Source organism: Anoplopoma fimbria, chromosome 14 (genome assembly GCF_027596085.1).
Source record: "Anoplopoma fimbria isolate UVic2021 breed Golden Eagle Sablefish chromosome 14, Afim_UVic_2022, whole genome shotgun sequence".
Classification (NCBI taxonomy): Eukaryota; Metazoa; Chordata; class Actinopteri; order Perciformes; family Anoplopomatidae; genus Anoplopoma; species Anoplopoma fimbria.
In genome coordinates this window covers 21,333,112-21,440,414 of record NC_072462.1, presented here as the reverse complement: position 1 = coordinate 21,440,414, position 107,303 = coordinate 21,333,112, and the positions used below count along the sequence as shown (strand labels likewise).

Sequence of the window (107,303 nt, the reverse complement as noted above, 5' to 3'; positions counted from 1 at the left end):
AGCTGGATAATTAAGCTATTGATCGCTTATGTTCCCTCATGATGAAGCTGATCAGTGGGTGGGGCAGATTGGAATGATCATTGGGAGGCTGGTTGAAGATGGATGGTGGGTAGTCTCCAGTTAGTTGTATGACGTGTCTTCCAACCAGGTAGCGATACGATACCAGTAGAGTTCTTCACTTTATACCCCCCCCTTCATTGAATACACATGAATGGAAGCATTCAGTTGCGTAAAACAGCCACCACCACCATATTTTTCTTATCAGAAACTACAGGCGTGTAGTAAAGCCATACTTTCAAACCTTTGAGTGGAATCTTGGCACACTGAACTGCCAACTCCATACAAATAGTATTTTTTGTCTAGGTCTGGATACAAAAAGGATGGAATGCAGCTGTTTTTTGACTGATGCAGTTTTGATACTTCTTGGGACTTGGTTATTTTGGTTGATACCTTTTTAGTATTAGAAGAACGTACTAATGTTCAATATCCAGCACTTATGAGGTTTCTGCTTCTCACTTAAACCTTTCCTTGGACCTTCTATGTGTATAATGAGACGTTTCTTTTTATATCCTGTCTCCGTCTCTCCCAGGCTGTGCTATGAGCGGGGAACTGTTGGAGACAAGAGGAGCATGTTCTGAAATTTGGAGTCGGATCACAACCCAGCCATGAGCAACAAGTATCAGGGAGAGGCTTCCGGGGAAGCAGGCGAGGAGCACAAGGTGCCTCCTAGGAGTAGGCAGCCCAATGGGACGTCCCCTGGGGAACCTCCTGTACGTCGGTCCTGGAGGCCATGTCAGATGGTCAACCAGGATGGAGAACTGAATCCCCATCATCATCATCATCATCATCATCAGCCTCCTCACCAACACCACCTACCCACAAATCGCGGGCCCCCTCGGCATCGCCGGCGGCCTCCACCAGGGCAGGGCCAAAGCCAGGCTCAGAGTCCAGGTCTGGTGCCAGTGGTCGCTGCTTCTAGGCCAGACGGGGAAGGGAGTCGAGACACTGAGCCTCGTCCTGTCCAGCAACCCCGCCCTGCTGTCACCCGTTACCGCCGTCATGGCGACCCTAACCCAAGGCTCAGAGGTCACAGACAAAGGCAACCTATCAGAGAGATGCATGACTCTTCATCTGGTGTGGATGAGCGGGAGGCTCCAGCAGAGGTGCAGGTACAACAGCGCACATCAGATACTCCTGTAACCGACCAATTGCAGGACAGGAGATCTCCTCAACAGAGTCCTGTTGCAGTTGTCACCCCCACCCAACTCTCACCTGGTCCTGCAACCCATGAAATGCAACATCACCCCCCACACACTCCTCCTGCTATGGCAGTAGAGGACCTCCAGGAGCATAAAGTGGAGTGTGAGGAGGAATTGGAGAAATTGGAAGAAGTAAAGGACAAGTACGAAGATCAAGAACAGGCAGAGGATGATGGAGACCACTGCTCAACCACAGGTTGCTCCAGCTGCAGCTATAATGATTTGCAGACAGTCGATGACGGAGCAAAGGAACATACAGAGAGGGTGGAGGAGGTTCAGGAGGAAGTGATAGATGATGTAGCGGAGGACATTGCAGCTCAGGGAAGTGAAATCACTGATCTCTGCTCCGACACGGAGAGCGCTGCCTCACTCAGCATGGACGGACCTCTCCACAGCCCGCCGCCACTCCAGTCACCAACTCCTCCTTCATCCCCAGATCTTCCACCATTCCCCCAGCTGGACCACTTCAGTGAGGAAACCAGTATGAGCCCTCTGCCTGACAATGACCTTCTACCTGAAGATGAGGATGAGGATGAGGATTGCTCCGAATCGTGCTCGCTGTCTCACTTCACTTCCTGCTCTGACTCTTATCCTAAAACCTATGCAGACTTTTATACAGAGTCCCACCAAAAATCGTACCCAGACCCTGTCTACGAGTCGTACTCGGAGCCAAAATCCCACCCCGACTCTTTTCCTGAGCCGCTTAAGACCGCCTACGCCGAGTTACACAGAGAACCTCGCAGGCAGTCTGGTTGGAGGACTGAGTCTAATGAGGTCCATCAGGAGTCCTGCCAAGAGCCCTTTACTAGCCATAGACAAGAGAATGTACAAAAAGGGGCTCCATCCTCCCCCACCAAGGGCTCCCATTATGCCCCAAGGCAGGGCAGAGACCGTGGCTCACATCACTCCCCTCTTGACCGCTCTGTTGGCTGCCGACTGCACCACTACGACGGACAGTCTGATGGTGAGGGGGAAATCGCTAATCAAAGTCCCATTCCAAAAAGTCGCAGGCAGCTACCCAGACACACAGAAACCCAGGACAAGAGCCCTTCGTCTGGCCAGAGCAGCTCAGGAGAGGCCCAGGAGGAGCGGAATGTGGAAGGACCCCAAGAGGAAGATGGTACGAGGGGCTCAGGAGATGCCATCGTCATGGCGATTAAAGATATCAGGGAGGCAATTGAGGAGGTCAAGATTAAGACTGTGCGCTCCCCCTACACACCTGACAAACCTGTGGAGCCGATTTGGGTGATGAGGCAGGAGGTGAGCCCCACAGAGGAGGTATACCCACTGCAGACCCCAGCTGGCCATGTAAGTATGACTTCAGTCTTCCTTTTAAAGCTTACTGCTTTTGTTTTAAATGAAAAATGTATCTACCAAAAGACTTATAGCACTGTGATCTGCTCCCTCTTACAATTTCTAATGCGTCATATGAATAATTGCAGCATTTCAAGTGTAAATTGTTTCATCTGAACGTTTTTCATTCCCCTGTACCCGATGTTGCACTTTTATTCAAGTAACTCATAAGAAATTTTTAAATGGGAGCGGTGTGGCTTTGGGAAATCCAATCAAATTAACTGGACTTTTGACTCCCTGGAAGAATAGATTAGTTTCGGACATTACCTTTAAGGCTGTGCTGATGAGTGACATTGCCCAAGGAGGTCTGCAGTGTTGCAATTCAATTAGATTTCATTGCTTACTGGAAGTTTTAAAATGAGATTTACATCCCTGGCTCTCATTTAATTTATGTTGGATTAATGCCCAAATCCTGAATCATGTATCATTGGAATAATGTGTCAGCTGAGTTGCTATATATGAATTGCAGTTTAAAAGGAGTGATTTAAAAAAAACATTTCTTTTTTCTTTTTCTGTTTTTCTCTGTTTCATTCTATCAGACCTCTCCTCACTCCCCCGCTCAGTCAGTGACTGAGTCTCCATCCCGCTATGCATCAGTTCCAGTTCGGGAGCCAGTCAGTCCACCAAGAGCTGATTCAGCCAGAACACATCATCCTCAGCATTATCACCAACAGCAGCCCCAACACAATCATCATCATCACCACCACCAGGGCCACCATTCACAGCAGAGGGACACTGCGAGGCCGCTGCAGACATACACACATCCGCAACCCCTACCGCCTAATCAGCATCACCAACGTCAACATCAGCATCAACAACAGAACCAACATCAGCAGCAACAACAGCAGCTTCTAGCTCAGCGGCCACGACCTCAAGTTCAGCCACAGTCTCCTCCACAGATGCCGACTGTCCAGGAGGTGAGAGTTTGTGAATAAACATCATTAAATCCATAAGATATGGAAAAATAGATGCTCCTTATAGCTCCAGAGCTTGCCAGAAATTCACCACATTTTTAAGTTTCTTTTAATATCAAAGTAAACCTGTGAAAGTATCCGGCACATCCACCAGTACATTGCAAACAGGAACCTCTAATTTAAGCTAATTTAGTATACTTTAAATCCTGTCAATTTGTAACAATGTAAACAAATACAGGCAAAAACAAACCTGGCATCCAGTTGTAGACAACATGGATGATAAATTCTGCAAAGGCAGGCATCTTTTACTAGTGTTTATCTGCCAGCAGCTGAGTGGCTGACAGCAGTAAAAGGCGTGCAGAATTTAAATGAGTTAGGAGAGACCTGCAGTATGTGAGTAGAAACAATAAGGATGGTAATATAGTTTTTCCTTTTTTGTTTCTCAGCTTCGCAGATCTCTTCCTCCGTTTCCAACATTTGTGGACTGTGAGTGGACATAATATCCTTCTCGGCTCTTCCTTCCATTTACATCATTGTTCATCGATGTGTTCTCATATTTCAAAAATGCTCTGATATTGTAGATTTTTTTGTGTAGTTTTTGATCGGTATGATTGTGTAATAGCACGTACATGTGTGTAAATGTACCCAACAAGTGCTTTTGGTTCATGCAGTACCGGGACCATGCGACCCTGAGGACCTTATTGACGGCATCATCTTTGCAGCGACCTACCTGGGCTGCACCCACCTGCTGTCAGAAAGGACACCCACAAAGAGCGCCCGCATGCAGCAGGCACAGGAGGCCATGAACAGAGTCCGGGTGAGAGCAAACTACAGCTTATTTGATAGAAGTGGAATCCCAGGACAATATGTGGCTGTGTCCGAAAATCACTCCATTCACCTACTCACTATTCTCTATATGATAAATACTCAGTCACTCAGAGAAGGAATCAATCATCTTGATTTTGCAACCTCACTTGCAAGTGTAGCGTTACCTGAGTGTCATTTTTTGCCTCCATAAATGTTAGACATTACTTCTTTCTTTACAATGTAAGAATATTTTACGGCACTATAATCAGTAGTGAATAAAATTCTCTGGCAGAATTCAGTAATTCAATAAAATGACAGAGGGTAAATATAGTGCAATTTATAGTAAGTAACGAGTGACACAGTTTCTATTTTTGACAACATGGGCATTTTCAAGAGCTTAACTCATTATAAAACACACATATTTCAGTTTGCTTATGTTGATACAATAAAATATACAATTTAATTTCACTGAAGGCATAGAAATAAAAAAAACAATTGTATTACTCTGAAGATATAAAGGAAGCAGAAACAATAACAAATATATCAGAATTTGGGGAAAACAAGACATCTAGGATATTTTAATTTGGTGGAATGGCAAAGCCATAGAAATTGTGGAATATTTTGGTCTCCACAAGGACTGTTTTCTTGCGTATAACCAAAGCATGGTAGAACGTGATTGGTCAATACTAATTGGACTGCAAATGGAATGAAGAACACTTCTGATACCAAAATCTGGTTCCGTTGCCTAAAGATTCTGTTTAGAGAGATCAATCTGGCACAAACGTCAACTTTGACTCGAGGATGAACTGATTATAATTTGTTATAAAAAGGTCAAGGTCACTGTCACAAAACACATTTTTTGACCATAAGTCATTCAACAAATTATGTGCTAAATGCAATGAAGAAAATTACATTTCAGCTCAAAGATTAAATCCACAGCTCCTCGGATGGAGATACATTTTCTAACACACTTCAGATCATCAGTGATGTAACTGAGATTCGCTTCATATTTGGGTCTTTTTAAAGTCATAAACCCTCAGCAGGCAACATAGCCAGCAGGCAAAAAGTCCATGGGTTACTGCACGATGCATTATCCACACATCACTGCTCCTGATCTACAGTCATAAAGGATTTTCTCCTCAACTCCAATGGCTGTTATATAAGTTGTTGAGCAGGGCTGTGATGCCCTGGAGACTGTAACCCTGCTTTATGCTACAGTCACAGTGCCTGATGTCATACGATGCGTATGACATCAGGCACTGCGTGATGCACGCAAAGAAAAAAATCATGGTGATTAAACTAAGTACATCATCAAATATAAACCTGGCCTTGTATATTTATGATTTCACATGTTGTATCCAGTTCTCATAAAAATGAATTTCTATGGTTATGCTCGCATTGTGATTAACTCGCTACTGCAGCATCTACGGACCGTTTTCTGGTGTTGTGTGGGGAGGCCGAACCTCGTTTGTGTGACAGAGTTGGCAGGTGAGCATGCTGAGATGCCACCAAATAAATGTAAAAGTATGGTTATCTGGCATCTGATTAAAAATAAAAGCGGTGGTGGTGGCATTTAACGAAAACAGGATGCTTTTGATTAGGTAGGAAATGGGTATTAAATCTACTCTATGGGGTTCTGTATCACTTTATGTGTACTGTTAATGGGTCCTGGTATTGTACTTTTTTGATCAATACCTAACCCTACAGCATGGCATTCAAAGATAGTACTGCGTGATCGGCAGAGATGGGCAGTTTGGAGAGTCGACTGAAGGAAGTCAGAGGCAGGAAGAAGACATGAGCTGAGCTGAACTTTCTGCTTTCTGGATGGCTGACTGACAGATCCAGGACGTTGCCTCTGTTATGGTCTGAGAAACTTACAGGGAGGGAGAAATTTAGAGACAGTATAATGTTGAGGGGGACTCATTTAATTTTTTAATGGAAAAGAAAAGATTGCTGTCCAAAAGGAGGGGCATCTCGATTGTAGGGATGCAATGATCCGATTAAAAAAATACCTGATACCATTGCTCTCCCCCCCTATTTACATATGTTATGAAATCTGTGTGGAACTAAGTAAGGGGTTAAGAGTTTAAAAAACTCATGCACATTTATATAGTAAAAGTATAAAGATAAATTAACTGAAATGAAAATATATTGTGTTTCTTTTTTTTTAAAATGGCAATCAAGTAGTGAATATTTAAAAAGATGTTTGATTTCAAAATATTCCAGTTTTCCAATTTTGAGCTCAAAAGCTGACAAAAATGCAGACATAAAACAGTCATATAACAAAAAAATGAATGAACAATTAAACGGGTAAAAAGCTCGGATGGCATTGAAGGACTGACTCTGATTTGATGAGATGTCTGCCAAATATAAAATGAAAACCGGTGACGTCCACTCAAAGTCAGGACCTCATGATGAATTTATAGATGTGAGATTTCAAGGCAATATGAGAATAGTTTGACATTTTATATGTAGAGGGCAGCAACTAATGATTTTACTTGTTGATTGATTGAATTTTCTTGATTAACCGGTTGATCTTTTTTTTTTTTGGTCTGTAAAATGTCATTACATGGTAAAAAAAATGTCCAAGGGTCCAAGAAAATGTGATCAAATGATTTTGTCAGAACAGTATTCCAAAACCCAAATATGCAGCCGTCATTTACAGCAGTCATTTTGACTTGTCATAGTAGGAAAAGCAGTGATTAACTACACCCATATCCATACAGTGATTAACTACACCCATATCCAGTGACTACTGATCATAAACTTTCAATCATTACAAGAACTGTACTTGCAATTTCAAATCTGTGATTTTAATAAAACAAGTCTAAATCATTCAACCCTAAATGTATCTTTCACATAGTGTACAAGATATAAAGTCAACCTCTGTTGTAATGAAATGTACAGTTGTTTAAATCCATGTAAAAGCTAGGACCCCTTTTATATTTCAAAGATTAAATGTAATTAAATCTATAAAGAATGTGAGCAGACAGGTTTGGATCTGAAACCGTGAAAGACACAGATACCATTTCAAGAGCAGATGGTGGAACAAGCCAACATTTTGGAAACACAAACACTGAGCTGTCATGAGGCGAAACACATGCGGCCGCTTAATTGTCCTCAGGGTTGTTTGTGTCACATTGATGAAGAGGAAACTTTTGATCATGTTTACTGCAAAGGCCTCTGGCAGCCTGCTGTTGTCAGATGTGATAGACAGTAAAATCACTGTCTCCCCACACGCACATACACAACATAGACCTTTAAGGTCCTTGTGTCCTTTCATTTTGCATTTGAAATGGAGAGTGAATGAGGCGATTTAGGTTGTCGTTCCACCCAAAAAGCTATTTTCTTATACTTTGTTGTCTTGATGTGTTGCTTTCTGAGTCTCTATTCTGCTTTTTGATCAATGCAGGCTGCTCAGAAGCAGGCAAAGAACAGGAAAAAGGTAAGCTAGTTTAGTTTGGTTTAGTCTCTTTGTCTCTCTGTGATTGTGTGTTTTATGTAAAAGATGACTTCTAAGTATGGAAATTCAACGTCAAATGCTAATGTTAGACAAGGAGAACATTTGTGCAGGTGATTAAAATGTATTCTATTCTTTTGTTTGTCGCATGCAGATTGCCAGAGACATACGTGTTTTTTATTCATTAGTCTTATTTGTATGCTTTAGATTTGTTTGCTCTTGACAGTTATGACACCTGCTCTGCTCTCCTTCACTGCCGTTCATAACCTGTTGCTTCTTATGTTCACTTCTATTCTTGTTGTTTCTCTCCGGCTGCACAGAGCCCCGACGGGGAGGCTCCGGCCACTGCTGAGGTGGATCTGTTTATGTCCACGCAGAGGATCAAAGTCCTCAATGCAGACACTCAGGTATAAAAGTGTTAGCAAGCATTCCTTTCCTTGCGCCATCAGTATATACCTTGAATGCTTCTGGAGGGACAATGTCATCGTACAAAGAGAGAAATTTCATTATCATCTTTTTTGGATCACCAGGAGTCTTTAATGGACCTTCCGCTAAGGACGATCTCCTACATAGCGGACATCGGTAACATGGTGGTGCTGATGGCCCGAGGGAAGATGGTGCGCTCCCGCAGCGCACAGGAAAACCTGGACAGCACAGCTGAGCAAACCACCATGACCAACGATGACAGACGGCTGTACAGGATGATCTGCCATGTCTTCGAGTCAGAGGATGTGAGTTATTGATCATTAATCTGTTTTTGTTATATTACCCTCTATTCATCTATTCTATCCATAGGAATCATACTGTTTTGCGTGCTTTGTTGTTGGACAAAGTGTGGTGAGGTTGATCTGGGAACATCTAGCCGAGGCCCCTGTCCGCGAGGTCCTCATCTCCCACCTCCGAAAGAATTTCTTGTGCATCCCAGGGTAGGCTGGGGACATGGAATCAAAGTGGGCCATGTTCTGAACCTCCATTGTGGAAGCGGCCGCTAGAAGCTGTGGTCGGAAGGCCAAAAAGGCCTTTTTGGCTTGGCTGGCCGAGGGGTCTCTGGGAACAGCAGACAGGTACAGTTTAGCCAGAAGTGCTGCATCAAAACCAAAATGTGGGAGGAGTTCAGGAGACCAGGGGGAAGGACTTTCGGTTGGCCTCAAGGAAGTTCTGACAAACTGTGATATGACTCAGAAAGGGAAAGCAGGGCTTGTCTCAGGCTGTGTTCAGCCAGGGTTGTTCCATGTCACCACTCCTGGTTTTGATTTGCATGGAAAGGATTTCAAGGCGAAGTTGGAGGGAGGAGAGTGTCCGGTTTGGGGACGTCATAATTGCGGGGGAGTTCAATACCTCTGGTTCTTGTTCATTAGTGAGGGTAAAATTGAGCGTGAGATGGACAGGCGGTTCGGTTAGCAGTGCTGTGTGAGTTGTACCGGACCGTTGTGGTAAAGAGGGAGCTGAGCCGTAGGGCGAAGCTCTCAATTTATCAGTCCATCTGCATTCCAAACCTCACCTATGGTCATGAGCTTTGGTGACATTAGATCACGGATACAAGCAGAAATGAGCTTTCTTGGTAGGGTGGCCGGGCTCAGCCTTAGAGATAGGATGAGGAGCTCAGACATCCAGAGGGAGCTCTGAGTAGAGCAGCTGCTCGTTCGCTGAGGTTGTTCTTGCATCTGATCAGGATGCCTCCTTGACGTCTACCCTTAGAGGTTTTCCAGCACGTCCAACTGGTAAAAGGGACCGGGGTAGACCCAGAACACGCTGGAGAGATCATATCTCTCGTCTTGCCTCGGGGTTCCCAAGGATGAGCTGGAAAGAGTTCTAGGGAGAGGGAAGTCTGGAACACTCTCCTAAGCCTGCTGCCCCCGCAGCATCTCTTTATTCAGTCTTAGTATGGTTTGCCAAAAAAGTTATAGTATTGTATCTCATAGAAAGTAATAAAAATTGCCTAGTATAGCATGTCATGAAGTCATAGTATAGTATGACGTAAAGTCATAGAATAGTTTGTTGTTAAAAGTCCAAAAAAAAAATCCACAAAGGTCATAGTATGTTGACATAAAGTATGTTTAAAAGAAGACAAATGAAAGTAGCTGCATTATGTCGAAAAAAGTCATAGTATAGTATGTCGAAAAAGTCATTGTATAATATTTTTTAAAAAGTCAGAGTATAGCATGCCAAAAAAAGTCATAGAATAGTATTTCAAACAAAATCATAAAGAAGTAATTAAAAAAAAGTTGAAGAAAATCATCAAAATATCTATATAGTAGATCCAGAAAATCATAAGTTGATAGGACAGCATGTCAAAAAAGGTCATAGTCTAGTATTTCAACCAAATCATGAAAAAGTCACAGTATAGAAAGTAAAAAAAAATCATAAAATGATCATTGTATAGTAGGTCGAAAAATATCATACAACTGTCGTAATATAGTATGTTTATAAAAGTCATAGTATGTTTAAAAAAAAGTGTGAAAAAAATGAAAGTATAGAAAGTCAAAAAAGGTCAGAAAAACACATTAGTATAGTATAATATAAGTTTAATGTCGAAAAAAATGAATAAAGTCATAGAACAGAATGTTAAAAAAAAGTCATATTATAGTATGTGGAAAAAGTCATAGTATATCAAAAAAAAGTAAATGTATAGTATGTCATAAAAATACCATAGTATAGCATGTAAAGTCATATAAAAAATGATATATAAATTTGAAAAGTACGTTTAAAAAAAAAAAAAGGCAATTAAAACATCATTGTAAAGTACTTCTAAAAACATCACACTATAGTATGTTTAAAAAAAGTCATAGTATAGTACTTTGAAAAAAGCCCCAAAAACAAAGTATTTTAGTATGTCACTTAGTGCTAGTATAGTATGTCGAAAAAAAGTTACAGTATATTATGTCAAAAATATAAGAAAGTTATAGTTTCAAAAAGTTCAAAGTTTGGTATATCAATAAAAAGTCTAATGAAAGCAAAATGAAAACTGTAATTTAAACAGGTATGTAGAAAATGCATTTGCTGAATGAGAAGTAATAAATATGTTTATACAGAGATGCAAACAGATTGTAATACAGTAGGTACAAGAATATACAGGTCACAGACTCGTAGTGTTGAGCGAAAGAGCCCAAAAAGTCTTATGGCCTAATTGGCCTGTGGTATGAAGCTGAGCCTGGTGCATTAGGTAGAAGAGTCTGTAACTGGGGTGATTGGGTTCCCTGATAATTGGATTTCTTCTTACACAACTGCATGTAAAGGTCCTGCGAGTGTCTGAGCAGTTTTCACCAGCCTCCGTGGATCCTTACAGTTGACAGCTGAGCAACTTATACTATCATAGTAAAGTATCAAAGTATCAAAAAAGGCAAAGGTATGTCAAACAAATCGTTTGCATTATTTATTAAGAGTTTTACATTTAGATCCTCAAGCTGCTACCTTATGACTGTGGATCTTGTCTTCCAACATAAGTCCATCCACCACGTTGTATGTGACATCTCCATTCTTTAACAGCTTAGCCCTGCCAAAAATCAGCTGTGAGAGCAGACAGAAAACTTTAACATGAATTTTCCAAAACTGAAAAGAAAATATATTGTCAGGGCCTTTTAAAACATGATTTTAGAGTTAAGTTTAGGTTAGGGTCAGTATAAATATTGTAATATACAATGTGTGTGTGTGTGTGTGTGTTTTTTCTCCGTGTAATGTAAACAACCCTCAAAAATATAATGTTTGGGCTTTTGTCTGAGCAGACCAAATTTCCAGAGGGACTATAAAAGTTACCCGTCATTGACAAGCTCTCGCCCTCCTCTTCCTCTCTTTCAGGCTCAGCTTATAGCTCAGTCTATTGGCCAGTCTTTCAGCGTCGCCTACCAGGAGTTCCTCAGGGCCAACGGCATCGATCCAGAAGATCTGAGCCAGAGGGAGTACAGCGACCTGCTCAACACTCAGGACATGTACAACGACGACCTCATCCACTTCTCCAAGTCAGAGAACTGCAAAGATGTAAGTGAACCAGTAGGTGGCAGCACAGTCATAGGAGTTTTTGATAAACTTCTTGTGCTTAAATTGAGTATATTCTTACCTTCAAAAATACACATCTACTCGAATTAAATAGAATATTCCCCTGAACATATTGATTGCCCTTTATGTGTTGTTTGTGTTCTGCACCCTACATACAAAGAACTTTCACATTAAGATTTAATAATGTTATCATAAATATTTGAATGCAAATGAGCCAGTGCCATTATTTTTCGATTGTTACGTTAGTTGCCTTCCAGTGGTTAAAGTGGCTCAAGCTGGTTTTGGAGTCACAGCTGTGTCAGTTTGGGGGGGAAAAGGAGCTACCAGCCCCTAGCATGAAGGTGAATTTGAGGCGCTCTACCTGGTCTGACCTCAGATCCCTTCCCTCCTCTCACTGTTCCAAACGCCTGCTGTCGTCTCGCATTTTTCAGAATTGTGCAGTTGGCCGTGAGATGTTTAAAATGGGTGCAGCGTAACTCTTTTAAGTCATTTAGATGAGGTTTTAAGATTTGAATTTGAACAGTAAATGTTACGTTTCCATAGTTTTTCCTGCAGGAGAACTTTATGAGCTCAATCTGTCTCTGAAAAGTTGCACAAATACAACAGGATGTGGTTCCTTGCAGGTTTACATTGAGAAGCAGAAAGGAGAGATCCTGGGTGTGGTGATAGTAGAATCAGGCTGGGGGTCCATCCTCCCCACCGTCATCATCGCCAGCATGATGCATGCTGGGCCGGCTGAGAAGTCGGGTCGACTCAACATTGGAGACCAGATCATGACCATCAATGGGACGAGTCTGGTGGGTTTACCGCTCAGCACCTGCCAGAGCATCATCAAGGTATGCAGTTTATTTATTTTGTTTGTCCTTTCTGTTCATTTTTATCAATATTTTTCCTTGCATCCCTTAATTAATCATGTGCATAAGTTAGAAAAAAAAAATTGTTTTTAGCACAACAAATCTAATGTTTGTAAGGACTCAAAAAAGATTTTCAGGCAACATTATTTCTGCAACAGGAAGCAGTACTCATCGCTATTGCTTGTAACTAGACTAGGAACAGCTTGGTTAATACGTCATTCTTTTTGTAGATATTCCAAAACACATTCAAGGTCATGTTTAGATGACCTTAAAAAAAACAGAATCTACTCTCACTTATCTCCTTCACTTAATACATCAAAGTTAATAAAGAACCTGTATCTCTTGTGTTTCCTCAGGGTCTCAAGTCTCAGTCCAGGATCAAGATGAACATCGTCAGATGTCCTCCCGTCACCATGGTGCTCATCCGCAGGCCGGACCTCAGATACCAGCTGGGCTTCAGCGTCCAGAATGGCATCGTGAGTATGGGGGCTGATCACTCCTGCTCAAGCTCACACACAGACACACACACAGACATATACACACACACGACACACACACAGACATATACACACACACACGCAGGCAGCAGAGCATGTGGCGGTCCTGCGGTGGAGCCTTTATTTTGTTAACACTGCTCTAAAACCGGAGTTTCTAAAAACAGACATGGAGCAATGATTGCTATGATGATGTTTAAGGACACATTTAAAGTGTTTACATTTTAAGTCTCAGTTACTGTCACTGGTAGCTGTACAAGTATCCTCTGCCACAGCAGTCTTTGCTGGAGGGTTCTAACTTTGAGTTCACTTCCCGTGTTTTTAACTTGCACAGATCTGCAGCCTGATGAGAGGAGGCATCGCGGAGAGAGGAGGCGTCCGCGTCGGTCACCGCATCATCGAGATCAACAGCCAGAGTGTGGTGGCGACGCCTCACGAGAAGATCGTTCAGATTCTGTCGAACGCCATGGGAGAGGTAGGAGGAGTTCTGGATGTCTCTTCTTATAAAGGAAAATAATTTATTCTTGAATCAAACACTTCCACTAAAGTATGCCTGTAAGTCTGACTTTGCTTTTTCTCAACTGGTGTTATGCTATTGTCTGTAACATTCAACATTTCTTGCATATGTTTCACATTAAAATTGTCCAGGAGCTCAAATGGTACAAGCCCTCAGTTTCTTGGAAATCTTTTGGTTTGTAACATGTGCGGGAAATGTTTAGTTTCCTTGACAACAGTTTAAAAGAGATTGAAAAAAGCAACTGCGCATAACCATTGACTTAAAACACTGTACTGATACAATTAGTGTTGTGGAATTGTACATTCTGCTTAATTTACCACATGAGCTTTGATTTGTTTGTGCCTGTCATGCGTTTCAGGTCTAAGATTATTTGAATAGCTTCTTTTGATACTTAATGGTATATATGGTCCCTAAAAGATGACATCGAATGAGTTTCGGCCCTGGACCAACATTTTGTTTCCTGACCGTAACCCTAAAAAAATCATCATCGTCATATTCACATGAAATCCATTGTAAATGTTCACGTTCCCTAGAGGGGGATTGCTTATTATTTTATAAACCCTGTGATCTCTGATTGTTCTTTTTTTAACTGTGGGCTATAATGATCATTGCATCCTGTAACGATTTTAAGAGAATTATTGTCAATATTATACAAGGAACAATAATAATAAAAAGAAATGCATGCATGAAAGTTCATCTGCTTTTTAAAGAAGTGTATTTTGTTTTTAATTGTCATTTGGCTTCTTTCTGCTCTAGATCCACATGAAGACGATGCCTGCAGCCATGTACCGTCTGCTGACAGCACAGGAGCAACCCGTCTACATCTGAACAGACACGTCTCACATCACCTCACGATCTCTTTACTGCTGTCCATCCTTCCTTCAGTTATTTTAATGCATTTCTCCTCCCTGTATTCTGTTTGAGTTCACTTGACTTGCCTTAATCTGTACAGTACACTGTCATGTAAACATGTACATCTACAGTATGACAGCAGAAGACAGATTATCTCACTAGGCCGAGTGTAAATGTGACGTGTTATGTTTGACCAAAGAGAAATAGTGGAATTTATTGTGTATAATTTAGGTGGTAAAAAGAGTAAATAATAACTTTTGGTTAAATAGTTGAATATCTGAATGTACTAAATCATGTCGGACCTATACATTATCAGGGCAACCCAGATGATAACTACGTTTTAAACTGAGGTAGTCAAGTTAAAGGGGAATGCATGTACAATTCTGCTGAATAAAGTCTAAAGAAAAGGCAGTATCAATAAACTGTGGTTTGTTTTATTCAACAGGATTTGAACTAAAGGCTGTTGGCTGTTATAAAATTAATGAAGTTCAAGAGTGGCAATAAATTACTGCATCGAGGTATGCAAGAAACATTAAGCCATTGACTTTCTTAAATACTGTCGGAACTTAAAAGATCCACAGTAGCTATGAAGTGTCATGCACTGATTGGCCAGGTGTGTTGAGGTGAGAATGTAGGCGGGATTTGAACAATGAGTTATTTTCACCCTACCTTGGTGTGTGTGTGGCGATTCAAGACTGGTATCAACACTGTGGCCTTAATATGTGATCTGACAACATTTGGTACCAGCAAGTTTGTTTCAAGTTTACCCCCGCCTTTAATCTCCCCAAACAAAACACTACAAACCTGACACTTTGACAAACAGTTTTAAAAAATGTAAAAAGAGATTTATTTATTTGAATTTACCAAGAGTCTGTTCTGTAACACAAAGGAGATCACAAACTAAAAAAAGAGAACAATCACAAACTAACAGACATTTAAACTGAAACACCCACATGATTGTCATCCCCACATGATCCAGTGTACAAAGACATGACTGAGTTCAGTGTAGGTCCAATATAAAAACATTTATGCAATAACTGGGATGGTCTCTGGTGGCAAGCCGTTAATAAAGACAAACATACGTTGGTGTTATGTTGTGCTGCACCCCTTATATCCAAATCTTAAGTGTTCCCCATCATCTGAACATGTTGTACATGACACATTTTACCAGTGAAATCTGTCACATGATTTACCTGGTCTGTCTGTTCCAGCTGAGTTAAATACAGAAAGGCTTCCAGATGTTGTAATTTGTTATCCCATAAACACAGATGTTGCATTTATGAGATCCTTCTGTATCTCATAACTACAACTTTGCATCCAGAATTATTCTTTGGTGAAGACGATGTGCTTCTGTACCAAATGGCAAATATAGGGGAAACTGAAATGGCAGGAGGACAGTTTCCAGTTAAAAATTTGCAACTTGTATTTCGTCAGTATTGACAATACAGAAAAGAGGTACTTAAAATATATTTTCAGTAGGTCCTTCTAAGAACCTTATGCTGTCTCTTAGTTTTTTTTTTCTCCAAGCTTATATTACAGCTACAAGGCACTTGTTAAAAAATGCTGCCTCCCACACATATTACACAGTGTAGTAGGTATGTGTAAAATATATATAATATAAATCAGAGAAGACTTAGCAGGAGAGTCATTAGAAGAGGAAGAAAAACACACCTAAAGATTGGTGCAGGAATGAATCCTAAACCCGGAAATTAGTCAGCATATTAGCACTTTGTCTCAAAGTCAATCATTTTTATTAATTTTTTTTATTGTGTTTTGTTAGATGTGTGAAATAAGGTCTGTGGTTAACACAAGCTTGAGATATATTAACGTTTTGTTCTACGACATAAAATACTTCAGTAAATATCACTAATGAATTTAATAGTTTTTACTGATCTTTAAAAAAGGTTATAAAAGTGTTAATTTGTGAAAATTGTCTAGCTGAACAAAACCTGCAAGTATCAAACGTGTTTGCCACAAAGCCTATTTTCTGTGATAATCCAAAGCCAATGGTTAAATACCATTGGCTTTAGTCAAGGGAACCAGTGAGATGCTAATTTCCGGGGTTGTCTTCCCTGCAGCATTCTATTTGTGTATAACTCATACTGACACACAGTTGGATTTTTAAAAAAAAAAAGCTGGTTAATGGTGTGGGGGGTCAAACATTGGTGGGTCACAGAGCAAAACATTGTCTAGATACTGTACATAGCCTACAGTACCATATGTATGATTTGGTTCTTTCATAGTTTTACCTCCAGTTTCTGTCTTTGCATTACATTCTAGTAACAAAGGTAAGCATCTGTTCTTCTGCAAAATATAAACCTGGCATCTTTCAAAAGCCCAAAAGGTCCTCCAACAACACCTAATGATTTACTAAAGGCAAACCCAGAATCCTTAAAACTCTTTTTCCTGATGAAAACAAAGATGGGTGCTGGCCATATGTCCTTGCTTAATTTGTATATTTGCAATATTGCTCCTTTCCAAAATTCTGTAGGGGCCAAGCAATTGGCCTGCTCCAAACAGGCATGTGCTTGGAACGACCATGCTCTGAACCGGAAACTGCCCTAGTACCTTTAAAACTACAAAAAATATGCAGTTTAACAACCTCCTGGGCTAATTATCTTTCAGAAAAACCTGCTTAGCTCTGTGACTCAAATGCAATGGTAATGCATCAGAGAAAAACTGGGGCTAGTTATTAGTGTAATGGGATAAAACCTCTTCAGACACATCAAAACAATATATACACTGAAATATCTGTGAAAAGGGTGAGTTTTCGTTTAGGACGGTAAATCTGCCAAAATACACTGTGTGTATTGAAAAGTGTCTGGAATAAGTGGTGAAATCTGAATACAAACAACAACTTCGGAGAGTTCACATCAAGGTAAAGTTGCATAAGTTGTTACTATGGCAACAAACGTAGTCTGCTTATAGCCATGATGTGGGAGGAATCCAGCCGTGTGCAGTGATGATGTCACTTCCTGGTGTCTCAGCCTACAGCTCAGTGTCATTGTATCTCTGAGGTTTGTAGTATCCTCTCTTGGTCTGGTCGGCCAGCTGTCTGCGGTACTCCGCCTCTTCATCCTGAAATCCTCGGGACGACTCTGAGTGCGGAGGCCTGAAGGGCTGCTCGGGATTGGAGCTTGAACTGATCACACACACACACACACACACACACACACACACACACACACACACACACACACACACACACACACACACACACACACACACACACACACACACACACACACACACACACACACACACACACACACACACACACACACACACACACACACACACACACACACACACACACACAACAATGATCCAGCAGTTTTTCTTTTGATAGGAATAAAAGGTATGAAACCCTACAACATCTTGATAAATATATTTTTAATGTGAAGAGTGATGCTCTCACCCTATTGGCTGAGGACGGTTGAGGTTGGGTTTTGGCAGTTTCACTGGGACAGCGTAGATGTCTGGATGCTTCTGGGCGATTTCCAACTGTGCAGAGAGAAGACCCAGATCAGAGGTAGCACTAAACGGATATTTTTACGACAGAAAAATCTAAAGGCTGACTGATGAGAACACCAAGGATAAATTCACAGTTTGTGGCGTGTTGGAGAGCTAAGGACTGAAGTCCTTGGTGTGAGTCTGTGACCCCTGAGTTCAGGCTAGTCTACAGCAGGTCTAGAGCCTTGGCTTAGCCATTTCCCCCTTTGTTACTACTGTCCGGCATGTCAATATGGCATTTTCAACAATATAAGTATATTCAGAGTAAATAATAGCAGATTTTAGGAAAAATTGTTCTGAAATATCAGAGAGAAGTAGACAGAAGACTACAACATTCAGTTGAGATCTACATTCACAATATAATCTGACAGCAGTGAGTTAGAAAGGTAATTCAATATAAGTGTTTTTTTTAAGCTAAGTTAACATCGTTTATCTAACATAATAATCATGCTTTACCATTTGTTTAAAGCGCGCAAGGATACAGCTCGCTCATCGTGGGCTTCATCCATGCACTGGATCTCGTGAATTAATAATAATTCAAATTCAACCGTCTTTGTTTGCTAATGTGCTAGGCTAGCTTATGTTATTAGCAAAATAGTTTGTTGATCTTTGATGGATTCTGCTGTGAGTGAGGTCTCCGACACTATTTAGGTCTAATATTATCTCAGTTCAAAAGTTAAAACTATAATATATATAATCATTTCCAAATGTCACACTGCCCTATGCTCTCCGTTATGACCAATCCACGAGTAGCACAGAAGTTCAACAAGCCCAACTATTTGTATTTGCAAAGGTCTATGGGAAAGGTTTCCTTTTCTCATAGACCTTTGATGGCCATTAAATGGAAAGTGAAGTCAACGATGGCATTGATGTCACTATGCAGAGCTGGAGACTGGCGCCTAGTCCTGTATTATGATGAAGAACCTACTTTATCCTTCAAGTTTTTAAATGGTTGTTTTTGAAGTGGAGGTGGGAAAACACTTCAGGGTGTTAATTTTAAATGCTCAATGAAAGTACAACATACATGTACCAGATACTGAAAACATAAAATTGCAATTCTTTGCAATGATCAGGGCAGAGCTACAGAACAGTGGCCCCTGAGCTGCTTCTCCCTACCCCCCCTCATACTTCAGGCCGTAATATGAATAAAAACAATACTGACTCTTGCATTTTCTGCCTCTTGTAGCTCCAGGATCCTTTGAGCTCGGGCCAGATGGTCCATTTTCTCAAAAGCTTTAATCTAGGAGATAAATACATGTTAATTAATGTTCCACTTTATATGATAAATAGTAGATACTGCACATCCACATGGCATGATTCATATTAAAATGACTGTCAAATGAAACATTTCAGTGTAAGTTAATGAAATGAAGATGACAGAACACTATTACAATAGATGATGAGTAATTATGGAATTTAAAAGGAGGGCAACAAACATTCAAGACGAATGCAGACATATTCAGTTACCTGATCACCCATTTTCTATTTCATATTAGAAGCAATAAAAGTGAAAGAGGAAGAAAATGAAATAAATAATCATTTAATAACTGAGTCAAAGCCTCTGTCTTAATCATAATATAAAAAAAACATTCTAAATGCTGGATGAGCCAGGAATATGTCAGAGTATTACTCAGAAGGAATATTTGAGATTTAATAGATCAGAATAGGAATCTGTTGCTCAAGTTACGTACTTTGTTGGTCAAAATATGCAGTATGTTCACACTAACCTTGCCCAGGAAGGATTTGTTGGCGGGGTCCTCTTCCCCCGGCCTCGGCTCCTCTGACGGATGGCTCGGCCGCGGGATGTTGGGCTTCAGGGCCACGGGAGGGGGGAGCGGCTTGTTTACGGCCACTACATCGCTGCTGATGGTGCTGCTGGAGTGTGAGTCATAGCTCCGCGATGAGTCAGTCCGAGTCTGAGCCCGCACCTGTCACAGGAAAGGACAGTTTGTTACTTTTTTTAGCTGCCAGAGACGGGGTTCTGGTGAGGACGATCTGCTTCAGCATCATGCTCCTTCAAATTAAAACACCTCCTCATGGAAAAAAACTGAAATGTGACAAGAGGTAAAAATATCTGAAATTCTGTTCGTATTTATACAAGTATGATTCAGTTTTTCAGGCTTCTTCTTCTTCTTGGATTGACATTGATTTTCCAGTTCAGGTTCAGCAATGTGTCAGTGCCAAAATCTTATCAGACATTATCAGTGAAAATTAAAAAAAAAAAGAAAAATGGAACCTGCAAAACGAACTTAGGGCTTACATTTTATTTATTATACATTTACTCATTAAGTGTAGGTAGAGTGGTTGGGGAAGAAGTAGGGGGAGGATCTCACCTTGGGAGGTTCGGGGACAAAGGGAGGGGGAGGGCTGGGCTCTCTGTTCAGCATCTCTCTGCTCCCTGACCTCCTCATTCGAGCCCGGGGTTCAGGATGAGGTTTCTACACACAGACACAGACACAGACACAGGAGGGTTGTCAGGGTAGGATTATGGAAACAATGGTGAGAATTAGAAGGGTGACCGTTACATGGGTGCCCAAACTACAGTATATACACTGCGCAGTATTTCATACAGCATCTGTGTGTATCAGCATTCCCACCTCATCCGGCAGCACCGGCTCGGAGGACCGACTGATGGCAGACACCGGCTGGGGCTCGTCCAACGGCTCGTCCAGCTCGTTGTCAGTGTAAGCCCCGCCCTCGTCCGCTGTGTCTTCATAGTCGCTGGTGAGGCGGCTGTCCATGCTCAGGTAGTCCGCGCTCATTGCTGATAGATAGGACATGCGGTCGTCGTGGAGATCCAGGTCCTCCTCTGAACCGTCCAACTAAGGAGGAAAAAGTGACGATACAAAACTCAAACTGGATGTCTTATAACTCACTCAAAATCTCACAATTGTCCAAGCAAAGTTCATTTTTTTGCTATTTCTAAAGTCTATTCTTAGAGCCCATTAATACTTATTTGGAAACCCATGTAAACTTTTGAGAAATGCCTGCAGCAGTGTGTCACTCACACAGATAATGAGACCCACCTTGCCCTCACACACCCACACAGCTCTCTCCTGCTGCTCCCGGATTGAATCTTTCACGCTGCCATACCAAGCGTCATTGGCCGAGTTCAGGTCCACAGACGCTGAACGTGCAGGAAGAGAGACAAAAAAAAGAATCCCCAACAATGTGTCAGTTAATCCATGTGAATCATCATATCATATGAGTCACCGGAGTACTTAAACAAAATAACATTCTTCACATTCAGAAAACAGCTTCTCTGAAGTAAAAAAGAGGTGTGATGGCTTAAGAATCCTTTAATAATTTCTAAAACTATTTTTTTTTTTACAAATGTTCATAAAACATTCATAAAATCCTGTTTATCTTTTTTTTTTCAATTTTGTACATTGATTTTCAATTGCCTGATTATTATTGCTCATTGTTACTATTTGCAGTCGTGACATCTTTAACCTTGATTTATCCATGTACAGCACCTTCCAAGTGCACCTTGTACGATTTATTAAGATTATCATTATTGCTGCTGAGTAACAGCAACTTTCAAATTAAAACCTACCAGTGAAAAGGTGCGAGCAGGTCTTTCTCAGCTTGACGGCCTGCTCATACAGTTTGCGTGCGCTGCGGGTGGATCCGGGTACGAGGCGGCTCCTCATGGTCTTGACGCCTTGCTTGCTGTCTGGGTTCAGGAAGAGGACGATGGGATACCACTGGGTGTAGTTTAGGGTGTCAACAGCTTTGGGGGTCACATCCAACAGAGCATGACGGTCCTGAGGAAACAGTGAGGTGAATGTTAGATGATCGAACGGTATTTTTCAGAAAACTACCTTTTCTTTCTCTCGTGTACCATACCTGTTCAATGATTTGTCTGATGGTGTTTAGTCTCACCACTCCGGAGGATTTCTCACTTCCTGCGTCTTTTGGCTCCGTTTCTGAGAGAAGATAAAAAATATTCAAAATGCAGAATGATGTACATGTGAAATAATCTTTCCTACTAAAATACTTTCAATATGAACTTTTTTCACTTTAGGGTTGTATGTTATACAACACTGCACAACAAAGTGTGATAAAGTAAAATGTAAAACAACTTCAATGAAGAGGTGATGAGGTAAGCACTTACTGGCGACGACAAACTCGTCTGGCATGTCGTTGCCCAGTTTTTCATTCACCGCATCGGAAATGGGCCCAAATATCACCACGGGCCTCTTGAAACCAGCTGAACATTAAACAGAATACAGATTTAATCACAAGAAGGCAGAGAAAACATGCCAAATATATTTTGTGTGAAACCACAGAGTGACCAGCGGATAACTTTTTTTGGGTACCTTCACGTAAGACCACCCTCTCATATGCAGGGAATTTTGTGGAGACTGGAGCTGCACTCAGGTCCTCTCGGCTCTTGCGTAAGTCCTTCTTTTTCGCCGCCCTTTGACCTCTCAGCCTCCAGAAGTCTCCTCTGTCGTTGCCTGATGCAGCCCGGGCAGCATTCTGGACGTTGGCCATTTGCTCTGCTCTGTGAGACAAAATAAGAGCTTAAGTCGGCATCACCGAACCCTAACCCCTAAACTGGGGTATGTTTGATGAAACAGAGCCTTGCATTGCTGGACTGTACAGCTGACCAGAAGTTCTAGTTGTTGCCGTCTACTCTGAAGCCAATGAATGACTGGAATTTATGGAAGCATGGCAGACACTAATATTACAGAGGCACATATATCATGCTTATTAATTTTAAAAATTAAAAATACTCAACCCTAAATACATAACCAGCACAACCCTGCACACACCTGCTCTTGTTGGGGATGATTCCTTTCTCCCGCAGCTGGTTGTCTTTGTCAGAGCGGATTGCCAGCCAGTTGCCCAGTTTGCCATCATAAAGTGTGTCCGTCACTTTAAAGATCTCTCCTCTGGTGAAAGGAAGGCTCTGAGGAGCCTCCTTCTCGTACTCAAAGTGGGTCCTGATGAAGAAAGAATCACCTCTGCCAGATGCTAGAATGTCCTTGTACACTGAAACAGGACACAAATGAAAGAAAAAAACCTCACAAAGCATGATCACCCAAAACTAAACTAAAACTAACCCTAAACCTCTCCTCTAAAGTCAATTTGGTGGCACAATTGTGGGTCCACTGCTTTTCTTTATATTCATGGTGTATCTATAAAAAATGATCCAAAGATCTAGCATATCTTTGTATTACTATACAGACGACAGCAAACTTGGCATTTTGTTAAGTGCCAGTTTGTCTACTTTGGTTTTGCTGTGTTTGGCATTGTATTCATCGGTCTTCATTATCATTGTCATTAATAACAAAACTTTTTTTTTTTGTTGTATTAGGAGCCATGCTTTTACCATAATTGCTAGTGTACACACGTACCACAAAACAACGTGGTAGCTAGTTTGAACATCTTTTTTAAAGTAGATGATGGCATTTTCCATTACCTTTGCCACATCAACACGTACAAATTTGCTTCAACGCCTCAATTGTTTAGCTCTCTCTGGTTCTTTCCCTGTTCCCTGCTGCTCTCTAGATCTAAATACACACACCCCATAGTGAGTCTGTGAGAGGTACCGAGCCGTGGGAGAAACAAAACACTTATGTCGGTGGCTTTAAACAAATATGTGACAATTAATATTTGTACTCAATGATCAATATATGGTCATTTACTACATCCCATGTACAACAAGCCCCAATACATACAGTATATTCTATATATCACACACCCCTAGCAGCCATTACCCATGCAGTACAGTACCTTCAGGTTTGCTTTGAGTAAGAATGGTTACATCTTCTCCTTTGGGAATCTCCAGGAGGTAGAGGACGGCATCCTCCCGCACCATGCCTCTGAAGTCCATGTTGTTCACCTGAAACAGAGCAGTCAGAGAAGAAATACCATTAGAGTGGCATATTATAGAATATACTTCAATACAACAAGACCAGCAGATAGGGTGCTTTTTACTCAAAGAGTAGGAAAGGGGGCATCAACAACATGGATTGTTAAATTAATCTTTTTTTCCCCATCACTTTAATTTTGACTCTTTTATATGTCTTCTGTCTTCATGCTTTGTTTACAGTGCTGTTCAATAGATGGTTACTTTAACCTGGTCAGAGTCTAATGGGGATCTTTAAATGTGGGTTATTAATCAATTAATCTCACCTTCATGATCTGGTCTCCTGTGCGGAGACCCTCCTGCTCAGCTGCGCTGTCCTCCTGAACGCCAGCGACGAAGATGCCGACATCGTTTCCCCCTGCCAGCCTCAGACCCACGCTGTCCCCTTTATGGAAACGCACCATCACTGTGTTCGGCCTGGTCGATGAAAGAAAGATCGCATTACACATATACATAATGGGAAGGACGGAAAAAATGGTTTAGGAACCCATAGAGAACTGATCTAACAGCGTGGTTAAACGATCAATTAGGTGTCCCCCTGAAAAACCATTTGCGATATACTGACCCATAAACTTCCTGGTCCTCTACGTTTGGCTTCAGTGGCACCTTATGAGCAGCATGAACCCTCGGGGCTGCAGTTACTGCTGGTACTAAAGAAACAGAAGAAAAACATGTTCATATTTTCAAATTGCAGCATTTACTCAAACTGGTTAATGATCAAAGATTTATATATATATATATATATTCAGAAGGAGACACTTGTGTACCTGGTGGAGTTTCTGATCGTGGCTCCTCCCTCTCTGCCTGCAAAGGGGGATTGTCTTCTACAGCCCTGTCGGGAACTCTGAATGGTGTTGGCATGGCGCCCATTTTTGCCAGTCTGTTGGGTGGGTCCTCTCTGGTAATTTCACAAATTCACGTATCACAATATGGCTAATCTCTAATAGGATATTCTGCTGACCAGTTCGGCCGGGGACCATTGTTGCATGTCATCCCTCAGTACACCCAGATACCTCAAAACCTGAGCCCTCAAAATCAGTCGATACTATTAAGAAAACCACAAAATGGCTGATGAAAAAAATAAAAAAACACAGACAAATCAAACACTTAAGGGCTTAGTCACTGCAGAGAAATTCCTCCTCAATAAAATCCAAGATTAGTAAAAAAAAAAAAAAAAAAAAGCAAAAAAAAAAAAGCATAATTATCACCACTGTCTTTTTATTTGATTGGCTAAGCTTGATGAAACACAAATCAACATAATCCTGCATTGTCCTGATTTCCCTGCTATATTAAGCAACACACAGATAATACAATCACAGGGGAGATCTTAGCGGACTCTCTGTGCTGTGATTATAAAAAAACAACAGAATCAAGCAGTTAAATCTTGCTTAGGGGAAATAAATACTTCCAATCGCACAAGATTTAATGACAGCTTACCTTGACTTCTCTCTAAGCCTCTCATTGGAGGAGTGGGAGGAGAGGTCGGAGTGGTGGCCCCGCCTGTCATCCTGTGGGGAGTAGGAGCGGTACGACTCGATCTCGGAGATATCTGCAACACACAGCAACAAACACATTTAAACAAAAATAAAGCAACCTTTCTGAACTCTTTGTCTTCATGTCCAGGAAAACATTTAATTTCTCCTCAATGCGCCTGCATTTTTAAAATGACTGAACGTGGCTTTTACACCATTCAAACTGCCCACGGGAAAGGGAAGCAGGAAAGGGAACAAAAACACACAAATGAAGGTCACATCACTACAAAGTGTAGTATCGGCTCCAAGGAAACAAAAGTCTGGATTGCATTTCCATATTATATTTTAGCAAGGCGTGATTAACGAAGCACAGCAACCATGAGATATCAAAATGAAGTAGATGCACTTCAGGTGATTTGGACCTTGCAGAGCCGAAACTCCTCACGCAACACAATCAGTCCCCATTGTTCTATGAGGGCGTTACAGAGAGGGATACTGGACGGCTGCTGCGGTGCCGACCAGAACATAATGAAATTCTGTCATATCCAAATGCAGATTATGATTAGGGATTAGATCACCCTGCCTGAGGCGTGTGAGCACTTTCACACGCACACACACACACACACACACACACACACCACAAGACAAAGTAGGTCACAAGTCTTCCGGCTATAACCCCCCCGCCTCCCTGCACACATTTGGTCAGTGAACAATCCACTCACACCACTTATCTAGATTGGTCCCGACCAATCACAGCACGCCATCCGGTCATGTGACATTAAAACCAGGTATAAAAGAGTGAGTAATCATGACGGTGAAAAACAATAATGATGGTAGTTTGGTGGATCTCTGGTCAGCTCATAGAGCTGGAACTGCTTTTTTTTTTATATTTGCACACCTTTAAATAAAACTAAAAACTGATGTTAGTAAAACTTTTATTTTATGAATGGAAAACAAGTTTGATGGATGAATACAACAACAACAACAACAACAACAACAACAACAACAACAACAACAACGTTTCTACAGTTGTATACGTAGTGGGTTTATATCTGCTGATGGCAGCCACTCGCTAGGTTCGCCTTTACGACGGATAGGACCTGCTGCTTTTCAGTTTCGAGTGTCTCTCACCATCGAGCTCCGAGTCGCTGTCCACCATCGGGGGGACTCGGATCAGCACTTGCTGTTTGTCTCTCTGCACCACCAGCTGCAGCTTCCCGCGGGACTTTTCGATCAGCTTCCCTGCATCGCAGAGCGACAAGTTTTCTGTCGCCGTACCGTTAATCTGACAGAAAAAGAGTGGAGATCCAGAGACAGTCAGATGCTTATCACTGCACTAACTACAAAGAAGCAATGCAAACCGTATGAGCCCCTTGCAGTTATGTATTCAAACAGTATTTTAATGGAGAGTGAGTGATTATTAGAGGTTGGAAACTTCCATAAAATAAACCTGTCTTTTGATTTGTTTTTTAAATAAGATACACAGCATTCGAAATTAACAAATTCAACCACCATACCAGAAATTGGAGTAAAAAATTTGATATACAATTCTATTCGGACACGAAGCTTGTTCTCATTCTGCACTTTGACCCTACCTTTAATATAATGTCCCCTTCCTGCAGGTTCCCATCTCTGCAGGCCAGTCCTGTGCTAGTCATCTCTTTGATGAAGAGCTGACTGCCAAGACGAAGGCCATACTCTGGAAAAAAAAGAAAGGGTCAAAAAATTGTAGAATAACACATTGTAAAAGTAGCAGCCTTAGTAGCTGGTTAGAATGTGTTACCTATTTTAGTACCTACATATTTTGTTTGACAGAATTGAGTCTAACGGCCTGACAAGAGCAACAACAGGTTTTTCAGATTCTCACCTTCGTTGGGCCGGTTCTTCAGCAGAAGCACATTCATGGGTTTCTCCAGTGGCTCCATGTCTCGGGCGGGGCGGGGCAGAGGGATGGGCAAGGCAGCAGGTGAGGGCGAACGCTCCAGACGGTCCCTGCTCCCACTCCTCCTCAGCGGCTCCTCGAACTTCCTCAGGTCGCTGGGGATGTGTTCACGCCCTCGCTCGAAGCTGTGCTCGCGTCCACGGCCTCGTGCCGGGCTGTGGTTGTCCCGTCCGTGGCGCAGGTCTGGGCTGTGGGTACGGTCCAGCGTTCGCTCGCTGCGGTAGCGTCTGTCTGGGCTGACCTCCCGGTCAAGGGCTCGCTCACTGCGGTAGCGCCGATCGGGGCTGTGGCCTCTGTCTAATGTGCGCTCGCTGCGGTACCTTCTGTCCGGGCTGTGGTCGACCCTGTAGGGGCGCTCCGGGCTGCGTTCTCTGTCCAAAGTACGACCTCGGCTGCCATCTCTCCTGTACTGTCGGTCCGGGCTCAGGTCTCTCTCCGTGCTCCTGCCACGTTCCCGACGGTCATAGTCCCTGTCGTAGTCGCGCTCGCGTGTTTGGTAGCCAGAATCCATGTAGCCTCCCCCGCCTCGCTCCCTCTCCAGGCTGTGGTCCCGCCCGCCTCCACTCCGGGCGCTGTACACACTGCGGCCGTCCTGCTCGTAGTTGTAATCTTCATTGTAGTCGTTGTTAAAGACTCTGTCATCAGGTGACGGGGGACGGTTCAGCATATTTACTGGAACCTTTCTGGGCCTCTTGACTGTCTGTTGATTAAACAAGAGTTTCTTTCAATAAAAACAAAAAGGTCAGAGGTCACTTTAACTCTACCTTAGAAATAGAGGGACAGGGAGGAAATACAAGGAGAGGTGGAGCAATATATATGACTATATTACCCCAGCCAGTTTCAAACACATGTCATGATAACATGGTGTCTAACTTAAATTAATACTTGTAACAAAAGGAGAATAAGCTTCAAACAACAAACCAAAAGCTGTACTTACAATTTTTGCCACTTTGCCACACTTCCTGAGGGTCTGGACAGCGAAGGAGTGCATGGCCCCCTCCATGGGGATGGCGTTCACCTGCATCACTCGGTCACTCTCACTGAACACAAACACACATTCATATGAGATTATGCTACATGCAAAAAAACTGTTATTTTGGGTGTTCTCAGGCTGCTAAATGTGGGTGTTTTTCCAAAAATAAAGACATAGCTTGTATACATACATTTCATATTTTAACCTAAAGTGACTTTTGTTCTGTTCAGAAAGTTGCCTTCCCACTAAGTCATATAATGTGACTGTTACAAGTTGGGAAATAAATCTTTTGGGCTGTTGAAATATGCTTGACAGCTTTGAGAGATAAAAAATCGTTAACCATTAATTGTAGTAAATGTAATATTTACAGCACTGATACATAGGTCAAAACAACAGTATCTGTCCTAACTAAATGACTCAACTCTACAACTTTAACTGATGACACTAAACTCCTTTACAGTCAAAAATGTGACAAAGAGATGTTTTCTCAGTGTACTGTGTGAAGTTTTCATACTAAAAACATGAGCAACAACAGTACGCACAACAAAAAGCCATCAGCAGGTCCTCCCTGCAGGACGTCGGACACTACAATGGACGTCTCTCCACTCTCATCATTCGGGTTGTCCCGCCCCCCTGACACTGCGATGCCAAAGCCCATCTTCGGATCCTGAGAACACAAAAAATGAAAACATGTAAATCATGTGGAGCCTCCATCTTTTCTGTGTCAGAGTGAGTGTGTGTGTTTGTGTGTGTGTGAGAGAGATCCTGTAATCCATGCGGTGTGTGTGTGTGAGCTCACTGTGTATTATCATGGCTGAAGATGTATTGTACATGGTGATTAAAGGGATTTCTGACTCTGATTGTGATTACAGAGCCTACATGTCCATGTTGTGTGTGATGAACGACAATGCTAATCCCTGGCTTCATATGGTTTCTCAAGTGTGTATGAGCATGCTATCATTCACTGTACACTATTTCGAAGGAGGGATTTTCTTTTACAAGCACCTCTGTTTTTAAAGGTTCCTGTGGGAAACGTATTTGGGCTTTCAACAATTCCACCTGCCACTGCTCCAGTTTGCCCAGATGAGATTAGGTCAGAGATTTGATGACCCTGTCCTCTATCCCCTCCCTTCCATCTGTATTTAAAAAAACCATACAATTCCCCGCGGTCTCTAACAGATGGCAGTGTAGGCAGAGGGAGTCAGAAAGTGTGAGCAGGGAAACCTAAAGAGGCATATATGAAGCAACATAGAAGAAGGAGATGTGAACAGTCTCTTATGCTATGATATCATAAGTAAAAAAAAAAAACTTATCAAAAATATTTTCGTGAAGAAGCAAATACTTTTTTAATCACCACACTGGTATAACGGTGTTTTGAAAATGACAGCAAATACTATAAAGCCAAGGAAGCCCGTTTCTACCAGCATGCAAGAGACAAACACCATTCCTATTCAAGTACAATATATAGTGTGATGATTCTTTAATATTGCAAGCCGTGTCAATGTTTTTGTGAATTCTGGATATTTTTTTCCATTGCTGATGAATGTCACTTTCAATTATTAAGATGTTTAATACATCTTTAGAGTTGGTTGATAGCTGCATCCGTCTGTTGGAGGTCAAAGCCAACCGCCTCATTTCTTCTCACCCAGATGGGTTCACATATTGCCTATATTAACTTATACATAGTTTACTTTGCCAAAGACGGCAAAACTATTTTGGATTTTATTTTGAAATCCAAAATAGTACCAGGATTCAAACTGTGCCTCTGAAATCTCTGACAACTTGTTAGTATCCTCCATGTAATTTTTTACTTTGCATCTGGCATTCAGATACAGTACATGTACTTATTAACAGAATAAATGTATCTGTTTGTGTAACACCAGATTTATATATGCTGTATATTCTATATGTACAGTGCTTTTCTGCATTGTGTATTTTCTTATTTGCTATTTAACGTCAAGATGCAGATAAAAGTTAGCCATTCGTCTGAATGCTACACATTTACATCACAATGAAATAAAGTAAAATTCATTGTTCCTAATAAATAGTCTACCTTGTCAGTGTTTCCCATAAATACAGTGCTGTAGGGATAAAAAATTTTAACCCTGGAAGTTAGCATCCCATTGGTTCCCTCAACAAAAAGCAAATACGATTTGCATTTTGTTGAATGTTGAAAGTTCGTTAAAGCTTGTGGACTTTTAAAGATGTTTCTTTTTCCCTACAAAAAGGCGAGATGTTTTGTAAAAGCACAGGCAGCAGCAGAGGCAACATATCGGAAAAAAAAAAAGACAACTCAGCTATCAGATGGTAGAAGAGAATAAAAGTAGATGTACAGAGCAGAGAGTGACAGCTGGCTGCGGTGGGGTTGAGAGTTGGGGGGGGGGGGTCACAAGCCTCCAGCGGACCTTTTTGCACTAAATCTGCTTTTCTGGCTCCAGTGGACCGCAGCAGGAGACAATGAGCCCATCATGATGATTAACAAAGCTCAACTGGTTTGCTCTGCTCACACAGTCGTGCACGTGTGTTTAACATTAGCAGCAGCGTAGAACCTGGTTTACTTGGCTGGTGGCAGGATGTGGCACAGCTTCGACATATACACATTTAACGATGATGCTGTAACTAGCAATTATTCCTACCATTTAGAATATGTCATTAGCAAAGAGTAATTAACTAGTACCGAAAGCTGGTTATGAATGACTAGTCAGATTTGGTGTTTGTATATGCTATTATATCTAAACTACACAGGGAGCTAAGGACCTCATCTTACGGAAAACCTAATTTTTCATTATTATGAACATGAAATTATATTTCTTTTCATGATTGCATAAGTTATCTCCGGCTCTCATTCAGAGGTCGGGGGAATGTCTCTCTTAACTGTTAGCTGTCTGCAACGTGTCAAGCCAGTAATTAAAATGCACGCTCTGTGAAGAGTATAACAGGCTTTGTTTATGGCAAAATGTAAATACTATGAATGAGACTAGGTCTGGTGTGTTTTGGGGCAGATGGACTCACCCTCTGCAGGGTCACGGTGTACTGCTCCCACACGGTCTCCTCCATGACCGGGTTCTGTGGAGAGAAAGGAAAGATTACCGTTGGTAGTTTCATTTCACGGACCAGATTAATAATGTATTACGTGATTAAACAACAAAGCTAGTTCACATTAGCCCACGCTGTTATTACACAACCAGGAGCTCCCAGAAGAACAATGACAGGTTTAAAACAAGTTAGGAACTTCGGTCTCTTGTTAAATCAATATTGATGAGAACACATAACATCAGTTAGCTTTCTTTCACAAGCACGCAAACAGTTCAGGGTGGAAGTACTTCCTCTGACATATTGTTCCATTAAACCACCAAAAGGTTACATAAATCCACCATAAGATACACATCTGCTAAATGTTCAAACAACCCAAAAAAGCTGACAACTCAGCAAGGTCTAGTGCTGCAAATAACAATTACTTTCCTTTTATTATCAATTAAATTGACAATCTTTGTTTCATTAATTGTCAGGACTAACGTGAAATACTAGAGCCCAATAACATGTTTTTAAATTGGTTTGTTGTCTGATATGATGAAAAAAAAATCAAAAATCAAAAGGTATGAAATCACATAAAATTGTGAAAAACAACCATATCTTAGCTGAAACCAGTGTTTTTTTTTTCAAATTAATGATCAGTTCCCTGATAACTGACAAACAATGAATGCTCAATGATCCAATCAGTCCAACCATCAGTCATAGTGAACTACAAACCAACTTTTGTTAAAAATATTCCATAATTTAAGAATAAGTGAAGGTCAAAATTCCCAAAACAAAGATCATACCTAATTTCTCTACAAAACTGTACCATGGATTCAGTTAGACTTTGACTACTTACATCAGCAGCTAACTTCTCAAATTAATTTTAATCCCAAATGAACATTTTAGAACAGTTGATGCCACTTTTCCTGCGATTCTGCATCCCTTAATTCAGAACTCAACACGCGTCTCACCTCAACCCACTTCTGACACACTTGATAAAAAACACCAAACACTACCATTACAGGACCAGTCAGGTCAAACTGCCCAGCCGAGCCCCTTGCCCCGGCCACAGACCAGAACAAATCTACAGCAGAATCACACTCACGATTCCCTGAAGGATACGTATGGTCTTGACCGCGTGGGCCCATTTCCTGTGCAGGCTGAGGACGGTCTTCATTGTTGGCGCTCTCCGTCTTTTCCTATCTGCGTCTCTCCCCGTTCACCGCCAGTGGTGCTCTGGCAGACTGATGTGCGCCACAGCCTCCTCCATGGTCACAGCTGCACAACCAGCAGCAGCTCTCTTCCTGCATCTGCCCGCCTGCCTGCCAGCCTTTGACGTAAGAGGGATTCTGCTGGCCTACATTCAGCACAAATCCTACCGTCTGCAGACAGTGTAAACATACAGACACACCAACTTCTGCACAGGGACGCGGGGATCAAACGCACGAGTGTTCACCCGCACACAAAATAGCAAATCACACCACACATTTTGGGTGTGATGTCTGCTCAGACTCTAAGATAAATCTGACACTTTTGGAGATGATTCACACACCTCAGCAAAGGCAAACAAACACGTTGCATGCAAAGAGTGGATAATCTGAGTTAGTGACAGCACAATGGTGGGGATTTGAAATTGTTTATAGTAACTAAAGTGAAATCTGTGTGCCGCTGACATCTCAGGTTGAGGCTTAGTGAAACGGGGGCACAACTGGGGCCGGCAGCTCACCAATCATAACCCACTTTTTTTGATCTTCTGGCCTGCAAGGGAAAACCAGATGACTAGCAGCAGCTGCAGCAGCAGGACATTCTGGGTGATTAAAAACAGGACAAACGCTACCTATACACTACAGAGGAAAGAACATAGAGAGGATCTTCACGGCTGTGCTGATTGGTGATTGTTTATCGACTAATGAATGGAAGATCGAAAAAATGTTCCCTACGTTGATGATAAGGCGATAATAAATAACTTACTATCAGAACTGAGATGTTATAAAACAATCTTCAGAATCAGCACCCTATTTGGCATTTAGAGATGTTTCTGGTGTAGCTGCATATCTGTGACGAGTGAATTTAAAATCGTTAATAACAGACCAGTTTTAAGTCTCTTTTTTATGGATCAAACACCCTGCACATCTGTTCTTCATACACCTGCTCACCACCTTCGCTCTTCCCTTCTTAAGATTAGTAATTTTTTTGGATAGGGCTGTTCTGGATGTAATTTATCTTTTACATTCGAAGCTTTGAATGAGATTTTCAAATTAAATTTCAAACATTTGTCCCCACATTTAATGATGTCATCGTCTAAAATATGATTTTGTATTATTGTCGTTATATGAATGTTATATGGTTAGTTGTGAATTTTGGAAATAACAACACATTTTGACTTTTGGCCAGAGACAATTACAGAGACAAGGAGCCATAAAGCGAGAAAGTCCGCCTCTAGCGATAGAAACGATGACGTAACCCTATATAGTTATTCATCTTTAACATTCATTTTTAAACCCAGTAGAAAAACAATCCCTTTCCAGAACTTTCTTGACCCAGTTGATTTCACCTTGAAACAGTGTAGGGTATACAGTATGTTTGAAAATTGTAATTGTGACAATCTTTTAAAAAGTACGATTATATTAAATCTAGATTATAAGAGTTCAGGTGACATGTAAGGATGAACATTTTACTAGCATCACAGGTGAGAGATTTTGTTTTTATGCTCGGAGGTAAAACAATGTGTTGTATAAAAAAAAATGAAGTAGTTTACGGCTTCTTCTCTTAGTATACATGACATCCCTTTGCACAAGAGTTGCCCAAAACTGCAGAAGAGAGAACCACTATGTGTGTGGACAGGGGAAATATATTAACATCTGAAAGTCTGACAAAATGAAGCAGCCAACTTAAGGGCTTTGGGTAAGGCCAAACCAGTCATAATCAGACATCTTCTTGTACTATGTAATATAATTGTGATGGCTGCTCGCAGGCAGGCCTGCTGGATAAGTCGTAGCCTCCTGGGTGATGGCTGTTACATAACAAGACACAAACACATTTTCAGGGAGGGAGGGTTGAAATACTGGGTCATTCTCGCAGGCCTTTACAAATTATTTAGAGAAGAAGAGGATAAGTCTTTTGAAAAAACAAAAACATAGAATGTGTGGGTAGATTTTAGTCAAAAACTATAATAAAGTCTCTTTGGGTGACATCTATATTCAATATTATGCAAAATCACAGTCGTTGTTTGTTCTCTTCTACAATGTGTTAGTAAATTTGAGGGATTTGGAGATTAATTACCAAATAACAATGTGAATTATTTTAATGTGTTTTCACAACAATTTTATCTTTTGCATTCCCAAACTTTTTCACATATTTATGAAAAGATAATGCAATTAAAAAAAAGTTTTTGCCACATAGGATGTTTGAGTCTAGCCTAAATGTAAAAAAAGTAAAAAAGACTAATTGTCTAAAATGTGAAGCTTACTAGTATACATAACAGAGAAAAAGCTGCATTTCATCAGACAAGATGCTTGAACCCAATAATGAGATATTTTGCTTGAAAAAAAGACTTGATTATCCAAAATGTGCCAATACATTTTTGCAAACAAATCTCTCTCATGTCAGGTTTCAGATAGCGCACGTATAGTTTGAAATTGTTCAAAACTAGATTCAGTACCAATACCAAAGCACCTAGAAACCCAATAAAAAAACAAAACTGATATGTTTTGTGAAATTTTACCGAAAACAATTAAATTGTTTTGAAATTTGACTGCACTGTTTGTTTGATATCAGTTTGTGTTAATACATTTACTGTATGTCTTTTCAACTTAGAACTACCCAATAATCCTTCATTAGGCGGTCTGAAGGTTTCAATGTTTACAGTACCAGTCAAAAGTTTGGACACACCTTCTCATTCAACTACTTTGAAGAATCTAAAGTATAAAACATATTCTGGTTTGTTGAGGCTGCACGGTGGTGTAGTGGTTAGCACTGTCGCCTCACAGCAAGAGGGGCCCGGGTTCAATTCCCGGGCTGGGCAACCTTCTGTGTGGAGTTTGCATGTTCTCCCCGTGTCAGCGTGGGTTCTCTCCGGGTTCTCCGGCTTCCTCCCACAGTCCAAAGACATGCAGCTTAGGTTCATTGAAGACTCTAAATTGCCCGTAGGTGTGGATGTGAGTGTGAGTGGTTGTCTGTCTCTATATGTCAGCCCTGTGATAGGCTGGCGACCTGTCCAGGGTGAACCCTGCCTTCACCCATTGACAGCTGGGATCGGCTCCAGCACCCTGCGACCCTTAACTGGATAAGCAGGTTACGGAAAATGGATGGTTTGTTGAGCATTTGTTTGTTTACCACATAATTCCGTATGTGTTCCTTCATAGTTTGGATGTATTCAATATTAATCTACAATGTAGAAAAAAAATAAAAAAAATAAAGAAAATCCATTGAATGAGAAGGTGTGTCCAATCTTTTGACTGGTACTGTATATATATAAAATAAACAAATATATAAAATAAAAATAAAAATAAAGAAAAACCATTGAATGAGAAGGTGTGTCCAAACTTTTGACTGGTACTGTATATATATATAAAATAAAATAAATATATAATAAAAATAAAGAAAAACCATTGAATGAGAAGGTGTGTCCAAACTTTTGACTGGTACTGTATATATATAAAATAAACAAATATATAAAATAAAAATAAAAATAAAGAAAAACCATTGAATGAGAAGGTGTGTCCAAACTTTTGACTGGTACTGTATATATATAAAATAAAATAAATATATAATAAAAATAAAGAAAAACCATTGAATGAGAAGGTGTGTCCAAACTTTTGACTGGTACTGTATATATATAAAATAAACAAATATATAAAATAAAAATAAAAATAAAGAAAAACCATTGAATGAGAAGGTGTGTCCAAACTTTTGACTGGTACTGTATATATATAAATAAACAAATATATATAAAAGTAAAAGTCAAAAGAAAATCCATTTGGAACAAACTTTTGACACCTTCTCATTAAACTACAAATTTAAAATCTAAAATATAAAACATATTGAATGAGAAGGTTTGTTGAGCATTTGTTTGTTTACCACATAATTCCGTATGTGTTCCTTCATAGTTTGGATGTATTCAATATTAATCTACAACCAGTATAAAAAAAAGTTTGGACAAAAAACTTTAAGAATCTAAAATTCATTGAATGAGCATTTGTTTGTTTACCACATAATTCCGTATTTGTTCCTTCATAGTTTGGATGTATTCCAAACAATTTTGACTGGTACTATATATATATTAAAAATCATTGAATACAAAACAAAAATATAAAATAAAAAAAAAAAAGTATTTATATAAAATAAAATAAATATATAATAAAAATAAAGAAAAAAAGAAGTCCAAAAAGAAAATCCATTGAATGAGAAGGTGTGTCCAAACTTTTGACTGGTACTGTATATATATAAAATAAACAAATATATAAAATAAAAATAAAAATCCAAAAAAAAATAAAAAAAACCATTGAATGAGAAGGTGTGTCCAAACTTTTGACTGGTACTGTATATATATAAAATAAACAAATATATAAAATAAAAATAAAAATAAAGAAAATCCATTGAATGAGAAGGTGTGTCCAAACTTTTGACTGGTACTGTAAGTGCTGATAAAAAATAAAAAAAGGAAAATAGAGCAAAACTCTGCCCCCTGCTGGAGACACAGCCACATTACACCATGAGGCAGGAGAAAGAACAACAACTATAAATGAGACAATGCGATCAATTACGGGAGAGCTCGACATATCAGTAACAGTTCAACTGCGTTTTAAACCTGATTTATCAACTTTGAACTTGTTTCTGCTAACTTAACTAACCTTAAACAACTAAACAGCTATCTTAGCTTTAATCACAGCAGGTGCAGCAAGATGCAACAGGCTTCATGGAAACTCCCGAATAACTTCTCCTCAGAAACATGCATGCAAAACACTGCAACAGGAGTAGATCAGGGCTATTATCTTGCTTTTCAAGTACTTACGGTGAAATACTGAGTTGCGTATCTGCTCAGTGAGACCATCTCGCACTTTGAACTGCTACTTTAGACCCAAACAAAACTATTGATTCCTTTCCAGTCGGATGTAGATCAAAGTTTGGATGAAACTGGGAGTTTAAAATCTGGAAAAGTTGCTTAAAGTTCGTCTACTTTGATTTAAATATCACACTTCATCTCCTATATAGACATTAAGAGCAAAAACTATGGTAAGCATGGTTAAGACCATACCAAATGAGAGCATGGGGGGGTTGAATTTAAAAGCAACTGTAATAGATGAGAGAAAACTAAAACAACTTTTTATAACATCAACCTCGCTTTAAATAAAGACAGTACTCATTTGGTTATCAGTAATAACGAACAGGTGATTGCATTGTAGATACATGTGTAGAAGGGCCTGACAGTCTAACACCACTGACATGGGTCCTTCCAAAAGTCCCATTGATTTTTAGGGAGCCTGCTGTGAGGCTCCCAGACAGACAGGACACAAACAGACTTAATACAGCATACTGCAGAACATCATTCAAAGAAGGATATGTAATTAAAAAATACTTATGCCGGTAGAGAATTCATTTGAGATGTATTTCAGACACTTTGTATAGCCTTTACTTACAGCAACTGATTTACAGAGGCAAAACAATGTTAGTAAAATGTGTGTTTTCGTAGTAATCTGCCTCTGCACTATACTTTTGCTCTGGTTTATGCTTTGAGATGCTTGTTTAAGAAAGGAGATGCACTTATGACTTCTGGTGACTCGTAGTTCTCTTGAATACCTATGTTGAATACACTTCCTGTAAGTCGCTTTGGATAAAAGCGTCTGCTAAATGACTGTAATGTAATGTAATGTAATGTGTATCAAATAGTAAAAAGCTCTTAAGATTAAAGAACAAAAAAAAAATGAAACCTTTACGTTTTGCTCCTTAGCAAACTATACCACCAATAGCGTTGACAGGGCAAAATATGCAATGTTGTATTTATCCTTTTCTCTTAATTCTCCACGTCTGTAGCCATTGTTTAATGTTTTTTTTCCTCAACAAGAGGGAAATGCATTGCAGTGTAGTAAATACACTACTGACCATTAGCGAAGTCCAACCCTGATTAAAGTCCATTTCATTCAGTGAAGTTCTTCCACACCTAACTGAGAAAACTGTTTCTTTATGGAGCCGTCTTTGTGCACAGGGGGCATTTTAAAAACAGGAAGGGGCTTTCAACAAACTGCTGCAACACAGTTGGAAGCACACCATGTTCTCAATTATCACTGTATGCTAAGGCATTAATGTTTACTTTTACTGGAACCATGAAAAAAACACCCCAGACCAAAAATATATGTAGAGGTTATAGAACTATGTGAAATAATTTGTAAGGCTCTTATACATGAGCTGCTGAACCAAAGGTCTAGAAAACTATGACCATGTGCAGCTGTCCAACAATAACCTATTGTCGTGTTTTGTGTGTGCGTGTGGGTGTGTGTGTGTATAACTATCAACTCTATCCATTCAAGCTTGCCCTGGTATTTATTCAACACAAGACAAATCACAGATACATTTATGCTTGCAAAAATAACAACACTTAATTTAAAATGTTAAACTTAAGAGTAGTAACACCTTAGGACTGACGTAATGACAATACATTTTCAGAAAATTTCGGCCCCATTATGTCAAATCCCCATATTCCATCAGCCGCAATATGCGATTTAGGCCTTAAAATAGGCCATCCAAATGCAAAACAGCTTCATCAGCCTGAATAATTTGTGTGAGCAAGTCATTAAAACAATGAAGCTTCCAGGACATGAAATGTCTCTTTGGTTAATCACCACCCTGGATGCAGGATCACTAAAGCGTAGTTGTATTTAAATCAGAAGTTTGGGAAATACTGACTCAGAATAACTCCGATCTCAGAATCATCAGCCCATCAGTAGAGAAGCAGCTTTGCTTGCAGTTTACAAATCATTTTTGGATAAACAAAAAAAACAAAAAAACATGCATGCATGCATTTTTCATTTTATCCAGTGATGGGATTAAGAAAAAATTCATGAAATTTTCATCAAGATAGAGACCCACAATCATCCAAATGAGATGTGTGAGGGTTTCATTGTGACAAAAGGAAAAGCAAAATCTGTGTCTTCACTGAAAAATCCATCATGTTGTATGTGTGCAAACAAGATATCATGAATAAAGTTGCCTCATGCTTCCATGTGACTGGATCAACACCTAAATCTCTAAATAGATTGGCATTTTCAAGACTGGTGCAGACATGTTGCATTTAGACTGAAACACACAGTAAGGGGTCAACGTCACCACCAAACCCAACTGTACGTCGCTCTGAAAATAAAGCATGGACACTAAACATGATGCTGACAACGTACCATCGTAATAGCCGAGAAGCTGCGTGAAGAGAGGCGGCGAAGGTACAAGTACTGGGCTTCTCTGGACCAGCGAAACTTGCGGTTGGACTTGAGCAGGTCAGTGCTGGTCTGGTCAGAGCCAGGCTGGTCCCTACCAACACAGAGAGAAACACACATTTTTAAATGACAACTCTTTACTGCAAGTGTGTTACACTTAAAACATTATATATATTTTTTAAGATCAGAAATTCAGTCTGAATAAATAACCCTGATGATGTCAAAGTGATGTCATCAGGGTTATCTTAGCTCTGGCCTTGAGACAGAAACTATTTAAGAGAAAGTTTTCACACAAATGGTTTGTAAGTTGTGAGCATTTCCCTGGCAGAGAGGGTCTAATGAAAGACATTCAGTTGCATTATGGGAAATGTAGGATGCATTGTTCTTGGAGGGCCAAGCCCTTATTAGGGACTACAAATCTAAATAACTCAGCCACTGCTTCATTGACATTGACTAATCTTTTATTTTCTAAATGTGACTCTTGTTAGTCCACCAACTTTATGGAAGTGCAATACTCAATCACTGGACTAACCCTTTAAGTGCAGATTGGGCTTTGATATTTAGGGCACCGTCACATGTGCACGATATACAATGATGTTGAGATAGTTCAATGGATAAGTGAGAACTTGGTGGTCTAGCTATAGAAAAAGTAAGAGGATCACCCAAGTGGGTGTGGTCCTTCTCTGGGCACTGTAGAATCTAAAGCAAATTTCATAGCAATCCTTCCGCTTGTTGTTGAGAGATTTCAGTCCGGACAAAAGTGGAGCGACCAACTAGAAATTAAAAACTAACACCCGGTTTCAGCTTCTCAAATATGCTTTTCTTTGTTTATGTAATTGTAAATTTTCTGTATTTGACCTTTGGACTTTTGCATCAGTTAAAACACATTCTTGACTTTTTTCATATAATCTTTTACACATTTAACAAGTATTGGTAGATGAGACACATATCACATTAAACATTACAACTATCTATATTTTGCAACAGTAGAAAAAGAAAAAACAGGAAATATAAACCAAATATTTCAAAGGCCACTGGATCAGATGAAAAAGTAGAGCTATAAATAGACAATAAAACGTTTCCCAGAACTAAGCCAGCCATGTATGGCTCTGAGTAAAGCCAGAGGAGACCCGGCTCCCACAGATACTACTGACTGTAATACTATAATCTGCAGCCTCACTTCAACAGGACCTGATCACTAACCTGTCCCAACATGTGGAGTTCTCCACTGAGCTGAAACAACTTTTGTTCTCAACTTCATGTCAGTGATTCAGACATGAGGTTTCTGATGCATTTGGATCATCTGACTGGATAAAGTCAGAGAGTACTGAGAAACTGTGTTGAGAGTGAAGAAAGTCGAGTGCCTCTGCATGACTAAACATGCTGCACTTCACACATTAAGCACAGACTTGTAGATCCAGCTTCACATCTCCAGGAACAAGTGAAGTAATCAAAGACATAAAAGACCTTGGGCTGGGCCTGGCAGCATGAAACTTCTTGCGATCTGGAAATGTGTATGCACCCCGTCATCTCAACGTTCCCAGTGTACATTTTACTCAAGAAAGTTAGTACTGAACTGAAAACACCACCAACTAATTTAAACCTCTGTTCAATCACCTATCACCACTAAACTACTCAATCATACTCAGATATAAAAATATATATTTTACCTCCCTTACAGGTGATGCAGTTAATTTAAACCAATAATCACTTGAGTTCATGTTGGACAAAAAAAATCAATGATAATGTTTAACATCTTTCAGTGGAATCACATCACAATGACATGAAGATTGGTCGTGCATGTAGTGACGCACAATTTGTGCATCTAAAATAAGCTTTTTATAGTACTTTAAGCAGTAGTTTGTTTGAAATGATTGATGCATTTATATGCAATGTGATGGTTTTATATTAGATTAGGTTCAACTTTACTGTCATTGCACCCAGTACAAGTAAAACACAAGGCAGTTCAGCATCTTATTTGACATAAGTGAAAATAGTGCATATAGAGATACAGATGAATGAATGTATCAAATGTAGAATAAAGCATTGGGGTAGTGTAAATAGAAGTAATATAACTGTGATATATACTCAACATAAGATATGATACTCATCATCGTGTTACACTGTTTACAATTCATCTTTCAAGGATGAGAGCCATGTAAAGTAATCAGCATAGCCATCTAGTTGGCTACATCAATCTATAGGTTTGTTCTTGTAGTGGGATCCACTAATCAACTACAATCTCTGCGATTAGCCTGAAAAGTAGATAGTGATAGTCTTCAGGATCGAGCAATCGCTCATCCAAATGCACACCAGGGTTAACAACTTGACCTTAAAAAATATAGTGTCTTTCTCAAGAGTCAGGGCACCAATGGGATAAATCCTTGAAACCTTTATGACCAAATGTATCAGAAGGGTCCTATGAAATAGTCAGAAAAAGTCCATTTGTCTTGATCAAGTCAGACCACCCAGAAAAGAGGGCATTCAAAATTCATGTGCTTTATATACTCCTAGTGATGGATAGCAATACATATACTTTTGTTTTAATTGTGCAGGTTCTTTTGAGATGTCTTTATCTGAGATGTCTGCCTCTACTACCCTGGATTATTCAGAATAACAGAGAGAGATTGTTTCTGGAAAGACACATTGACGTTAATGTCCATTTTAAATGCTGTATGGTCTATTACACAAGAGACTCAAAACCTGGTCATATAAAACCAAAACTATCTGCATGACCACATACCATTTTTGTTTTACATTCTTCTAAATTCGATCTGTTGCTTCCCTGAACAATGCAGCAAAGGTAGCCATATTTCAGAACCATTATCAGGATTTATAAGTTTATCTGTGAGAATTAAAAAGCTTCAGACGCTCTTACGATAAGCAGTTCACTACTACTGTGCCGAAGCTCTCTACTCATGTTAAAGGTTACGATACAAAAGGATCTAACTCACCCCGGGGGTCTCCACAGTTTCCTGCCGGGTGGCAGAAGCTCCCGTTTGTTCAGGGGCACAATCCCTATGGCCGCCTGCATGATCGTGATGAACTTCTTAAACTTCATCCTCAACTCTCCTCAAACGGCGACAGCATCACACGCACCACAATGCTCTGACTTCTGCTACACCTCCATCACTCATCTTCTAACAAAGTGCAGGATCATAGGAATATTCAACATATCCACGTTTGCTCATCTCCTTCCGCATCATCAACACTACAAATTTGTCCTCTCCATGACAACGAGCCACGGCTATAGCACCCGAAGCGGCAAGTTCCCCGTTTCGGAGCGACTACGAGTCTTGTCCCCTTCTGCTGACTCCGACAGATGTCCTTTTGGCTTTTCTGAGCGAGGGAGGATAAAAGGAAAACAAACAGCCACGTTCCAGCCAGGCGGTGGGCCGGCCTGAGAGAGGATGACAGCACGTCACTCTTACATAATTCTGGAGCTTCTCTGGACATTACACTAATGAAAATGCAGCCTCTGCCACCACTACTTCTGCTGCTGCTTCTGCGGCTGCTGCAGCCACTGGAATAATTGTGGTACTAAGCCCTGACAGATCATGAATGATCCCCGCCCCCTTCTCCTATAATCCACCCATCCAGGCTTAGTCTTCTCACCATTTACACCCAGACAGACCCATCTACTGCACCCTCACATCCTCAAACACCCCTCCACCAGAGCTAACCCATTATGGGGGGTTTATTAATGACACAGCTACTACTAAACACATTTAAGCTGTAATCAAGCTGCACTTCAAGATTTGAGAGTGAACGGGGACAGATTTGTGAGTACAAAACACATTTTTTGGAGCAATGCCCTGATTCTGTGCACGGCTCATTTGAAATCTGCTCTCATTACCTTCTCCAGCTGCTTTGGCATATTCTGAATAAGGAATACAACATTACAACACAGTATATATTTTTGTTAATGTTATAAAAAAAATACCATTTGGTATTTCCCTTTTATAATGCAGTCACTTAATAAAGACCAATAATGTGTTAGTCTGTCTCACAATATCAGACCTCCATATTATGTCTGTGGCAATCACATTTTTACTGAAGATGTAAATATTTAAAAGCATCGAACAAATATGTAGTTTAATTTTTGTTTTTATAAGGCTCCGTAATATTCAAAAACAGATGGAGTAAATGTGCATTTTCTGGAAACTATTTTCTGCTGCGGATTAATACACATTTGGTGCTCTAGTGAGTATTTAAGTATGTGGGATTATATCAAAATAAATATAAAAGGAATGCTGCATGCATGTGACCCAGTGAAACAGTTTGGCTCAGTGATGTGTTTTTAATAGCTTTTGAACAACAATGGAGCTCTATGGCACAGAGGGAGAAGAAATACCAGGCTTTGTGTTAGTAGGATCAGAACATTGTTGGTTTTTCATGAGATTTGTTGACAAAAAGAAAAATATAGTTTTCTATTAAAACAATTTCAACCATTCAACACAATATTTCTTAGATCTTAGAATTCTTCCAGATTCCTGCACTTTGTCTGCCAAGATATGGTCAATTTGAAGGAATGTTTAACAATTTTACCTATTGCCACAGCTATCCCTATACAAATAGTTAGGGGTTGAACCGATAGCAGTATAATCAATGCCTCCGAGACAGCTTAAAGTGTTGGATCTGGTATCAGCGAGTGAGTATGCAAGATTATGCACTGATCCCATATCACCTTATAACATTTATCGGCTCAATGACCCCTCACAGGAACAACAACATGTGTATCACGCTACACGAGCCGTACATCCTGCTCGATTGGGCAGGTGATAGCAGAAAGTGTAACGTCAGCCAGATCTAGCAAAATGTCAGCAGCTTGCCATATTTTACACTGGAAGATACTAGATAAAAGAGTTCTTTGGCATTCATTCTCTTTTAGGGTTTAAGTTTCAGTTTATTGCAAACTCACACCAAAGTGGTTGCACATTTTGGGTCAAAATCTTCTTAAGACGTTGAGATAATACAGGCTCTTGCAATCATTTATAAAACTATGGCTGTTTTCAGACCAAAAATAGCACTGCGTGATAAAGGCAGCTAAAACACAAAGAAACAAAATGTCCCTGGCTTTATTCAGAAACACAATGTCCCTGATTTGAATACAGCCAGGGTGCTCTGTTTCATCTCAATCTCCCTCATTAACTGTCATGTTCCCTCTGTTATCTAATATGAAAAAATAACTGCAGCCACCCAATTTATTTAAGTGAGGTCAATGAAATGACAGATGAAGAAGGTTCCAGAAAAAAAACCAAAAAAACAAAACCTAGGTCATTGTGTTTTCAGTGCAGTTTTCAGGTTGAATGCCACAAGCAACATGACAATTTTCAGGACACAGTGTTTAAAACACATGAAAACAGCCTGATGTCATAAAGCGGATGACATCTCCAGGTAAAATCCAACATCACTTGCATTCTCTAAAACCAGTATACTGATAACTGTGGTCATACACCCCCCAACTCCCTCTCCCTGATAAGGAGCGCCCTTCTCCACTCCCACACCTGAGCAAAACCTTGGCACGCCCACATCGCAGCACAGATTAAAATGTATATCTTGTCATCCCTGAGTCTGGAGGCTGCCATGCCCGTGACCTTTTTGATGAAATGCCAGCCAATGCAAATTCCGTACAGGATTTATATTCTAGCAGCTTGGATGTCTGGATTACAGCTCTGGATGGTCGTGCCATGAGAGCTGCTCAGATTTTTACAGAGCAGGAGAAATCCTTCAGCACTCCAAGGGGGGCTGAAAATACCAGGAGCACAGTGGGGGGAGACACAAAAATAACACACTTCTATTTTTAAAAAACGTTGGGTGACAACAGCACAAAAGGAAGAAGAAAAACAAGGAGAGGTTTTTTTAAGTTCACCCTGTGTGTCGTCTTTGTCAGAGGAGCCCAAATTAGGAGCCCCGTCTGGGCGGAAAGCACAGAGGAGAACAAACCAATAAGCTTTGCAGAAATCACACAGCAGCATGACATTCACAGGCAGTTTTATCATAATCTTTATAGTAATCTCACAGAGAGCACTCAGCCAGCCCAGACTGCATCCAGACAGACAAGGGTGTATATGTGTAGGGATACAAATACGACTCACATTAACATACGCACAATCACAGCACACAAAAGGTACACAGCTGTGCAGACATAACTTTATGAGTATGGTGTCAGCAATCCACGGACCTGCAATGTTCATCTATTTCTGTGTTCTTCAACCGTGCTTGTTTTGCATTTACAGGGGGCATTATTTCGTTTTTATTGTTAAAAAATATATAATATTTTGAATTTTTCAATGTTTTGTTTTTGAATTCTTAAAAATCCACAAAATAGGTTAAAACATGTTTTTTTCTTTTGATACACTGGGGAGACATCAGTTTCGACACCGACTTAATTAAATGTATAAGGTATGGCCAGGCACATCCGCTACACATTAAAGCGGAACAACAATCGAAATACTTTGTGTGATACAAAGGAGGTTGCTGGTAGAGACCAACCCACAGCTAAGTATCGCCTGACTTAGTTCCTCTCAGATCTACTAAACCTTTTTAACATCTTTTAACAAGACAAAAAATGTCTGGGAAAAACACAACTTAAAATTGCACAAGCCTCATACAGTGATGTTCTGAACCAAAAGAGATTATCACCAAAAGACTGCAGCTCTAGGGAGCTTTTATGGCACATTTACTATTTGCTGCCCACTGCACACTGCTTGCCACTACCTGCCCAACACCAAACAGCAAAAAATTCAGCAAGTAGCTAGTAAACTAAATGAAAGTGAAGCATTAGATGTTGGAGACAAACGGAGCTAAAAGGAAATGTAAATACTGGATTACAAACATTCATCCGGTGGACCCAAATAACTTGAATGGGATGCTGGATGTGGACACACGCAGCTGTTCACGAAACATATTCACCATAACTTTATAAAGACGATATAATAATAGTCTTCAATCGGCATTACAACATGGCCACAACTGTTCTCAACTACTGAATATGTACAGCTATCTGCTTCAGTGTGCACTCTCAACAACAAGCCTGATGAAAATGACAAACATCATTCCTCAGCACACTCATTCTTCCACCGAGGCTTTAATGCACAAACACAAACATTCACGTCTTCTACGGCATAAATGGTTGCATGATGGTGACTTGGAGAAATTTTCTATACAAGATTTTAAAAACATGTTAAGCTTATTTGGATTTCTTGACTCTACTGCTGCTGCAGTCTTATGACTACAGCACAAACCATTTTAATCTTTTGAAATGTTGCAGTGATCCCATTTTTTCCCCCATACATACAGCCAAGACACTGGCCTGCTCATCTTTAGCTATTTGTATAATAATTACAGTGCAGATTTAATAACGTACTAACATTTTGTTTCAAAAGTTAAATTCAGGTCAATATATATATTTTTTTATAATTTCTAGAAATACTACACTCATAAGTGTGGGGTGGGTTTTTTTCTCCATCTTAAACCTTTGTAATTGAAATCATTATTTTTGCTCAGTCAGATCTACTTAAACATATTTTTATGTGAACTGCATCAAACCTGCAGGTCAGGGCTTTTAATAAATAAAATAAAAAGAGCTTAATTTATGAAAGGAGAAGGAGAGTGACTCACTCTTTGCATAATTTCTATGTCACTGCATATTTTCACCATTTAATGAGAATGTCTTCTTTTTTTCCCCCTTCTTTTTCCACAGGCTGAGTAAATGTAGCTTGAGTTGTTTGGCCATCTTAATACTTTTACATAAGCGGTTTGTGTCTCTGGCCCTCGACACTTCCCCACATGTTGGAGCATTGCTAAGGCCCAAGACCATTATGCAATGTCCATATGCGATGCGTGTGCGTGCCAGATGGAGGGACACATGCCACTCACAAATCTGTGCGGAGATTGCGGAGAGAGGGAGGGCAAGAGATTGACAGGCCGAGGGAAGAGAATCAGTGTGTGCACATGCCCTCCCTGCTTATAATCTGGATCATCAGGGTACATGCAGTGACATGGAGAGGCAAACTAAACATTTTTTTTTACATATTAAATTTTTGCATGAAACAAAAGCCTGTTGTCCTTGCTGCAGGGGTTTTTCTTTTCAAGAGACGGTCAAGGGAAACAATGCAAGTTGAGGAATGAGAGAACAGCTCAGCTTAGACACTGAAATAAAGTATGTCCCTCCCTGTTGAATGCCACCACAACATGTTCTTATTCTTGTTTCTAGGCTATTGAGTTCACATTCTGCAATAACACTTATAGAGTTTTTTTAAAGGCAGATTCTGAGTCAGTATCTGCCAAAAAGTTGCCTGCTCTGGAGCAGTTTGAACATCTTGCTTAAGGACAATTTGACGTGTGGACAGGAGTAGATGAACCAACAATAGAGCCATAACTGGGGAGACGACTCAATTAACTAAGTCACAGACTCCACTCAATTATATTCAGGTGTACACCTTTTTTACGCTTGAAAGAAGCATCTTAGGTTTTAGACGTTCACATTGACAGAATACAGTGAAATTAATATATAAAATGCGAAGTTGGCAGCGAAGAGTAGGATATCAAAATGATAAACAAACACAATAAATAAAATGAATAAAAAAATGCAAATGGCGGAAACTGTGCAACATTTTTTTCACCCAATTTACAGTTGCCAGTTTGATGATCTAATATAATAGCTCTGCAGTAAATGGCACCTACATAAAGGTTATACTGTTCCGTTTTTTGTTTTTTTGTTTTAGAGATATGATGATTCAACCATTTGATCATTTTATACGGACAGGTAGTTTGTGGGGCTGTAGAATTGGACTGCGTTATACTCTCAGGTGTTTCTAATATTTTGTCCACCCCATTTATAGTGGAGGGTAGGTCAAACAACAGAAACACCTCTCTGCATAATTCAATACAATACAACAGCAACACAAACTACATCCTCCAATGTGACATTACATTTAAATCATCACTTATCTAAAAGAATTTCAACAAATATTGAACATTATAACCTTTATGCGGGTCAGGCTTAATGCAGGACTGTTGTATTAGACAGCATTAGTTTTAGCTAGGTGGACCTAATAAACTTACAAATAAGTGTATATTTAGGTAGGATAGACTAAATATTAGAAACCCTCTATGATATTTGATAAATAAAAATGCTACATAAAAACAGTCTGAACAAATCTGATCCATCGAAAACTGAACCTAACATCCATACTGTTTTAGGCTGTATTTTAGTGAGCTCCACTACAGTAAAGCTAGTTTACTTTACACGTCTGGAGTTATTTTGATACTCAAAATAAGTTGCACCTCTGGAAACCAAATTCGCCTGCCCAACCTGCTGTCTGCTAGCCGGTACCAACACACACTGAATAAACAACAGCTTTCTAGCTGCAGCAGGCTGAAAACTCACCTCTTCAGTCAGTACTACCCGGAGCCTTCCTCGTAGCACTTATTCGATCAGTTCGCTGCACTTATTGAATTCGTATCTGTTTACTGCACTTATCCTATTCGTAGTAGTTTGTAGCACTTATTATATTCGTATTAGTCTGTTGCAATTATTGTTTTCGTAGTAATCTGCCTCTGCACTATACTTTTGCTCTGGTTTATGCTTTAAGATGCTTGTTTAAGAAAGGAGATGCACTTATGACTTCTGGTGACTAGTAGTTCTCTTGAATACCTATGTTGAATACACTTCCTGTAAGTCGCTTTGGATAAAAGCGTCTGCTAATGACTGTAATGTAATGTAATGTAATGTAATATAATACAATGCAAACCCAGTCCCACTCTGTGTCCCTGTATTTACACAATGCATGCATGAACACAGAGAAGACACACACACACACACACACACACACACACACACACACACACACACACACACACACACACACACACACAATCAATAAGGCCTGCACACTGTAGGTCATATTTGGAGGTCGGCTCAAAGTAACCTGATACAGGTGCAAATGGAAGACTGCTGCTCTTAAGAGAAAATAAAACTGTTGTTTATCAGTTTAACCCAATAATACTGTGTGTGGCTGAGGTATAATGCCCTAATATGGTAATGAGGACGACGAAACACGGTGAAAACATGTCGACATTCACTTGAAACAATACACGATCCACTTACCAGGTGAGACTGTTCCCTGTTTGTATGTGACCAGAGCAGATTAACCCGAAAAGTAAAGATAGGAGTGAAAGATGCAGAGGACGACGAGGATTTCAACGGGACGAAGTTCTGTTGAGTATTTCAGTTTCGTCTGGCACAAAATAAAGCCACTTCCTTGTTCTCGCAGGTAAGTGGGCGTGTCTTACAGACTGCAGGTGTGACAGTAGTTTCAACATGTGACTCCCTTTGGGTGCGGAAGGTGGTGACGTTCTGGTGACGTCACCCAGTCACTCAGTTTACTATCGACTAATCAAATAGTAAAAGAAAAAATCTGAACAGAAATCATTAACTGACCAGGTAAATGCAGGTATTCGAGTCTTCTGTATGAACAGACATACAGAAGGTAATTACTGCTTTTGATCCAAAACTAAATGGAAATCTGTAGTTAACCCCATTAACAAATGACTTAATGGGGCTGGCCAAAAACTGATATATTAGTTGAAAAAAATGAAAAATAACTATAACAACAAAATCTAATTAAAATACCAAAACAAAAATCAACATCAATAAAAATAGAAATGAAAAAAAAACAACAATGTCATGTTGAAATTAGCAATAAATGAATAAATGAAACACTGGTGTTATGACTTCTTCGACAAAATGTTAACGTTTTCACATGTGAACTGTGTTTCACAGATTGAGGAACACAAGTCTCATGTAAATGGTTATAATGCATTACATAATTGATATCTAGCTGTATAAATGAAACAAAAAAAGATAAACTGTCAATAACCCATTCAGGATACAGTTATTTAATTTATTGATCCTAAAATGGGCAAGACAATGTTCTAATCCATACATAAAAAGGCAATTTTTTCTTTCTTTTCCCCTCAGTTTCTCAACTTGATTTTTTCTAACCAATCTCTTTGAATACCAACGCAAATACTCACTGATACTGACAGCAATATTCATTAACCAAGTGTTGCCACATGGGGACACATTTACTCTATTGTTTGCTTTTACTCATAGAGTATACAAAGACATGGTACTAAAGCAACGGCGGGCTGGAAATTTGATGCTCGTCTGACTGGTTTAACCTGTTCAGGTTAAGACCCTGGACCACAGTAAGCCCAGTAAGAGCTGGTAACACCATGCAAACCAGACCAGACCAAACCAGCCACTGTATCATCTAGTGAATTTTAGCAAACATTGTGGTACATCTGATGAAATAAGATGGATGAAAGGACAAATAAATACATTAAATGAAATCCCTGAACCATTTCTTCAGTAATATAAATACATTTTACGTTTCACCAAATGTAAATTCGCAACTTAACTGCGACTACTTCAAATGAACGTATACTTTTTTAAATTTCCACCTCTTGCAGATGTTTTGATACAAGTCAGATTAACCTAAATCCTCTAAACCTGCAGTGTTGACACTGTAAAGCCACCAGTTGGTGAAGACGTTCATAGGACATTACTGCACACCAGATATTAAATTGAATAAATTGGTCATTTTATCAAGCAGTCGGCCTGTAAACCAAAGAGATCTCATGTGATCAACAGTTTGCAGTAGTGGAAAGGGCACACATGGAGAAATGCAAAGTACAGGCAAACCTTACATTCACCACCTGCTGTATCCTCCTTATAGAGTATATGATTGGATAGTTTTTGCGCCCCCTTGTGTTTAAATAAAAATATGGCAACTTATGTGGATGTTTCAAAGTAGTTATAAATACTTCAGTGATTTATTCTACTATTAAGATGTTAAATATACATGTACACTCAATTTAAATTCTCAAAAAGAATGAAGATAAAAGAAGATAAAATATGAATTTATTTCACAGATACAAGTTCAAAGTATTGCTATAATACAGTTGTGGGCCTAAAATCACACAAAAGCACAGATTTTCAAACATTTGAAGGTAAAAGAAGACAGTTGATAAAAGTACAATATAGTCATTATTTAACTCCAGGATTCAAAACAGCTTAAAGCAGGCATTAGTTTTAATAAATCCAAGTGAAGATGAAATGTACATTCTCTAGAGTAATGACAGGAACGCAGCAGATTCTACATGTTTAAAAATAGAACAAATTCATATTTGTATATTATAAAATGTATTTATTCTTTGATGCAAATTGGGATTCCAAAATCAGTTATACATAAAGTTTATAAGGATATTAACTCTATTTCACTCATGCATATTTGAATGACAGGTGAATCTTTCATTCAGATTCCTGACGCCTGAATGATCTCATCGCATATCTATGTAATTTAATAATTTAAAAATAACAGCATTATTTTTCCCTGTAGCTCATTCAGTTACAGGACATCTATTTTCTCAGGAACCAGCCGCAGAGAACATTTGAACATTTGCACAGAAATTCAGACATCCAAGAGTGGAGGTCAAACTCAATTTTCTTTGTTAGCACTGTTGTTAAATTAGCAGCAAAGTGCAAATAACAAGAGAGGAAATGGCATCATAGTGTTTTATATTAATACAGTGGTTCAGTGATCTTAACACACAGAAACACAGACTGTATCCCCATCTATTATTGATTTCTAATAAAGAACCTGTGATTTGGCACATGTACTTTGACTAAAAAAGGAAAGTCATAGAGGCACAAGGTGATGCTCACAGTGGTGAAACTGACATCAACATGTTACTGCTTGTAGCTTGTCACATTTACACTGTTGTGAGGTCCTGATGTCTCGACACCGTGGGACCGGGAGGTCAAAGGTTAGAAGTCCAGGTGGCTCCTCACTAGAAAAAAAAGAAAGGTTATTAGTTTCCTTTGTCATTTAGGTAACAAAGGACAACAGTTGGTGTTAAGACTCAAACTAATTAACACCAGAACATTTACAAACTAGATACAGATGGATTACTGAACGTGCCTATGCAGAATGTTTGAAGTGACATTATTATATCTATTAGTCAAACAATTAAATTCAAACAAAATGTTTTTTGGGATGATTTACCAGCCCAATTATTCAAAGCAAAGAAATTGGATTGGGTGTGCATCTAATCCCGGTTGTGTAAATGTGCAGAACAAAAGTAGCATGCAAAACAAAAAGAGAGGTATTCTGCCTCCTGACAAGCAATCAGGGCTCAGCTCAGGTTCAGGTTGAGTCTTTAAATGTGATTTATAGAGAAATATCTATTTCCATGCGTGACATATGTTGCAAGAGATGCAATGCTGAGTGGGAAGAGGTAAAGGGACAATGAAAATATGTTACACTAGCCTGGCATGCTAATGGTTAGTAATAGATGATATAAAGCAAAAATATAGCTTATGGCTTGGATCAGGTTCTGGTCTAAAATGTGTCTGCAGGGTTAAGCAGGCTGGGTTCAGGCCCCAGTTTAAGCTCTGTGCAGAAGTCCCATCTGGACAATTAAATATTCGATGACCCCTAATGAAGGCCACAAGATGAAACATACTGCTGTAACAATAAAGCATTTGATGGAGATTTTTTATCATTATTTTTTCCCTTCAGGCTTTATGGTCTCCATAGACAGTCAGCATCATTGTCAAAGGGAACATCAAATATATTTTAGTGATATTTTAGTTTATGAAATAAATTGTTGATTTCCAGACCTAGCTTAAATAACTGAAAATCTGTTGCTGCCTGAGAGGAATGAAACACATATTCTGATATTTAAAACACAAAGACAGCTTTGGTAAATGGTCAGCAGGAATGGAAAGTGTTTGTAATTAGTGATTGATTGGGTAAAAAGTGCTAAAACACTGTTATGGTCCTTTTTGGTTAAAGGTTAAAAACAGCTGAGAACCAGTTAAAAATAAGAGTCAAGAAGACAAATGGCTGTCAGAGAAGTCCAAGGCCTTGATTTCCCTTTCACTCTCACTTTGCTGTAGTTTTTGTCACGGGTTTTCAGATCAGATTAACTCCAACATCTGCAGGCTTAGAAGAAATGCTTAATGTGGGCTGAAGAACCGCTTCATTTAAGCCTGAATGAGGATTTGGTGGTTATGTAAGAGAAGTACTGTAGAAAAGGGGATTCATAGATTTTTCTCAGGCTGACACAGACTTAAGGACTAAGGGGCGGAGGGGTGAGGAGGTTGCTTGGCTGAGTCATGCAGTATTGACGTCATAGGATGCCAGTGGGGTCTCTAGTACCCAAGTGCTACCACCACCAAAGAAGGAGGTTCCAGGAAGATGTGACAAATCGCATGTGCATGCTGTGATAGCGGCAAGAGATCACTCAGTGTCTTCTGCTGATGCAAGTGTGAGTCATCATCAGGACCCCTGTGCTTTTTGTTTACGCAGAAGCAGAAACAGTGTTTTTTTTTCCAAAAGAGAAGATCAATTAATAAATCAATAGAACAGTCCATTGATGTAATTGGCTGCTTACAGTTCATGGATGCTGGTACACAAACGACTGATCAACTGCAGCTGGGTCCCCTGGGTGAGTCTGTGTGACGCTGAAAATGCAGAGACACCCAGTGACCCCTGGATTCATCATGAATGATGTTCCCAAATACACCAGTGCAACAAAGTATACGCCCACTGTCTTCATTATTATACCAGAATATACAAGAATATTGTTGTAATATTACAAGAAAAGTTAGTATTAGTATTATTAGAATGAGTTTGGAAAAAAAGTCTCAATATGTTAAAAAATCCATTTGATAATTGTATTGTAAGTCAACAGGTGAGAGCAGTCAAAAAGAGGGAGGAGCTAATACTCCACCAATAAATACCTCATTATTCACCCCAAACAAAAGAATATAAATCATATCAGATCATATCTAAATATCATCATATAAAGTCTGGGAATTTAGTAAAATGCGCTCTTTTGCTTTCTTGCACAGATATAAGGATATTGATAGCCAGCAGCTAGGTAGCTAGGGTTGCAAAATAAATATTGATTAATGCCATGTCATTAAAATCATTTCGTACCAAGTAGACGTCCAGGTCAGAGTCTGACTGGCTCCCGCTGAGAGACGGCAGAGGATCGTCCAGAGCGATCGTTGAACTGGAGGCTCTCCGGGCTTCACTGCAACAGAAAAATGCACAGGAATATTCAGTAGTGTCAAGATGTAAATGAGCACGCTACAATTTAAATCTCTGCTTTATAGCTCCACTTTGATCACATTTGACTTGTAAGGAAAATGTAAACATACAGTAAGTCATGTGAAACGACTAATGCAGTGTTTTCCCTCAACTTTAGTCACCCTTAAGATGAATGAAGGAAAACAATCAAACCGGAATTTCAGAATAAGATTGTTTTACTGAATTACACAAAAAGTAAGTCCACACAGATTCTCTTCATTCATATATATTATTTTCATTTTGTATTCATTTTGACCAAATGACCCCTTTGCAAGAAAAATAAAAAAATTCCTCCATATGTGTAAAAACAAATGTACTTTCCTATTGCACATCTTTTAATATTGTCACTGCTCAGTTCAATAGTGGTTGTCAGCCTTTTGTGAGTGTGAAGCAATCAAACAATCTCAACTTTTGTGAATTCTTGGAATACAGAACTTAAATCTTAAAGCTGCAAGTGTAAAGTACCTGTTTTCAATGTCCTCTTCATCGTTTCCGGTGGGCTTGAAAGAAACTCTCGGAAGGAGATCTGGTTGCTTGGAGGAACTGTAAACTGTATCAAGCAAATCATCAATAAGTAAATCAAACAAATCATGCCTCCCCTAAAACATAACAAAAATCTTTACTATATCATTTTAAATGCATTTCTTACGCTTACAGTTTCCATCCAGGTTGTCCAAGCTCTGGGCCTTCTTCTCTTCCTTCTTCTCTTCCTTCAGTGGGGACAGAAACTCCTGAGAGGCAGACTTTGCCGTGTAGAAGGAACTCCTCTTCCTCTTTGAAGATGCTCCCCTTAAAGCTGAGGGACACAAAGAAGGAGTGAATTTAAAAATGATGCTGACTAATCTCACACTTCATGCAGCATGAAGAATACAGGAGTTATGTTAGCTCAGCGACTTACGTTGATTCTTTTTGAATACAGTCGTGCCCATGAAATTCAAAAATCTGTCCGCATAAAAATTGGGCCTGTGAACCGACACCGTGTCCTGAGAAGCAAAGAATGCCGTCAGATACACACACGTACATAAATATACACAATAAGGAGGAGGATGTGCAGTAACGTACCCCATCATGTACAAGAGCTTTCCAGGAGTGTTCCACCTTCTTCATGAACCTTGAAGATTTAATAATAAATAGTTATTTTATCACCTGTTTAATAATTGTCATCATACATATGCTGTGTGTGTATGGGGCCTTGGGGCACACAGTGGGTGAGCCAACAGAATACATTTTCACTGTAAAATTGAAATCAATTGATACATTTGATACATAAACGGAAACTTTATATGTTTAGGCGAAGATATAAAAATCTGTGAGACGGGATATGACAGGCTTCCACAAAAAAAGTAAATAGAATTTTGTAAAAAAAAGCTACAAATTAAAAGTTTAAAAAAAGCTTTTATTTATTTGCATCCAAATAAATAAATGTCTCCGTGAACTTGAGAGAATAAATAAAGACTAAAAGTGTGTAAATTGTGAGCTCACCTGTAGGACTGAAGGATGTCGATGATTCCTAAAAAGATGAGAAGATTCTCATCTTTATGTTTGGCAGGAATTCCACCCAATCTGAAAAAAAGAAAGGTGTTTTAATAAATATCAGAAACGTCATGGACCTTTTTCTCGGTTTGGGAAAATAGTTAACAGTACACAATTCATAAAGCTTTAAAAGGTTGGCATAATCATATAAAAAAAAATTCTATCAGCAGGAAAATTTGGATCTGATTAACTATTGTGGCAAATTTCTGAACAGTGAGCCTTTTTTCATTGGAGAGCAGTTTGTGTAAGAGGACAGAAAGAAAGCAGAAGAAGAGATTTTTAAAGATTTTTTAATCATTTTTAAAATGATAGAGAGACCATAGGAATAAAGACAGACCTCATACAAACTTAAACTACAGTTAAATGTTTGGAAAGTTGTTTTAGTATATAACTTCACTTCACACTATTAAACACTCCTTTCCATATGTTTGTAAGCATGTAAGCAGACCGTTACCAAAAGATAGCTTTCAGGTAGCTGCATAAAGAACTGAGAATTGTGACGTTAAAAAAAAGTATTTTTCTGTATTACGTGCCCCCAAAAAATCAAAGAGAAATTGTGTTTACAAAGAAAAAAATGCTCACGTGTCGTCATCAGCCCCGGGTTCAGGGGCCTTCGCGTTACCCTGAATGGACTCAAGGGCGGTGGAGTAGAGGACCTTCTGTCCCTTCCTGCTGTCACATCGGCTTTCTCTGCCCAGCCGCTTCCGGTCTGAAACGTGAATCCCCAACAGGAGACTGTAGTCCATGATCTTAAAGCTCTCAAGGACCTACCGAGAGACGGAAAGTGGATGTAAGCAACAGTAAAAAACCTGACCGTCTTGCGCATATGTCAGCAGCGCAGAAGATTGTAGGTCAGAATAGACGGAAAAGCATGCTGGCAAACTGAAAAATGCAACAGGATGCTGAAGGACATCCTGTTTTTTTTGGCATTCTGCATTTGACATACTATGTTTTGGGGCATACTGAATTTTTTTCTGCCATACAAAATAGTATGGTAGTATTGATATTGGAATGCCCAGAAGGTGTGGGATACAGCTTATCAAGCATGACCTCTGACCTCCATGTAATAAAGAGCAAGACAAAAGAGAATTTCCCTAAAGCGGTAAATGTTCTCAATCTGTCATTATTCTGGGATTTTATGTCACCTTCTAGGTATTCGTGGAAGTCTTTTGCCCAGAGATATTATCACAGAGAAAGATATTATAAACACATACATGTACATTTTTTAAGCACCCACTGTAAACATTCCTTAAACAAGCTTAATAATGACCTGTCCCACATCTAAGCTGGTCCCAATTATAGAGGCTAAACCTTGATCTGCAAAACCAAAGTACAGTTCAACATAATCCTCAATCCCTCTGACTAAACATCGATGTCATGAAGTAACTCCTGTAAACAAAGAGGCCTTTACTTTCCCTCGTGTTACCTAATGCAGTAACTGAGGTCATGCAAAGAGGCCCAATAAGAGCATGCTACACCCTAGACAGGCCACTTCGGGCTCCAGAGTCCAGCTGCACAGCCTGTTTGTACGAGTCAGGTGCTTGGCTCCATTGGCCGTTAATCCTTCATCAAATGGCCTCTGTTGTTTTACACTAATGAAATAACAGGCAGGCGCTAATGAGGCCATCATAACAACTCATGGTTGCGTAATGTTATCTGAGGGGCGGAGCGGAGGCCTGATCACTGAGCTTTCCTTTTGGACTCTTTGTGATAATCTTGTACTAAGACACAATAATGTACAAATGCTGCAGTGACACATTCAATAACCACCCATACTAAATTCAATTTCTTGTGGTGACAACAATCAGGATCATCCAAACGTGCACATCTGCAGCAGTCAATTCCCCTAGCCAGCAGTGGGAAAGAGTTTACAGTAGCTAACTAATTATTTAGCTGGATTTCCAGAAGATAAACTATCTCCATTTTGTAAGCTATATGGCCTTTCTATTAGAGTCACCTTCCGGGCACAATGTTTACTCTGTTGCAAGATATCTCAAAACAGGCAGAATTTCCTGAATTTCTCTGATGATATTCCTGCTCCCCTTAGGATAAACACTTTCGATTTCTATGACCTTAAGAGAGTACCACTAGCACCACTTCCATATGTGGTTTGTTCTGTCCAACAATATATTATAATAGACTAAAATGAGTATTTAGCTTTTAGACTTTTAGATCTTTGAAACAAATTTTAGAAATTTTATTATTCATGATTTGGGCTGTGAAATGAATGAAGGATCATAAAATGATGAATAAATGAACATGCAAAAATGATCCCTCCAGCAGTGACAAACGAATTCTGAGATACTCTGCACTGAAATATGATAACCCTTTGAACAGAACAGACGTTACCTAAAAAGCCAACATCATGACCTACTGCTAATAGATATAAGATCATAATGTGAACTAACCCGACAGTCCCTCTGCAGGGTCTTCATCAGGGCGCTGTAGGTGTCCGGGTCGAAGTGCAGGCCCTCGTGCATCTCCTGGAAGTCCAGGTCTTTGAACGTGGGCGAGGATTTGATGCGCTCTTTGCGTGAGGCGCGTCGTTTGTACGAGGAACCCTTCAGGTCGTACTTGTAGTGCATCTTCATGGCACGCGGCAGCACGTTGTTCATCACCACCACACGGACGGTGATGCCGCTGCACTGGATGCAGTAAAGGCCGTAGAACTTGGGCAGCAAAGTCCTCTTGTTCTGATTCAGATTCTACAAAAACAATAACAAAGATAAAAAACCTTTATTTTTACAGGATAACATGTTAAATAGATACATAGAGACATTAATGATTCTATAGTTTTACTTGTATCAAGTCAAGACATCATTGAAGTCAAATGAAAGTTGATCATTATTTTAAAATCTGTAGGTAGGAGGAAAAGTTGAGGATTTTTACATTTACATTGACCGCAAGCAGCTTTTGGAGATAAACTCTTTGTCAATAATGCTACCAGTGATAGCAATGCCTTGACAATTAGTACTGTGCAATAAGAACAAGACGCACCTGCCATGTATATTACTGCTGCTGCTATCATGCTATTCCATTTATCGACAGTTGACGGTGCTATCACACAAAGGACTGTAGTAATGTGCAAACAAGTGGTAGGAACAAGGTTAAACTACGGAAGCATATTGCTGGCACGCAACAAGTTATTGTTATAGAATAACATTTTTAAATTATAGTGTGATAATTTATATTCTTATAACATAGAACGTTTGAAGTTATACATGGTCTCGGGCGGAGGTGGACTCCCCATAATGTGATTTATATCCTGGAGCCTTCTGTGCCACAGGGCACCTTTATGTCCAACATTTTACAAAAATATACACTGGTGTGCATATAAACAGAGAGAGTTTGTGTTTGAGGGAGAAGCTCACCATGTAGTAACCAGGAAGAAGCTTCTGCAGGAACTCGGCCTCTTTGTGCTGCACCGTCTTAATGATGAACTCATCATCGCTGGTCAGGTAGAACCAGGAACTGCTGGCGCCGGGGTTGGACAGCTCGATCAGTGGCTCATTACACATGGAGTACTGAAATTCAAAAACAGCAGTGTTAGCATAAGAAAACGTTGCAATCGAATCAAGTGAAACTTCCGCCACATCGTGTTGAAATAGAATGATGATGCGAAAATTTCCACACTGACCAGATAGTCGTCTGGTTTGATGCCAAACAGCTCTCTGAAGTAGCGAAAGGCCAGCGGTGCGTACGTTTTCAGACGGAAATCTGGGTAGTGATGTGCTGGAGTCAGGTTGCTGCCCTCACTGGAGAAGAGAAAAATGTGTGTATGTCAGGAAAATAACAACGCACAATAACAAAACCAGTAGCTGTTTGCAACATACAGGCCTTTTTCACAGAAGATATTTTCACATGGCACTGTAGGCGAAGTGTGCAAAGTTGTAAATAATATGATTAATGTTGGCAGATTTCCATTCAGCTGCTTCAGTTTCAGGGTCCTGCTATTGTTCATGCTGGCTCACTTTCACATTGTCAGGGCTTACTGGGACACTTGTATAGGACAGAGCCATTGTTAATGGTATTAGTAACAACTATGCTTGACGTCAAAATGCATGCTGTGAAATAGACCTATTGTGAAATGTGTGGTTTTCTATCAAGCCACAGCTTGTAAACTTCCAAAGAAGTGACTACCCTTTTTTTCTTGATAATATTGCATTTAATAGATCAGATAGTAGCTTAATAATCTCCTGAAAAGGAACCTGTAAAATTAGGCATTACAAAGTATTTGTTTAGGTTAACAGTTATTTCAGTTTGTCTATTTCCTTTTGTAAAGGTAAAAATTGCTCTTTCAGGGGCTTGAATTCTGTTGGAAATCATATAAAGATACGTAGGCAACCATGTTTCAATTCTTTCAGCCGTACAAACACAACAACTTCCCCCTCCTTTTCACTGTGGTAAACCAAAGGATAGATATTTCAAAACTTCACCAAATACAAGACTCTCTGAATGTCTAGACACCACTGGAGGGAAAAAATAATACATCATTTTATAATTTGCATGAACTGCTCCTTTATGTTTATTAAAGTTATGGTGGGCGATGTATTTTAAAAACATTATTTGTTGAAATTCTCCTTACATCCTGACAGCAATCAATAAATCTAATGCTCGGGGGAAAAAAATTGCCTACAGGTGACACTGAATTAACAGCTGTACAGCATGTTTTTTCGGTTGAATCATTTAAAAAATCTAGTGTACTAATGTTACCTACCCAAACTTTAATCCGAATTTAACTTTGATTATGTGCATTAACTTAATGTCAACAATAAAAATGTGTCAAAATGAGAGGCCTACCTGGGCAGGAAAACGCTCTCCACCACGGAGAAGTCCTGCATGAGAACATCCCGATCTGGTTTAGAGCTGAGGTTTCCCACAGCATAACCAATACCCAGCTGAATGGCTCCTTTTAGGGCAGCTGCTGTGGGCTAAATGAGATGAAGAAAACAAATTTGTTTAAAAAAAATCAACTACTTCTTCTATTGACAACTCCCTAACATTTCACCAAATCCTATTGTAATCTGTGGAATAGTTTTCAGCAGCGCTAGCAGTGTGGCTTATGGGATGGTTGCATTGCCTTAAAATATTTATCAGAAATTCAACATATAACAGGCTATATGTTCACACTACAAGCGTCAAAAGCCAGCTACATTGTTGTCAAGTCGCCGTTACAATGTTGCTCAAAGTTGATTTGTAACCTGTCAAGCTACAAACTGCCTACAAACTGAGAAATTTCGGGCGTCAGTTTGTAGCTTCATGTCATCCGCTTCCATTGAAAATGACTTGTAGCTTGTTGCTGTGTTGCTCAAAGTGTGAGCCCAATATAAGTCATTGGGATCCAGCCTCTAGGCACAATGACACAATTCAATGTTGGGCCTTATTTATAGTTGTTGAGATGTTCAGTCTGGTGAAAAGTGGTGGATTGACCAACAAACTCACATTGACATCCCTAGAACAAATCAAAAAACATATCTCATAATTAATCAATTATTTTATTAATAAAGAATCAAATGTTTTGATGGTAATAATTCTACAACAAGCCCCTGATAACCACAAAAGAAAAGTACTTTAATGTGGAAACAATTTGACAAAAGCATGAGGTACCTTATATAGTTTTACTATATACAAAAATGTACAGAACAATAAAATAAAACATTTTTCTTTGATCAGGTATGGTGTTGCTTTTTGGAGCTCTCATACGAAGAAATGGAATCATTTTACCCATCATATCTCTGAACAAAAAATGTAACTTTCCTGTCTTAAAGTACAAAATATTGTTTTTAAGAGATAGATGAGTCCTGTGTAACACACTGTAATATTTTGTTCTTATAAGTGTGTTTGAATGACTTTACATAATTATTTTTAGTTTTGATAACAGCAATGATTCTGTAACAGGACACTGTCTTTAAAACAGTGGATGTTTGAGATCTTTCCTTCCTTTGAAAGCATTACATGGAATAATAATGAGGTCTGCTTACCTTTTTATGATCCTTTGATGCTTTAGAGGGTTTGGTTCCTCTACCTTCACTGTCTGTGGTGGAGGTTGACATATTTTCCACAGAGAGAACTTGATTAGAGGGAAGCTCGGCAGTCCTTCCTCTAACTGTGAGGTTGACTTCCTATTTTCCTCTCAATGATGAACGACCAGATGCAGTAATTCACCTCGAATTGGCTTTACAGAAACTGCATCTCCCAGGTGCACCTGTCCTGTATAGGTGAGGTAGAGAGAAGAGGAATTACACGGTGTGCAGCATTTGCATGAATTTCAGTGCAGAGCACCCTTCACCTAGTGAAACCTGCTCTGCTTCGACTGATTACCTAAGGGCATTAGCATTTCAGTTTTTAAAACAATCTCTGATACAGTTTTCTTTAGAACACATATGACTTACAGAGCCTTTAACCATACAGACCTCTCTGTCCGAGGCACTGCTGAGTTCTAAGGGACCGCCAGTGTTTGTTCAGTCTTTAACTCAAGAATCCCTCCCAACAACCCCTGATCCTCATTAAGAAGGATTGGAAAACCATTACATTTCAAATTCCCCTGTTTTATAACAGTAAGCAGAAAGGGCTCAGTGCTTTGTTGCTTACGTATGTGACCCTCAACTTCCTAAACAAGCCAGGAGTGATACGGAGACGGCAGCAACAAATAGTTGACAGCTACAGTACTTCGTGAAGGAGTTGTTTGGGAATTGCTGCTGCAGAAATATTGCTGAAAAAAATGTGTTCATGAAATTGAAAACATTTCCTCTTGCAACGGGATCGATTAAATGTTCGTGAATGTAAAGAACTCATGTAAATGAACTTTAACTACAGTTTGTCAAAATTTCTTTAATTTAGCATTTTAGAAGCTCGAACACGGTTTATATAAATGATTACTCATGTTATGGATTAATAAAAACAAACACTACTACAAAGATGGCTTGGAATTAGAAATCAGTAATTCGAAGGCTCTACAGAGGCCAAATCAGTGTCCAACATGCTTTAAATTGGTCATTAAAACAAAACCAGATCCTAACAGACAAGCCCCTGTTTATTTTTAATAATACTGCCTCAGGAAGTGGAATGGGGGTCTGACCCAGGGAAAATGAAACTGTTACATGAGGTTCATGATGAGAAGGTGCGTTTCGCCTAGCACTTTGAGTTAGAAGGCTAAAGAGAACACGAAACCTGCTAAAGTTTAATCTTTTTAATAAACAGACTTTGTGAAAAGTGGTTAGTGTGAATGGAATTAATTATATGTACGTAGAGGCTTTGACAGTTCATTTCAGGTTTCCTCTGTAGCACTATACATATTGAAATCACAAAGAATGACGTAAGAGCTCAACGTGGCTGAAAACATGTGAGCATAAGAGCATTAGTATTCCTTCAGCATATTAGAAAGATTAAATGTATGGCTTTCCGTTCAAAACAATGACACAAAAATATATTCTTAGTCCACTAATTGCTGATAAATAACTCTAATAAGACTGCTAAATAATACTGAATAAGGTACAAGAAAAGCATTTCATTTTTAACTCATCCTCAGTGGAGACAACAGTCTTAAATTTTAATCTAAACTTAATATGAATTTAACTTTATATTAATAAACTTTAATTATGAAACGTTATAATAATCATATTGATCATTCCATCATTCAGGATAGCTCAGACTTAATATAATAGACACTTCGCACTATATTGCAATACAGTTCAACAGAACCACATACAGCCTCCAAAAGGACTGTAAAGGTAAATCATCACCTTTAAAACATAAGAACCCTTAACATTTTGAACATCATGGCCATCATAGAGTAGGGTTTATCATACGGCTGTTGAAAATTCCAATAGTTTTTGTGAAAGGCTGTAGTGTATATGTGACTCAGGTGAACTCAGGTAAATGTTTAAACCACACTCTGTCGACATGCACACTGCAGCTCTTTTGCATACATGTAAAAGTCGACAACCCCTTCGAGCTTATTGCCGACATTTTACTTTCTCTCTCTGACATTAAGGGAAGTGGAGCCCTTTATTCTCCTGTGTTTCTATCATCAGTTCATTTTTCTCCTAAACTACACACAAACGGCCTATACAGGCTGCCTGACACTATAATGATTATAAGTATTCACATTAACAGGAAATAAACCATTATATTCCCACAGCTTAGGGTTAAGCAGACAAAAGTAAAACAGGTGGCTCCATCCTCACTTTATGACAAAGTTGGCAGGAAGAATAAAAATGCTCAGTAGAAATGAACTCTCTGCATTCTTACCTTCACAGGCATTTCCAGATGATGAAGTGAAGATTGCAGGTCAGTGAGATGATATGCCGATGTGAACTCTGTGACGGACTGACTGACTGTGTTGAGTTGGGGAGCAAAGTGCTGCAGCAAATGTAGAGCATCCTCACCACTTCCTTCCTCTCTCTCTCTCTGTCAGACTCTGTCTCTCTCCACCTATCCGTTGTATTATTCCTCAGAAGCTACATGAGTCAGACTGAGCTGTAGTTGTTAAAATTGCTTAACAGTTGTCTGTGGGAGAAAAATGATAGTAAGACCAGATGCCGTTTTCCTGACCTTTTTATTCTGTTTATGATGCTATACTTCTTTAATTCTAAAATAGGTTGCTATCTTTAATCAACCTTTATTATTTTAACTTTTTGAAATGTAATCTTTATTTAATCATAATAAAGATAATGATCTATTTTCCAACAGAGAGCTGAGAGCAAGAAACATTCAGTAAATCAATCAGCAAAACATAAAAACACAATGAAACATGAATTAAAAGAAGTTACAAGAATCATAAAAACATAATAAAGCTTTACGATCTTGAATGGGGATGCAAGGCTCCAGTTTGAGGGCAGTTTAAAGTTCATTCCATTTAAAAGGTGCATGGTACCTGAAAGCATTATTTATTTAAATGAGAGAAGAGATGTGAGGTAGTTTGGAAGCTTCAACAGTAGAGCTTTATGAGTTAATGACATGAGATGAATATTTATTCTTGACTGGAAGGAGGTCAAGCCAACCGTGTGGTACAGAGAACAATGATTAATCTGAAATATGTAATTTGTGATAAGGCTTAATTTGGTATGATACACATGGTTAAAAATGTTTGATGGGGTGACTTGACAATACAGAATATCCCCATAGTCAGGGATAGACATGAAGGTTGACTGCACAATAGTTTTACAGTTGGAAGAAGACAGACATCCTTAAATTATGTACAAGAAGCCTAGTTTGATTTTTGATCTATTTTGAATCAAATGTTAAATATAAATCTTGGATGACAGGAGCTAAGTATTTGTATGACTCAGAAAGAGTAATGTGAGTGCCATTTAAAGTTTTATTGCACGAAAGTCAGTGTAATTTGTGTGTTTAATGTGTGAAGGTCTATTATTTATATGATGATAATGATGAGAACATTGTAAGCCGCCTGAACTATGGATTTGGTCATGGCAATTACAATGGTTAGTGATATTATTAGCTAGTGGGTTTTGAGCAGCACATATTATAATTAGAATTATCTATTTTGAGGGGCAGTTTTTTCCCCTTTTTTATAGAGAATATAAAGAGACAGGAAATTAGGCGAGAGAGAGAGAGAGAGAGAGAGAGGTGAGAAATGACACGCACCACTTCCTGAGCTGGATTTAGGCAGTGGTGCGAAGTGGTGGTTTGAGTACATTTCTCAAGTACTGTTATTAATTTTCAATTTTGTGGTACTTGTACTTTACTTGGATTATTTCCATTATAATTTTCTTCCCATTTCATAGGGAAATATTGTAATAAATCAATACAATGTAGTGTTAAAGATGGCTGGTGACTACAGGTAATAAGGGAAGGACCCAAACAGACAAAAGGGCAGGATTTGTTTGGTGATTTAATAGGGAAATTGCAAAAGGTAGGCAAGGGTGAACACCTCTGAAGAAAATCTGAACAGGCCAACTTAAGTGTTGGGCAAAGAATCAGAATTCAAAGCATCAGGCAGAAGAACAGGCCGGCAGGTCACATGGAACCAGGAAACATATTACAAATGCTAAAAACAACAGCATGAGGCACATGGTAACTTTGAAAAAACTGGCAGGAGGGGGTGGAAAAAAGCTGATTACATAACTGCAGGGCTGATGAGGAAAGTGGGAACAGGTGATCTGCAAATTTCCCCGCTGCGTGACTAATAAAAGGATTATCTTATCTTATCTAGATGGGCGGGGCAGGCAGGTGATCGGGAAAGTCTGAGGGCATCTGCTGGAGGGATGGAAAATGGCAATGACAAGGCCTAAAGTATATAGGTTATGTAGCTGGAAAGAATACAGAGAGACAATGTTGTTGTATCGTTAAAATGAACTGTCAAATAACACGTCCATCTTCATTTTGCAACTTTTATAAACAAATCCAACGGTTAAGAACAACACGTATTTAAAGTAAATTATTTTAACTGGACACACTGATACTAAATCAGCAAGCAATATGAAATAACATGTTACAGGGTGCTACAGGTGCTTTTACTGACTCCTCTATATGAACTACATAAGTTAAAAAGACCATCAACAAGAAGATTGAATATGTCTATATAGTTATTCTTAACGCTTCTCATTGGTGTCACCCCACCATGTTGGATTCTGATAAAAATCATTCCAGTTAAGCTGAAACTCCTTCAGATCAGACTACAGCTGGTCTTGTGCTCGAACACTACTGCTTCTGACCACAGGGCTGTCAAAAAATAATCCCTATAGTAACTTCCAGTAAAGGATGTGAGTGCTTCTTTCACCACTTGAACAGGGACATCGTGATTACATGATCAGCGACCTGATCATTTATTTATTTTTCAGATTTTGCGTGATTAAGATCCACCAGTGCTGAAATGTCTGCCTTTTTCATTCCAAAGGTTGAACAATTGGCAGGCTTAATGTAAATGAAAATGCAGATTGCAATACCCCCTGTTGAATGAGCAGCAGTTCCTCATCGTTAACTATTTTTAAGCTCTTTCTATCTTTCTCCCACAATATGTGTCTTTGTGTACTGTGTATCTATTTCTTCCTCTGCCTTTGTCTTTCTGTCACTTCTGCTCATTTCAATTCAAATGAGCTTCAATGACATTATTAGCATATTGTACAGTGAACACATGGTGCATATTGTGATGGCATAAAGGGTGTGGACTGGAACTAGAGAGAGATGTTAGACCGGTACTGACTGTTCACAGGTCTAACGACACATTTGCGTGGTGGCAGACACACATCTAATCAACAAACATTTTCTCTCTGGTGTCCCTTATTCTTCAGAGCCATGGTAAAGCTAAAAACATGTTCATAGGGGCTGAGATCAGTGTCTACTTCAGGGTGGCACAGTCATGTCATATTCTACATTCTACATATTCTACATGCACCATAAGTCAGACACATATTGCTTTTATAGTCTGTGTTATGTGACGTGTGAGAGGATCTTGTGAAGTCATGGGAGCAGTTTGAACAGACATGCACAGGAAGTGACAGTGTGGCATAAAAAAAGTTTTCAGATAGTTATCTTTTTAAGAGCAAACGTGTCAGTGTTTCATTTTGTCCTCAAGGGGGTGCTGTTGCAGCTTTGAGACACCTGCCAAACCCTCAAATTCGAAATGGATCACTTCATATTTTCTCCCATATACAGTAACACAGCTGTACGGTAATAATCAACACTTATCTGAGCCGCTGTGTAGTATCTTGATGAATTCATTTTTTCTTGCCTCACTTTATTTCCTTTGTTGTTCTTGTTACTTACTATTTTTTTTGCAATTGCTTTATTATTATTATTTACTCCTACACACAATTCTCTCTTTCTTATGCTTTCTTAATGTCTTTGAGCTTTCTCCTGTAAGTGGGACAGAGTTCGAGTTGTTGGAGGTTTGTTTTGGGAACACCAGAGGGGACAGGCTGGCTGCGAGTTGGCTGTTTTAAGACAGTGACTTGAGGCCATCAGATATCAGCTCAGTCCTCCAAGATTTAACACACAACCTTTGTCATATTTGACTGCAAGACAGTTGTGAGGTTGCAGAGCTGCTGGTAAAATGTCCTGTTTCTTTCTACGTATACTTCACTTGGCATAGAAATGACACTGTCAGGGTTTGGTGTTCAGTTCTCAATGAAGACCCCCCAGAGATTAAAGAATGTAAGCATGTTTCTGAATCTTTTAGATCTGTCCCCGTATAAACATTCTGATTACATATACATATGATCTTTTCCTCCTGCTGATTCCAACCCTGTTTATTTAATATAGAGCATGTGCTGAAACTGAGTATATATTTTATTTTACAATATTTTTGTTTATCTTGCCCCCATATAATACAGCATATTTAGGTGATGATGAATCTAGGGTCGTCTCCAGTAAAGTCAAGTCTGCAATCCTGACAAAGACCAAGTAAACTGAATACGTTATACATGTCTCATGGATTACTGTTGCCTGTCTATAAATATTTCTGTAGTTTAGGACCACGATACATCTCTGATTGACTTTAATCATAAGAACCCTCTCTGTTTATCTAATTGAAAATGGAGAAGGTAGGAGACTTTCTCTATTTTTGTCAAAAAGTTTATTCTAATGATTTAATTGTATTTTGCAAAGCCTTTGAATTGCCTTTGTGTATGGAATTTGCTATAAAAACCAAACAGTAAAATGTACAGTATTTAGCAAATAAAATGTGTTGGAGGATACAAATCCGTTTAATATTGTTATTCTTTGTCAAAATCTGGTGCATACATTACCCAAAATGCGACTCAACCCCTGACAGTTCCACCAGCGGTTCAGGTGTGTTGGTACAGTAGTGGCTAATGTAGCCTTGAGCTCTCGCCTAAAGCAGAGATGAGGAGCATTTTCAAACTTGTAGTGTTCAGACCCGAGGTTGACTCAAGCGACATCACTTGAGGGCATTTATCACACTTCACGCAGACTTTGATTTCTAGAATTGCGATTCCCCTCTAAAATATATGAAATAAATGAGCCAATGGAGGGATACGATGTCACTTGTTTTCAGCTGACATCAACTTGCTTGAATGGTTGCGTTGACTTAAAAACCTCTCTATGAGAACAGTTGGAATTTTCTCTCATGAGACAGTTGTTTTTGTCCCGTATTCTGAAAAATATAATTTTAACGATGAATGTAAAATGATTTGCAATAATTGTCTTTATTTATCTGTAGTGAATAATATCCCCACAGAAAGCCCTTGAGTCTGAGTTTGAATGCTATACTGACCTATAAGGACAGTTAAATAAACACGTCCAAAAGATGTGGGGTTATGTAACGTTTATACCATGATAGGTCAGGGATATCTGGCTCTTGCTCGTTATTATGCCGACGTAACTTTCAATAAAGGCCTCTCCATATACTGCTTCACAACAACTTTCATATTTCATTTGGATGTGTAATGTTATGGCACATATGACCTGAGCGTACAACCAATCAAGTTCAAAGAATTAAACCAAACACATAAATGAGTTCTGATATACTTTTAGGTGATGAAACTCTCAGCTGTTTGTGTTGTTATTCTGAAGGTTTCTCTGACTTCACTGTGCGTCTGTTTATTTGGGTGCAAAGTATCTTCACAAGGCGTTTCACCACCATTGTCGACCACAATATTGTGGAAGTCTGAGGCACAACACGATGACTCAGGTGCAGGAATGTTTTTTATTTTTGAACAATTTTTTAACAGAGGCAAACAACACACACTGACAATAGTTTTCAACACAACCTATAATGTAGTTTTTTGTTGTAACTGACAGTTTTTGTTGAAGAGCAACCCAAATGTAAATTTATCTACATTACAGGCACATTTGTTGATTGTGACATCTTTTTGTGCGTTTAAGAGCAGTTTATTTTGTCAGCTCCACAAAGTCCTTCTCATGGCACCTTGCGAGTGCATCGGTTCAGAGCGGCTGTGTTGATGCAGCTGTGCTCATCAGACACAGTGGGAGCCAGAATCTGCCCTCAGTGCTGCTGGGAGGCTTTCCGACACCTCAAAGAAACAGACAGGTCGGAAATGATTAAAATGCATCATTGTTTAACCATAGAAAACTTAAAGACTAAGGAACGCATGGCCATCAGGGTTCATCACTCAAAATACTGCAGCAAGGACCCTGAAAAAATCTATATTTAGCGCACAAATCACCACTCCAATGTGATCTGCCTTTAGTTTAAGGTACTTTTTGTTCTTTTTTATGTCCTTGCTCCAGACTACACCAGTAAACTCCCCCCAGTTTATGTTCCTAATAGATCACTGTGTTCTGATGACTCTCCCACAGTAACCATTCCTCAGTCCAGGACTAAGGCCGACAGTGATGCTGCATTTAGTTCATACTCCTCCGGACTCTGGAACAATCTCCTTGTAGAGCTGAGAATGTGCACATCACTTACAACTTTTGAAAGAATTCTTAAAATGCATCTTGTCAAACTTTTACCAAGAAACTTTAACTATACTCATATTCTCACTGCATTATGTTATTTATCTATTAATTGCTTTTATTTTTAAATCCATTTTTTGGCTCTTCTTGATGCATCTGCGTCATCGTTTTACATATATTTTCTGTCTTACGTGAATCGATTGTATTGCATTATTTTAGATACAACCACAATACAAATTTTATAATAATGTTAATAATTACTATTATAATTATTCTTTGATCCTGTTTTCCCTCTGGGTGGTCAGACGTTTAGATTTCCTTGGACACTACAGTTATAGTTCTAAATTCAGATAATAAGATCTAAGCATCAGACCCCAATGTACCTGTTTCTCCAGGTGGTTGATGTGCCGCAGGCGCCTGTCAATGGTTCTGTCTCGAGCTGAAACCTCTGAGGTCAGACTGGCGAGCCGTCGGGCCTGTTTATCAAGTATCACCTACAGCACAATAAAAATGTCAAATGGCTAAAAGGGAAAAAATCCTTCACTTCCACAAAAGAACATGGGTCTACTTCATCACCAAGACAGGTCTTTATTTGCCCATGTGTTGGTTTGTTTATCGGTCACGTTTTAGTTTTTTTGCTCACCTTCATGGAGCCGATGTCGAGCTGAGTCTGACCCTCTGACCTCGGCTCGGTCAAACTCTTCACTTTGTGTAGGATCCGGTTCGTGCGGTGCTGCATGGCTCCCTGCTCCCTCTCCAGATCCTCCAGTCCCTTCTGCAGATCTCTAGCCGCCCTCCACAGTCTGTCCCCCCTGGCACTCAGTATCTGCAGGTCCTTCCTCACCTAAAGAACAGAACATTATTTTTCACTGAACCTGTATTTTCCTGATACAGTATTTGACGGCGCTAAATAGCATGATTCATTTTATACGTTTATTTCAACAAATAAAACACATTTCTGAGCTTACTGCCTTGTCCCAAATCATTAAAAGATGTGGAAATATCTGCACTATAAAACACTGAGGAGCCTCTTCTTACAAATTCATATTGTCCAACTGGAGATTTTTTTCAAACCAACATAGAGTTATTAAAATTTTGGGAGGAGATTGCGAGGTTTCCGGCGAAATAATATATTTTAGGTGGAATCATATTTCCATGTAATATGAAGAAATCATCAATCGTCCTATTTAGAAGTTCTGCTTTTAATGTGATCGTTGGGTTTCAAAAGAGGTGAAGTTTTGCAATAAAATCATTCAAGAAAAAAGTTACCAGCTTCTTTAGAGCTGAATCCATTTGTCGATTAACTGATTAGTGGATTACAAAAAGAATAACCAGCAACTATTTGAATAATCAATCAATCAATCAATCAATCAATCAATCAATCAATCAATCAATCAATCAATCAATCAATCAATCAATCAATCAATCAATCAATCATTTCAGTCATAATCAAACGAAAAAGAAAATCATTTCTCATTTACAGCTTCTTTATTATTTGACGCAGTCATAAACTGAATATCTTCAGGTTTCAGTGGTGGTCAGATCTAACAAGCAGATTGAAGACCTTGGCTATTGGGCATTGTGATGGGTAATTTCAAGTTTGATTATTTTGCGGCATTTAAGACTAAATTAGTAAATTGATCGATCAAGAAAATACAAATTTGAAAATGATTAGAAATCAATTCAGCTCTACCAACTTCGAAAAACTACAAAATCCTGTGAGTCAGAGAACAGGGATAAAGTTTTGGCTTTTGTCCTTGTAAGATTGTATTCTTCCTCACCTGCCTGTGAGTCCGTCCAGCCTGAAAACTCTGCTTACGAAGGCTCTCCAGACTCTCCGTGGCTCCGTCCAGCTCTGCTGCCACTTGCTCTCCTTGCCTCTCCAGCTGTTCAGCGTTCTCCACCACCCCCTGCAGCAGGTGAGCCAGTCCCAGCGAGAGCATCCTCAGCTGGGACACGGGGACCTCACCTGCCTCCTGTGATGTGGAGGGACCACCTGGTGGAGGGGCACGGTGGGCCTGACATAGTCCCACCAAAAACAAGGACAGCGGCAGCGCTCGACTCATGTTCCAGGATTTCATTAGGTGAAGACTCTAACCCCCCTCTGGGGGACTAACAAACTAGATCCTAAATCTCGAGAGGCCAGAACCAGAACTGATCAACATACCAGAGCTGTGGCTTCACACAGAGGCTGCTGCTTAAAAACTCAGGAGAAGAATCCACATCTGCCAGGCCTCTAGAGTCCTGATGTGCATTGGATGGCCACTGAGGAGGTCTGGAGCTCAAGAGTAATAAAGGATAGAGGGATGAGGGGAGGGAGGAGAGCCAGACGGAGACAAGGGGGGAGGTACCAGACTGACAAATGGACTATAGATTAGGGAAATTTAACCAGAGCTCTGAATAATTAATTCAAATAACCAGAATTGGTCCAACACCACATATGCACACAAATCATTATTTAAGAATTCCTGTATGAAGGATTACCAAAATGTATTTTGCTAATAAATGCTTATAAAGTTCACAATCAGAAACGAAAACTGCAGTTTAAGAGTAGTCAATTCTTAAGACAAATGACCCTGTCTTATATGTATACATGAACGTAAAGCAGGAGGGACATCTGCTGGATACTTGAGGAGCTGCAATGAGATTAGGAAGGATTTGTCTTCTTACAATTCAATCTTTCCTCCAAGACTTCTTTTTAATTTTCCTGATATTTGCTTGGTACTATCTCTTAATATATATGCTTATTGGAGCAAGCTTAATGACATTTCCTTCAGGAGTTGGTGGAGACCAAAGCAGAGCTTAAAGGATATATATATTTATTATATCTATTTTTATATCTATTTTTATATATATATATATATATATATATATATATATATATTATATATATATATATATATATATATATATATATATATATATATTATATTATATATTATACATTTATTTATATTTATCAGTTGGACAGAGATGTGACTCCAAATGAATGCTATTGTTCCTCCGTGTCTGCTGGATGTGTATATAGGCTGTTTGCTAACAGTTTTGCCATGTCAACTTATTAGGTGATAATATTTCAGTGTTGTGTTATTGCTGGTTTAAATTCGACTAAAATCATACTTGGTCTTGAAGAAACTGGATTAAAATGTCCAAGATTATCAACTGAAACTGACTGAGAAGGATGAAGTTAGATATTTGACCTCAGGAAAATGAAAAAATAGCAAAACAGAGTATTCAACCAGTGCACATCCCCAACCATATAGGCCCTGCTTCCTACAGTCAATCGGTTTAGCTGCTAGATGTTCCACTTTCATCAATAGCTAGTCACTAAATTAGTCTGTCTGCAGTTTGGTGCCGGGCAAGTAGTGTACAGCGAGCAGAGCCTGCTTGCCTCTGGAAACACGGCCATACAATAAATCAAATCAAAATGTCCTGCTATTAAAGCTTTGTTGAATTGACTTTGATGGAGAGAATTTGGGGGACAAAACGTGACTTCCTACACAGACTGGGGCTGAATGAGGTGCTTTGTGCCAACGAGGGCCCGACCAACAAACTGTTCTTTGAATTGTTTTGGAGTCGGGGCAGGCCTAATGCACAAACGACACTATGTCAACTCATAAAGCCTGATTTATAAAGGAGAGAAGGGCGTCAATCTCAGCCCACTCCTTCCTGGCATTCAGGATACACACAGAAAGCTGCAGGGAGGCAGCGTCACTGCATTACTGCATGAGCGAGGCTATGGATCACATTATACAGTAAGTCCACATGGTTTTATCACTTTAACAGACATTTGAATCATTTCTGATAAGTGAGTGAAAGAGTGAGGGATTTTAGGTAAAATAAATGCATTTATAGATACTAAAGCTTATGTTTTCAGATGAAAACCTTGCATCTCCAAATAATTGTCCCTTGCAGAAACTAAGAAAGACAGTTTTGTTCTCACTTGTGTACTTAAACATAGATAGATGAGAAGGTTAATACATCCTTCATGTTTTCATGTAAGTCAAATATGGTGCTCAACCCAGTCGCCAGAATAAAATATGTGTAACATTAAGTTTAGGTTTAGGCATCTAAAGTAGGCTACTTAGGTTTAATAAAAGATCATAGTTTGGGTTCAAAATTGTTACTTTTGGTTTCACACAGGACTTGACAAGTCTCTTGTAAAAGTCCCTAAGTTGACCCACAACCTCAACCTCCTCTATATGTGGCTCACATGGACTTTGACTCCACCTATTTATGTTACGTCAAAAACAAACGTAATGCGGGAGGAAATATGTTCCTTTGAACCAACAATGCAGTTTAGTTGTATGTCATTTTTATTAGACCCAGCTGTGGTGGTGGAGCCAGCAGGCGATTAGCCTAGCTTAGCATAAAGTGTGGATGCAACTGCCATACAGCAAGGACTTTGCTTTTATGGAGTAAATGTACCAACAAATATCTTTAAAGCTCATTGGTTTTAGAGGGAGTTGCGTGCTGTGGCTATTTACTTGGCGCCAGGCTAGCTGTGCACCCAACAGTTTTATGCTAAGCTAGGCTAATTGCCTAATTGCTAATTGATAGTGATGTTCCAGAGACATTGAGCACCATAAGTGGATAGATTTAACGAGTCAAGGGGCTTCATTAGATATTTTTTAGAGGTAATTTGGACATGTTCTTATCAACGCCAGTGCAGTTTGGTCAAAACTTGAGGACATGACTATCTTGTGTGTTCATGCATGTGCACATCTTGGTGTCTGAATTTACGTTAAATACATCCACTTGTGTGCGTGTGCCTGGCTGTGTGTTGAACACGAGCAGACTAAGATGGAGGCTGAGAGCAGAGAGGCCGTCATGCAGGCATGTATGTGCTGATAAAAAACTCTGTCACATGATCTCACGGTGCCCGCAGGCGCTGCTGGTGTCCTGCGTTCAGGTTGGAGAGTTCAGTGTATGTGGTGAGGAGAATGAAGCCCTGTTGTCCAATGTTTCTAATCTATTACCATATCAGCAGAGCAGATGACGACCACCTGTCACTATCCTTTTCCTTTCTGCGGATGTTATGATTTGCCCATGCAGTTATAAAACAAGAATATCAGGAAGCCCTGCCATTTTGTGTGTCAAAGTTCAATCAGATCAATTCACGGGTCAATTCATGACCAGAAGGGAATGTGTCTTGCACCAGTCCACACAGAAATGAACGGTGAAATAATTTCAGTCTGGTGTCTTTACTGTAGTAGTGGTAGAAGAGGTGGCAGCTTGCTGTGAGTTTGCAGGTTTTTGCCCCTTATTTCATACATTTTAAGTAACCTTTTATCATTTTACCAGGGTTCATTTTTTTTACATTCTTATCAATAAAAGCCACATTTTTTTGCACATAGTGCTGCCTTCCAACCAATCCTCTTTGACTCCCCCTTTAAAGTCACCCAGTGCCAGACAAAATCTCCTGCCCTTGTAAATGCAGTACAAGGAGAAACTTAATATTGATCATCGAACAATGGGGACAGCAGTTTACCTCAAATGTACATCTGTCAGGGCCTCTGCAGAATTATTCTGTGCTGATGGCTCGAACAAAACCAAACTGTTCTACTGCAAATTAAATAATTAGGAGTCATTCACAGACAATGCATGTGCTCATATATAGATGGGGACATGTCATTTGTTAAATTATAAGGGAACTATATTTCTGTTTCATAAGACTCCTGAAGGAATGGACATTCAAGTCACATTTGAACACCACATGTATACAGTGTACATAGAAGTCTGCATCATATTCACAGTTTAGCATATAATGAAGACTGGCAGTGAGCGGCAGATGTTTGCAGTCAGTGGCACCAATCCCCTTTGGATACCCTGTGAAAGAATTTCAACACGTATAACGTTTTTAATTTATGATCATAATATGTGATCTGTGATCTGATAGAGGCCCTCATTTATTGCCTAAATGTGCAGATGTTGTGGGAACACGGCAAGACACACCCAGAAGAATGACAAGAGCTATTACTACTTTTCGAACTGCCTGTGCTTTCTCTAAGACCTACAGCACATAGAAGCACGTGCCAAAAATCTGGTTGGCTTTGGCTTGGCTCCGGCAATTGTAGTGTGTGATAAAGGGCCTGAGAAGATTACACAGATAAGCAAGTGAGAACAGGGTCGGCTACAGTCAAAAGAAGCAACTTTAACTAAAATGGCAAAACAAGATGTCCAAACTAGTAGCCAGTGGGTGTGGAGGTCAAGTGATGATCAACTGGTTCCAATTTTGAAACTCAAAATGAAAGACATTTTACCAAGCACACAAACATTAATATTTACTGTAAATCAGGACAGTAAGTGAAGCTCTAAAAATATATATATATATATTAAATACATTTGAATAAATCACTGTTGAATTAATCTACAAAAGTAGAATAGTAAAATAGTAGACCTTGCTAGCTGCCATTTATCTACAATATTTGCAAAAACTAAGTACGCAACACCTAAAGACATATGAAACATGTCTTTAGGTGTTGTTTGACATTAGAATTGCAATATCTTTCATAAAAAGCAACATGTTTTTATATATATATATATATATATATATATATATATATATATATATATATATATGTGTGTTTATGAAGACATCTAAGATTTCTGTCTAAATTTTCCATTTGGTAAAGAAATCCATAGAATTACCTATTTCTGATGGTTTCTTCAATTCATTTAGAAATAAAAAAGGGCAATGCAGAAATTTAGTTAGTAAGAAAAAGTGATGAAAACCATAAAAAACATCCATGTTTCTATAAGGATCCTAACCACTATTTGCAATTTTGTGTACCTTTACTTTACCTGATTGTTAAATCTACATTCATAGAAGTTGATTTTTTTAATTGGGGGAGATACATCCTCCTATATTATCACTCTAAGGCAGGAATCACTATTATGCTTATTGTAACAATAACTTCTTCTCATAAATGTATTATCAATGTGTTGTGGCAATCCAGGAATTTAAGCCTGTTCTTCCTTCACGTTACTCTCATGCTTATAACACAATCGCTCCATCACCTTTCAGAAAGGTCACAGCAAGTCAAGCATGATTGTAACTCTGACTCCCTGGGGTTTGGAAGGTCAGAGGTAGGTTGACTGAACAGCTGGTGGGGATCACATGCCAACATCACGCTTGGTATGTCCTCTCTCCGTGGATCAAACATGTAAAAACTGAAACCCCAGCGAGAAGGATCGAGAGTGTTGTTGTAGTGTGATTCCCATTTAGTAAGCTCCAGCAGTCACACGCACCGAGAACCACTCGCCATACTACAAGGCCCTGTTAGCTTAGCGTGAGCCGCGCGTTGGGTTCACTTTTGGCGTGAGCATTCTCAAATTCTGAACACAATGTCTCTGGCAGGGATTGAGTAAAGCGTTCATTATGAAAATCATTCGTGTGACATGAGAAACTGAGACTGACAGGTTTAGGAGGCAGCTGTGGAGCGCAGCAATGAACCATAAATCATCACTGATTAGCTCAGGAGATAATTTATTCACTGCTGGCACCGTATTTCAATAATCTTTACATCCATGCACTCATACTCTGCATTCTCATTAAAGAGCCAGACAATAATCTTTACGTTAGCCTGCAGAGCTGATTGTGAAACATCGGATATTAGCTTCCGGCTCAAACTGATAATATAATCACAGCCTGAGAGTTCACTATCAGCCCTGCAGGATCATGTCCAGACATACAATATGCACTACACCTGCCAGCACCATTTATGTGGTCCTGTATATTTGTATTCAATATGAGCTATTTCTTAAAGTGATGTGCATGCATCCATCACCAATACATATGCAATAAAAAAAGTTCAAACAGGTGCCATTAATACAGGTAACGAGTGGAGGACAGAGGAGCCTCAAGGAATTTACCAATTAATTCATTAAAAGTCCTACAACTGAGACTATAAGGTGCCCAGATGAATATGGTGCGTTTTATATACTGTATGGTACAGTTTAGAAGTCAGGTTTGGTGTTTTGAAGGCTGTGATAATATCTATTTTTATAATAAAAGCGGATAAAATCTGTGTAGCTGATCTGGGTCCCTCATAGTGACAAACCCAAGAAGTATCACTGATTGCTTCCATCGTGGCTCATATGGGGCCTGGAAATCCCAATTTAAGCAACAAGGGGTAAACACGAAGCTGAGCTGAGCTGGGACCAGCCAGCAGCATGCGGCAAACACGTCTGACTGTGATTGGCTGACACACCTGTCACCCAAGTCAACACAACTTAAAAGTCAGCTGGGCTCAATTTTCATTAAAAACTAAATAGATTTATAGTGGCGTGAAATTTGACCATAGTAGTGGTCGGTGGTTGGAAACCAATTCGAACTGACATATGCATTACTAGTTTGAAAATAGGGTAAATTTCGCATTCATTTATGGAGCATAACAATGTGCAAACATTTTAAGGCAACAACTCTAAAACAGTATAGGCTCTTTAACCTGGATGTGCATGGAAGCGCCCTTACCAGACAGTAATTGACTATTCTTCCTCCTCTTCTTCCATTTCCTCTCTTACAATTAGAGCAGCCAGGTACAGCCTGGAGTAACCGCTTGCCGGAGGTCTTTCACTGCTCATTAGGTGGTGTGGGTGGTGCTCCCTGGCACCGAGTCCTCCGTCAGCACTAATAAAAGGCTGTGATGGGAGCCAGGGCCACGCTGACAAATCACACTGCCTCTCTTCTCGCTGCAGGAGGAAGGCACAGATGGATTTGGCTCGTAGATGAGATTTTGGAAGCATTGCTGGTATGTGGTGGCAGAATAGTTTAGCATAACAATGCACCTTGAGGAATAAGAATAATGCCAACAGTAACCCAAACCCTTTACTTATCATGAATTCAGTGTCTATAGCTCCATTTAGGACAATGCTTAGGGAGGCTGTTGTGTGCTGCACTTCATGTGAGTTAGGGAAGTAAACCTCACATACATTCCTCTGGGTCAATGTACGAAACATACCCAGAGTGTTGCTTCTATTGCTGAATTTGAGCAGGAGTGGTTTTCACATACAGAGGACTTCATGCAAGAACATTTTGGTATTCTTATCTTAACTTTCTCTTACTTTTTTTCCCGTTTCGGTTCATTCATACAAGTTACCTGGATGTAACTCAGTATAAAAAACATCAGTTATTATTGGGACCATAAATAAAGCATGATAACATGTGATGCATCTATCTTACGATTTCATCAATGGGTGAAACCTGATGCTGAACCTGCACCGTATGATAGCACCCCATTGTGTTATTGACTTAAAATCCACCTTAAGCTGCATGCAAGCTACAAACGTCTCAATGCCAGCCTTTCATTCCTTCATGATTCTATGTATTTATCTGACTGTGAATTCATTCACTATTTCCAGGTCTAAATCTGACAAACTTCTGAATTGAAATAGTTGTAAAGCCAACAAAGAGACAACAGATGGAGGCAGAAAGGGTTTTTTCCTAATTTTGTCCAATCAATGACCGTTTAAGCTTGTGTCCCCCCGAGGGCCCTCACACCTGCCATGAGACTTCCCCACCCAGCAGAGCGAGGCGGTGATTATCATTAGTTACTATCAGAGGAGCACGCTGTCATTTTCTTTTTTTTTTTTTTTTTTTTTGCAGAGCCAGACTTCCTAGGGCCTCTCTGGAGTCCCTGATATAGGCATAATAGTTAATGAGGGAAATACCCAAAGTTAAACCGAGCATGGGAGCCTAAGAGGGGGAGAGTGGGGGAGGGAGGACTAGAGAGAGTGGAACGTGAGAGGGAAAAAGTAGCAGGAGAAAGATAGAGATGACGAGAGGAGGGCAGAGCTGTGCGTCTTCCTGGAGGACGGAGTGGAGTCTCTGCTGTGGCTGTGTGGGTCTCTGGCAAAATGATTTGGGACAGAAAATTAAAAAAAAATCACATTGCCAGGGATTACGACACCGCTGCTGTGTCTGCTCCCGGAGATGGAGGAGGATACCTGGAATGTCACACTTTCTTCCGCCTGCTCTGTTTTTTGTTTTTTTTTCTACCAGAGGAGCACTGCAAGCTGCCAGACTGTGGATCAATTCTGAATGAACGACTCTTCTGAGGCAAGATCAGTGGATTAGTGTGTTTGTGTCGCGTGCATCTGCTGTGTCTGATCAGGTGCAGAGCTTAGTCGACTGCTGAACAGGGAGTCTGAGCAATTTGTTCACAGTGGCTAAGTTCTCCACTTGTACAGAGATGATGAGGGTGTATAACATGTTTTTAGTTCCTCACTTACTGAAAATGTGTGCTCAAACTGTAAAAAATGAGATTTTGTTTCTTTACTTTCTTTTAGCATACAAAAATCTGAAACATTGAAGGATATGGTAGATGACAATATATAGTTTTATTTACTGTCAAGTGAAAAGATTAAAACTAACAATTAATTGATCCAGGTGAACAGGTATTGTGTGTGTATCTAAAGCCTGATCTATCTTCTTTCACTTTGCTATAGCGCTCCATTGTTGTTAAAAAAATATTTAAAAACACATCAACGTTCCACACTGTTAGATGTTGCTTCATTAGCACGCACACACTCACACAATATGGTTTACTGCAGATATATATATTAAAATGTGTATTAATCCTCAGCAGAAAATAGTCCCCAACAAATTAACTGTTAACTCCTGTTTGAGTAGCATTTGCTAAAAACTGCAGTGCCCAGCTTTGTTTTTAGCACACACTGAGCCTTATTGAAAAACTAAACAATATATTTGTGAGGTGAAGATTGAGTGCTGCAGTCAGGGTAGGGATGTCAGAAAGTATGGAGAAATGGACTAACACATTGTTGGTTTAGGTCTTTGTTGGGATTTGTTTAGAATAGGAATCATATAGAATAACAATATCCTTTTTAATTAAGTGTTCCTCACTACAATAAAGCATCCTCTCTATTCTACAGTCAACTGTCATGATCTCAAGTTCAACCATCTTGAAGGCCAGATATAAACCTCTTTGTAGTCCTGGAGTAAATCCAATATTTTGGTTAGTTTGATGTAGAGCATGTAGACTAAATATCAAGCTTGAGCAGGACATGAGATGGCATTTATCTAAAACAGTCATTCCCAAAGACTGGGTCGGGACCAACCAGGTGGGTCGAAGGATTTTCTTTTAGGGTTGACATTTACATTTTCAGGAATTCTTACTTAGTCTTTAACTTAAAATGTGTATCTGCTGTACATATTTGAGCCACATGAGGGAGCCTGAACGTTCATATTGTTCATAGATAAGGCCTATTGTGGATTGGGTTGCAATTGTTTGTCATTTTAAGAAGGCGGCTCCTTAGAAAAAAAGTTTGGGAAACAGTTCTAAAACTACATTATGAGTAGAACATTGCTCGGAGTTTCTTTTACAGAGTATCAAAGGGCCTATGTAGAGAACCCTGTTTCTAAGGTTTTGTATTTACGTTACTTCAACAAAACAATAGAGGTCTTCTGTTGAGAGAGTATGTTGGAAATACAAAAAAATGTATTCATCAACTATTGGCGAAAAGAGCGACCAACCAAAAAGTATTTATACCGATATGAAAATTGATACTCTTTTATGCTTTTCAATTTCGAGACAATGGATGCTACCAAAAAAATGAGCTGAAGATGAAAAACATTTGTATAGGCAATAAACAAATAAATAAATACAATTCCATCTATTCTAGGCTCAGTATCTATTGTATCAAAAAAAGTATTGTCACACTATTCACTTTTATATTATTAGTGTTGAATAACAACCGTGGAATATTAACACATCTGGAATGTTTGTGTGGATGACGGGAGCTCATGGGGGGCAAAAAGGTTGGGTATCCCTGCAAGCATCTTCAAGAACCACAACAAGGTAATGGTTACGCACTGTGCAACACATTTTGTGCTCTCACAAATTAAACATTTTTGATAAACTACTGGATTTTTATTATCATCTAACATGATCCAGGTCAGTCATGAAAAGGTTATTTCTATCCTTTTTTTTTTTGTTACTTATCTCCCTTTGTTGTACAGAATGACTTACATTTGCAATGCTTCCAGTTGAGCTCATCCCTGAGAAATTAGATTAAGTTCCCCTTTAACAATTAGAATATTTTATTCACTGGAAAGATTGTGTTTATTTTTCCTTAGGATATGTTAACAGAAAAGATAATATCACAATATAAAATAAAGTTCATTGCAAATATAAAGATGGTTAGATGTTTAGCTGCGTGCTTTTAATTACAATGAAGGAAATATGTTTGGCATGGATTGTCTGCCTGCATTCTGTGCCAGCAAATGATGGTATTCAGATGTGGCTTGTTGTTGGTTGTCTTCAGTGTATTTAGAATCATGAATTTACACTGCTCTCCAGTGGTTACAGTGAGGAACTACAACAGCACACTAATATTGACACCTATTCTGGTAATACATGTATTACAGTAAGAATCTTCTGGTCAGAAAGAGATGTTCATACCATCATGAAAGCATGCTGAGCTCTGGCAAAGGCTTTGAAAATAGACCTAACCAATCATAAACGCTCTAATGAACAACAAAATAAAAAATATATATTATTACAAATTATTAAATTATAACAATGTATTAATTTGCTTTTCCATAAAGGGTTAGATCAAGTATAATGACCAAAGTACATATTTAAGGAGCCAGACAGGACTTGATTCCAAAAATTAATTTTTAATAATTTTTAATTATTCGAGCTATATTTTTATTTTATTTTTAATGAATGGGTGGAACTACATTTGAGGGGAAAAAACATCCAAAATATAAAAAGTTAAGAGAGATGTGTTGAGTTTCTTCTTCTCTTGTGGAGGGCAGAAGTGTTCCCAGACTGCCGTAAATCATCACACGAAGAAAAAAAAAGCGGAACAACAACAAGAACCGGAATAATTTGGTGTTGCAGAAAAGAAAGATTTGCATTATTGAAAAAATCATAAAATTACACACAAACATGTTCAGTCTGGAGACTTTTGAGTGTCAGATGTCTGTTCTGCTGCAGGCTGAGGTGGAAGCGGCGCTCACGGAGCTCAGCAGGCTGCTGGAGGAGGGCCCGGCCTCGGCTCCAGTCATGGCCGCTCAGCACCGCTCATCTCCGGCTGTGAAGAGCGAAGAAGTGACTCCATCGGAGGAGAGTCGCATATTTAATAAAGCCATAACGGTAACATTTATTTTCTGAAAACGGAGTCGTTAGTTTTCATGTCACTGTTTTTTTTTTTCTACTGTTTTATTTTTTTTTATTATTGCTTACTTATAATACTTGTTTTATTTTATTTTTATTTTTTTTATTTTTTATTTTTATTTTTTATTTTTAGCTTGTCTTCTTCTACATGTCATGTCATTTTTTTCTACTGTTTTATTTTATTTTTTTTTTTATTATTGCTTACTTATAATACTTGTTTTATTTTATTTTTTTTTATTTTTATTTTTATTTTTTATTTTTAGCTTGTCTTCTTCTACTCATGTCATTTTTTTTTTTTCTACTGTTTTTTTTATTATTGCTTACTTATAATACTTGTTTTATTTTATTTTTATTTTTATTTTTATTTTTTATTTTTAGCTTGTCTTCTTCTACTCATGTCATTTTTTTCTACTGTTTTTTTTATTATTGCTTACTTATAATACTTGTTTTATTTTATTTTTATTTTTTATTTTTATTTTTTTTTTATTTTTAGCTTGTCATGTCATTTTTTCTTCTACTCATGTCATTTTTTTTTTTTCTACTTTTTTTTTTATTATTGCTTACTTATAATACTTGTTTTATTTTATTTTTATTTTTTATTTTTTTTTTTTTTAGCTTGTCTTCTTCTACTCATGTCATTTTTTTCTACTGTTTTTTTTATTATTGCTTACTTATAATACTTGTTTTATTTTATTTTTTTTTTATTTTTATTTTTATTTTTTTTATTTTTAGCTTGTCTTCTTCTACTCATGTCATTTTTTTTCTACTGTTTTTTTTATTATTGCTTACTTATAATACTTGTTTTATTTTATTTTTATTTTTTATTTTTATTTTTAGCTTGTCTTCTTTTTTTATTTTTACTTGTTTTATTTTATTTTTATTTTTATTTTTTTTTTTTTAGCTTGTCTTCTTCTACTCATGTCATTTTTTTTCTACTGTTTTTTTTATTATTGCTTACTTATAATACTTGTTTTATTTTATTTTTATACTTTTTTATTTTTATTTTTTATTTTTAGCTTGTCTTCTTCTACTCATGTCATTTTTTTTCTACTTTTATTTTTTTTTTTATTTTTATTATTGCTTACTTATAATACTTGTTTTATTTTATTTTTATACTTTTTTTTTTATTTTTTATTTTTAGCTTGTCTTCTTCTACTATGTCTCTTGTGTGCACTTTACTCTACGCTGTTGTAAGTCTGCAAATTTCCCCGCTGCGGGACTAATAAAGGATTATCTTATCTTATCTTATCTTATCTTATCTTATCTTATGGTAATTGGTTATGAACATGTGCAAAGAAAAGTCTTTTTAATATGTAACAGCACTAAAAACTGTCTGTCATGTAACGTTCACGTTATGTGCCTCTGAAAACCTCTCATTAGCTTCAAACATTGATGTGTTGCAGCTATTCTGAGGTATTTGTTGTCGCTGAAAGCAACTCTTGGCTCAAAACAGCGTCATAACCAATTAATATAAATTATAACTCAGTAACTTATGTGGAAGTTGGTAAAGTGCAACAACAAACCTCTGCTCAAAGTAATTCTCTCAGCTTTTACTTAAAAACCTGGGAATAAGTTTTCCGATTTTATAGGAGTCATTTTTTCCACCCTTAGACATTTAATACAGTTTAGAGAAACAAGCACATTCTTACAATTGAGAGGCTGGAAACCCTAACCTAAATTTATGGCATTTTTTCCTTGATACATTTGCCATTTACATTATTCGTTTGTTATATTGTGCAGATAGACTTTCAGTTACTCAACAATTGACTCATTTTGAAAGCACCATCATGCATAATTACCTTCTCATTTCTCCTCATTCTTTCCTACACGTGACTTCACAGGACCAGTTTGCATCCCTCATGGAAACATGGACCAAAGATGCAGTAAAGAAGATACTGACGATGTTGAAAGTGTCCATGTGTGAAGCTGAGGATTGTCCTGCTGCAGAGCAGAGGGCTGGGTCGAATGTGGAGACGAAGCAGACGAGCATGAAGCCGGAAGCAGGGCGAGTGGCCGGGCCCAAAGGTCGTAAGTCAGTTTTAAGCTTGACGGAATGTGGAGAGGCTTTTCAAGTCCCTTACTGGCATTTTTTTGTATTCTAAACCATGTTGTATGTTGTTGTTGTTAAATTACAGAATCTGCATCCAGAACCTCTCGTCAGAAAAGAAAGAAAATCGAAGGAGGATCCAAACCAGCCCCAAAAAAGCAGAATGACCACATATATCATAGAGGTATCAGAACCAGCTTCAGTTTCAATGAAACTTTGGTTGTATGTATTGCTATATGTTTTGATCTCTGCTGCTAAGTATAGTCAGAACAGTCAAAGGAGTAATTTGCCAGCCATGCATGTATAATTAAGAATAGTAAGTCAGAATAACTTGTACATGGTTGGGTTATGTTTCCAGTAGTGTGGTAAGCAATGACCATAACATGTTTTGAATCCCTTTCTACATACATCTACTGTTTGCTTACAGCTTCTGTTAGTGCCAGTCATTTCCCAAAGCATACAGCCATCTTTTAGCTTTTCTTTTAGCTTTTTTAGCAATATTTTGCATTTAATTTAAATGTTCTAAATGAAATGTTTAGGTGATATACCCATCTCAAAATTCAATGCTTTACTTGCCAAAACACATCTGCATTTTAATGGCCGACTCGAGCAGGATAGATGGAGTTCTGATTAGGCAAACTCTGCTCCCCTATTGAGAGATACACAAAAGTTATTTTCATGTTTTGTCTTTTCAGAAGAGCAACATACTGAAGAACCAACAGCATCAGCAGCAGCGGCTGACTCAGAATCAGTGATCACACCTGGTAACTAAAGCTTTGTTACAAACCAGCAGAACAACTACTTCTTGTTTGTGTTTAATCAAGATCAATTAGTTTTTCCTAACAAGCAAAACAATGTTAAAATTATAGTTTGATTTGTTGTGTGCAGCTGTGTTTATGTGTTTTATGTGTATCTCCCACTCTGTTTCAAGTCCTCTAATTGATCTTTGTGTTTTTTTCAGCTGATGCACTCACACGTGAGAGTAACTCTGGCTCCCTGTCTGTACCTGACGCTACGTCAACAGCGGTCGCCTCAGAGCCGGCCTCCGATGTAAGCGAGGAAGATGGCGTCCAGGAGGATACGGGTCTTACGACTGCCACATCCAAAATTAAAAGGAAGAAGAGCACAGGGCCAATGAAATGTCCCTCTTGTGACAAAACTTTTGCTCTGAAGTGTATGCTGGACAGACACTACCTGACTCACACCAAACCACACCTATGCTCCGAGTGCGGGAAATGTTTTTCAGAGAAACAGGGGCTCATCGCGCATTCCAGACGACACACCGGAGAGAAACCTTACGAATGCTCCGACTGCGGGATAGAGTTTGCCTACAAATATACCTTAGCTAGACACATGCGTCGGCACAGCCTGAAGAAACCAAGCACCCGCACATGCACGCTGTGTGAGAGTCAGTTCAACGGGGCGTTGGAGCTTCAGCGGCACAGGTGCGGCGCCTTGAAGAAGACCTTTGTTTGCTCGCTGTGCCCTGAGGCCTTCGAGTGCAGAAAGAGCTTGGCGGATCACGAGAACCTACATTCAGGAGACAGAGATTTCGTCTGCGAGATGTGCGGCGAGAGTTTCTTCTCGTCCTCGTCCCTGACCACCCACCGGGTGACCCACGGGCCAAAGGACAACTGCTGCGACGTGCTCGGCCTCGGATCCAGCGACGCGAGCGTCCTGGAAAATCACCTGAGCAAACACACCGGAGAGAAGCTTTTCTCCTGCGAGGTTTGCGGTAAAGGCTGCAGTCACCGGAGCGCTCTGAAGCACCACATGCTCACCCACACGGGAGAGAAGCCGTACGTCTGCGAGACCTGCGGGAAACGCTGCGGCCACGCCAGCGCGCTCCAGAACCACATGAGGATCCACACGGGGAAGAAGCGGGGCCAGCAGCCGGTCTGCAACGTGTGCGGCAAAAAGTTCCGGTGCACGGTCAATCTCAAGTATCACATGAGCATCCACACGGGGGTGAAGCCCTACGCCTGCGACCAGTGCGATAAAAAGTTCAGCAACCCCAGCAATCTCAAGATACACATGGCGATCCACTCTGGGGAAAAGAGGTACGGCTGCAACATCTGCGGCAGGAGGTTCACTCAGTCCATCGGCCTCAAGCTGCACAGACGGGTCCACACGGGAGAAAAGCCGTATTTCTGCGTGGTCTGTGGGAAAGGATTCATGCACTGCAGCGACTTCAAGAAACATCAGAGGGGTCACCTGCCAGATGAGCCAGGAGATGAACAGTCTGAAAAAGCTGCTGTGAAAAACTAAAACATTTCATTGCTGTACGACCGCGTCATATACTTTTTACATTGACATACTCAACAGTGGAAATATGGCTGGGCAATGTGACAATAAATACTGTGAGATGATAGAGATTTGTCAATCCTCTGTCTGTATTAGAACATTGAAGACTTCATCGCAAGTATAAAATTCTCTAGATTGACCAAAAACAATAAGACCCTTAAAAACTCAGCAGGGCTTGACAGTCATTGGAAACCAATTCGGGCCACTTTTTAACATATAAAAGTCTCTTCAGCTGTATGTCAGAGGGGTTCAGCTGTTGAAGCAGAATCAAGACAGATTGGAGGTCATCTCTGAGAGAAGAGATGATAGACAAGCTGATGTTGGTGTCACTTAAGGGACCAACAATCTAAGAATTCAATGCTGAAAGGCCAATGGATCTTTTGTGGGAATCAGCACAGTCCAGAAAAAAAAAAAAAATTGGAAGGGAGAAAAAAGCAACAGTGATATGATGGATATTTTTTGGGGAACTAAATAAAAGCTATTTTGTATAGCAGTAATGTGGTTGCACATGTTTACTGATAACCCTCAAGATTCAAATTCTGTAAAGTATCAGATAAGAAACAAAATACACTGAATTTTGATTATTTTTTATGACATTCTCACTATTAAGCTGATGTATAACAAAATTACGATATTGTAACCCTAGTTCTATGAGCTCAGGCGGAGCCCTATACCATAGAGTCCAGTAGCGGGTTGAGCCTGTTTGAGTTTTACTTGCACAGTCTCTTAATTACACAAAGTATAAGGTGACTTAAAATGGCAACACTATTTCAGTTTTGGCAACCAGAAGCAGATGCCTGTTACCAGCCTGGCAACTACTTAAGTTAAAATAAGTCTAAACCACGATGTTGATAGATCTATATGTGATTTTTGAACATTTCTAAACATTGTATTCTGTAGCATTAAAGATTTCCCTTTTTTCGGGGCTAAAAAGCCAAAACCTTTTAAACAGCCGTCGACCAAATGAACAATGAGGTCTGGAGTAGCCACATACTTATGGAAATAGTTCAAACCAGTTAACATTACTGCCTACAAAATGTTAACAAAGTAACCACTGTGCTCAAATAGACTTCTCAAAAGCTAAGCAATAGAGTTTGTTCTCTCTGCTGTCTTCAACAGTAAATCGCTGACTTCACTGCTCCTTCATAAAGCAGTGCTGGCTCTCACTTTAATGTTTTCTTTTCACTTGATTGGTTTTACTGGACTCTCACAAATTACCTACATGTGGATAATTTCTTTTGCCATTAAACAAAGGGAGGGGAAGACGGAGTGAAGGAGGTCTCAATAAAGAAAGCAGATTACCTCAGCTAATTAACGCTTCAATGTGCCTGAGACCTTGTTTAAAATAACTGGGCAGACAGGGACTTTAAACAACATTGGGATGTAGCATATGCTGTTGTCACTAATACAGCTCAGACAGTTAAAGTTTTTATAAGCAACAGTAGCTTTATTTATACTGCATGGAAGTATATAATCAAATTGAAAGAGTACGTCTTGACTAGGACTGTCACTGTACTAGACGAGGATACAAGGTAAAGCAGTCAGTCAGATGTACTTCAGATGTATATAAAGTGCTTAGTTTGACATTTAGGGAAAAAAGCTTACTTGCTTTCTTGCTTAATGAGAAGAGCAAAATGTCTCTACAGCAAATTAAAGTTACAGCCAACAGCTGCTTAGCTTGGCTTAGCCTTGAGACTAGAAACAGCTATCCTGACTCTGTCCAGTTCAAGTTTTTTTGTATTCTAAATCTGATCATGATCATGTTGAGGTAAGAATTATTCTATTATACAGCTTTGATCAATCAGAAATTGTTAGTTTTGTGTGAATTCTTCTTCTTCTTATTATTATTATGAATTCAACCTTATCTCTACAGAGAAGTGTTCTGTTAAATCATCCACTAGATGGTGCTAGAGGATAAACATACACAAAACTGCATTGTTAACATTAAAGGGAAACTGCCAATATTCAAAACTCCAACATGTTATACCTATGGTCTCCCCAATCCCTCCCAAAAAGAGAGATCGTAGCTCAATTGACTGCCCTATAGGCCATGGAAATAACATATTGGAATTCTTCATGTATATGGTGTTCCTCTTCAAGTTCTACGCCTATTTATGCGACAGGATATGCATGCTGAAAGTCATCCTTTGTTCTGATGTTATTTTCAAAAAATATCTTCTTAAAAAATGTATCACCACCATTGCTACTATACAATTTTTCCAAGGATGTGACTTTACCAAAAGACTTAATCAAATTACTACTTGATCAAATCTGACGGTTATTGGAGACATAAATGGGAGAATTGTTGGTTGAGTCATTAGAACTAACAAGTATTTTTCTTTTTTCTTTTATTCGTTGATTCAGTTAACAGAAAGACATTTCTCATAACAACCCCCCTGCTTTCAGCTTTTCAAGTTAAGAGTAAAAGAAACAAAGATAAATAAAAAAAAGAAACACATTTCAACAAAAGCCAAACAAGACAAGGAGTTGCATGAAAGAAAATTCAGTTTAAGCTTGAAATGAAAGCTTTGTCCTCATGTGAAAATGACTCAGTGAAAAGCTCTGTGGAGCTTGTGGCTGCAGCAACACCAACTGTTTTCATGTGTGACTCCGTCTCAGGCTGCACTAAGCAGGTTACACACCTGTAATACCAGTTTATTGCATTTTGTCTAATCCTGCTAAGAATTCTGTGTTTTCACAGAGATCAACCTCCCACTGACACTGAGTTCAAGTTCTCTTTGCATGAAGTGTGTTTAAAATTCCTCGTCCAATTTATTATTAGAACAGTTAAACAGTAATCACGTTGAGACAGGATAGCAAATGAATATAATAGAGAAAAGTGAAAAGTTATGCTATCCTACTGTTTGATATAATTAATATTTTTTAAAATGATATATTAAAAACCAAGCTTCCTTTGAGTTTTCCCTTATGTGGGTTTTGAGTTCAGGAGATCCCACAGTAATGGTTTCTGATATCAGCTGTTTCTTGCTGGCAAAATGGCAGGAAAGTTAATGGAGAATCATAGTACTCCTTGTTAGCCTAACAGTCACATCAACAACAGTTGTTACGTGAAGTGCATCAAAACGTTGTCATGATGCAACAGTTTTTCACCAAACTTTGAATCTGCAAGAATTCGGTTGAATTTTGGTTAATTCTCCGATCTCTTTATGCAACATATTCAGTTGAAAGAGGAAGCAAAAAAAAAAAAGCCCACTATGCCCTACCTGCTGAGCACCAAAACCATCGTCAGACACAGTAAGTGACTAGCTAGTGAACACACAGGAGCATTTAACAGCTTAAGTGACAGATCTTTTCCTCAGGAGTTGGTGGAGACCAAAACAGAGCTAAAAGGAGAGTGAATATTGGACTTAAATTTTAGCGGTGGACAAATATTGTCTTTAACTGAAATAAGCACCTGTTTTCTAACAAGTTCGACATGCCTTAAAAAGTGATCAAATGTCAGTGTTGTGTTCCGCCTCCCCCATATGGCAATTACTTTGTATTGCATGTTTAAATCAAACATTTTAAGGTTTAGTTCAGAGTTAAGTTTCGCAAAAGGTTTCATTAGCTTTATCGAAACCTACAGGGATCATAACGGTTCTAGTACCTGAAAATTTCAAACGGCACCCAATCCTTAGTAAGGATGTTTTTAAATAATTCGATACCAGGTTCCAAGATGGAACCTCATTCATTCAGATGAAAGTTTCGCACTGGGTAATACGCTAAAAACAGGCTTCCTTGGGCTTTTGCATATTTCGGCCCATTGAGTATGTGTTTAGAGACTTCCTGTTGACTTCCCACACACATAAATAGCATGAAAATAAATCACTCATTGTCTCTTCCGGAGTTTTACTCGACTAATTGGATCAAATTCTGATAATACAAAGGGTCATATCAGAGTTTGTGACTTACAGGGTGATTTATTCAGCATTTTAGAGATGTTCCTTTTATAATCATCCTGTATAGGAACATTCGTTTTTGGTTATAATCGCCCATATTGCACCATTGATCTGATTGCATTCATTCAGGAGTTATTGCTTCAGTTCATTTCTGAAACGTCAGCAGCTTTGACACCTGCAGACAAACCTGCTGCTGCCTGCAAGATTGACCTCCAGCAGCTTCCATTTCTCGTACAGCGCGGCTCCCTGCGTGTTGTCTAACTGTGATTAATGGAAGACAGTTTCAGGGGTCACTACCCCGACGGTCAGCTGGAGCCGTGTGGTGACAGAGTGTCACTGACTGCAGAGTGATGAACTGTGGGGACAGAGAAAAGGCAATCAGCATGCAGAGGCGCTCTCCTCCTGGTCGTTCGATCCAAGGCCCAGATTTAGTCACACAGGTAATCATACCTTCACTGTCGGAGCTCCTGGACTCTGGAGAGGCCTGTCTGTATGATCAAGGGAGCAAACACTGTTTCTTCTTTTAAGCCTATTTTATAGACACACTGTTACAAATTAGTGTAGCACAACTTATTCATTAGTTATTGCACAGCTTTAGGTAATTTGATTTTACTTGACTGCAGTTTATGTCTATACATAAATCATACTATGCTATTATTGGATAGATGGAGGAAAACATGGCTGGCTGAATACATGGATGAAGGGTATGATGGTGGAATGGGTTGATGGATTGATAAGAGCATAAACAGATGAATTAAAGGATGAATATAAGGGCGTTAATGCATGAATCGATGGGTGAATGAATGATGGATGACTGGATGGATGGATGGGTGGATGAATGGTATTATGGGTAAAGCAATTAATGGATGGATGACTTGGTGGATGACTGGTAGAATGGGTAAAATAATGGATGGATGGATGTTGGATGGATGGATGGATGGATGGATGCTGGGATGGAAAAAACAGTAGATGGATGGATGAATGGATAGATGGTTGGATGATGATGAATTGATAGTGATTGATAATGATGGATGGATGGATGGATGGATGGATGGATGGATGGATGGATGGATGGATGGATGGATGGATGGATGGATGGTAGATTGTTCAGCAATTGTGTATAGATAGATGGATGAATGAAGTGATAGTGAGTGGCTGGCTGGATCTCGTATCTGGAGTGTTGTCACAGGCCACAGAAGCAGATCAATGTATGTCACACTGGGCATGTGACTGTGTGAGTGTGAGAGCAGCATGTGATCAATCAATTCAAGGGCCACAGATCACCAACATGATGCCTCTGACCTTGGATAGACACCATTAATTAAAAACTCTGTGGAGCTCTTTATCACTCACTGCTCCCCCCACCTCATGCGGACGGCCCATCAGTCAGCAGCAGCCGGCAGTCAGCAGCGAGCGGGATAATGCGAGCGTTCAGTATGCTTACATCACTGCATTATGCAACATTATCAAACATATGTGGGTCGAATTGTAAACAGCAGGCCGAGCTTACAGCTCACACTCATTAAATCAATGCTGAGTTTGCAAGAATGAGAAAAATAAAATCATCCAAATGTGGTGCTGCACAGCAAAACCAGACAAGAACAACCACAGTCTGTAGTCTGGTTGCCTGACTGTTTATCCACCCGGCTTTCGTTTAAGCACAAAATCAAGCATAAAGGTTTGCCTAAAAATAATAACTTTTAATTACACAATAATATAGGTAACCATTACATGTTTTTTAGAAAATCACAAAGGTGAAAGGGACTGCTGTGAAAAGGACTTTACACAATGGGGGCATTTTTTATGTGCGCTTTATTCGCATGTCAATAAAAAAATACTAAGTGTTCTTTTTTGTCATGAGTACTTTCACACAGAACATGAATATAATGCGGGGAATAAGCGACATATTTCATTTACGTAACATGGTCGTTTTTTCTTCGCTTTCGCACAGAGATTAAATCCATCAACCAATCATATTTATGAAACAACAAGAAGGCTCTGTAGTCTGAACCATGATGGCAAACTTTATCACAGAGTTATTACATAGGTTGACTCAGTTATTACATATTATTACATTATTAACTTGAAAGAAAATTAAAAGAATAGAGAAATCTTTCCAGCCACACTGGACCCCATCACCCCTTGGAAGCAGAGGTCTCCAAACTGTTGAGCGGCGATGTACATAACAGTACCAGCCATACGTCTGAACTCTGGAGTGAAGGGCCTGGAGATGTCTTTGCCCACGGAGGAGAAGAACCTGCGGTGCCATTCTTCTTCGGTGGTGTCATCAGGTGGTCTTTGAAAGACGAGGCGGTCCAGTCATCAACTGCTGGTTCATCTAGACTCAATGAAAGCAGCAAGGTCTCTGCACGGCCCCACTTCTTGCACAGGTCCTTGAGAACGATCTTGTGCAGGCTTTTAAAAGTTTTTGGGGTGATGTCGTAATCTGCTCCCTCAACTTTGGCCCATATGTTTTGGAACAGGCGCTCAAGGATGGTCTCTCAGTTTCCCAGATCCACGTTCGCCTTTGCTTTCTTGAAGATACGCGAAACCAGTTCCAGTTCCACAAGTATCCTGACGGACATTTTGTTTTTGTCTGCCGGTGCTGTGGCGTCCTGCAGAACCAGTGTCACCCTGTCACTGTAGCTGCTAGCCACCAACCCATCAGTCCCAGGAAACGCCACACTTTTGCCTTGATATCATCGTACATTGATTCACGTGACTGAGAAACGTACACTGTCCCTTTGATTTACTCTTTAACAATTGACTGAGCGATGTCATCTGCAATTATCTCAATCTCTGTGGAGATTGCAGGAGCTTGTACTCAGAATAGCTGTTGGAGTCACAATGATGTCCTCTGATCCTCTTGAGATCTTCTCAGGGGTTTCTGATGCTTTAAACATACAGCAGGCGTGTTTGACCATATTGTCAAGACTGCCACTAAAGTAATGTTGCATGGTGACTCCCATGCAACATTACTTTAGTGGCATCATCAGCTGCACTCAAACAGTGGTCGAACATTGTCCACTTGAATCTCCGGTATGTACTCGTACGGGGAACTTTATATTCTGTCCATGGTGATTGTTGTTATTTTATGAAGGATTATCTTTTTACATTACATTACAGTCATTTAGCAGACGCTTTTCTCCAAAGCGACTTACAGTCAGTAGTATGTTACATATCATTCACCCATTCACACACTGATGACAGGCTACCATCAAGGTGCCACCATCAGACTCTAACTAACATTCATCATCCAGTCCACACCGATGGCCTTCAGGAGCAACTTGGGGTTAAGTGTCTTGCCCAAGGACACATCGACTGCCGAAGCCGGGTATCGAACCACCGACCCTCTGAATGGAGAACTATCTTGCTCTCCACTACGCCACAGCCGCTCCTATCTTTTGTGAGCTTCTTGGTAGTTTTATAAATTGTATTATCTAAATATATTATCTACTTAAAATAATAAACATGTTTCATCTCAATGAAATATATTTAAAACAATGGAAAGTGATTCGTCTGGGTATTAGACTAATAGAGATATTATCAATCAAAATAAATGTATTCATACTATACCTATTTGAGCCTGGATATAAAACAAATATTTCTCTTTTACATGCGAGGGTTATTGCATTAGCATGGAAAATGATGGGTACACCATGGCGTACGGTGGTTTAAAAAACGTGTCTCCATGTTCACCTATGCAATACACTTCAAATATACATCAATATTTCAATTCACAGTGTAGGGCTCATTAATAAATGTGCTCACATACACAAGCTCACGTGACTGAGGATATACTGGTTAAAGTAAGCCATTTCTTTTTTTACTATGTCCCTTAAACATTATTTTCAGTTTAGTTATTCTTTTCAGCCTATGTGGGGTAAAAATAATATATATATATATATATATATATAATATATATATATGTATAAATATATATATATAGAAGGGGAAGTAAAGTTGTCTGCTCTGTGTCCTTTGACCAGAAGATGGCAGTAGTGCCCTTCTAGCCTGCATGACAGCCTCCAATGAAAACTAAATAGTAGATCAAGAATGATCAGCTGTATGTGCATTGAATGGAAGATGTAAGATCCTGATTCTGATGCTACAACTAATGTGTATCTATCTTTCCTTATGCTATATCTTTCTCACTCTCTCCACATAAAGGCCTGTAGAGCAGCACCAGATACAGCACCATGTTTTGAGATGCACCAGCGTTACTACTAGAATTATTTGGGCAACCAGAACTGCTTTGAATTTGAGAGAAAGTGTCTGCAGAGGTGTTGCACTGAGGGTGAGTAATGGAATACAAAAAATTGCATCTGCATATGGGATGATTATACAATACATGCAGCATCAATATGTATTGCATTGCTTGGTTATTCTGTATCAGTGCAATGTCTTTTTTTTTTTTTTTGGCCCTTATGTGTTATCTGTGAATTAAAAACTAAACTAAAATAAACAACTCTGGAAATACATGAAAATATGTTCTGTCTTCCCAGCTGTGTGCCGTCTGCCCACGGCGGCCCATCTGGGCCTCTGACTCCACCCTCAGTCTGTGCCTCACAAACAAGGCTTCTGCTGGGGCAACGCCAACAAGTTCGACAGCAAAGCCGCACTAAGCCCACATCTCAACCAGCATTTGATAAAAAACATTTCATGTTTTTTTGCTCAATTGCAGAGTGAAAGCTTCTGAGGGCAAACTGAGTGAGATGAGGAAACATCGGCGCTCATCTGAACTCATACAAAGATCCAACATGAGGCAGCATCACATAAGGCCCACGTTAGAGAAACATGATTTTGTCTCAGCACTCACATAACATGTGAAGTTATATCAGACAGTAGATCAGCATAAAACAAGTCATAACTGTTTGGCTGGTGTTTCTTGTTTGTTACTGTTATTAGCCCATTTGTTTCTGCTGATGCAGTTGCTTCCTGGCAATAATAGATACATACAAAAATGACACAAGACAAAAAACCTGGACATGCTCCTTATTTAAGATGTCAGTTATATCATCACACAGTACTATCAAAATAAATATAGCATCATATAGCATAAAACTTTATTTACACAACGGAACTTACAACAGGTTTTGGAAGCACCGTTTCTGAGTAGCATCTAGAGCATGGCGCCCTCCTGCTGGCAACAGAGAGATGCGTGCTGAAGTAGTTTGTGAGTTTTCTTTTCCTCTAACTACATCAATGGATGCAGGAAGTACAACATATTTTGGAGAACTTGGCTTTCTTGTTTGAATCGACCACATTTACCAATCATTGATTGGACATATGTTACAAATTTATCTTTTAAGGGACTTGGATTTTTTTCGTTGGCTCTGGCCTGTGCCTTTTTCAGTGAGCAATGTTACCAGGTTTCTCTGGCTTAGGGGCCCCTTAACCTCTTTGGGCCCCTGGGCCTGTACCTGGTAAGACCTGTAATCCATCCATGTATTTATGGAAATACGTCTAATTGGTGAAACTTTTATTATGTGTCAAATGTAAAAGTATTTACAGAATACTGACACTCTTCTGGGCAGTTTCCTCCTTAGTTGAAAAAGGAAATAAAGGATGAGAGAGAAAAAAATATGAGGAATAGAAGAAAGGAAAAACTAATAAAATAAAGTAAAAATAGGATCGATGTTCAATTCAATTCAATTCAGTTTATTTTGTATAGCCCAGAATCACAAATTACAAATTTGCCTCAGAGGGCTTTACAATCTGTACATGAGACATCCTCTGTCCTTTACCTCCTCTGTCCTTACACCCTCACATCCTCTGTCCTTCACCTCCCTCACATCCTCTGTCCTTACACCCTCACATTCACAGGAAAAACTCCCCTAAAAAACCCCTTTAACAGGGAGAAAAAAGGAAGAAACCTCTGGGAGAACGACAGAGGAGGGATCCTTCTCCAGGATGGACAGAATGCAATAGATGTCATGTGTACAGAATGAGCAGCATAACAGTTCTTGTTCATGTTGTGTTCCTGATTCATTTGTTGACATTTTGAAGATGCAGCAATACCTTTTTCATGTTAAATAGAGAAATGCATTATTAGTGGTAGTAATTTATTTAAGTCTGAAATATAGTGGGGGTAAACTAGAGAGGGCCCAAAATGAAAATATTTCAGTAAAGTACCAACTCGTCAAAACTGTACTTCCCAACTGTGAAATTACACCGTACAATCATCACACATATTTCTATTGTGAACAAAGTATATTTGCTTCATCGTCAGAAACCCCCTTTTTTTATATGTGATTTGGCTGTATAAATAAAATTGACTTGACTTAAATGCAAACTGAATTTTCATACACCAGTAAAAACCAATAACAGCAGTATGTCGGTGATGGATCTGTGCAGAATCAATGGTTTTATAGCAAATGTGCAGCAGCAGCAAATGATGCATAAATCTTTCCCGTGGGCCCTGCTGATGAAAGGAGGGTTCATTTTATTGACTGACAGGGAAAGGTCAGAGTGGGGAAATGCCACCCCCAAGTCTTTAAAGATGAAGTGATATTTCGTGTGAAGAAATAAAAACAGGGTCTCTAAATGCAGCCTGCGGGGGACGGACGCCCAGCTGAACTATTGACAGGAGAAGAAGAAAAAAACCAAGGCGCTCTCGAGAGCGAGAGCCGCAGTGGGATCAAGTCTGTAATTAAACTGACTTCCCATTTGGTTTACATTTTCTACTACCTGTGGAGGACATTTCATCTAAAATACACGCAAATACAAAACCATTATTAATGACTGAATTATGGTCTTGTTACTGAAAGAAATTCCTCAATTTATTCCTGGAATAATGAGGAATAAATATGTAGTGAGTAGGCCGTGGCATATTAAACCTAACCTTGAATAAATATATGTATCTTAGGCCGACAGAAAAAACAACATATGCATATTTAAATTTTCTTTTAAAACAATGTCATTGCAGGTCAAAAACATCAAAATAACTTGGCACAAGAACAAGCTTCATAAAATGTTCTGATCAATGTTGGCAATGTTATGAAACCTGGTATTAAGGTGTGGGTAATATTGTGCTGGTGCATTCAACATAAATTTGTATATAGAAAGGATGACATGTAGTTCCTCATTCAAGCCTTGATAGCTGGTGGTCTTGTATTTCACATATGCTCTCAATATGTGAAATACAATTCAATAGAGCCCTTTCAACAAGCAGTGGTAGGTTCAGGGAACTCCAGAAATGCTCCTGCCATCATTTGATTTTTTTATTTTATTATAAGTCATGATTTTCATTTGCGGAGTAAGAATGACAGCTTTATGATGTGTGTGTCCTGTAGTGGTTTTCAGGGACCAAGGATAATCCATTCTTTGACCTAATAAAAGCATGAAAATCATACTTGGAGTTACCAGACAATATTTTTAAGGGCTCCTTTATACAGCCAGCTGCGGTAAACCCTACTGTGCATCACATTCTCAGTCCCAACTTGTCAAATGCCCCAACTGTCAGTTTGGTCAGTTTCCACTCATTACATTTCAATCAGGAGAAACTTCAATAAAATTTAACAACAATTTATTACACATGCATAAGAATGAATAGTACAAAGTCTTTGGCTATTGGACTCCAAGCCATATATCAGAGGGGCCCAACGCTGAGAACAGCTAAGCACAATCCCCCTGGAGTCCAGACACTGGTGGTGGTGATTATGATTCAATACAATTCAGATTATTTTGTATAGCCCAAATCACGAATACAAATTTGCCTCAGAGGGCTTTACAATCTGTACACATGCGACATCCTCTGTCCGGAACCCTCACATCGGCACAGGAAAAACTCCCCTAAAAAAAAAAACCTTAACAGGGAGAAAAAAGGAAGAAACCTCTGGGAGAACGACAGAGGAGGGATCCTTCTCCAGGATGGACAGAATGCAATAGATGTCATGAAACTGGTTGGTTAATTTTACGTGAACGCCCCCCCAATCACCTGATAGAGTATTCAAGGGGACAGAGTGTAAAGCTAGTCTTCCTGACTGAACTTTCGCTACGCTTCATATACATTGTCTTTTCAAAATAAACTTCAGTGTTCACAGCAAACGCACAGTTCCAACTCATTAGATGCATACAGTCTCTTTACAAATGAAAACTTCCAACTTAGATTAACTTAAATTTTAGGTTTACTTACGTAACAAAACATGGACAGGTTAAGATAAGGAAAAGATCATGGTTTCGGTTAAAAATATCTACGTTCTCTATGTTACGTAACATACCTATAAATTTGCTACGTAACTTTGTAAGTCATGCAACAGAACTACGTTAAAATACTGTAAGTTAAAATTGTTCCACACAGGACACAAACAGCAGTCTCCTTGGTGGAAGTCCTGTGTTTGTTTGACCGGTCCTCTCTCTTTATACTACATCAGTTGCTCTGTAAGATAATGACTCAGATTGATTTACATTGGTTACATTGGTTCAGTTAAAAGCTCGGTGCATCCCATACAGATGCTAAAGCGTGCTTATATGACGGGTTGGAAGTGAGACCTGAACTCTAACCTTCATCTTTGATACTGGTTGACCTTTGATGTTCAGGTCTGCATGATTCATACATACTATTCTCAGTAAATAGAAATGCTTTTTTTAAATCAAGCAGTCTTTCACCTATTTCACCATTTCTAAGCTATATTATAGCATGATAACACATAAAGATAATTTTCCCTGAACCTCACACTTTCTCTAGAAAATTCACATTTTTCTTTTCTTTCTGACTGCATTCACAGCGTGAACGTGTAACCCAGTGCGAGCGCATGTGAGTGGGCCTTCACGTGTGACTAATCTACCTGCTCTAATGGCACCATTAGAGTGTTTCATTGGGGCCCAAATAGGATGAGGCCTGCTCTTAATGGAGGCTGCGCAGCTCTAAACCAAAAGCACAGTCCGGTGGCTGGAGAAGGACATTTTGCTCAGGCAATAATAAGGCATAACAAGATCTGCAAAGTGTTCAAATAGCAAAATCAATACTAAACTGAAATGTTGCCATGGACACGTGGAAGCTGGAGGAGGAGAGTGGAGAGGCGCCAGTAATCTCGCACCGATCATATTGAAGTTGAGTGTTGCATGGTTTTTATCTTCGGTGATGAAAGAAGAAAAATGGCAGAAAGATCATTTATGAATATCTGACCTCCTCAGAAGAAAAAAGAACAAAGGACTTCATTGGTTTTAGATCCTCTATGAAATTATGATCCTTTATTTTCGAACATTAGTAAAAGTTGCGTTAAGACTTGACTGTCCAGACCTCCACTAATGGTTTATTAATTTGTTTGTCTGATTATAATTAGCACAATTTCACAAAACTCTAACAGATTTTAATGAAATTTGGCAAAAATGAGCACCGCCATGTACATACAAAGTTTTATGTCTTAGCTCATAACGCCTGAACCATGAGTTTTAGCTGTTCCAGATTCTTTCGTTAATCATTACAGGTTGCGCTCATAATGCCATGAACAGAGTTTCTATAATGCTGGCGGGTGTGTGGTCACCACCATCTGGGACAGATGATGTCGTATGCTGTACAGATTGTAAAGCCCTCTGAGGCAAATGTGTGATTTGTGAATTTGGGCAGTACAGATCAATTTAATTGAATTGAACTATTCCACACAACCTCCACAAAGTTTGGTACATTTGGATGAAAAATGAAAAAAAAAACATTTTAATCAAAACTTTCTTGAATGCATTGTGTAGTTCTAGAAGTCTTCATACACTGAGTTGTTGCGTGCAATGTTAGTTATATAGTTGAGATAATTGGAGATAAATGAAGATAACTGTGTACACCTTCACAAAGTCCCACCACTGCAAACCTGGCAGTGGGTTGGATTCTGCTGAGGAAAGTAAGGTTAGGTGCTGCCAATTCTGGAGTCAAAAAGCGAGTTTCAGACGATCAGACATTCTGAGAAGTTTGTCATTTGAAGCATAATGAGGCCTTTACCAGAACAACCAGTGTCATGGGGCGGCTGCAGATTATTTAATATGAATATAGAAACATAAAATGCAGTCAATTGGGTAAGCAGCACTGCTGTATGTCTTACCTAAAGGGTGAAATGTATTGCTACTGTAGTGCTACTTTGTCAAAGGGTGTTACATGTAAAAGCAGAGGCGTTGGCTGCAGTGGTCTGCATCCAGACAGCTCTGCCATAAACAAGACCCATAATACTGTAGAGAGATTAATGCTGTTGACTCAGCCGACGAACAAAGAATTACAAAAGGGTGATGAAGACGCTGTTTCTGTCTGTCAGTCTGACTGTAGACCAGATTTAGAGGTGAAAGAGAGCCGCTGGAGAGTGTTGTTTTCTTTCTTTTTCCTGCTCAGAATGTCAGGTACTTGGCTAATGAGAAAAACGTGGACGTCAGAGGCTGAACTCATGGGCACTTTCTGCCCGTCTCCAAGGAAACAATTAAGACTCTCTCTTCATGGACAACCATAACCCTCACTTTCATTCTCTGTGTCTCTCCTCTCTGTAGAAACCATCTATTAGGGATGTTTCATAGAATCAGAATATGACATTTGGCAAAACACAATTAATAAGTTCAACACAAGTTAATGTTTTTCTCTTTGTCCTTTCAACTTGTGTTAATTTTCTTGTTAATGTCATTCAGACTTTTAATCTCATGTATAAAATGTTGCATTGAATGCTATTTTGCATTTAAGACCAAACCATTCGTTTTCATTGTCATGATAATCCAGTTGAAAAATGTAAATTGACTGACAGTTGAAGCCCTTACAAGGTTTGAATGGACGTGTTGAACCGTCAGTATAGAGGAGTAACAACTGTGTTAATAAATGTCTGGTTCTTTAATGGGAGTCAAAGTTACAAGTCTGTGGAGATAAAAGCTCCTGGAGAGAAGTTACTAATCCCAGGGGCATGTCAGCAATCGGTAACACATCCAATCAATCAAACATCTTACAATTATGTTGCGTCCACCGCTAATTACCTCAAGCTCACATTTTGTAGAAACCTGATGAAACATTCAGTTTACTTACAGATTCTGGGACAATGCTAGGTGAATTCAGTGATGGCGCTGTCTGTGTTATTGTAAATTGCAACATTGAAGGGTTTAATTTGAATTAGCAGCAAAGGCTCATGGACATTGTAGTATCTAGAGCCATCTTCCATATAAAAATTGATGAAGAAAAAACAAATTATGGCAATGTCAGTCTGTCTGTTGGTCGGTTCAATACTTTCGTCAAGACTGAAATATTTTGATTGCTTCTAAATTTGATTCCCAGAATTGCTTTTGGTTATAAACTGACTTTATTCAAGTGCCACTATTAGGTCTACTTTTTCATTTTATTGAAAAGTGGAAACAATATTTATGCTCCCTCCAAAATTAATTGAACAACTCTGTTGATCCCCTGACTTTTCATCTGAATTTTTATGTGCCCAATACTTTTAGGACCAAAAAACAGCAAACGAGACAATCCCGTCAGCTTTAGCTGTACATAGAGTTTAGAGATGATTAGCAAATGACAGCATGCTAATATCTTGCAAGTGGGAGAAATGGAATTTAATATTAATACGTATGTTTTCTCTAGTGTATAATCACATAAAAATAGAAATGGTTGTGTTTTTGTTAGCTTACAATGAGCTGGTTTATCAATATAGGGAGCAGGTCCTCTTGACTGATGTTTCTACAGTAGCCCAGAAAGGACAAACCAAACACTGACCATAAGGCCATTCGCGTTTTTACGTTTTCGCATTGGAAATGAGTTCTCCTACAAGCTAGGCCATCCGGGAGACGTTTCAGTGGTTTGCAATCTGCAACCTCACCGTTAGATCACGTCAAATCCCACACACTGCACCTTTAACATGGTAGCATTTAGCTGATAGCATTACTGTGTCTAAGGGGAGCCTCCCGAGCCGCTAACATGGCTGTAGACTCTTTTTCTTGTTCTCACACTCCACCCTAGAGTCAGATCCTCCTCCGCTTCATTAGTATCTGCAGCATTCTCCATAGTGGCAATCGACCAGCTGATATAAAGAACTCTGCAACAGCAGGACAGGAGGGAAAGCCATTTCCTTCTCGTCCTCCCTTTGCGTCTTCCCCAAACTCTCTCTCTCAAATGCACACACACCTTCCTTCTTTTCCCTTACAGTTCCCATTCTTCTGCACCACTGTGGGATCTGTCTCAAGGTTATCCTTTAACTGCATGTGTGTGTGTGTGTGTGTGTGTTGCTCAAAGAACCTGTTGTATTGATTTAGACTGCAGGGAGAAGCTGTCAGCAGCCTTGAGTGCTGATGAACAGCACAGGGACATCCAACTAAAAGGACATAGATTTCTGAGTTTACGCTGTATTTATCCAGGTTTCTTCTGTGAGCTTGCACTCTTCGGCCACATGAATACAACCTTTAAATGCTTCTATTGCTTTTTACATTCCACTTTAATTCAAATGTCAACCTGCTTCACATTAGGTGCTGTTCAATGGAGAGCAGGAATTATTCACTCAAAGCAATTCATTCATTTATTACTTCTTAATTCATTACTGCTTCATTCATTTATACACATACATATTTTCCGTCTCTCCACAGCACCTGTCTGACTACTAAACTATTGGAAAATGACTACATTACATTCATTATTGAGGAAGTCAATATTTTAATAAAATTAAGTTTACCACCCCACCCTAAAAACTTCTGATTTAAACGCAACCCAAGCTTATTCAAGCTAAGCTATTAATGCTAAAATGATTTGCTGACGAAAAAATTCTATATTTCTGTCTGTATGTCTGTCTGTGAAGGCTGAGTCTGAAGATGGGTGTGGTTCGAGAAAGGGAGCCTAAAGTAGCCGGGATGGAGATGTTACAAAATGTCCTGTGCAATTCACTTTTGCATGTCTGTTTTTTTAATATGCTATATTGGTGCTAAGTTGTGTGGTTTGGTTTTATGATGTGAGACCATGGACTTTAGACTGCTGTCATTCCTGTATTATTTTAGTACCTGTAGTTCTGTGTCCACATGTGCTATGTGCTGTCATGTAAATGCACACACACGACATCATGTGACTTGCAGCCCAGGTATCAAAGCTGGCTATCTGCTCTAAACATCAGTCACAATAAAAAAGAAACACATAATGATACACTACATATTTCTGTAAAGTAAACTGTTCTTCATACAGGATGTGTCTCCCTCTCTCCGTGTCCCCTGTGGGCCATGTTGTCCACCTACATGTTTCCATACATACAATTCAACTGACAAGACAACAGATGCTCTGCTTAGTGCTGTCAGCTTTCCTCAAACTAATGTGATGAATGTTTCGTTATTTTTTAAAGAAAATGTGCCAACATCTGAATCACCTCAAAAGCACAAGACACGGCGGTCACCTCACAGATTGCTGTCTAAGTGGATTTATTTGATGTAATCTCTGCTGATTCATGGGGGAAACCATTTGCCAAGATGAAGTGCTGGACCAGAACTTTTCAAATTTCCCCTCATAAATTTCTCAGAGATGTCTGGAAAATGGCTCTGCTGTATTTCTTAACCTTTACAAATTCATCCTTCACCACACACTTTGCCCCCTGAATACTTCCATAATGTTACATTTGGTTTGAATTCCTTTAATATATAAAAAAAACTTGTGTTAATGATGTCAACTATAAATAACTGTAAACATTATTGCCAGGGATCAGAATGATTGGTGTCTGTCACTCTAATTAAGTGATAAAGTAATGATACATGAGTGTGTGGTTAATAAATGCAAATTGTTTTCTTACCCCGGTTTTATTGCTTGGATAAGTTCACAACAAACCATGCAGTTGATGGCAGCATGTATAGCAGTATGAACTGATTAGAGGATAATTAATTAAGTGCATTGCCACACGTCAAGTATGTTAATACTTAATAGTGCACAGTACGCTTAACAGTAAATAAGAAGGTGGGCCAGTAAATTTCTTCCTGGACAAGCTTTTATTGCGTAAAGTCTCCTTTTTGTCCCATAAATCATTGTTTAATCGTCCAGTGGTTTAATTTGAACTGTTATTACAAACTGTCTTGTTACTGATATCATTGTGAGTAAACTAAAATTGTAATCTCAAAACAAACGCTAAATTAAATGTGGTGTTTTACACTGTAGTTAACTTTGCTAAAGGAATTGACATATTCAGAATACATAGTGTATGAAGATGGGGCCAGGAGATAGACAGCCCAGCAAAACGACAGCCCAGCAAAATCAGACTGGATACTGGAGTCGATGTGTCCTTGGGCAAGAACTTAACAGTTGCTGAAGGCCATCGGTGTGACTCGGACTAAAGATATGTAACTAATTAACATGCTGCATCACCAAAGAACAAAGTATAAAAATGACAAGATGTGGTTGTAAAAAAAGGCTGAGCTAATGTCTCATCTAGCAGTAGGCAATCTTGGATCCATTTCAAACAGACCTCTGTATGGTTAAAACACACATTTCTCTTATTGTCAACAAATCCCTTAAAAAACCCAACATCTGGTATTTTCTTCCTCAGAGCCATACAGCTTCATTGTTGTCCAAACATGTTAAAAAACACATCAATGATCCACACTGTTATACCCGGGGACATGTTCCGTCATTACCATGAACACATTGTCTTTGAACTGCAAATGCTCACTGGAGCACCAAACGTTTATTAATACTCAGCTGAAAATAGTCCCCCAAAAATGCACTCTTATCTCCTGTTAAAGTAACTTTTGTTCAAAACTACAGTGCCCAGATGTTTTAGAATACTAAGCCTTTCAAAATAAAGAATATTGCCTTGTACTATAATGGCTAAATTATCTGCCATGGATCTGCCATGTTAAGGTCTGTGCCAAAAGTAGAAGAAAAACAAATAAAGAAGTGTAACAATGAGTACTTGAGTCCTGCATTGTAAAAGGTTGTTATTCTGCTGAACTACTTCTAGGTTTAATCTTGACCTTCTGTTTTTACTGGAGTTATGCACCATTGTACATTGTTTCCAGTCATTTATCAAGTATAATTGCCACAGATGGTAATGAATACTGAACATGTCATTATTTCCAGGCATAAACCCAACAATGGATTCAAAATGATAATAAATAGATTCATCCATCATAAAATCAATCCATAATGCCCACCGCCTCGCATATACACCACTATACTCATACACACACACTATTAAACTCATTTTACATGTAAGTATGAGAGT

The 107,303-nt window shown here is 39.2% G+C and overlaps 4 protein-coding genes across 9 annotated transcripts; 2 read left to right on the top strand and 2 right to left on the bottom strand.

Moving 5' to 3' along the window:
- Positions 1-665: 665 nt before the first annotated feature.
- On the top strand, positions 666-14,479 carry LOC129102692 (amyloid-beta A4 precursor protein-binding family A member 1-like). The gene is made up of 12 exons (XM_054612939.1): positions 666-2,567; positions 3,152-3,529; positions 3,973-4,012; positions 4,198-4,343; positions 7,746-7,778; positions 8,114-8,200; positions 8,324-8,524; positions 11,589-11,768; positions 12,410-12,622; positions 12,997-13,116; positions 13,469-13,609; positions 14,408-14,479. Exons 1-12 carry the CDS (start codon positions 666-668, stop codon positions 14,477-14,479), a joined length of 3,513 nt encoding a protein of 1,170 aa, XP_054468914.1.
- Positions 14,480-15,349: 870 nt separating this feature from the next.
- On the bottom strand, positions 15,350-49,924 carry tjp2a (tight junction protein 2a (zona occludens 2)). Of its 3 annotated transcripts, XM_054612118.1 has the most exons (25): positions 49,843-49,924; positions 39,693-39,822; positions 31,297-31,350; positions 28,827-28,951; positions 28,249-28,351; positions 27,237-28,011; positions 26,965-27,068; positions 26,501-26,654; positions 25,335-25,446; positions 24,665-24,795; positions 24,463-24,547; positions 24,164-24,314; positions 23,762-23,870; positions 22,798-23,017; positions 22,339-22,526; positions 22,134-22,229; positions 21,866-21,945; positions 21,573-21,783; positions 21,043-21,143; positions 20,614-20,838; positions 20,350-20,454; positions 19,744-19,944; positions 19,179-19,256; positions 17,922-18,007; positions 15,350-17,645 (listed from the first exon to the last, which is right to left on the bottom strand). In XM_054612118.1, exons 2-25 carry the CDS (start codon positions 39,693-39,695, stop codon positions 17,492-17,494), a joined length of 3,651 nt encoding a protein of 1,216 aa, XP_054468093.1. In that variant the 5' UTR covers positions 39,696-39,822; positions 49,843-49,924; the 3' UTR covers positions 15,350-17,491. The 3 variants fall into 3 exon arrangements, with proteins under 3 accessions (XP_054468093.1, XP_054468092.1, XP_054468091.1); XM_054612117.1 differs by lacking the exons at positions 39,693-39,822; positions 49,843-49,924 and adding an exon at positions 37,316-37,491; XM_054612116.1 differs by lacking the exons at positions 39,693-39,822; positions 49,843-49,924 and adding an exon at positions 32,408-32,577.
- A 1,754-nt stretch (positions 49,925-51,678) lies between these two features.
- Positions 51,679-64,760, bottom strand: pip5k1ba (phosphatidylinositol-4-phosphate 5-kinase, type I, beta a). 3 transcript variants are annotated; one of them, XM_054612390.1, is made up of 15 exons: positions 64,682-64,760; positions 62,413-62,641; positions 61,232-61,362; positions 60,069-60,186; positions 59,803-59,955; positions 58,840-59,136; positions 57,014-57,198; positions 56,381-56,461; positions 55,961-56,009; positions 55,797-55,881; positions 55,548-55,694; positions 55,364-55,448; positions 54,746-54,842; positions 54,198-54,267; positions 51,679-52,589 (listed from the first exon to the last, which is right to left on the bottom strand). In XM_054612390.1, exons 2-14 carry the CDS (start codon positions 62,482-62,484, stop codon positions 54,229-54,231), a joined length of 1,539 nt encoding a protein of 512 aa, XP_054468365.1. In that variant the 5' UTR covers positions 62,485-62,641; positions 64,682-64,760; the 3' UTR covers positions 51,679-52,589; positions 54,198-54,228. The 3 variants fall into 3 exon arrangements, with proteins under 3 accessions (XP_054468365.1, XP_054468367.1, XP_054468368.1); XM_054612392.1 differs by having other exon boundaries at positions 55,554-55,694; XM_054612393.1 differs by lacking the exon at positions 54,198-54,267.
- Positions 64,761-83,565: 18,805 nt separating this feature from the next.
- Positions 83,566-88,785, top strand: LOC129102635 (endothelial zinc finger protein induced by tumor necrosis factor alpha-like). Of its 2 annotated transcripts, none has more exons than XM_054612862.1 (5): positions 83,566-83,892; positions 85,755-85,941; positions 86,049-86,144; positions 86,656-86,724; positions 86,922-88,785. In XM_054612862.1, exons 1-5 carry the CDS (start codon positions 83,686-83,688, stop codon positions 88,226-88,228), a joined length of 1,866 nt encoding a protein of 621 aa, XP_054468837.1. In that variant the 5' UTR covers positions 83,566-83,685; the 3' UTR covers positions 88,229-88,785. The 2 variants fall into 2 exon arrangements, with proteins under 2 accessions (XP_054468837.1, XP_054468839.1); XM_054612864.1 differs by having other exon boundaries at positions 85,755-85,938; positions 86,922-88,784.
- Positions 88,786-107,303: the final 18,518 nt, after the last annotated feature.

Excerpts from the sequence above, each read along its gene's own strand:
- LOC129102692 (XM_054612939.1), top strand. The coding sequence starts at position 666 with ATGAGCAACAAGTATCAGGGAGAGGCTTCCGGGGAAGCAGGCGAGGAG. Across the intron at positions 8,201-8,323 it reads TCCTCAATGCAGACACTCAG|GAGTCTTTAATGGACCTTCC; the intron begins GTATAAAAGTGT and ends TTGGATCACCAG. Across the intron at positions 8,525-11,588 it reads ATGTCTTCGAGTCAGAGGAT|GCTCAGCTTATAGCTCAGTC; the intron begins GTGAGTTATTGA and ends CCTCTCTTTCAG.
- tjp2a (XM_054612116.1), bottom strand. The coding sequence starts at position 32,479 with ATGAAGACCGTCCTCAGCCTGCACAGGAAATGGGCCCACGCGGTCAAG. Across the intron at positions 19,257-19,743 it reads ACAAATCCTTCCTGGGCAAG|ATTAAAGCTTTTGAGAAAAT; the intron begins GTTAGTGTGAAC and ends TTTATCTCCTAG. Across the intron at positions 17,646-17,921 it reads AACCGTCCTCAGCCAATAGG|TTCAAGCTCCAATCCCGAGC; the intron begins GTGAGAGCATCA and ends GTGTGTGATCAG.
- pip5k1ba (XM_054612390.1), bottom strand. The coding sequence starts at position 62,484 with ATGTCAACCTCCACCACAGACAGTGAAGGTAGAGGAACCAAACCCTCT. Across the intron at positions 61,363-62,412 it reads CATCAAAGGATCATAAAAAG|CCCACAGCAGCTGCCCTAAA; the intron begins GTAAGCAGACCT and ends CATCTCATTTAG. Across the intron at positions 56,462-57,013 it reads CCCGGGGCTGATGACGACAC|ATTGGGTGGAATTCCTGCCA; the intron begins GTGAGCATTTTT and ends TCTTTTTTTCAG.
- LOC129102635 (XM_054612862.1), top strand. The coding sequence starts at position 83,686 with ATGTTCAGTCTGGAGACTTTTGAGTGTCAGATGTCTGTTCTGCTGCAG. Across the intron at positions 83,893-85,754 it reads TATTTAATAAAGCCATAACG|GACCAGTTTGCATCCCTCAT; the intron begins GTAACATTTATT and ends GTGACTTCACAG. Across the intron at positions 86,725-86,921 it reads AGAATCAGTGATCACACCTG|CTGATGCACTCACACGTGAG; the intron begins GTAACTAAAGCT and ends TGTTTTTTTCAG.